Raw genomic sequence first — 121,896 nt, forward strand, 5'->3', positions numbered from 1 at the left:
CTCGTCTCTCGGTATCCCCCGGGGTTTCGCTCGCCGCGATGACCGGAGCCGGATTAACGCAACAGCGGCCGTAGAGGCTGCAGCCCGGGCATCGGATTTTTTTTTAGCCCCCCACGCTCCCACCATCTCGCCCAAAAAAGTGTATACCGTAAGTCCTGGTTTAATTCGTGTTCACACAACGCGTTTTCACTATAACGCGATATTCCTTTAGGGAACACTTTTGGCAAAAATGCAGAACGCGCCCGTTATTACGCGCCCGTTATAACACGGAACGTGCCCGTTATTACGGGCCCGTTATAACACGGAACGTGCCCGTTACAACGCGGTTTCTGAGCAGCTGAGCGGAATGATAACGTACGTGGAATGATATAGTAACGCGATGGCGTACCCTCAGTTATTTGTCCCGCCATCTCACTGTGTGTGTGTACATCATATCTTGCCAAACGTTATTGTTGCATTTTTTATGGGGAAATTGTTTTCGCTTAATGTGTTTTCACTTCACGCGGCACTTTTCAGGAACGCATCTACCGCGTTAAACGAGGACTTACGGTGTACTGCTTTATAACAGTTGAAACGTAAGACTGTAGTGCTAAGATAAATCTTATAGGTTATTTGTTAATTTGGGTCATAGCATCACTGTGTGTATTACTACCAGTTATGCTCAAATATGAAAATAACGTGATGAAACCCAGTGCTGGTGTACACGCAATGCACATCTTTTTGTGTTTTAAATGTACAATGTTACATAACGGGATGATTTCTATTTACAATTTCGTATACTGTATCATGTTTAAAAACCATATCACCGTGACGGAAATGCACGATATGATTATGCTTGAATGATCGTAATGATGATGATGACGAGAACGACTTTGATAGATGACGATTATCATTATCACCCCCACCCCCATTTGCTGCCCATTGTAGAGGACACAACCATGGCTGGGCTGGGTGATCGCGCTGGGCGCTTTCCCGCACGCCCTACAACAGCGCACAATGGGCGGAAGGGTTCCACAAAAACGCCTCTCTGGCCTCCCGCCTCCCTCCTTCTGCAAGCCGCCTCGTGCGAGAACGATGATGGGGACAGGAGGGGGAGCGGTCTCATTAAAATCCCCGCTGCTGGCTACCTGGCGCGGCCAACGCGGTCAACCCGAGTGCCGTGCGGAGCCATTTCACTGCGCTTTGTCCACCGGCACCGGTGATGCCCTCCACGATTGTCCACCTAAAGAATTGTCCACGTAAAAAAAATGTCCACCGAAACAACCGTCCACCTACATAATTGGCCACCCACGGCGTTCACCGATGAATGCTCCATCCATGCATCATCCCGGCGGTAACGCTCAAATCCACGCTGCGTCAACCACATCATTGGACTGGATGAGGAACCTTTGCATTAATTTATGACGATCATTAAGAAACATTTTAAACTGTTGCTTTTCACAGTGCCAAACGAAAGAAGAACAATTGGCCACCGACACAAAGGTCCAACCGACGTTGCTTACACTGTCAAGAGCGTGAAGCACATCTTTTCATCAACACTACTGTCGAAGCGACATCGTCATCATTATCGTCATCATCTCACATTGCACACAGCACTTGGAATCCACCACCATCAGACACGAGTGCTCACAGCGCACAGGCATGATTGATGGTGCTTCTGCGGCCATCTGGAACGCTCTTCCTTCTGACATGAGGAATCCACTGGAGCTATGCACTGTTAAATCTGGATTGGAAATTAATTTATTTAGAACTACCTTTTGTGTTTAGATTGTCCTTCCTCCTCACCTCCGATCAACACGGTTGGCTACGTACAGTGCGAAAGAAGTTCAACATATATACATGATCGCTCCACTGCTGGCTGAAGGCCTTGCCGAACCGCCGCCAAATCCCAGATCCTGCTATGTGTGACAGCCCATCGAGCCACGTGAACATGAGAAATCCATCAAGGGGATCTCAAAGCTCCGGGCAGCCCCATCGCGAAAGGCTCCAGGCTCGGTCGCCGACTCTGCCGAGTTCCAACTTGGCCGAGTGTAAGGGATCCAGGATGCGCTGCACAACGGGCCCAAGTTAATGAGCAAGCGCGCGCCACGAGACCACGGGACACCGAGTTCACGGTGACCACATCAATCACACCCCACACCCCACACACCACCCCCGCGTCTCTCCTCCTCGCTCCCCGCATCCTCTCGGCCCCCACTCAGGGGCTCTCGTGTTGCAACTGTGGACTGAGAACGCGGGAAGATGCTGGCGAGTGCGGCAGGGGACCCCCGGGGTTATGGGCTTGGAAGCTGCGCTCCTCGCCACGAATAATTTAACAGAACCACGAGTGACCACAGCGCGCAGCATTCACGACTCGCCGTTGCTTATTTTCAGCGTTCGACCGCAACGGGGGGGGGGGGGGGGTGAAATAAACTCAACACAATGGTCAGTAAAACTGCACAAAGAGGAGAGCATACAATATGGGGGGGGGGGGGTGACTAATTATGTTTGCATGGTAATATTAACTGTGATGAACAAGGCCCATTGCTCCAAACGTCGTCTCCCATTGCAGCGTGGCTCAGATACCAAAGTTAACAAATTAAGGCAATCGGTAGAAGCTGGACGCAAGCGCGCCCTTCTGGGGCATGGCCAGTTGTGCTTGTATCCGAAGTGTGCTTGTATCAGATTACTCGATATAAAAAAAAATCAGCTTTCCATCGCTGGACAGATTCAGATCACGTCTTCTCAAAGAACAGTTTTACACACGGAGACCTCGCGGAGCAGCAGGGTGATGCAACGGGATACCTGGCCACCAATGTGCGTTTGGTATGGACGAGACCACATGGGGATAGCTTTCAAAGGTGTCCCCAGATAAACAATTGGAGAATCCAATGTTGGGCCGTCGTTTCCTGGCCACCTCAGTGCCATGTACTGCCTGGAGAGAGCCTTCTGGTCTCACTGGGTTCTTACCCGTTACCTACTCATGCAAGTTATATAGAGACAAAAATAAAAGTACAATGTCCACAAAGTTCAAAGGAGTGTTCAGTGGTTCCCCACTTTAGTTCGTTGACAGTGGTGTAAATGTCGCATTTCTATGGCAGGGACAAACATATCGATTGAATGACCACTGTTAACTAGAGTGCGCATTATTTATATCATAGCCCCGGTACATCCGGCTTAGATTTGTGGGATTAAAAACGCACGACTCCCACTCTAAGGCAATCTGTCCCTGAGCCATACGTACCCACGTGTACATGGAGTCCCCTTTGTCGTGTTTATCCGACCACGCGTCACCACGCTGGTCAGTGGCGACTGCTGAAGGCGTTGGAGCATAGTACAGTGCAATAATGTATTTTGGTTTGCAATGCCCTCTGACAACGTAGCACCCATGATGTTAGCAAGTGTGCGACGATGTCTGTGCTTGCCATTATCAAAATACGCACGCCCTCTTGTGGAGCTCAGTCACCTGACTTGTCATTTACAATTAACGAAGGCAGATCCTGACCGCATGCCAACTCCCACCTTGTAGATTTACACATTGCTGACCATTTATCACGCAAGTTAGCCTACACTTGAATCGGCGCGCGGTTTAAAGCGGGTTCTCAAGTGTAGCGGCTTGCCCGTGCTTCCACAGCTCCAATATTCTGCTGTAAATTGTGAAGTCTACGGTTTCAAGTTCTCACCTTCGACACTTCCTTCTTTCGTACGGGCTGCAGTAGATGCGGAACAACAACTACCATTTCACAGCCAGGTGGTCAAGCCAGATAACTGTGTCAGGAGTAGCGGAGTATATCGCCGTCATGTCTCCGTATTTGTGGATCGGGAATTGCGTCGTTATGTTTTGCATGGTCTGTTCTTGATGACCATTGGAGAGTTTTTAAAATTTCCAGTTGTGCATCAGGTACCCGCATCTGCCACGGTGTGTGCGTGGACCGTGAGCTTCGTGGAAGATCAAACCCAGGGATCTTCAGCTTTGGGTCTTTCACAAGGTGTTTGTTTGCGAGTTATTTTGAACTCAATTCAGCTCTCCGAGCCTCATCAGGGGGGGGGGGGGGGTTGAACGGCTTCGACACTCAAATACCAACAGTTCATAATCCGTAACAGCTGTCAATTCAACCACATGACTAAAGCGCCTGTGGCTTGCTTACTCAGCATTCCCAAAAGAGCAACAGCCGCACGGTTGACAAAGGCGACGGGGCAGGTGCTGGCGTCACTCTCCCTGGCCTGGCTTCCGTTTATTGCTCACAGAGGCACGACGACACATTCAAGTCAACGCCGGGCCGTCCCACGGACGAGGCAATTCTTCCGTCTCAAATGCAATCCTCAAGGCTCAAAGGACTATCATTACATTTTGGTTTCCCCTTTCATTTCAACTCCCATTTCGTCCTTATATTCTTAGAGAATGGGAATTCTGACTTTTGCTGGAGTCGACGATAGGGCAGATAAACAGGCGTCGTTTATCCTTCATGGAATGCGTCTCTTTCCCCTTCCCCCTCCTTGTTCTCTCACTCAACACCACTCTTTTTGTTTTCCCCTGGGGGGGTTCCACCATGATGTTGTGAACAATCCCAGGGTAACGGTATGTCTAACGAAAATCTGAAGGAACCATTCAGCATGTAACATTGTTCATTGTAAAGGCTTGTTACGCAACTTCTTGGTAAAAAAAAAAATCAAGTAACGAAAAAAAACCTAATCCTAATTAAAATTGCATTGAATGAGCGATATGAAGCCTTAAAAGGCTTCACCCTCCATCACCCAGTCACGTGGTGTTTGAATGCTCCACCGGTTGAGAACCCACTTGTGCTGCCATCTTCTGACCACCTAGAGGTGGAGTGCATTTAGCAGTTTCATACATCTCCAGGATCCACCATACATCTCCAGCATCCACCACACATCTCCAGGATCCACCATACATCTCCAGGATTTACCATACATCTCCAGGATCCACCATACATCTCCAGGATCCACATCTCCAGGATCCACCAAACATCTCCAGAATCCACCATACATCTCCAGGATCCACCACACATCTCCAGGATCCACCATACGTCTCCAGGATCTACCATACATCTCCAGAATACACATCTCCAGGATCTACCATACATCTTCAGGATCTACCACACATCTCCAGGATCCACCATACATCTCCAGGATCCACCATACATCTCCAGGATCTACCATACATCTCCAGGATCCACCATACATCTCCAGAATTCACATCTCCAGGATCTACCATACATCTCCAGGATCCACCACACATCTCCAGGATCCACCATACATCTCCAGGATCCACCATACATCTCCAGGATCTACATCTCCAGGATCCACATCTCCAGGATCCACCATACATCTCCAGGATCCACCATACATCTCCAGGATCCACCATACATCTCCAGGATCCACCATACATCTCCAGGATCCACCTACCCTTGCCTCCAAAAGTTCTGGGTTGCCAGCATGCGTCACCACATCCCTTGGCATGTCAAGTCATATTCCATCTAGAGAATCCACAATCCTGCAGCCCAGCATCAACTTGGTTGAGTTACAGAACGTACCAGGCTGCATAAAAGATACCTTCACATGCCAAGCAACGGTCTCGTTTTGCATCTCTAGTTTGCATATCGCCACTGCTCGTCGACACTAAAGATGCCGTAACAAGGCCACTGCACTTCCGTCACGTCGAACCCTTAGTATGATCAGCAACATGACCTATGGTTGAACATGTAGACGTTGGAGATCAAATTCCCATCATGCTAAAGAAGGAGGCTGGAAATCGGGTAAAACATGCCTGCATTTATTTGCACACCAGACTTGCACTCATAACTTGAAAACAAAGGGCTGTTACGTCAAGTACACAGGGTTTGTTGTCGTGGTTGTGCATGAAATCAAGATGCAAGGTACAGGGCTTTTTAAGGGCTCTTCTCGGTATTTTAAACCCTCTAGAACAAATGTACCCACAGTACACAAGCTTAACCATCAATCAGACTGGGCAAAAGTCTGGAATGTTACAAAAGATAGTGCATTTAAACAGTATTTTATTGTGACGATTGTGTAGTCACTAACGTGGGTTTAAAAGAATACTCCTGATTCCCCTAAATGTGTTGCGGTTTAAGCAAAATGACATAATTAAGGCACTGATGATGTGGAATACCAGAACAATAACCATCATTGTGGTAACACATTGAAGGTTGTGCAGAATTTTAAAAAGGCATCGGGTATCTTCCCACACTCTCTCTCGAGGTGTATGCACAAAGAGTGAACAGTGAGACGTAGTATTAGCAAAGGGAAGACTTGAAATTACAAGTCCGACATGTGCCCCAACATAATCATAGCCATTGATCTTGTATTCCTCCAAATGCCCCCATTGTATCACTATGCTTACCAACCAAGGTGACCAAGGAAATAGGCTGAAATGTGGCAGAAGGCGTAAAAATAAAACATCCAAACATTCTTTCCGATGTATAGCCCCTCCTCCTTACCTCCTCCTTACCTCCTCACCCTCCCCTCCCTCCGTTCCCCCACCTAACCCTGATCTCCTATCCACCCTACACGAGTCGTTGTGTTCTGAACTTCATTTTATCCTGGCATGTGAGGTGTCACTCCACTCGATAGCACTTTGGAGCACTCTGCAAGGGGAAAAGCCAAGCGCGCTTCCAAGGAAGACGGGCGCAAGCTCGGACACATCAGAGGCTTGGCCTTCTCCACTGTGGAATGATTTTGTTTGACCTCTCGTGGCAGTGCACGCCTTTCACGGCTTCACGCGCTAAGTGTACGCATGGACGGATCTCTCTCTCTCTCTTCAGGGTGAGTACGGCGACTGAATGCTACAAAACTCGTCACTGCAGGACAATGGTTGCTTCTCTTGTCTCGCAGCCATGTGTCAGGAAGTCCCCCCCCCCACATGCCCCACCACCTGCTCCTCTTCATGCTGCAGCAGCACCTCCTCACTTCAACACGATGTGGTAGCCTTCATTGTTTTCAGCTGTGGAGAGACGCAACAGGAAGCCACCTCCGCAGCTATAAGTGTGTTCATGCAACGCACATGCATTTCCCGAGGCTGTAGAATTTCGTCCAACTGATTGGAAAATTGCTTTGCTCAAATCAATGCTGGTGAAAAGGCCTCCACTAGAGAAAGCCTGTCTAAAATGGTATTTGAAAGAGGCGGTTGTACCCACCTTACCACACACAGACCGCCAATAAAATGTGGTTGCACCCATTTATACTGATGGGTAGAGACAAAGGCAGGTGGGGTATAAGAATGTTCCTATTGCTTCAACCGTCGATGCCAGGAGAATGAACCAGCGGCCTAAGGACTGCAAGTTCAGTGCACCAACTCTGACAACACGGCATCATCTCTTACCCTTTACATACAATAGAAATTAAAATGCATCCAACTAGTACACATAACTTTTGATGCATCTATCACGAGCTTAAGAAGTGACTTGACTAGATCCATGGTTACAACCCCATACATGACCATGCACACACCATTTATTAAATAATACAAGACTGTAAAGCTTACCAACAAATGCTGATTAGACCATCCTTACCTTTCAGTGTGCTGATCACAAAACACGACTCTTCAGGAAAGTTGGCAATCATCTGTTTAAAAAAAAAGCAAATCATTTGATTAACAAGGTTGACATCACCATCATAGTGACTTAGGGGCACCCTTGCTGACACCTATGCATCGGAAAGAACAACCAAAAGCTTTAACTGAAGTTGTCACTGAATATGCAAGCAAAGCTGTAATTAAAGCAGCTCAATGCACCCGGAAAGTCAGGCCTTTGACAGGCGATGGTAAATAACACGATGACTAGAATAATGACAAATGACAGCGATCATGAAAGCCGATAATGAAGCATCGCGCATTGTAAGATATCCGCAAAAATGCTTCAATGAAATCTCAGTTCAAATGAAAAGGCCACGATACATGAGGAATATTTCAGGACAATTGTTGCTGGTAATCATCACCAGCAATAGTAGCTGCATCATTTTATATATTTCAAAAACGAGTTGCCCAAAATCCTCGTAGCAGGAAACAGTGATGGTGAATTCCAGTCAGATGAAAGTAATTGAGGTCACACGACTGCCCGAGGTTGCAGTTTGTAGCCCATAAACCGTTAAATCACACTTTGAACAAACTCGATTTTCATTGGCTATTAAGAACTCGTTAACTCTGCGCCATTGACATACCAAGTTGCCAAGGGTTCCTATAGTGAATGCATTTCTGTTGACAAATGCTGGCAACAAAAACCCCTTTAAAAATTCACAAGTGGATCATGGTCTTTTTCAATTATGTGCAAAAAGCTTGTTTGAATCATCATCCCTATCTCATGCATTGGTACAGAATGACCGACTCGGTTGTTAAGGTGAGATATATTGAATTTCGATTTAAAGCTTTCGTGACTGCAAGGATTCATCTTCTTTGGTTCTTTCGGTAAAGTCACGTAGTATGAGAATAAAATAATAAATTGATAAAATAAAATAACACAATAATATTCTCACGACGTTTCGGCCACAACACAAGCGGCCTTCATCAGGTGAAGGGACGAGACTGTCTGGAGGACAGCGCTGGAGTGAAAAAGCCACGCTCAGATCCCGACCTTTAAGCTGTGTGAGAAGAAACAAAGCGCCTTGACAAAGGAATTAGCATTGAATTTAGCATTGAAATGGCTGAGTGATTAGCTTGTGACTGGTCACAGAAATGGCTATGTTAAAGTTAAAGCATACACATCCGCAGAGGCACCCATTGACAAAGGAATTAGCATAGAATTTAGCATTGAAATAGCTAAGTTAAAGCATACACATCCGCAGAGGCACCCCGTAACAAAGGAATTAGCATAGAATTTAGCATTGAAATAGCTGAGTGATTAGCTTGTAACTGGTCACAGAAATAGCTATGTTAAAGTCAGAGCATACACATTCACAGAGGCACCTAGTACAAAAGATACACCCCTTCGTCCCATCGTCTCTACTATCAACTCCCCCACCTATAAACTGGCACGTTTTCTTGGTGATATACTGCGACCTTTCACTGGAAAAAACACCTCTGCAGTACTAAATTCTACTCACCTGGTATCGACAATCAAAGGCATTTCCCTGTCCCCAGACGACCTGCTTGTCAGTTTTGATGTGGTGTCCTTGTTCACCAAAGTCCCGGTACCTGACACCATCGCTATCATTGAAGACCTGGTTCATCAAGGACTGCATACTGATGTCCCCCCCCTGGTGAGACATTGCTTAACCAACACATACTTCACCTGGAATGGAACTTTCTACAAACAAACTGAGGACACCCCAATGGGCTCCCCCCCCATCTCCGGTTGTAGCTAACATATTCATGGAAAAATTTGAAACTGACACCATCCAGACAGCCACTCTACGCCCGACCTTATGAAAGAGGTACGTGGATGACACCTTTGTCATCTGGCCACATGGCCAGCCTGCTCTAGACCAATTCCGCGACCACATCAATTCCATACACCCAGCCATCAGATTTACCATGGAGGTCAAAAATAATGGCAAACTACCCTTTTTGGATGTCTTAATTAAAAGGAGACATGATGGTTCAATGAGCCACTCTGTCTACAGGAAAGCTACCCATACAGATGCTTACTTGAAACCGGATTCCCACCACCATCCATCCCAGAAGAATTCCCTCATCAAGACTCTATACCATAGAGCCCAATGCATTTCCGACCAGGAACACATTACCAGTGAACTCAAGCACGTACACCAGGCTCTCAGGGCTAATGGTTACTCCGACTACACAATCCGCAAAGCCATCACTCCAGTCATGAAGAAGGATCCTCTTGTGGAGCCACTCAAAACCATCACCTTACCCTACATTGCAGGGGTCACTATAAAGATCTCCAAAATCCTGAATAAACACAAGATCCAGGTCCGATTCAACACAGTACATAAAATCCGTGATCTAGTTCCATCTGTAAAAGATGCTATTCCAGACATACAGTACCCGGGCGTTTACAAACTAAAGTGCCTCTGTGGTAGTAGCTACATTGGAGAAACCAAACGACATATCTTGGACCGCATCCGCGAACATAAAGCAGACTTGAAACACGGTAGAACGAACTCCTCTGCCGTGGCAGATCACAGTTATAATTCAGTGGGCTCACATGACATTGACTTCTCCAAGACGGAGGTTCTTTGCAAACCAACCGGCTACCATGAGAGATTCGTTCATGAAGCCATTCACATATACAAGCACAGAGACAATTTCAACCGAGAAAATGGATTCTGGCTTAGTAACCATTGGAAAGATGTTTAAAACCATTTCCGTTCTTAATTAATTGTATTTTACGATGACCTTCAGACCGCAGCTCTTTCGCTGGCATTGACTCTTAATACCTCTCACACCACGGTTAATGGTATGGTTTACAACATGGAGTATAACAGCGCCTCGCAGCTGTCTCTCTCCCCCTCCTCTGTTCCGACCATGGATGAACTCGTCCGTCTGAACGGGGCCCGTAGCTATCCGTGTTGCTAAAGTTGAGGGTAAGAATCCACCCATTTTTTCGCCATATAGCATTGTGTTGGTAGCTTAGCTGATTGGAGAATATATAGAGTTTATTGATAACATTGAGGTAATTTATATTTTAGTTTTGTATTGTTTTTTATTGGTTCACTATATAGTATTCATTATATATTGTAGTGTATACCCAGTTACTGTGAATAGCTCAGATGTGTAGGCCTTGACTTCAACATAGCCATTTCTGTGACCAGTCACAAGCTAATCACTCAGTTATTTCAATGCTAAATTCGCCTAGTTATTTCAATGCTAAATTCTCCTGTTTGATTTGTACTAGGTGCCTCTGTGAATGTGTATGCTCTGACTTTAACATAGCTATTTCTGTGACCAGTCACAAGCTAATCACTCAGCTATTTCAATGCTAAATTCTATGCTAATTCCTTTGTCAAGGGGTGCCTCTGCAGATGTGTATGCTTTAACTTAGCTATTTCAATGCTAAATTCTATGCTAATTCCTTTGTCAAGGGGTGCCTCTGCGGATGTGTATGCTTTAACTTTAACATAGCCATTTCTGTGACCAGTCACAAGCTAATCACTCAGCCATTTCAATGCTAAATTCAATGCTAATTCCTTTGTCAAGGCGCTTTGTTTCTTCTCACACAGCTTAAAGGTCGCGATCTGAGCGTGGCTTTTTCACTCCAGCGCTGTCCTCCAGACAGTCTCATCCCTTCACCTGATGAAGGCCGCTTGTGTTGTGGCCGAAACGTCGTGAGAATATTGTGTTATTTTATTTTATCAATTCATTATTTTATTCTCATTCTACGTGACTTTACTGAAAGAACCAAAGAAGATGAGATATATTGATCGCTATAGTCATGAAAACTGTGCATAAGAATCGCATAAATGCGAACAGAACAGTTGAGGCAGAACAAGACGTAAAAAAACTAACTCGTACAAAACAAATTATTCGTAAAAATAATATTTTTTTTTTAATTGCCACGATTATTCAAATTGTACACCAATGATGTGAAAGAGCTCCTACAAAGCAGGAGTTAAACCTCGGTGGCCCAATGTGTGTTTAAAACGGTGTGCGTTTTTAACAGCGACTGGAACGCTGTACTCAGCTGACAGCTTCACCGCCATAGCAGACATTTGTCAGGTATCTCACCTCGTCGCTGACGATGACGTGGATGCCTGTGGGCCCCTGCCGGTAGATCTGGCTAATCTGGTGCGGGGAAATGTTGAAGAGCTGGGCAATTTTCTCCGACAGTTCCATCGCTGTCAACTCATCCAGGTATATTGCATGGTACACTGTGTGGAGAGCCACAGGGGAGAAACACGCAGCTCAACCCAATTCCAAACCATGCAGACTCCGCTCTCTCCCTTTAATGTAGCGTACTAATCGCAGGGTTACATTGGACATTAATTAGCAAGCAAAATCAGCCGGTGGTTCTACTTACGTTGACTGGTCCGTGGTATGGTAAGAGACCAGTTTTGCTTACCTTGCTGGGATTCTTGGCAGACATAGATGGTCATCCGAGGTCTTACAGCTCTGCAACACGAATCAACATACAAATGAGAAAAGTCTATGTTTGTCCCATGCATAAATGCAACTAAATTGTACTGAACCTAAAATAATGCGATCTCTAAGAGATGCAGCAGTGATTTATAGACAAATAATTGAGGGTAGTCCTGGAAAAAAATAGGATCATCCACAAAATCTCATCGTTGTCCAGGAAGGGTAGGATATGGTTGAGAGCATGCAGATTATAAGCACTCAATGAAGTTGGCTAAACATTCCAATATAGGGCGACAAAAATTGGGCAATTGTTGGCACAGCTTCTGGCTGCCTTTGCAATTGTCTGTGGTTTCCCGCACCTGTGTACATTTCAAAATCATGGATTTATTTTATTTCTTTATGGATAAAACAGCAAATTACTAAGTTAACTGTGCAAAAACCTAAGTGGATACAATACAATATAAACTATCAAAAGTGGATTACAACGGGTTACATTTGAAAAATATATGTGGCTCATCAACTTTTTCCAGGACACCCCTCAATTATGCACAGGAGTGAGTGGTGTGACAGTGGTTAGCATCCTGCACCACGAACGTGGTGACCTGAATGCGATTCCCGACTGCTGCTGACGTCAGCGGCAAGTGATATCGGATCAAGTCCTGGGTTGCGCTGAACAGGGTAGTGAGGTACGATCAAACAACCTCCACGATCAACATGGTGCGAGAGAGGCAATCATCCAGCAGCAGATAGAAAAAGAGCTGTAAATTGCTTTTTTATTATTTTCAAGCTCCAACGTGAATGGATGACAGTGACGAGTCCAGTGGAATGCCACTCTGCACACTCACTTTCCCTTGAGCGCGTTGAATAACCGAATCCCGTCTGCGGCTCCGCATATCTGAATAAGGTCATCACGCGTCAGCTTCAACAAGTCGGCCCCTGGGCAAGACAAGAGACAAGCAATGCTCAACATGTTCACGTCCGGAAAACAATACAGCTTGGGGTGATGCCACAACCGTGACTGCCTGCCTCTTCACCTGAAGAAGGCTACTTGTGTTGTGGCCGAAACGTCATGATAATTTTATTGTCTTATTTTTGTTTTATTGTTTTATTCTCATTCTACGTGACTTTACCGAAAGAACCAAGAAGAAGAATAATGTAACGATCAAAAAAACGTCGACCATTCACAAAAAGAAATCACTTGGTAAGTCATAACCGCAGCCCGAAGCGCGCAAATCTCGACGCTTGGACATGGTTCTTCTTGGACAGGATTAATGAGCAGGCTTCTTCTAAGTCACCGTACACAGCTAGGTCTACCCTTTTGAAATGGCAAGCAATGCGTCGATAGTATGTATGTTGAACTTCTTTCACACCGTACGTAGCAAACCGTGCTAATCGGAGGAGTGGGGGAAGGACAACAAAGTAAACACAAAAAGCAGTTCTTAAGAAATGAGTCCTCAATCTAGATTTAAATCTGGCAGTGGCTGCACACCCACTCACCGGAGAAGTTGCTCAGGAGCCTGCTGAACTGAGAAAATCGGTTCTGTAGCAGCCACTGGCTCGTCTCCTTAATTGTGGCATTGAACAACAGCCGCTGGGAAGAGCTGCATGGCTGAATGGGGAGCAGGAGGTGAGTGAGAGTAAATCAGTGTGGAGAGCAAATTAAAGGCATGGCAGCAATAAATAGAGATGTAGCAGCCCAGTGAGAGAAATCAATGAGACACATCAGGGCAAAAGCACTGTTCTCCAACAATGTCAAATATTAGGCTGTGACAAAGTGCTGTTATGAGTGTAAAATACAAATTAACATTCCAATTTTAGAAAAACCTAACAAAGTGACTAAAACACATTGTACCTAAAGACAAAATAAATCATTATTTATTTATCCAACAAAAACTTGCCAAGTCTCTGGACATTTTCCAAGATAGTCCTACATTGGGATTTTCGGTATTTTATATTGTGGGATAAAATCAGAATGCCCAAATGAAACCAGCCACACACATGCCAGAATAACACTCAAACGTGTGCAGCAAGTTGACGAACCAGAATTCTGTACTAGAGACTCCTGGCCATCTTGTGATGAAGCGGGATTTGGGAGTTTCAGACATCTATGTGATCCACGGACCCGTGCATCCAAAGCGGTGGATAACCAGGCGTGGGCTGCCACACGTGCACGATCATGAAATGTTTTCACATCAGTATAAAGCAACACAGCAGCACGAGGACCTCTTCATACACTTACATCCACGAGAGGAGGAGGGACAACCAACACTTGTTCCACTTGGTGCGTCGGTGAAGGCGAGTTACTAAGAGGAAACAAGCCCAACGGAACAATCAACACATACACTGTCCATAACACAACAGTGTAAGCCAACAGTCTTTGTAAACCATCTGGCTACCATGAGAGATTCGTTCATGAGGGCTATCCACATATACAAGCACAGAGACAATTTCAACCGAGAAGATGGATTCTGGCTTAGCAATAATTGGAAAGATTTGATAAACCATTTCAGGTCTTAATTGATTGTTCACGCTTACAGTGGCTTTCAGACAGCATAAATTAATTTTTCGTCTCCCCCCTCCTCTTTTCAGAACATAGATGGACTAGTCCTTCTAAATAAACTGCCAAATTGCTGCGCTTGGCGCTGACGTTTTTTAAAAATAAGTAAATACACCGCTGAAAAATAAATTAATTAATGCGAACCAACACACCTGATGACGACCGTTTGTGTTATGGTCGAAACGTCGTGAGAATGTTTTTATTGTTTTATATATATATTATTATTTTATTGTTTCCCTTCAACGTGACTTTACTGAAAGAGCTAAGAATATAACACAACAGTGCTCAAGATATTTGAAAATATTCGCAAGGTAAGTATAGTATGACGTCAAAGGAAACTAGAATACTTCTGCAATGGGTCAGACAAGGTGGGGTGATCATACTTTACTCGTGGTCAGTGTGGGTTGATGAGGTTACCTACCTGGCAAGGCAGCCACCCAATTTATAGCCTGTTCGGTCTTAATGGCTACAATAACTAAAGTAATGAAATGCTACACGATAATATTGTGCTTAACGTCATGTCATTTGGTTTAACATGTAGGCTTTCGCGACTAATATTATTCAAAATAAAGGTTTTTGGGTTAGATCGCGTGAGTAAAATGTGTCGTAACCCTCCACCACCACCCAACGCAGCCAGAAAGGTTTGTCACGTAAACAACGCGCCAATTAGTTACTACTTCAGCCCACCGGTGTTTTGGAGAGTAAATCCACAACATTTACAATTTTAATACGATGTTTCACTGGTAATTATATCCAGCGTCATCAGACAATTATCGTGTAGCATTTAATTAACAAAATGTTTACAGGCATGGTCATGCACAAGTCCACGATGGATGGAGATGATGTGGGGATGCCTTCATCCAGTCGAGAGTACATCGCGCTCAATGATGACCACCAATGTAAAAGTGGCTTAAACTCCCAAATAATCCAAATATATTGAACCTCGTTATTATCTCCCTGTTAATTGGACAAAACAATGGCAGATGATGATGGAGAATAAGCAGAGCTGAACTGTGTAATACAGAACATCACCTTTCTTTGCCTTTACAGCTGCAGTACACAAATACACAAGGGGATAGATGAGTTGGAAAGGGACTAAAAGCTGAGGAAAGCAAGCAGGGAGGGGAGAACCAGGATGAAGAGGAGAACTAGGACGAGGAAGAGCACGCAGTGAGAGGGGAAAGCTACAGGTAAAAAAAAAGGAGCGAGTCGAGATGAGGCTGCAGCGAGCTAGACAGGGAAAAGAGGATCACTGGGTTGGGGAAGGAAAAGTTGAGATGGGGCAAGGAAAGGGTGGGGGGGGTTTTTATAGGAGACTGGCAGCGGGGAAGGATGCAGCGAGTGGGTTCCTCACCTCTCCGTGACCGAGAAGGTGGTGGAGTGGGCGGGCGTGAAGGCTGGTGTGTCTGTCGGGCTAGAGCTGACGTAGCAGTTGTCAGGCCACGGCGAACACTGCACAGCAGATTCGCGTATTTAATTTCAATGCAATAAAATATAATTTTTACTCCATAATATACTACTGTGCAAATGTTAATAAATTGATCGGACTCAGTAAAAATTAATTGTAAAGAAATTGCTTAAGTTGTGGTAATTATATGAATACAACAAATGTTTCAAGTCATTTTGTCATACTAAGGAAAGACTGGTTCCTGCCATACAACTATGGTATTTCTACCACAGGCTTAGTACTGTCAGCAAAGATGGACGTCTCTATCGCTGATTGAGCAAGATAATACTAACTTGACACAATAACGAGGTAGCATAAAACACCACTCTTATTGGCATTCATGAATTGGTGAATGAAACTGCACTGAATAGCGGTGCTATGAATCAGTCCTGGAGATGACTCGAGGCACGCAAAAAACTCTGATGACACTGCAGTTACCTCCGCCAGGATGGTCGTATCGTAGGAGGGCTGGTATTTCTCCTTCTCGGGTGGGTTGCGTTTGTCCATCTTCTCTCTGTCCGTCTTTTGCTTTCGGTCTGCGCCTTTAGGCTACAAACAACACAACAGCACTGGGCATTCAACAGTGTTCCATTTGTTAATCATAATGTACTTTGACAGCTGAAACAAGCCAAGCAGAGAATTTCGGTCTGAAAAAAATCTTTCAAAGAATAGAATAATTTTTTTTTTATCTTTCATGACGAGTCTCCACGACTATTATGAACGAGGCATTCATCATCATTTACTGTTTATATTGCACCTCATGAAGTACATAGGAGTATTTGAGACAAGTGTCAAGTATGAAAATTACTGCAGATCAAATAAAGCCCAGCACCAGCCCAGAATCTTGGCCATGTTCCGATGCAGCATGGGGATTTGTGGACTTTACCCCTCCCACACTCCCTCTCCAACCGACCTTCTGCAGTGATTAGCATATCCATTGGTTAGATTAAACTATTTCAACCCCAAATAGTTTTAAGAATTTTATGAAGTGTGGTTTTTAGTGCCAAGGTGGCTTGGAAGTTCATCTGGGAGTCGCATCACAGTACATCTTGCTTCCACATTGACCATGTGACATCACGACTGGTTCTGAGGTCAACCAAGCTACAAACGTGCAACATGGGTAAAGCAGGGAACTCAGAGGCCAGAGTCTGCAATATAAAGTTTAGGCAGGCTGAGCTGCTGTGGGGGTCAAGAGCTCTTGGAGCCCGTCCTGGAGTGAGCATCGTGTCTGCACTCTTTCCTCCAGCTGTGGAAAACTAGGCATTAAAGTGCCAACGTGGCAACTGCTGGCATATCGCAGCAGTCTCTGGTGTACATACCTTGAACACTTTGACCTGGCAGCTGGCCGAGTGTAGGTGCTCCGTGTACTCCGCGTGTTCGTTCTGCTTGAAGGTGTCGAGCTGAATCCGGAATGGGACGCCTTTCTCCCCGCCGTGCTTGCGGGGGGTAAACTCCGTACTAATGCAGTGAACCTGGCACCGACACATTTAAACATTTAATCGCTCCCCTACACGCCAAATCCAGCATGCTCCAATGAGACGTTTGCAGGAAATTTCTACAGCACGTGGGTGAATGAATCACTGCAAATGTGCATGAGCTGTCCTATCCAATGCTGCAGATTTTTCACAAAAGCTGCACTCTTAATATTTACTCTTTGGTTCTTTCGGTAAAGTCACGTAGGTAGAAAAATAAAATAAAACAAAAAATAATATATCACGACGTTTCCATCACAACACAAGCGATCGTCCTCAGGCGGAAAAAAATAATCCAGCAGTGGAACTGCTGAACCAGCAAATAATCCAGTAGCAGTTCTACTGCTGCTGGATTATTTTTTACGCCTGAGGACGACCGCTTGTGTTGCAGTCGAAACGTCGTGATATATATTATTTGTTTCATTTTATATTTCTGCCTACGTGACTTTACCGAAAGAATAAAAGAGTATGGATTCCTGCAGTCACGAAAGCTTCAAATCACCCTTATTCTTGTCAAACTATTTAGCTCATCCAACTACAGGCAGTCCCCGGGTGACGGAAGACCCGACTTACGGAAATCCGACTTTACAGAAATGCTCCCATAAACCATGTCAAAATAAAGTGCAAATAGTGCAGCGCGGTGAGGTTGCGGATGAATCCCGCGGAGCGAGCGCTAAGGCAGGCCGCCTTACATGAGGCGTAAGCCCCACCGTCCACCGCCTTCACCAAACCAGAGCTTCACTAGGATTAAGGAAAATGGAATTCATCTTCTTTGGTTCTTTCGGTAAAGTCACGTAGAATGAGAATAAAATAATAAATTGATAAAATAAAAAAAACACAATAATATTCTCAAGACGTTTCGGCCACAACACAAGCGGCCTTCATCAGGTGAAGGGAGATACTCCAGCGCTGTCCTCCAGACAGTCTCGTCCCTTCACCAGATGAAGGCCGCTTGTGTTGTGGCCGAAACGTCGTGAGAATATTATTGTGTTATTTTATTTTATCAATTTATTATTTGATTCTCATTCTACGTGACTTTACCGAAAGAACCAAAGAAGATGAATCCTTGCAGTCACGAAAGCTTTAAATCGAAAATGGAATTGTTCGTAGTGTTACGTAATTATTTGCTTATTGTAACATGACATCGTTGTCTTCTGTACAGTACGTACGATGTGTGTTTGTGTGTGTGTGTGGGGAGCGGTAGTGTAGTGGTTAGCGCGCTGTATTATGAACCTGGCGACCCGGGTTACATTCCCGCTCACGGCCAACACCAGTGACGATTATCTGAACCGGTCCTGGGCATCCCCTAGGTCGACGCAGCCTCAAATGAGTACCTTGTGCGGTGGATAAAAACATTGCCACTGGGGAGACTAAGGCGGTCGGGCGTGGTGCTGGCCACCCACTCCCTTGTGTACCGTTCCGGCCTTCATAGGTGCTCGCTAACAGCACTTGCCCCTACAGTTTGTTAAGGCTATACGGGGGATCCTTGTCTTTAATCTTTGTGTAGACAAGCCTACTCCACCTTTGTGTGTGTACAGTGAGGGAAAAAAGTATTTGAACCCCTGCTGATTTTGTACGTTTGCCCACCGACAAAGAAATGATCAGTCGATAATTTTAATGGTAGGTTTATTTGAACAGTGACAGAATAACAACAACAAAATCCAGAAAAACGCATGTAAAAAATGTTATAAATTGAATTGCATTTTAATGAGGGAAATAAGTATTTGACCCCTCTGCAAAACATGACTTAGCACTTGGTGGCAAAACCCTTGTTGGCAATCAGAGGTCAGACGTTTGTTGTAGTTGGCCACCAGGTTTGCACACATCTCAGGAGGGATTTTGTCCCACTCCTCTTTGCAGATCTTCTCCAAGTCATTAAGGTTTAAAGGCTGACGTTTGGCAACTCGAACCTTCAGCTCCCTCCACAGATTTTCTATGGGATAAAGGTCTGGAGACTGGCTAGGCCACTCCAGGACCTTAATGTGCTTCTTCTTGAGCCACTCCATTGTTGCCTTGACCGTGTGTTTTGGGTCATTGTCATGCTGGAATACCCATCCACGACCCATTTTTAATGCCCTGGCTGAGGGAAGGAGGTTCTCACCCAAGATTTGACGGTACATGGCCCCTTCCATCGTCCCTTTGATACGGTGAAGTTGTCCTGTCCCCTTAGCAGAAAAACACTCCGAAAGCATGTTTCCACCTCCATGTTTGACGGTGGGGATGGTGTTCTTGGGGTCATAGGCAGCATTCCTCCCCCTCCAAACACGGCGAGTTGAGTTGATGCCAAAGAGCTCCATTTTGGTCTCATCTGACCACAACACTTTCACCCAGTTGTCCTCTGAATCATTCAGATGTTCATTGGCAAACTTCAGACGGGCATGTATATGTGCTTTCTTGAGCAGGGGGACCTTGTGGGCGCTGCAGGATTTCAGTCCTTCACGGTGTAGTGTGTTACCAATTGTTTTCTTGGTGACTATGGTCCCAGCTGCCTTGAGATCATTGACAAGATCCTCCCGTGTAGTTCTGGGCTGATTCCTCACTGTTCTCATGATCATTGCAACTCCACGAGGCGAGATCTTGCATGGAGCCCCAGGCCGAGGGAGATTGGCAGTTCTTTTGTGTTTCTTCCATTTGCGAAAAATCGCACCAACTGTTGTCACCTTCTCACCAAGCTGCTTGGTAATGGTCTTGTAGCCCATTCCAGCCTTGTGTAGGTTTACAATCTTGTCCCTGACATCCTTGGAGAGCTCTTTCGTCTTGGCCATGGTGGAGAGATTGGAATCTGATTGATTGATTCTGTGGACAGGTGTCTTTTATACAGGTAACAAGCTGAGATTAGGAGCACCCCCTTTAAGAGTGTGCTCCTAATCTCAGCTCGTTACCTGTATAAAAGACACCTGGGAGCCAGAAATCTCTCCGATTGAGAGGGGGTCAAATACTTATTTTCATCATTAAAATGCAAATCAATGTATAACATTTTTGGCGTGCGTTTTTCTGGATTTCGTTGTTGTTATTCTGTCTTTCATTGTTCAAATAAACCCACCATTAAAATTATAGACTGATCATTTCTTTGTCAGTGGGCAAACATACAAAATCAGCAGGGGATCAAACACTTTTTTCCCTCACTGTACGTGTGCATGTATGTATGTATGTGAAGTCTAGGCCTAGCCGAATGCATGGTAAACATTCGGAAGTGACTGCTTTCTGTTCCATTAGTTGAATTATGGGTAGTGTTAGGGTATATATTCGATGAAATGAAAGAATCATAGAAAGTGCAGAGCACATGTACAGCAATGGGATACGATACAGGTCGCGATAGAAAACGGACGACAGGACGAGGAAACGGTAGGGGAGGCACAACTATTTCCGGCTATGGGATTTTATCTTCATATTAGGGGAAAATTGTTCCGTTTCCATCATCGAGAAAATTCGGGTTACGGATATTTCTCGGAAACCTAACCCTTCCGTAACCCAGGGACTGCCTGCAAGTTAATTGATATAATGATAAATTCCAGTCAACTGTTTTGCTGTTCACAATGCACCTGGTCTTTTGAATCAAATTTTGCATTTGTCATAAGCTTCACACCACATGTGCAGCATGTGCGCTGTCAGACAGTGATTACAGGACAGAGTGGAAATAGTGCATAAATAAATACATCCATGCAAGGCCACCAATTTAAGCAGTGGAAGAAAATTTTGCATCATCAAAACAGAAGGGTTTTGCACGGGCCCCCTTCAGTTGTACACCAATCCTCCAGCCAGTGTTTACCTAACCCGCAGCAAACACGGAAATTTGCTTTCGCTAAGCAAGCAGTGCACGTCATACCTGAATGAAAGCCGACGTGCGTTTGGAGGGCTCCCAAAGGAACTCGATGGTGTTCAGCTGGGAGGGGTTTGTCCGCGGGTCAATGATGCCCACTGACAGCGGGACGTCTGCACGCAGTGTCCACCCCACATGGCGCAAACGCATAAGCTCCCTCATGAAGCACACAAGATGGTCGCACATTCGTTTTATGTAATAAAGCAAGTGGCTTTATCCTGCAGATTTCTGTCACAGTTGCCAGGTTTCCAATTCACTTTGTTGTTGACATTAGAACTATTTTTTTGGGGGGGGTTAAATCAACAGAATGGATAAAAATGTATATACATCCTTCGAAAAAAAGATACTAGCCATACTACCCTACCCATACTACCCGTAACCAGAATAACATGTACGCATCATTTATATATACTTTAATAAGCGCATTTATTATGCAATTAATAACAATTAAATAAGCTACACATAAGACATTCCATCCAATAAGATAGACCTACATATGCAGCTCAGCGTGGAATTAATCACAAATGAAAATATTAAACATTTACCCGTTTATAGAACATCAATATTTCATACTGCCTTCTGACTAATTCCCCTTTGATGAGTGTCCTAAAAAAACACGTAATAGCCCACATATACTATAGGAATAGGTTTTACCCTTTTAACTGGCACAAAAACTGACACCTTTATTCAAGGCATCATGTTTGCAATAACCACAACACAAGCAGTCAAAATGCAAACAAAAAAGACAACTCTGATAATATGCACTGTCCTTGAATTTGATTGGTCCACACCCGAGACAGCTTTTCTTCGAGCCTAGTCTCCATTGGTGTTGGACCAGAAGACGCCAAAAGGCGTACAACTCAAAAACAGCGCACTATCAGAGTATTGAGGGCTCGGGGTGAGCATTTACATTATGAGACCTCCTTTGCCAGAAACAAGATATAGGATAAGGTTTTACCCTTTTAACTGGCACAAAAACTGACACCTTTATTCAAGGCATCATTATCAGAGTTGTCTTTTTTGTTTGCATTTTGACTGCTTGTGTTGTGGTTATTGCAAACATGATGCCTTGAATAAAGGTGTCAGTTTTTTTGTGCCAGTTAAAAAGGGTAAAACCTATTCCTATATCTTGTTTCTGGCAAAGGAGGTCTCATAATGAAAAAACCCACATATACTGTTAAGATAACCCATGATAGCTTCACTCCAACCATTTACAAACCACCTTTGACAGTTTCCACTGTTTAATTTCCCCACAGACGACCACACAAGGAACTTAACAATTCACTTTTTTCATCCATTTCATCTGACAACTGCCAATAGAAGCCTACATTGTGACCATGCCATGTTGTGGATTATCAAGTTATTCCAGGATACCCCGCAATCACTAAGATTATAGGAATAGACATACAAAACAAATATACAACATGCATCAGCTAATTAACAATGAACAGAGGACACAATTTGATCTACTGGTAGATGGTGAAGCTTGGTCAATGCAATCTATAAAGTGTGTTTCTTTTTACACTTAAGCGCCTGTTTTTTTTACAGACATGGAAAAGTATTTTACAAGAGTGTAATGTGTCTATTATTTGTTACAGGAAAGTACTCTGTGTTCTATCCATGTGAAGTAAATTTCTCACACGTTAACAATAAAACTGTAAAAAGGTATTTTACAGTGAAAATAACTTTCAGCTGCAATGCCAACAAAATTCATGCAATAGACTTTTTTTACTATGATGCATTGATTGAAATATATTCTTAAGCTGCAAATAGCTACTTCAATTGTACATCCCAGAATCAATAACTTACAATGTATGTAATCTATCGGCAAATTATATGCTAATTTTACAATCAGGCTTAAGGCGCAAACCAAAAAGTATAAACGAGATGAAACAATTCTAAATGCAAATGAGATATTCAACATGAGACAATATTTTGAATCAGACTGTGATCTAGGATGATAGTTCGGGACATTTCTGAGGGGTGTAATCGTTATGCCTACTTTTTAAAGTGTGGTCCCAAAAGGCCAGCCTGGAAGGGCTCAAGGATGAATTAAAATTGTATGTGGGCAGTTAATTTGTCCATTCACTACTGGATGAGGGCCTCCCCATGCCGTGCTGATCGCAAAATTATTTTAGAATATTTGCAGTCACTACTGGTAAGTGCTAGTGCCATGACCTACTCTGGCATTAAAGTCACCAAAATAAGATGACTCAATCCATGATGCTAATTTTAGAAAACAACAGGGACACAGTCTAAGAAGCCATATGACACATCAGCATTGTCTGGACCCCTCCACTGATGTTCATCTTTGGTGGGGGTGTAAACCACCACTCAACATAATTTCTTGCTTCTGATCATGTGGAAGCAATCCCACAATATTCTTTGGGTCTTTCGGTAAAGTCACGTAGATAGGTTCAAAGAAAATAACATTATTTTGTCTGCAGGAATATGAATTCCTGCAGTCACGAAAGCTTTAAGTCAAAATCCCACAATAGCTTGGTACTTAGGGCTTTCCAAATCTCACTGTCATACTCCCACACCTTAATTATTTTATTCAAAAGAGCCACTCCCAGTCTGTTTTACAGTAACCTGGGCCAAGTCGAGGACTATCCATCCACAATCAGTCCATAAGACCTGCGTTCAAGAGGTTCAGGTGATACCAGTCCACATTCTAAGAGACGAATGGAAGCTTCTATTCTCCCAAGCTCCAGCAAGCGGTCAGATATGTCATGTGGCCAGCCACAGTGATCTGTTTTTTTGGAGGAACCCCGAGTCAGGAGGTTCATTAACCTGGCTACACCATATGGACAGAAGATGTCAGAGATGCCTCTCCTCTTGGGACCTCCAGTACAATCTTTACGTTTTCTCCTTGTTTTTTGATAAAGGCGGAGAAGTTTCCAGCTCTATAGGCCAGTGGTAGCACTCAGCACACCATGGGAATAAATAGCGATAAGCATTGGCCTTTCATCCGTTTAACTGGAAGGCATGAGCCAGTTCAGCTCAATAACAATTGTAATAGGCTAATAAGACTTACGTGCAGCCCATGGGCCCCTATAAACGTACATGCTGTTCCGACTTTGGTGCATCCAGACAACATTATGAGTGCATGCCACGTCTAAGAAAAAAATTCTGCTGGACGATTTACTCATGAAACAGCAAATGTGGGCTCATGTCCTTGCCACCAGGACATACCATGGAGGTTACCTGGCAACTAATCATTAGCTTGTCATCATAAGATGCACCTGCCAAGCTTCCACTGCAGTGGAGGGAACCCACCGAGGACCCCATTTAAACCTAAAATAACCTGGTCTCAGTTGGATTATGAAAGTTGCAAGTTAATTTTTATCACTGATTCCAGTTGGGGTTGGCAACGTTCTTCCCCTCTTATCTATGCTTGTGAAACATGGACCCCTTTTAGGAAAACATGTACTTGCTTTAAACATTCAGGCTGGCCTACCTATGATTCATCCTGGGTTCAACCAAACAATATTTTGAGAAAATTACAGATCCTTGAGCTCCTCCGGCAAGCTATTCTGCGTTGGCTGGATCATGCAGCCGCATGCCCAGCCACCGCAGCATAGAGGGAGATAAATGGCTATGGCACAGGCTAGAAAAGAGATGGGCTTATGTGGTATGGGGAGATTTGGAGCTGATTGGACTTGCCAATGACTACGAGTTGTGTCAAGCTCGACTTGTGGAGGAGGTTCACGAAGGACGCTTATAGGCAGTTGGAGGCAAGTCACCCTCCAACAACAACAAAGAGAAAAGGAACAAAGCTTCAAAGAGCAGTGCTGGGTGGCTAAAGCACAGAAAGTTGGCAGAGTGGGGAGCACAGGTGAAGCACACAGGTGGCGCATCTGCCAGCCATCTCAGTCAAGTCAACCTATGACTTGGCATAGAGCCTCCAACACTTCACATGGCCTCAAAGTGCATCTAGCTTTGCACAGGCGCTATTCTGACATCACTGCCACAGTGGAAAATGGTGGCTGTTGTTGTTGCTGTGAATTTGGGTTGAAGGCAGGGAGCACAGACCGTCAAACAATTTCCATTGTTATTATGTTATTAACGTGTAATTCTTTCCAATCACAATGTGGTTTTCATTTCAGTTATCAATACTCCTGAAATTGTCAATGTAGAATTGACCCTAGGTTTGCGCTCGTTCTCACCGAGGTCAAGCAGGCGGTCTCCTGGACGGCTCCACTTCCAGCCCTCAAGCTGCTGGTGCTCCATGTATTGCAGTCTTCGGTCATGGAAGACCACGCGGATTATGCTCTGTTCAGTCACGGTACCAACAAGGTTACAAATGCGTACATACACGCACATGCACCAACACATGCAACATTTTAAAGCAAGGCGTTGTGCAATGTTATGCCAACTAGAATCAAACAATCAATGTTGATTTCAGAACTTAAAATATTATAATACACAGCACGTGCTCCGTCTTCTTCATCAGCATAAGTCTTCTTTGAAACTGGTCTAAATACAATCCTTTAAATAAAACTATCTTTGTTGGTTGCACATCACTGGGGAGTTAAATAAACAATAATATCCATAGAGTCCATCAAAGTGATTTCTTGCCTAAATTAGCATTGAGGTGGTGCACATCTCTTGTTTACAGCTGAGCCAGTGATGCACCTTTCACATTCCTATTATGGGGGTGAGTCTATCCAAATTATAATCATTGGTGACCTCCCCACTAAGTGTTTCTTCGTTTATCGACACAAGATGGATAATGGGTTGAATCAACCCCTCAACTAATATTTGAACTCTTGACTTTCCAATTAATTGCCATCATTCAATCTACATGGGTGATAAAATATACGTACAAATGTGACATTATTTTGAGATCATATGTTTAAAAGACAGCGATGAGCATTTATGGTGTCACCTTTGTTAAACGTGAATGCAGCTCAGGTGACTTATCTGCTAATCGATAGTATTTTCGCATACAAGCCTGGAAAATAGAACCCTTTCTATGGAACAAAAATCAACTGTGAAACACGATGAGAACTTTGTCTTAACAAAGTCGAAGCTTAAAACAGAGTGTAAAGAAAGGTTACTGTCTTTAGAATCCCATATTCTAAACCATCTATTCACCATGGGAAACTGCATACACTTACACGTTACAAAAAACATGCAAATCTTACCTTAACAAACTTGCCATTTATTTCTGGATACTCCCCCACTTTTCTGTTATCCAGCATGCGTATCTCATAAGACTGGCCTGTTGCGGGGAACACGTTTCAACATACCAAAGTGAGCTATTGCATACACCATCCTGATTGATGACTCCACATCTTGGGCTGTTCACTTCTATCCAAAGTGATCTGGACTTAACTGGATATTTCCTGATGTGCATACCTAAAGTTTATTAAACTTGTTACATGCAAGATAGCCATCAGATGTCAGGGTGTCCTTTTTCAAACTATATGCCAGTTAAGAACCAATGCCTCAAACTAGTTTATGCGGAGGATTATGAGTCTTAAAAGAACCACTAAGAAACTGTGCAAGAACCTGGTTGATTCATATTTTAATTCTTACGGATAGTATACAGAATGGACTCGTGTGAACACATTTTTAAGACGTTGTAAATTTTATGTACGGGGCCTATGGTTTCCTAAGCGGTAATAACTGACATGCAATGATGGTCGTCAGATGACCAATGCCAAACAAGACCCACACGACTATACAATTACGAATAGAAAGTGTATTTCGTGCAATTTAACACCTTATAAAGTATCACGTAAATGTTTAATAACTCGACTTAGAAACGGAATATTTAATGTGTAACAGAGTCATACTGAATTGCTTAAAGAAACAACACAAACATTTATTAGAGTGTAGTCGTGTACCTAGCCTGTATGATCCAGATGTGTTAGTTGAATCTAAAGCTTCATGAAGACTTTTAAATAATGAAGCGTGTCATTTTGTCAATATAGTGACGTCACTGTGACATTAATGCCATACATTTTAACAAATGCTTTGAGATTAATATAGTACTATGATAGAGTGGCTGCCAATCGTTTGTAAGTCTTTACTTTAATAAGCCAAGGTCCATACTCATGTCAGACAGCCCCGAACATGTGGCATGGGGGAGTTAAAACAGGAGATATTTGTTTTTTTTTAAGTCAATTCTTCCTTTAAGCATTATCGTGCTTGGTGGTTATGGGATGTGCCAGTTACCTTGATTGAGGTAGGTTAGCGTTTCATCATGCAACTTGACGGCAGGGGATGTGGCAGCACACAGCACGTACTGGAATGGGGGTGGCTTGGAGTCGACCTCATTTGAAAGAGTCGAGTCCTCTTGTTTGAAGATAGGAAGTGCCAGCACATCACTACACAGAAAAAAGCCATGGTTATGACAAGTATTCATGAAACAAATATGGTAGGTGCACAGCAGCACAGAAAATACTGAACACCAATGAACCCTTTGAACACGTGACATTTAAGTGCAACTTGTATTGGTCTGGTTAATAAGGATTATGGTAATGGGACACAATGTGAAGCAACTTCATTCTTTTCATCTTGTGTGCGGTTGTGGAGATTTCATCAGGTGGACGATGAAGCTGAACCTGGGTTACAGGCAATAAAGCGAAACGAGACCTGCTAGCTTGCATGCCACCTTTTAATGCTGATACTATACAAATGCAGATATCTTTTGTCGAATACGCAGAAAAAGGCAAGTCATACTTTTCAAATTGGAAATAGTATATTCAACGTTTTGGTTTAACAAAAGGACTTAAACAAATATTTACTCTAAATCTATTTGCAAACATATATGGGGTTATAGGTGTTTTTAAACCCGATTGGTAAGATATGTCTCAAAAACTTTTCAAGGACATCCCGGCAGCCAAAGGCCACATTCCCGCCAACCCTGTTGAGATTGTATCATCCGAGTGTCGGTCAGGACAACAAAACCTTGCGGCCGACATCAGCTTAAACACGACAGAACAATCCCGCATAACAAAGCAATAACTATATATTCTTGGTTCTTTACCGAACGAACCAAGAATATTAATCCCTGCAGTCACGAAAGCTTTAAATCAAAGCAATAACTCTCAGAATTTGACAAGTAATCTCATTTAAGATGTAATGTATACGTGGAAGAGCGGTGGTGCCGTGGCTAGCATACGGTGGTTTGAACCCAGTGACCCGAGTATAATTCTCAACCATGACCAACATTATTGGTGAGTAATATCCGAATTGGTTCTAGGCTCTCTCTTCACACCGCAGTGACCGGAGTGAAGCATGATCAAACACGGTGTTCCTTATTTCAACAGTGGATTGACAAATGCCAGTACGTTAAGAATATCTACGCATTGGCCACAAACATCAACTGTATTATCTTAACTAATTGTCGGTTTAAAATGCTCTGCAGCATCTCCTGCGACATGTATTTATAGTGCATTTTTTTAAATATATAACCATTGATGGGATAAAATGAAGAATCAGTTTCCAACATTGTTTTTACCACTACACAAGCGTCTTTAATTAAACGTTAATCCACATGAAACTCGTGCAGGTATCTCAATTAAATCTAATCTATGGCTATATGTTCGGTAGCAGCTCCTGGCCATTTGTGTATCACTTGCTAAGCGCTGCTGCATGTCCTCCCAGAGCTGTACAGGTTTTTCCAGAGCCCTCTACATAAGAGGCACCGCGTGTACCCCACGCTCTGCTGCCTGTTACGGATGAGTGATGAAACTAATCTTACGTCTGTAGATCGCATTTCATGCTGAAAATATCCAGTCTCACGCCAGAGTAATTACCAATTGCATATTACATACTGCAACCCAAATACTCAAGAGGGCAATATGCAGACGTCTAAAATGTCATGAAATTGTGGGAACACACGAAATGTATGGCCATTTTTTTGAAGTTGTGTGTCATAGTATTGGATAAGAACTGCAGTTGATAAAAAAGCATTACTTTTATCAGTGATTGTTACAAAATTAACACCCATCAAGTCATTTAGTAAATAAATTAGACATCTGCAGTCAGATAAATCTCACTTTAGACAAAAGCTGAAGTATACGTTTGAGTAGACTTCACGCCGTCGTGTATAAAAGTGCTTTAGGTGAACTTAGCCCTGTCACGTGTGCTTAAGAGACTCAACTGCCAACTTTCCGTCACTAATTTTAGTTTTTAATATCCAGAGTTTTCTGGCATATCATTTGTTTTACTGCAAGTGCTGATGAGGCAGGGGATGCTGTACGTGTTTTTATCTGAACAAAGGCAATTATCCCCCACCACTGAAGCTGGCCATGGGAAGGGAGGCCTCATGCCTGACCCTGCTCCCTATAAATGGCCTCAGGGTACGGGGACACAACTAGGTGAGGGCGAAGGGACTGGTCGGTCTTCACGGGCCTAGTAGCACAAAAACAAAAAACACACCCAATCACAAGCCTAACACACAATATCCAGTCGTGCCACTAATCATACTGCCACAATACCAACTAAAACACCTAACAAGACGCAGCCACACACTCAAATAACATTTAAACAAGAATAATCATCCAAGTACAATGAGAGCAAACCGGGCACTCTTTCCAGGTGTTAAATCAAAGTCTCAATCTTTCCATCTCCTGCACATGCACAACCACATTTATATAACAGTTTTCACCATGTACATACACCAAATCCAACCACCGAACCAAATATCCCCCCCTCCCCCATTACACCACAAAAGCCATAGTCTGGCCACAAATCCACACAAATCAAATAACCACAACGGCCAAACAAGCATAGCAAAACGCAACTCTGCAACCACCATCACACACCCACAGACACATACATCAACACCGCACCACCATCTTACAAACCCAACCACACACAATAACCACACACGGGAAAGAAACGAGGGAGGGCCGCCTTGGCACTGTGCATTCCACATAAACACCAAGATAGAAGAAGCGATGGCCAACATATCCTTTATGCTATGCAGGCGTCTTGATGTAGGACTGGTAAATGTTTAATGGTTGGGATGTGGAAGCAGGCTATCGCTGGATTCATCTAAGTTCTACTGCTGGTGCTGGATATCTATTCTAAGGTACTGTAACGGGGCAGCCTCTCTGGCTACACGTGTTGAATGAAGACACTTCCATCTTGGCGTCTCTCGCTTCTCTTCCAACCCAAGAATGACCAACATGGTACCGTGCGACACACACACACAACACTGCGGTGACACCATGCGTCTTGCATCACTTGCGTGCAATTGCTACTGCAGTTTCTAAACCCGTTACTCCAGTGACACAAACGAGGAAGAAATGCACCAGCCCAACAAACGCAGAATACGACTCAAAAAACACATCGCGTCAACTTACAACTTCCGACACCCACAACATACACACACATCCAGCCACCAATCAGCAAACGCGCGAGAAACTAAAACAAGACGTCAATTTGGACGTAATTAAACACAAAACGACACGGGGAGGACAGCCTACATTCACCTACTCGTGTAGTGTACACGTAAGAGGAAGAGAGACAGAGGGGGATGCGACCGGCACGGCAACACAACCAATGGCTACTACTACTGTATTATGTAAGATGAGACAAAGCTTCCAGACAACAAAGGGCCTCTCACACACACACACAGGGACACACACACATGGAGACAAGACTGGGCTCTCTGTGTGAGCACCTCATGCTGTATGCGCCGGCCCCGAGCTCTTGTCCGATGCCCGAGAGACTGGCGTCGAAGTCATGAACCAGGCCCGACTCATCGGGGTCATCCAGCTTGAGTGACCACGACATGGCCACGGTGGATGGTGAGGAACGAATGTCGGGAGGGAGGTTGGTGTGAAGACGGCGAGCTGTCAAGGAAGTGCAGTATTGTGCTGCACCCGACTGCACCGCAGTAACACTGCGATCTAGTAGGTGGAGGTTCCACCACCAACTATATCAGCTACGAGAGGTCCAAACCTGGCAGGACTTTCACCACCGGGTCCAAACTAACGAGGTCCAGGAGCAGCAGCAGCAGTAGGACCACCACAAGATCCAACAACCACTACCACCACCACCAGGAGATCCAGCAGCAGCAGCAGGACCACCGCCAAGTAAGGTCCACCAGCAGCACCTTCAACCAACCAGGTCCAAAAGGAACCCCGGTCCTCCACCACCACCACTTTCACCACCACCACCACCCCGTCCGTCCGGGGGGAGCCTCTGAGCGACCTGGGGTCGACCACGAGCGTGAACCCCTAGGCGTTCGCCAAACGCGCCATGGCTGCGTCGTTAAGAGCAGACCGGGTGTGTGTGTGAAGAAGAAGAAGAGACGATGAGATGAAAGGAGGAGCTGATGATGAGATGTTGAGAGATGATGATGATGGGGGTGAGGTGAGGGGAGGGCAGCAGCGGAGGCCGCGCCGCCCGGGAGCGGAGCTGCCCGAGCTCCGGGCGATCGCGTTTCCCGGCGCCGACTAGGCGGAGCCGCGTCCCCTTTCCCTCTGCTGCTGCTCCTCCTCCTCCTCCCCCCCCCCATCGGCCTCGTCATCTCCGTCGTCACGGCTCCTACCGGAGCCATTGGGGTGTGGGGGGCGGGTGGAGCGGCGCTCCCGGTCGTGACGACGGCTCGCCGGGGATGCGGTCGTGGAGGAGGGAGGCTGCGTCGCGGACATCTTGCGTAGGGGGAAGTTGGAGCCGCGACAATGCAAAATGAACGTTGCGAGGTGGAGGGTGGTGGGGCATTGGGCACCAATAGCCCCGCCGTTCGCCACCAAGTGACGGCGACGTCCCCACGTTGCCAGTGCCAGGCTGGGTGCACTTTGTGGCCGCGCGTGAAGTTGTCGAAGGCTCGCTGAGAAGGAGGTCTCGGGACAGACCCAGCAGGTGCCATGGGTTGGCTGGCTGAGATGACCGTGGCATCATGCACCACCGGCTGTGCCCCCTACTGTGCCAACGTTGGCTGTGTTTTATCCGCCCGGCGCTCCGCTCGTTGTTGTGAGCGTCGTTCATCTGCCCTCCGTTGTTGCTGGAGGGCGACTGCCTCCAGCTGCCCAGAAGCAGCATCGTCCTTCACGAGCCTTCTCCATAGAGCACACACACACACTGAGCACACACACCACGAGTTTTAATGTGTTGCGACGTTAATTTGCCCCGAGCTTTGACTAATGGATAGACATAAGACTCGTAAATGATTAATTGAGGAGTTTGTTTTACTTCGGGGCCACTTGTTAATTCTGTTTCACGCAGAATTCATGATCACCATAGAGCGAGAGCGGAACATTCGAGACGAAGCAGGCTTTTCTTTGAATTTCGTGGCTAGATGCCACAGAAGGGGCCTTGAATGTGGGAGACACCTCCGTCGTTTGCAAAATAGTACGATAATAATGATGTATCAGTGTTGTCCACTGTGCAAAACAAAAGTCTCTTTTACACCATAGCCAGCCTTAGCTGGCTAAGTGAAAAATACAAGATAAATATCCCCACCCCATAATGCAAGTGTTGTTTGCTTGCGAGCACCCTACGAAGACCGGCACGGCACACGAGGGGGTGGGTGGCCAGCACCACGCCCGGCCGTCTTCGTCTCCCCCAAGTGGCGATGTTTACGACACGCCACACCAGGTACTCATGTGAGGCCGAGTCGACCTAGAGGAAACCCAGGACCGGTTCAGATAATCGTCACTGGTGGCGGTGAGCCGGAATCGAACTAGGGTGGGCCGGGTCCGTAGTGCAGCGCGCTAACCACGCAACCACCGCTCCCCATGGTAAAATAATACATCTACCCCCCTTACACAAGTCATTTGACTTCCACACGTCAAATTAAACTTTGTTTACACTGTACTATACTAGCAATCTATGCCCACTGTCTTATCTGCCGTGCTTGGTTAAAACGACCGAGGAGCAACGTTTTAGCACCAGTGCCAAGCAAAGGAAGCTCTGATTAGTGTGCGGGTAGTACGTGCAGTCATGGGACTGGTGTCTTCCTTGGTTGTTGTCGCTGAAAAACAACAATCGACATTCGCCACTAGCCGACGTCACCACGGCGCATGTGCCAGGCTAGGTGCACTTTGAGGCCAACGTGAAGTGTCGAAAGCTCGCTGCTGGCCGGAGGTCACGGGGGACAGACCGAGCAGGTGCCATGGGTTGACTGAATGAGACGAGTGCTAAGATGCAACCATCTGTGCCCCCCCCCCCCCTCCAATTGTGCTAACTTGCTGTTTGTGAGCCGTCGCTCCTTCTGTCCTCCGCTGTTGCTGGATGGAACAAACTAAAAAAAAACCTCCCAACTGCCCAGCAGTCCTTCACGAGCCTCCTCCACAGAGGCCGATCTTGACACCGCTCGGAAACCTGTGGAAATCAAGACAGGTCGCCCCCCACTCCCCTCTTGTAAGATGGCCAAGGGATGCCTCGCCGAGGGCCCCACTAAAATCGCGTGGGCAAGGAAGGGCCCCTTCCTTCTCTTGAGTGGCAGCAACCGTTGGGGTAGGAAAGGGGGCTTCCGAATCGCAGTGCTTGGCTGTTACATAACGTGGGGGCCCTCTAGGGGGGGTCAGCTCTGTTTCTCTCCGGCAGTTGCCATAACGACTCGCCCAGATGTGTGTTTATGGACACGATGTGTTTTTTCTTCTTCTTTTAAACCGTAGGCTTAGGGAGTTACGCAAGAGTGATGACAAATCGCAACTGCGAATGGAAATTAACGACTGTACTGTGCAGGGAGTGATTGAAGAAGTTTAATTTAAGCTGAGACGATGAAAAAAAACAGGGGAAATTATCTAAATGAAACATTGGTTTGGTGATACTGCATTGGCACTGGTGCACAGGCACAAATATGAAAGTAAAACTCACATTCGTCAATAACACTGCCTTAAAAGAAAACTCACAGAAAAGGTGACGTTTCAAGTAATGTCCTTCACAGTACAGGAAGAAAGGCATCATGTACTGTGAAGAACATTGTCCGAAATGCCACATTGCATACAGTATAGATACTCTTCTTAAGTATCTATACAACAGGTTCGTTAATCAATTGAATATATATACTAGGGAAGCAGTCAAGGCGAAGTGATCAAAATGATGACTGTAAGGGGTCGAAAACCTTTTGGAGAGCTCTTGAAAATGTTGAACGGAAATAATGGAAAGCAACATGCCATTGTGCCTAGAAAAGAATACCTGCTATGGTATAGCATACTCTTGAGAGCATTTGGCTGCTATACATTGCCACGTAAGCCATTTCGTTGTCATTTAGGGCCAGGTCGCTTCTGAATATAGAGCTGAAGAGCTCACTGGGTCTTACGTGTAAACTAAACATACAGTACAACGAAACGGACATTATACTCTTTGGTTCTATTCGGTAAAGTCACGTAGGTAAAAAAATTAAACAAAAATCACGTTTCGGCCACAACATAAGTGGCCTTTATCAGGTGAAGGGGACCGTGCTGGCATTCCAACGCTGTCTTCGTGACAGCACGGTCCCCTTCACCTGATGAAGGCCACTTGTGTTGTGGCCGAAACGTCGTGATTTTTGTTGTTTTATTTTTTACCTACGTGACTTTACCGAATAGAACCAAAGAGTATGGATCCTTACAGTCACGAAAGCTTCAAATATAGAAACGGACATGACAATCGGAATATTTATTTATACAGGAATCCGATGAGCTATGAAGCTCTTTTTCACAGATGTTCAGTCGGGGCGGGGCAGAACATCACAACAATATAAAAACACACGGAGTGCAAAACATAGGAAAGGTAAACAATTTACTTTTAAAAAAACATACGAATTAAATGTTTTTTTTATTTTACCAGGTAAACGCCCAATGAGCTGTTAGCTTTTGTTTCAGACTCGTGCCTGACCACAAGCGATACGGGAACGACGGTACTCGCACCTAACAAACACACCGAAGAATCGGCCCCCGTACTTTAACCCGCCGCAAATCGGAGGCGCCCTTTAAACGAGCAGCGACGATTCGGCACCCCACCCCACCCCCAGGACTCGCTCACTCGAACCCCACGCGAACCACAGCAGCAGCAGCAGGAGGAGGAGGCATTGCTTCTGTCTGACGCGGCCCAAACACTGCCCCACCACACCCCGCACTGGCGACCGGCGGTGAAAACCACAACCCCTGTCTGGTTTGTCCCACACTGATGACGCCTCCGGTGGGAGGGAGAGGGCCACGAACCGTAAACAGCGCGGAGCCGCTCTGCCGTGCGCCGTCGTTTTACCTAACTGCGTCTTCGTGTTGTTGTTCCTATTTAAGGCAGTGCCACTGACGAATGTGTTCGAGTTTCTAACTTCACCGTTCGACGAAGGGACGGCCGCGCAATCGGCTCAGCCCGCGCTCGGGTTGCGCCGTCAATTGCCGTGGCCTAGCAAGAAATCCACTCCCCCCAACCACCACCTTTCGTGGTTATTCCTCTACCACTCTCCTGGCTCATGAACGCAGGCAAAGGACACGCGTACGCAGGCAAAGGACACGCGTACCCACGCGCCTGCATGCGCGACGTATTAATGTAGAACGTAAAGCCAGCCCCGTTGCTGGTCAGAGGGCGTCTTAACTCGATGTGCCGGTGAGGCTTTTTGCGTGCTCGCCGTCCGAGTTCGGAGAAGCAGTTTAAAGGGGGTGAGTCTCGCCCGTCTCATGGTTGATCTCATAGGTTGTGTATATTGTATTATATTGTTACAATTTTTATACTGAAGTCGCACTCGTGGCGTTCGCGTGCGTGTGTTGCGCGCGGTAGTGTAGTGGCTAGCGCGCTGCGGTGCGCTACGATACCCGGCCACCCGAGTTCGATTTCCGCTCACGGCCAACACCGACAATGATGATTATCTGTAACCCGACCATGGGGCTCTCCCCTAAGTCGACTCGGCCTCAAATGAGTACCCGGTGCCAAATGAGTACCCGGTGCCATGTGTAAACATCGCCACTGGGGAGACGAAGGCGGCCGGGCGTGGTGCTGGCCACCCAACCCCATCGTGTGCCGTGCCGGCCTTCATAGGTGCCACTGGCCAACAGCACTCGCCCACAACAGCCTGTTAACGCTACATGCGGGGGCATCTGTTTTGTGCAAGTCTCGTAGCTCATGTTAGTCGTATCTGCCCGCATCTGTTTTTGGTCCACAGCCCTTTAGTAAATCCATTAGCTGGACGAAGGGTTTCTTCTCCACGTGCTTGTGGTACATGGGTAGTTGCGGGTTGTCTCGAATATTTGCCACTCTGGTCAGTGAGGTAGCCAATGTTCAGTTAATTTGATATCATTATCCTCTGAACTTAGCCGTGATCGAAAATCAAACTCGGGTGGCCAATATCTTATAGCGCTGCGCACACTGAAAAATAAACAAATAGCCGAGTGGGCTTTACCCGGTAAGAAAAAAACAATTTGCGTGAGGAGGCATCCATTAGTAATAGGAATAGTGATTATATCTGGATGAGAGCTCATTGGGACAAATAATCGTTGAAGCCAGACTTACATTGCCTTGCTATTGCTGCAAGCATTTGTAATTGCATGTTGACTACACAGGAACGTTGAGCAACAACATTTTAATGGAGTCAGAGAAACGTGAATAACGTTGGTAAATAACGTGACTAAGCTTGTGTGTATTTTTATGAATTGCCATAGGAAGTGACCATATCCATTTGGAAAGTCCGCATGAAGCGTTTTGACATCACCATCTTTTACCGAATGGCTTCTAGAAGGTGGCATTTCAGAACTACTTATGTTCGCCCTTCAATTGTCTCTTATTCTAAGCGTAGTGCACTTTTGTATATGATCTGCTGTTGAGGTGTTTGTCGTATTGTAATCAGAGTTTGATAGATGCCGCATTAGGGAAAAACACATTAAAGTCAGGATAATTTTTGTACAATCATTGAAGCTGAGACCATAAACTCGCTGGACCTGAGAGGCCCGTTTAAACATGGGTGGCTGCAACCCAAATTTGAGCTTAGCATCTCGGTAGTGCCAGCTCAGCAAAATAACTCTAGGTTCCTTTTTACAGGACACCATGGAAAGCCCCATCCGTACGTGGCGGGGGTCCTACTACCTGATATCCAACAAGCGTTGGGTGCCCGGACGCTTCTGCCTCCTGCCAGGGCGCCTATGCTTTTACGCGAACAAGGACAGCACGATGTTGTTCTCCACGCGCCTCGCCGACCTGTGCGAGATAAAGAAGACGACTGTAAGCTTGGTGTATAGTGCCCTGGCCTTGACACAAGTGGGCGGCGTTGCCTGCCACTGGCTGTCGGGGCTAGAGCCAAGCAGAGATGCTGTCTTCAACGTGCTCGAGCATTTTTGGAGGGAGGAGCTTCTCGGGGGTGGTTCCAAGGCCTCTGCTTCCTCCACAGCCCTGGGACAGCACCTGGTGGCCACAGCCACGGGCTCACAGCGCCGGCTGGAAGAAGCGGCGCAAGCTTTGCACCACCAAGGGCAGCAGCTGGACGGGATCGGGCAGAACCTGCAGAAGATGAACGCTGATCTCTGCATAGCTGATCGGCTTCTAACGCAGCTGGAGGGGCCCTCATTTTTCAGCCGTTGGACTAAAACTTCGGAGGATGGCAGCGAGCGGAAGCAGGTCCAGAAAGAAGCATCGGCTGGCCCGGGAGGAGGCCACCAGGATGCAGCCACAGGGCTCATAGTGCGTGTGCCTGTAATGTATTCGCGAGGCCGTGGCACGGAGTTCCATCATGGTCACCTGGCCGTGCTTTGCTCGGCACTGGAGGTCCAGGACGCCGCCGGAAGACAGGTGCACATATACCGGCGAAGTGACGTGGACGAGATCGAGGCACTCAGCCCTTACGAAGTCATTGTCAAGCAGCGGTTTATTGGGCAGCCTGATGTTGTTTTCCTACTGCTCTCTGCCAAGATAGCCAATACCATCCCTGTGCTGGAGCAGCAGTACCGGGAAAAGTTCTCTGCATATCCCACTTATCCCTGGGGTCCAGCACCTACTAACAAGAGGAAAACATCTGGACACAAGTTAATTCAAACAGGTTTGTGTGAAAACGACACATTCTGTCAGACACAACTGTCCATGTACCCAGACCAGATAATGTACTTGTTGATTCCAGCAGAAATATACTTGTTATATTATTTGCGTTATCACGTAATTTCATCATTTTTTTACCATATAAAGTAATCGATTACACTTATATTTTAGCATATCAGTGGTGCGAGTTTCTTCTCTGGGTGATGGACGAATACGCTACATACGCTTACATGAGAATACAGTACAGTATAATGTATTTGTTGGTCTTGGGGCACCGCGTGCTTAGCCTCATTGTGTCGTACCACTCTTCACCTTCATTGCAGCTGGCAGGTGGCTGGGTGGCCTCATGGGTGGTGATGACGATGCCTCAGAAGCTGAAGGAAAAGTTCAGGTGCAGAAAGGGCAGACAGTGAGTGATGCGGAATCAGCCCAGCTGAATCAGGTAAACACGTGAGACACCTATTAACCCACCCTCATAAACCCGTGTTATGGCAAAGTGCTGCCCCTAATGTGTATGTTAAAGGTCCCTTGAATAAATTTCAGAAGCAGTCCTGTGACATCTTATTCAAAGGATGTTTTATGCATTTAACAGACAGTAATGTCGTTCATATTCTTGGTTCTTTCGGTAAAGTCACGTAGAAGGGAAACAATAAAATACGTGACTTTACTGAAAGAACCAAGAATATGAATCCCTGCAGTCACGAAAGCTTTAAATCAAAAGTAATGTCGTTTGTAAACTTGATTTAGTTATACACAAAAACCTTGTTCATCGCGGAATTTCACATTGTGGATTTGACCTTTCGCACCAAATTTATTGAGGTGCAGTTTGCCAATTCTGCCCCGATGGCTCAACCATTTGCGGCTGTTCACAAGTTTCCTATAGTGTGCATCGTAAATAAGTGCTGTACTAACTTCCCTCTGCTCGCGATCCCGTGTAAGAATTCATACGCCATAATCATCATTCATAGTAAGTATTTTTGTCAAGTAATATTGACTATACATGTCATTAACCTTAACTTTATATTCGGATTTACTTTAACGTGTACAGTACATTATGGTACATTATATTAAAACAAATAATTCTAGACATTTACTGTACAAGTTATATTTAACACGAGAGAATATTAATCATACTTCATTATAACTGTGAACCAAACCCTATTTTTCTCATATGCCTTTGAGTTTGCGGATCGTGGATGTACAGATTGCGGCTATTTGCAAGAATGTAACCCTCGCGATAGCCAAAATTTTGGTGTAAAAATGTTAAATTACAAATGAAGGGTGTGCCATTGTATTCACATTAACAGTCGGAGTGGCTCATCTCACGAACATTTTGAGAGGGTGTAAGGCGTTTTGAATGAAATTCTAAATGTATTCTAGATTTGAAGCTTTCGTGACTGCAAGGATCCATACTCGTTGGTTCTCTTCGGTAAAGTCACGTAGGTAAAAATAAAATAACAAAAAATCACGACGTTTCGGCCACAACACAAGTGGTCTTCATCAGGTGAAGGGACCGGACTGTCCAGAGGACAGCGTTGGAGTGAAGACAGCCAAGCCCAGGTCGCGTCCTTTAAGCTGTGTGGGAGGACGCGACCTGGGCTTGGCTGTCTTCGCTCCAACGCTGTCCTCTGGACAGTCCGGTCCCTTCACCTGATGAAGGCCACTTGTGTTGTGGCCGAAACGTCGTGAATTTTTGTTATTTTATTTTTACCTACGTGACTTTACCGAATAGAACTAAAGGGTATTCTAAATGTAGCCAATGACGGTGATTGACATCCTCAACTCGGCTGCGCCAGGTGCTGACAGGCATAAAGGTACTGGCACTTGAGTCGGGCGCTGAGGTGGAGCGGCAGAATGAACTTCTGGAGGACACGAGCTCGCTGGTGGACCGCACCACCTCGCGCATCAATGCAGCGGATCGCCGAATCAAGAAGCTACTGTGAAAGGATGCGCTACATGGCCTATTTCTTTGTTTCATCATCGGCATCATTTGAATATTTCACGTGATTTGTTGCTCCAGTAAAGATTCTCCATACTTGCGAAAAATCCTGTGTTTTTTAATGACGTCCTTTTTTAAAAGATGCCGTCTCACCATTTTTTGGTGCTGTGTAGAATTACTGAACGGTTTAAGGATTGGTATTTAACTTTTGCACTTTGAAAAGTATTATTTACTTAAATTCAGGAGACTTAAAGTTATCAGGTAGCATAATTCAATGGGGTTTGTTTGTGTCTCTCGTAACGTAACCACATATATGGTCGTTGTGTGGCCTGGTAATATGTGTGTTGCTTCTTTCAAACCCACTTAAATTGATGATGCTATGATAGCACTAGAGGGCTAATATTCATTGAGTGATAAAACTGCCAAAATACATTCCCTTGGTGCTTTTCCAATATTGCTGGATTTATTCTCCAACACACCAGTTGGCTGAAGTAGTAACTAATTTGCGTTTTGTTTACGTCACAAATCCCTTACTAATTGGCTGTGTCGGGTGGTGGAGGGTTATGACACATTTATACTTACGCGATCTAACCCAAAAACCTTCATTGTGAATTGCTGTTTATGTGACCATGGGCACATGAAGCAAACTAATGAACGAAAATGACTTCAGCAACAAGTGAATCAGGCCTATAATTTATTATCGTCAATATTTTTTTTGCCGTCAAAAGTGAACAGGAGTAACGATGCATAAATTTTGAAGATCGCTATATTAATTGAATCGTGCATATAAGTGTTTTTGTATTACTATATGGGTTCATGTGACCCCCTCCAACCATTATATTCTGCAACATTCACCACATTGTTAACATTTATTTTTTGAGATAGTGGAGTGGTTCAGGTGGCCCTGCTGAGTTTCTGGGTTTGAATCTGGGCAGCCAGTCATAGGTTGATGGTCTCAGTCTGGCTATATAATGACTGCACTAATGAAACACATTTTAGTTGGTTTTGCCCTTCATTTGGGCTAACATCTAGTCCTGAAAATGAAATAATATCAGCTCTAATCTCATGCAATGTAAACACTATGTAACACAATTTTTGTTCCTGGGTAGTAAGTGTTATTTCGTAATTGCTTTTGCCTAAAAAGTATAGAAAATGGCTATTATTCTCCACAAACTTTGCTTTTGTGACCAGGACAGTGATATTTTGAAATGTATTTATTTTCAATGAAAAAACGGGTGAATTTGTGTCTTTTCGTTAACATAAGTCAGAAAAAACAACATGAATTTAATTTAACATGTAATTATACTAAAGTAATACAAAAATGACTACAAAAGATTTAGGAGTAGTTATTCGAGATTGTTCCTCCCCACAGAGAACTCGGTCCGCTGTGGCCAGTCCCGCCTGTGGTAGTGCGCCTTGGTGTCTAAATAATTCGTAGTAATTTTATGTATTTAGTATAAATATATGTTAATTTTGATTCATATGTTTTTTATGACTTTGTGAATGAAAAGACACGAATTCGTCCGTTTTCTCACTGAAAATAGGTAAATTTCAAAATATAACTGTCCTGGTCACAAAAGCAGAGTATGTGGGGAATAATAGCCATTTTCTGTACTTTTGAGGCATAAGCAATTAGGAAATAACACTTACTACCCAGGAACAGACAAAAATGTTACACTTAATTTCGCTCAGGCAAGGCAGATGGGAAAGTGCTGCCCTCTAGTGTAGCTACGAGGTAACTTAAGAGATTTCAAGAGCAGTTCACGGTCATTTGTTTTTACGTGTTTATTAAAATCTACAAGAGTTTGAATGGATCTCCATCGCATGACATGATGCCTATAGTACAATGGGGATAAAATTGAGCCAACAAACATGTATTTCAAAACCTGAATATAATTAAATCTTGTATCGTAAGCGATCGTAATTATACGCCGAACACATTATTGGAGATATTGGCTTTTAAATAAGATCAAAAACTTCATAACCTTGAAATATTACAAAATCTAACTGCCGCTAGCCCGGATACGAACTGCAAGGTCCTTCGCCACGCAAATTGAGTCCCCGTGTTCCCGTGACTCCTCCACACCTAAGCACGACGAGGGGGCGCTAGAGGTTAAGAAAACGGTGCCCTCAGCATCGTCGTGCATGCCATCGTCGTGAACTGAACGTGTACAGTACCAGTATTCATTTACTGTATAAGCAAACAAGTCTTGTAACCATGTTAGAGCATGTCATCGGTCGACAATACTATGTAAAAAATGAAATGTGTATTCATGCGTATGTGAATGACATCTGTTTTATATCCTGAGCTAAACTTAAAAATCCCTGTCCATATATGTATTGATCAGAGGTGTAATTATTTAAGCTGACGGTGCAATGTGACATGCGTTTGTATTTTAAATACAGGTTCAGCATTGATGCAAACTATCCTTTGGAATTAAAACCTTCAATTTAATGCAAAAATGGAGTTAACTAATCTTGAATTTGTAAGAAGTTGCGGTGATTATAAATGTCATGGGTGACAGGTAAGGCACTGCCCATGATGATCGGTAAAAAATGTGAAAATGGTGCAGTGGAAACACAAAAGAAATACCATTTAATTTAATACACTGTAATGCCTTGTCATTTATATTATGTATTCCATTTGCAAGTGTTTTATTTCCAAATAAATTTTACATTGTGTGATAGTTTGGATTTTGTTATCACTAAGGCTAGCTGTGTTAACCTGTGGCATCCAGAATGAGTTCATATTCAAGCATGGGGTTAACTTAATAGATTATTCCATTAGGGTCAATACAAATACAAACCACTCAGTGTGAAACGTACACTGGTTTTCTTCATTTGTCTTTTTGACTTTCCCAAATGTTTTTATCTCAATTGTGCTATCGTCATGCGGAGATGAATAATCAATTTTAATCTCGCCTACTGACGGACCAATCCTCGATTGCAGGTCACGTGCTGAGTTTGGGCCCACAGCTACATGTGGCACTGGGGGTACCCTTTCAAATATGTTGAGATGAGATGTAAAGCGCTCTAGGATGCCCCGGTGTTATAGGGTGGTATATGAAAGACATCGCTATCATCTTTAAGAGCAGCAGCACCCTTTGAAGTGAGAGAATGTCCTACAGAAGTGGATACAATATCTTTAAACCACTCGCAATCTGACAAGTTCCACTATTGAAACATTACCAGGTAGTTGCTTACAAACGTGACCACGTGACTGTGCATCTATACAGGTTCTTACTTTTTTTGCACTGCTCAAGTCTCAGGGAGAAACTGACAAAGTGAATGTGTATGGTGAGCAAACGAGCTAGTTGCTTAATAAGTAGATGTCAGTGTTTTCGCAACGACTTATTTCTGCTAAAAGACAACTACATAGTGTTTCCAATCGACTCCACCTCCCCTGTGGTGGACGTGTCCACAGAATGCCTGCAGGGACAACGGGAGATCGTGAGCCGAGAAAATTAAATGCGACTTGGCCGGGCGTTGACAAATAATAGCCTATGTAAAAAGAATTTAACTGGCGGTAGTCAAAGCACTTGGGTTTTGAGCCTCGGGCCTCCCAAACATTAGTTTGGGGCTACTGCTGTTGACACTGATAAAGGGTGGTGACTACATCAATGTCACTGCTCAGTGAATGGGAGGTCTTTTAAAATGTTAAAATAAAATGTTACAGCATTGCATTTATTAAAATGCACGCACCTCACGTATGGTGCATGCTTTCTTGAGACATCTCGTCAGTTTGCTGTGAAAGTGTGATCATTGACAATGTCAGATGCCATCAAATTTTCCTGCCAAGGGGGGCCAGGTTCCAGCATTTCATGCTTCGGCAAATTATTAAATAATAAGCAATGTAATGAAGCAACTTCACCTGTATTTGATGAACACTGACAATGCTGTACAACTTTGCGACGTTAGCTCTATACAACTCTTGCCTTGATTCCATCCAGGTGTGTCCAATCTCATCTTCCCAGGTCTCTCGCCTCACTACAGCTCCACCTTCGCAACCAGCATCGCTCCACGTGATCTCTCCCCACGTCTCCATTCCCCGTGCACAGAGCTCGCCAGCCATATCAGATCTCTTCCTCCCAAGATCTCCCCATCACGAACACGCATTCCTCTAATGTACCTTTCACAAATTCTTTGTTACCCCATTTCTTCTCCAAATAATTATTAATTCCTGATGAACCAACAACCTCTCAGTTAAGTTGTTCGTTGACAATTCTTAGTAATTCCTGTTCGCCAGACGAGTCAGCAATACATTTGCCTCCATGATGCCTGATACAAAATGTGTATTTGTTTCAAAATCCATATCGGCCAATTAACTAGTGATACATCGCTACTATTTGAAAGGGTAACACAGTTGTTAGATCCCTAACTCACGATCAGGAGGGTACGAGTTAAACTCCTGGTCGTTAGTCTACTCAGTACTGTACTTCATCTACCCAGGTTGGATAACATTTGCACCATTGTGAGAGATTTCACCGGTGATAAAGATAGTTCCACTCGTCATGGGAGTGTGTGGCGTTCCCTCCAGGAAAAGCACGTGTGGGCAGAAAAGGACCCTGTGAGTTTGATTTGTCTTTGAGTGTATTGTCCCCTTTATAGTTATTATCTTCAATTTATTGGGGATTAGAATCACGAGATAAGGTAAAAAATGTACACATTAGTGACTTCTGCACAGAAAAATATGCGATTGTGACAACTGGATCGGTCCTCCTGCCGTGGTGCACTCAGCCTTGTTTAAGTCGTTGGATTCGTGTTAACTGTTTTCTCTACCTCACGATGTAGCAGATGCATTTAATCATCATTGACATTCCAGCACCATAATAGTCACAGCACCATCATTCCACCAGTATATTTGCATCATCGTGATCTTCATTCCTATCTTAACAGGCCCATCATGCCCGAATCGTAGCAGTGTCGGCATAATCACCAATCATATAACATGGTCACAGCGCCACCATCATCCCAGCAATGTCACAACGACACCACCCATCTCAGCCAGCGCCATCCCTCCAGCGCCACCATCAAAGGCCCGACCAGGCAACTGCCGCAGTGCCGAGCCTCGCGCCACGGACGCGCGCGCGCGCGACATCCGCCGAGTCGGATGTTGTGGTGGTGACGCTGGAGGATATTTTTGCACGATAGCCGAGTCGTTGGCAAAGCATTCCGGCTGCTTGCTTGCTTGCTAGCTGCTGCTGTTGTCACACGCCGTGAACCGCGGCCGAAGAGCACGCGAGATGGGGCGAGGGTTAGGGTTTGGGGGGGGGAACGACAACAACTGGCACCGGCAAACACCATCGCTGCCGAAGGCAACCAAACCCCACCATTTGGCCGTGACAATCCCGGTGGTTTCAGGAAGGTTGTCCCCGTGTCTTACCACCCAAAGGACTTTCTAGAAATTTAGATTTTTGTTTTTTTGTTATGGAATGTGTTAGTCGACATGCGGGCGCTGAACGGTTGGCGACGTTTGGTCAATTTCACTTACTGGAGTGTCTTACGCGTGGGAGGAAACCGGAGCACCCAGAGAAGAGTTGTAACATTATCCTTTATGTTATGAGACGGCTATACATTGCAGTTGTGTGTTGTTGCTGTAATTACGACAAATTATAATTGATAGTCTTGCGTCGATAAAAAAAGACACGTGTTACGGGATAACGCGTAAGGTTCATCGCAGATGGGCTCACGAACTCACTTGCTCTACCATCACTTGCTTGACACCTGGCAGTCCAGGGGGTTTGGAAGCGTCGCACATCCACGTGATCCACTTACTTTTAAATGTAACGATCATTCGATTAAAATCGATTCTTACGTCTGCGAGACGTGCATTGAATCGTGCGCATAACAATCAATGATGTTATGTTTATTAAATGTTTGAACGAAGTCGGTAGCTTGGTGGGTGGGGAATATAGGTGCCTTCATCTAGCAGTGGATTGACCTTTGCTGCTACTGATGATGATAATAATTTTACGTCAATCGAACACAACTGTTTCTTTGAGAAACGGGACAGAACAACGGAGCAACGAGACAAATGAAAACAAAGCGGTGCAATCGACTCGTACAATCGAATTGTGAACTCGATCAATCATCACCCCTATGGGCAGCAAACGCACTGGGGGCTCAGACCATGAATGAGGCTTGAACCGAGGCTCCTCGCCCAGCTTCCACCCCCAGCCTGCTACCTTCCACACACGTGGACCTGTCCAAGCTGCCGAGATTCCATCAACATCTCGACTGCAGAGAGCTTCAGGGGGTTTGCCCCCCACCCTCTCCACCCCTCCCCCCCCCCATTTGCTACCCCCCTCCCAAAAAAAATCGCCAATTTTGCCTCGCATATTTGGCGAGGCGAAAATACCACGCATCGGCGGGCGCAGACTACACAATCTTGTCATCATCTCAAATTCTGATCATTTTGTCTTTGAAAACAAAAGGGGGCCCTCGCTTGCATTAAGAGGTCACGCGCGCCTCGCAGCGCCCGTAGCCGCTTCAGAAGGCCACGCACGGTGTGGGTTGTCGCGACTCTCACGCAGTGCCGGATGAAGCTAGTGCGGGACCTGTAGCATATGTGAAAAAGGGGCCCTAATTTTTTTTTTAAATATTAAAACACTTTTTTTATCTGCATAGTAAAGTAATTGTATTTTTTCATTTGCTATACAGCCAGATAATACGACAAATCGATAACCTTTAACACCCAGTCGTTCATACAAATTGAAGGCAGTATAGTGCTATAGTAATAGAGCAAGTGCAGAAATACGGAACCGGATTTGATAGCTTGAAAGCATTTAGCGCGGAGCCCTTGAAAGTGCGGGGCCCGTAGCATACGTAGCTACTTTTGCTAGGAGGATCATCCGGCACTGCTCTCCCATGCGTGTTTTCGGGTCGTACTATCTATGGCGTGTTGTTCGACACGACGTCATGCGGTTTAGCAGCACCGATCGCAAACTGCACCATGGCGCAATGCAACGAAAGTGGTCCAAGTGCGTCACGGTTACAATGTTATAAATGTATAATTCGCGCTTAGCAGGCCGACGCCTGCTTCACCTTTTTGCCACCCAGGAACAGCTGCCATCAGTGGGGGGGGGGGGGGGGGGGGCACATAGGCTAATAAAGAGAAAGAAAAAAACTACATTGAGATGAGATGTGATGCACTTTTGAGATGCTGGGACATTTAATCGCCCAAGAGATAGCAATCAATTATCCGTGTGCATCAACAAAAGAACGCTGTGCGCATTAAGTGCAACAACAGAGCCTCGCGTGATTTCACGCAGTCGGCTCCAGCCTGAGACTCAGTGGAGCGGATAAGTGACATCTCAACAACAGCGACTTAGTATGGGAGCAGACGCAGTCCACACCGCCACACGCCACGGGCTAGCAGTGCTCGGGCAGGAATTAGGTGAATAATTTCCAATGGAGTCGTCAATGCGAGAAAACCGGCAATTTGCACAAAATTGCAGAGTTGCGCCCCTTTCCCACGCGCGGCCGGGCTGCGTGGCTTCGAGGGCGGGCAGGTTCTACCTGGTTCACACCCCCAATCTGGTACAAGAACAATAGCTGCCATTCGCCACTAAGTGGCGGTGACATCACCGCAGCGCTTTTGCCAGACCAGATGCATATTGAGGCCACATGAAGTGTCGATGGCTCGATAGCAAGAGGTCACAGGACGAACCCAGTTGTTATAGGTTGACTCGATGAGATGATTGACAGATGGACCACCTGTGCTCCCCACTGTGCCGGCTTGTTTATTTTAGCCACCCGGTGCTCCGCTCATTGTTGTGGGTGTCGCTACTCCATCCTCGATTGTTGTTGGAGAGCGACTGCCTCTAACTGCCCAGGAACGTCTTTCACGAATCATTTCGGCAAAGGTCAATCTTGATATCGCCTATGCCAGTCATCAGCTCCACATCCTCCTGTACCACATCAGCCCACCTCTTCTCTAGCCCATGCCGCGTCCATTTAGCTCCGTTAATTTGCCAAACACAAGCTGCTTGCGCATGCGGTGGCTAGGCATGCGGGCTCCATTACCCTAGCCAACGTAGCCTTACTTACCGGATAGCTCACTGATGGGACGCTGTCCAGATCTTCCAAACAGCTGTAAGTTCCTTACAAAAAACAGCCTGGTTAATCCTAGTATGGATCGTAGGCAGGTGACTTCCACACACCGTTACATAACCGATGAACAAGGGGTGGGGGGGGGGCACCTCCAGAGCATCCTTTAAATATTGCGGAACATGCCCTGTTGTCCAGACAATTCTTATCATGGAATATAGGGCAACCTGCCCATGATTGCCACCCTCCATGAGTAGTTGGCTTGGGAGGTTATCTCTGCCCGGCACTTTACCTGGTCTCAGGCTCTAGATTGCTCTTCGCACGTCCTCAACAGATGTCACATCAGTTAGCCACTCACAGGAGGTGGCACTTCCTCCAATATTTGAGGCACTGGCACCCCAGCAAGATCAAACCCACCTTGCCCGATGTTTTTATCTGAGCTGAGGAGTTTCCCCTCCCCCAAGACCTCACAGAAATGTTCAGCAAATCTGCAAACCTGTTTTTGGGGGTCAGAGATCAAATCACCACTATTTCTCTTTAGGGTGGTAATGGGTGTGGCACTCCATGATATTTTGATGGAATTTTTTAAAAAGTGATTTGCGATTGCGAGCTGCTTAGGAAATTTCCATCTTTTCACCATCCCGCGACAACCATTTATCCTTGCAGGACCAGATGGCTCTCAAAACCACTGCATGAAGGCTGCGGTAAGCCTCCTCATTCTCGAACATGGGATGTTCCAGATGGATGGGAGTTGGCCTGTCTCTTTTTCTCAGCTTGCCATAACACCTCCTCCTTTAGCCAGTGTTTCTGGGGAAGTCTGGACTGCATACCCAATGCAGCCAATGCAGCTGCATGAGCTACAGTTTTAAACCTCGCCAATTTCCCTTTGGCGTCAGGAAGATGGGGGCGGGGGACAATGCCAACCCCAGCTGCAAGCGATGATGAAGTTCTCGACTGCAAACCCTCGCTCTCACACAGAGACAAAGAACCACCGTATAGCCTTAACAGATTGTTGTAGAAAGTGCTACTAGCAAGCACCTTTGAAGGCCAGCAAGCACACGAGGGGGTAGGTTGCAAACACCAGGCCCAGCCGCTTTTGTTTCTCTAGTGGCGATGTTTAAACACTGCACTCAGTACTTATTTGGAACTGATTCGACCTAGGGGAGGCCATAGACTGGTTTAAATAATCGTCACTGGTGTTGGCCGTGAGCAGGAATCAAACTCGGGTTGCTGGGTTCGTAGTGCAGTGCTCTAACCACTACACTCCTACTCCCCACACACTCTCACACATACTCACTCTCACATACGCCCACACACATTCTCACACAAAACCTCACTCACACAAACCCACATGCACACACACAGTCACACAAACATTGACATGTTTCAGAAAAAAAGTTCAAACTCGCCAAAGTTCTCTTGTTAGTCGATCGACAGGTCACGTGTGGTGGGATGAAGAGTTTGTCCTCCCACCTCTTACAAGACATCAGAGTGAAAGAGTAGACAAGATACCCAGTAGAGGGAATTTCTAAAGCTCTCTTTAGTGGAGGCCCAACTGCCAGCAGTGGCGTGATCAAGCAATTGCAGAGCTGCCCCTTTACCTCCTACCAGAACATCTGCTTGAAATAGCTTGGCTCTGTATGTTTATGTCTACTGTTTACCCAGCTCACACGTGAGAAAAGAAAATTGTAGCCTCAATTGGTTCTCACCTGGTGAAATAAAGTCAATTATGATGATGATGGGTCAGCCAAACTCAAGTGATGGAGGGTGAACCCTAGCAGCAGCAGCAACAGCAGCAACAGCAGCAACATCATCATCATCATCATCAGAGCAGGATGAATTCACTGCTGGATGAATTCACTGCTGGATGAAGGACTCCCCAAACGGCCGTTTTCCCTAAATGGGGTCCAAGAGCCCTGTCATAAACGCCTCATTTCAACGGTCACTGGGAACCGGGCTCATGGCGAAGGGTCCAGGAACGGCCCAGTCCCGGCCCAGAATCAGCACGAGCACCCGGGTCCGGTCAGATCATGGATACGTAAAACGTAAGCCGAGCGTGTGGTGGTGGCGGCACACGTCCACAACCACACAGGGCTTCGGTGGCAGGGTTGGTGAGTCACGAAGAGATCACGTGCCGCCAGACTCCTAACTTGAGGTGGGCAGTAGTTGGCAGTACAGCGACTGGGTTGTTGCCTTGATTGCGCAATGGATCGTTGGAGTGTCATTCCTTCGTCTACGTGGAGATTTTTCTAGACACGCGTTTCCTCCCCCACGCAAAACCTTCCCCTGACAGTGACCCATGCACCCTTGAAATAAAAGAGACGTTTGGTCTCAGTCGGGGTCTCGCCTTATATACAGGACACGTGTTGTGAAGAAGGGCCAGAGCCCTGTAACGTGACCAATAATACATTATTATATTATTTTAAGGCAGAGAGCTTGACGAATGTTGTTGACATGTGTTTGTTGTTGTTGCTGCTGTTGTTAAAATACACATGATAAATAACAATTGCAACTTGTAACGCGCCGCCCCCAAAGTGTTCACTGACTGTCGAAAAGCGAGAGAGCGACTCAGAGGTGCGCAGAGGAACCACAGACAAGCGGCAAGGCAGCAGCCGTGCAGTGACGTGCCGCCAACATTGTCCCAAGCTCTGCGGTCCGCTATATATTAAGATGTTTTCAGACAATTCATGATTGTTTTATGTACTGTGTTAATTCGCATGCCGATGCTGAATTATTCTTGAGACTCGCAGAGATTTCCCTGGACTAATACAGGGTCTACAACAAAAAATACGGACACGCATTTCCCAAAGGCCACAAGCCTTGGTAGGATTTTAATGGTTATTTACCGGATAAACCAAGGTTATTGAGAGACAGCCATAAGTAAAACAACAGGTGGAAAAGTGAAAACCTGTTGTGAGAGAGCATACGCATAACTCCCGAAAAAGTTATGCACCAAAGAATACATGGCGGGGGGGGGGGGGATAAATCCAGGAACCACAGAAAACGGTACAGAAACACAATGCGAGTCAACATTAGTTCAACAGTAGCACGCAAAGTAGTGCACTCAACAAAGAACAAAGTTCTAATGATCACGCCGGACTGATCGCGGGGCCGATCGCACAGCCCAGCGAGATGATTTGAGAACAGCAGACTGGGGTAGAGGCCGATAACTCGCGACACCTACGTACGCGCTGCCCGATGCATTCGCATATCTTTCATTGCTTGTGCTGTTGTTTGTTTTGCTTTTGTTATGTTGATGACCCAGGTCACTCTTGCAAATGAGACTCATTCTGGTCTCTTGAGTTCTCGCCTCCTGGTTAAACAAATAAACTTGACTTGACTTGAACAAGACAAATATTGGACTACTGTTAAAACAGTTCAGCACGTGTTCCTACCCACGCACTCACCCGATCTCCCACCTACTCACCCACTCGCTCACCCACCTATTCACTCACCCACTTGTGGACTCACTGACTCGCCCATCCACTCAACCACCCACTCACTCATGCACTCACTCACCGACCCACAACCCACTTACCCACACACTCACTCATTCACTTACTGACTCACCCACTCACCCGTTCACTCACTCGACCAATCAATCACTCACTCGCCCTCTATCTCAACTTCTCGCTCACGCACTTACTCACTCAACCACCCAATATTCACTCACCCGCCCAATCACTCACCACCCACTCAACCGCCCGCCCACCCATCCACTCACGCACACACGCAACGGACGCACTCACTCAATCACTCGTCCACTCACTCGCCCACCCATCTCCTCACCCACTCGCCTGTCCACCCACGCACCCACCCAATCACCCACCCACGCACCCACCCACGCACGCTTTCGCTCTACCACGTGAGCGGGTGGAGATGTTCCCGGTCGGGACACCTGATGCTGCTCCTCGCCGCTTGTTAACTCACTAGACAAACTCGCAGCCCTGCGGACCCAATTCTCCAATTCCCCACCGCCTCCACCACCGCTGCCTTTTTGCATTTGTTCGGTTCCCGCCCTCAGCTCGCACAGCCGTCACCGTGCCCGTTTGTCATCAGCCATCATCACCTGGAGTCTTTCACTTCAAAGGCAACGTCCGCCTGTTGCCTCGAACAGCTGTCCGCGGAGCTGTGATTATGTCCGCGTGATCCCCGGTATTCGCGCCCTATAATCTGTTTGTGGGAAGTGGTGAAAGTCCGCATTAAAAAAAACAGACAGGCGGACGTTATAAAGAACGACTACATCTCAATGATTTTTACGCTGGTAACAACACCCCCCCCCCTCCCTCCTCCTCGCACACACAACCCTCGACAACAGCCAGAAAGCTCAACACTTTCAAGTGTAGTGCTTCTGCGCCACCCGTGAGATTTATGTCGCATTAACAAAACAAAAAAACACTATCCCCAAAAAGATTGGACGTGAGAAAACGTGTTTGACCACTGCAGGCGGAGCAGGCTGTAACTTCGGTAAATATATGTGCTGCCAATCTACGTCCGAGAAATTAGTGGCTTTAGAGAGCCTGGACCAGGGGCAAAATAGCACGGGCGCATTCACCGCACCGCGTTCCGCTTTTTTTTTTGCAAGACCCCCGGCTGAACGAGAGAAATGACAGCTGTCCTCTCCTCTCTCTCTCTCGATCGCGCATTATCTCATTACGCGCGCCCTGATCGCTTCATTTCGTGGTAAGCGCCACGCCGCTCCTTGCTCACGAGGCGATTCGTGACAGCGCCTGACGGCAGAGCACGAGTCGCACGAGCCGTCTCTCAGGTGCCGCCACCTGGCAGCCGTGGCCGTGACTGCAACTCAGGTGGTCGGGTTGCAGGGCTCTGTGGCGCTAACTACTGCCGCCACCCTGTTACGTTTGTTTCGCCAATTCCACACCAATCGCTCTGCTATAAGCGCCGCGTGGCGACGACACGAGACGGAGGAATGTGCGATTTGAACCCTTGCAGTAAGCAGTGGATCACCTTGTGTAAGAGCACGGCGGCCCGGGATGATGACGGCACATTGCTAATTTAAATTGCTCTAATCCCACTCTCGGGACACGCCTCTTATATGCAAAAAGCGTTCGTTTTTATCGATAAAACTGATAAACACATTGCATTATTTTACCATGAATAGATTAATAATGTTATTGGGACTCTCAGAGCAGGACAAATCCGAATTACGTTAAAATCCAAATTTCATATTTGCGTGTGTGTGTGTACGCTTATTGGTGAACGGGCTGAGACGAGAAATTGTCTACGCCCGAGAGACCGATCTAATCACGAGTGACTGAAACCCGGATTCGAACCTCGGCCGTCAGAAGAGACGTTTCTGTGCCTCGACACGGCCATGATAAACCCCATGAGTCACCGAACCACGTTGCTATTCTTAGCTTGACAAGCAAACATATTGTAAGGCCGAGTCTGATGATGATGTACACTTTCTCCAAACGTATTCACAACAACGTTATGTATTTTTTAAACGGTATGTGTTCATACACTGTGTATGTCTTTGTGTCTATCTGTGGGTTTATGTCTCTCCATGCGGTTTTGTGTCTGTCTGTGTTGTCCGCACCTCCGATTAGCACGGTTGGCTACGTACGGTGCGAAATAAGTTCGACATACACACACATAGCTCTAAATGTGCAAGCCTCAGCCCATACACACACGCTGTGTGAGAACACATGGAGCTAATCAACCTCAACGATTAAAATTACGTTTTTTATACCCATTAGCCTCAGATTTAAGTCAATCAGCGGATTAACATTTCTTCTTAAACTCTTGACTCTCCGTTGAGCGCCGGCATCGGCCCGTCCTGACATCGGTCGGCGGATTGCCTCTGTGTATGGAACTCATCAGCAATGCATTGCTGAGGAGCCTCAAAAAGTCGAAACTGGTGCAGAATTTGCCTAAACGTGGAGGGAAAAACCGGAGGACCGGAGAAAAAAATCCACACGGCCACTGGAAAAGAGACACTGCAAACTCTAAATAGACACGCGTCAGTGTCGGGATCGAACCCACGACCTCCTGTATACCAGGCGAGGTGGTTAACTATAACGTTTAGACACAATCTGCTGGTCTGAAACAAGCAGAATATTTCATCCATGCGTGTATAGTTGCACCTTCTACATGGGCGTTATAGAGCCCCCTCTAGTGGAGACTCTTCCACCAGCAGTCGCCTTTTCCATTGGAGTTGGCCAAATATCCCAACATAGGACCACAGAGCTTGGGCAGATGTTACTCTCGGTTCTTCTGGCTGCCTCTCTGCTCGTCGTTGGTTTTCCGCGCCTCCGCGCAAAAGCTGCGCGCTTTACGCTTTTTGCGGGCTTTAGAGATGCGGGTTGCATGAATGACGCCAATGAATCAATTATTTGTAAAAAACAAACTTTACATCACGTATGGATGGATGGAGGCGGTGGCCCAGTGGTAAATTAACTGCTCTGCCCGGTAACCCAAGTTTAATCTGTGGCCACGGCTACCACCAGCGGCGAGAAATACCAGAACCATTTATGCTGCCTGCCCCCCCTCACTCCCTTTACTTCACCGTGGTGAAGTAAGGTCAAATTACCCCTGCGATCGTGGCGTGGGTAGGCTTTCATCCAGTAGTGGATTGACAAAATAACTGTGAATAATTGTATTTGTTTTGTACGTACGTATGCATGTGTGTTGTGTTCAGCTGTAAAGGTCGCGACCTTTATATGGGTGCTTCGTATAATCTGAACTCATACAGACGCCAAATCCCTGCAACCGGAGCAGGTGTCTTCCTGTACGCTATCTAAACAAACACAAAGATTCCCCGTGATGCCTTTACAGACTGTTTGGGGCAAGTGCTGTTAGCGACACACTTCTGAAGGCCGGCACGGCACACGAGGGAGTGGACGGCCAGCACCACGCCCGGCCGCCTTTGTCTCCCTAGTGGCGATATTTACACACCTTACCAACGAATTACTTGAGGCTGAGTCGACCAAAGAGAGGTCCAGGACTGGTTCAGATAAACGTCATCTGGCGGTGGCCGTGAGCGCGAATCTAGCCCAAGTCTCCCCAGTGGCGATGTTTACACGTCGCACTAGGTACTCATTTGAGGAGAGGCCCAGGACCGGTAAAAATAATCGTCACTGGTGCTGGCCGTGAGCGGGAATCGAACCCGGTTCGCAAGGTTCGTAGCGCAGCGCGGTGACCGCCACACTACCGCTCCCCACACATGCAGACACACTCATACCCACACACACGCGCGCGCTCTGCACCGTGTCATTAGGCACCAGACCGCCCAGCGCACTCAAATATCGAGCAAAAAGTGATGAACGGAGAATAACTCTGGGCAAGGTGTTCGTTTGATGCGCCACACTCTGTGCGCGCATGCGAGGCTCGTGGCATTTTCTCAAAGGAAACAAATTACAGCTCAGCCGCGATGCAGCGCGCGGAGCTGAGCAGAAGAAGAAGAAGAAAAAAAGAGAGAAAATAACGAAGTGCATTCTCTCGCGGCGTGAGTAATGGGGGCCCATAATTGGGGCGCATTAACGTCCCAGGGACCCGTGCGTCACGGGGTTTGAAAGAGGGCCCGTCGTGACATAACGCGTGTGCCAGCGGGGGTGACGGCGCGGGGGGCGGGGGGGGGGGGTGTTTGCTGCACAATCGTGGGTGACCAGTAACATCATCCACGCGAGAACCATCGACATCATCCACGCGAGAACCATCGACATCATCCACGCGAGAACCATCGACATCATCCCAGCAGCACCATCGACACCATCCCAGCAGCACCATCGACATCATCCCTGCAGCACCATCGACATCATCCCTGCAGCACCATCGACATCATCCCCGCGAGCACCATCGACATCATCCCAGCAGCACCATCGACATCATCCCAGCAGCACCATCGACATTATCCCTGCAGCACCATCGACATCATCCCAGCAGCACCATCGACATCATCCCAGCAGCACCATCGACATCATCCCAGCAGCACCATCGACATCATCCCAGCAGCACCATCGACATCATCCCAGCAGCACCATCGACATCATCCCCGCGAGCACCATCGACATCATCCCAGCAGCACCATCGACATCATCCCAGCAGCACCATCGACATTATCCCTGCAGCACCATCGACATCATCCCAGCAGCACCATCGACATCATCCCAGCAGCACCATCGACATCATCCCAGCAGCACCATCGACATCATCCCAGCAGCACCATCGACATCATCCCAGCAGCACCATCGACATTATCCCTGCAGCACCATCGACATCATCCCAGCAGCACCATCGACATCATCCCAGCAGCACCATCGACATCATCCCAGCAGCACCATCACTGCAGCACCATCACAGCAGCACCATCGACATTATCCCAGCAGCACCATCGACATCATCCCAGCAGCACCATCGACATCATCCCAGCAGCACCATCACTGCAGCACCATCACTGGAGCACCATCACTGCAGCATCATCCCAGCAGCACCATCACTGCAGCACCATCACAATCATCAGAGCAGGGTGGCGGCTGCCCAGCCTTCGAATGCAAGGCATTCTTAGAGGAGTACAAATAGGCACTGACAGTAATGCACTTAAGACGTCAGCTTTGTTTTACTCGGGCGCATTTCTGCGCAGGAATGTGTCAGTAAATCAAATCCGAGCTGCGCCGCTCGTGGCCGAAGAGAGGCAGGAACGCCTAGAGACGCATGCACGGCCCAGGAGCACGAGGCTAACATTGACACAGCGTGGTGCGGACGCTTGTGAGTGTGTAGCCGTGTGTGTGTGTGTCTCTTGCGAAACGTGGACCCCCCTAATGGAACATCTTCGCCGGTTAGAAACATTTAGGCTGGCCTGCCTACGATCCATCCTGGGTTTAACCAGACTGGATTGTGTGAGGAGCTCACAAATCCTTGAAAGATCTGGGCAGGGTCCCATCGGTGAGCTCCTCCGGCAGGCAAGGCTGCGATGGCTGGGTCATGTAGCACGCATGCCCAGCCACCGCATGCCGAAACAGCTTTTGTTTGGCCGGATTGAGGGGGCTAAGCGGGCGCGGCACGGGCTAGAGAAGAGATGGAGTGATGTGGTACAGGAGGACGTGGAGCTGAGTGGACTTGCCCATGACTGGTACCAGCGGTGTCAAGATCGGCCTCTGTGGAGGAGGCTCGTGAAGGATGCTACTGGGCAGTTGGAGGCAGTCGCCCTCCAACAACAACGGAGGGCGGAGGAGCGACGCTCACAACAGCGAGCGGAGCGCCGGGTGGCTAAAGCACAGCAGGTTGGCACAGTAGGGGGCACAGGTGGTGCATCAGCCAGTCATCTCAGTCAGTCGACCCGTGGCACCTGGGTCTGCCCCGTGACCTCCTGCCAGCGGGCGTTCGACACTTCACGTGGCCTCAGGGTGCACATAGCCTGGCACAAGCGTCGTGGTGACGTCACCGCCACTTAGTGGCGAATGGCGGTTGTTGTTGTTGTTGTGTGTGTCTCTGTGTGTGTGTTTGTGTCTGTGTATGGCAAGTGCAGTAGTGTAGCGGTTAGAGCGCTGCGCTATGAACCCGGCGACGCAGGTTCGAATCCCCCTCACGGCCAAAACCAGTGACGATTATCTGAATCGGTCCCGGGCCTCCCCTAGGTCGACTCAGCCTCAAATGAGTACCTGGTGCGGTGTGTAAACATCGCCACTAGGGAGACAAAGTCGGTCGGGCGTTGTGTTGGCCACCCACCTCCTCGTGTACCGTTCCGGCCTTCATAGGTGCTCGCTAACAGCACCTGTCCCTACAGTCTGTAAAGGCTATATGAGGGATGTTTTGTTTATTGTTTGTGGCAAGTGCGTGGGGAGCGGTAGCGCAACGATTTGCGAGTTGCTCTACGAAACCGGCGGATCCACGGCCAACACCAGTGATGTTTATCTGAACCGGTGCTGGGCTTCCCCTAGGTCGACTCAGCCTCAAATTAGTACCTGCTGCGGTGTGAAAACATCGCAACTGGGGAGACAAAGGCGACCGGGCGTGGTGCTGGCCACCCACCCGCTCGTGTGCCGTGCCTGCCTACATAGGTGCTCGCTAACAGCACTTGCCCCCAACAGCCTATGAAGGCATTAGTGGCGGGTTGGGGGGGGGGATATTTGGCGTGTAAGTGTGACTTGTTAATATGCGTGCGTGCATGCGTCAGTGTGAACTGTCGTAAGCGTGACCGTGTGCGCTTGCTTAGGACCGCGCGTGAACGCGGTCGGAGTGCATGCGCGTGAGTGAGGCTATAGGGGAACCTTTTGTCTTTGTGTGCACATAGCACCGTGTGTTGTGCTGTGACACGTGCTTGAGTATTACCCCGCGCGGTTTTAATGTGACTAAACCCCCCCCTCAACGCAAGAGCCATGAACCACGACGTCGTCCAGGCATTGCCTCGGCTCCCTTGTTCCAGCAGCAGCAGCAACATTCCTCCGTGACATTGTTTTATGTAACTCGCAGCCTGCGCACGTGTTGACATATTAAGCATGCTCTGTTAAATGTCAATAAAATAACTTACAGATTCAGTTACACCATACGTAGGGATATATATAGATTTAATTACGCTACTTCTCTCCACGCGAGTCTGCATGTGGTACATGAGGTAGACAGTATGTATACTCTTTGGTTCTTTCCGTGAAGTCACGTAGGTAGAAAAATAAAAATTTATATCACGACGTTTCGATCGCAACACAAGCGGTCGTCCTCAGGCGCCTGAAGACCACCGCTACGTGACTTAACCGAAAGAACCAAAGAGTATGTATTCCTGCAGTCACGAAAGCTTCACATCAAGATTGAACAGTACGTATGTCGTGCAATGTTTGTATACTGCTTGCGTGCGTCCGTGTGCTAGGCCATTAGCTCAAAACACTCTTTAGCTCAGTTTAGGAACGGCTGCAAGTTCAACTCCTCTTGGGCGATCAACTCAGGAAAATTCACCCTCACTGTACAACGTCGCGGGCCTTTAGTGGAGGTTATTCTATGACTTCAGTTAAAATCCCAGCTGTGGTGGACTCGCCTCAACATTCATTGGCGGATGATGAATGAGCACCACGTTACGGGCCGTCACCCGCGGTTTTAGTCAACCACCTCGCCTGGTATACTGGAGGTCGTGGGTTCGATCACGACGCTGACGCGTGTATATTTGGAGTTTGCGTTGTCTCTCTTCCCGTGGTTGTTTGGATTTTTTTCTCCGGGTCCTCCGGTTTTTCCCTCCACGTTTAGAAACGTACGTTTAGATTGTTTGGCTGTTTAAAAAAAACGTAGTTTCAAATAGTTTATAGTTTCTATGGATGGAAATAAAATCTCAGGTTGGGGGAATCTGGTTATCTTATATCTAGGGTCGTTAAAGTCCATACCCGCTTTGTAAAACGATGGTTTGACCCGCCCTCCGCCATGGGAATGTGGAATTGACACTGTTACCTCGGGTCACAAAGGGAAATGAGAGACGCCCTGCTGCTGACCCAGAACGGGGAGACGCATTTGATTTGTGCCTGTCCTTCAAGTAGCGGACATAAAATAGCTCACCGTAACCTATTTGTATTCGTCAGCATGGTGGAGAATGGTCAAATGAACCCCCATAATCGGCACGGCGTGGGGAGGCCCTCATCCAGTAGCGGAACCGCCGGAAGTGCTTATTTCACGGTAAAGTGCTGATTGTTACTGGCTGTGAACGGAGGAAACGTCCCATTTCCAGGTAAAACTCAGTCCGTCAAAAATCAATTTATTTCATAGAATACAAAGGACGTCTGCTTTGTGCCCGGTTCGCTTACAGGTTACTTTATTTTTGAAGAATATAAACGTGTTTCTAAGTCCCAGGCACAATCGTCGGTGGGCGAGTAAAGTTACTGAGCGTGGCAACCCAAGGAGAGGATGTAGCTGGAGCAATGAGGTTCGATCCGGGGCTGCCAGATTGCTGGGTTATTTGTTGCATCGCGCCAGTCCGCTGAAGTATGGCGGCTCGACTTGGAATGCTCTCATCCGAGCAATCTATTGATCGATCGTGGTTGATGATGATGATGATTGTTATCAACGTCATCAAGCAACTTTTGCTTCGAATAAAATGTTCGGAACCCCCGAATATAAAAGTATCATCCAGACAACAATGCTGGCCCGGAGTCGCGTTACAGTGCGGGGAGGTTGCTCGGGAGGGATTGGTTCACCACAAGGGAGACCTTCCCCCTCGACTTCCATAACACTATGTAACACAAATTTTGTTCCTGGGCAGTAAGTGTTATGTCGTAATTGCTTATGCCTAAAAAGTATAGAAAATGGCTATTATTCCCCACAAACTTTGCTTTTGCGACCAGGGCAGTTATATTTTTTAATTGACCGATTTTCAATGAGAAAACGGGCGAATTTGTGTATTTTCGCTCACATAAAGTTATAAAATACAAGATATGAATCAAAATGAACACGTATTTATACTAAAGTAATACAAAATGACTTCAAAATATTTAGAAGTGAGTAGTTTTTCGAGATTTACGATTATACTGTAAATCACTTTCACGAATCAGCCCCCAAATGTAGTCTCACGTCATGTTCTCGTTATACTGTCCTTGGTAGCGGTGTTCAAAGTCCAGTAAATCCTGGTGGACGCGCTCGCCTTGCTCCTCCGAGAACGCTCCCATGTTCTCCTTGAATTTATCAAGGATGTGGACTTTGAGGAACATTCTACAGCCCATTGTGCCATAGTTCTTCACCGGTCTCAACCAGCTCCACAGTTTTCGACCTTGTGATTGCCCAGGAAGCCACGAACCACTGCGACAAAGCTGTTCCAAGCCGTTTTCTCCTTACTAGTGAGCTACTTGGGGAATTCATTGCACTCTAGGATCTTCTTTATCTGTGGTCCGACAAAGACACTGGCTTTAACCTTTGCCTCAGACAGCATAGGGAAGAAGTCTCCAAGATATTTGAACGCTGCCGACTCCTTAGCTACAGCTCTCACAAATTGTTTCATAAGACCCAACTTGATGTGGTGGCGTCAGCACCGACCGGGGGTCCACCAGTGGCTCCCACTTGACGTTGGTCCTCCCCACAGAGAACTTGGTCCACTGTGGCCAGTCCCGCCTGTGGTAGTGCGCCTTGGTAAAACCGCCTTGGAAACCCATCAAAAATGCCACCATTTTGAAGTCTCTGATGACCTCCCAGCCATACTCATCATACTTCAAGGCATCCAGCAAGGTCTTGATGCTGTTGTAATCATCTTTGAGGTGCACCGAGTGAGCCAGGGGAAGAGATGGGTACTTGTTACCATTATGGAGCAGCACGGCTTTGAGGCTCCTGGATGAGTTGTCAATGAAGAAGCGCCACTCATTCTGGTTACAGGCAATTCCGATTGCCTCGAACAGACTGGTCACATTGTGGCAGAAGCAGAGCCCATCTTGAGGGGTGAAGAAGCTGCAAAAAGGTTGGTGACGCTTCCTCTGATCTGCGACTTGCATACTTTTATCCAACAAGTTACAGTGCTTGAGCCTAGACGTCAAACGCTCGGCATTGGACTTGGTGAGACCAAGATCTCTGATCGTTGTTGAGGTCTTTTTGGTTGGGGTAGTATGGGGTTCTCTCCTCAGCTCCACCTCTGAAATTGTCATCTGGATCTAAAACGTCTCCCTCGCTCTCTCACTTGCTGCTCTCTTCTAAAGACGGCTACTCTCTCCCTCCGGAAGAGTGGGTACGGGCACTGAAGTGATGGATGAAAGAATACGTGATAGCAGGTGCATTTTGCCAGTCCAACGTTTGGAAGGGTCCACCATGCAGAAGTAGCAGTTGCTTGAGTGGTCAGTGGGTTCCCGCCAAATTCTTGGGATAGCGAACTTCATGGCTCTCTTTTCCCCTCTGTATCATCCTACAAAATTACATTTATTTCATCCATAACCAATGTGCAAGAGATTCTTGCAACATTTTTCATATATTATATATTTTTTCAATAACATTGAAAATTGTAAAACATCTTAAAATACAAAAAACTTTGACAATTTTTTTTTTACAAATTTTATAACATAAAAATTTCGAGCAACAATTGTCCATCTTACCTTCCAGAGTTAATTTGCATTGCTCGCAGGTGAAATGAGGTGCCCAGGGTTTGTCTTGATCCCCGACAGGCATGCCGACATATGCCTTGTAGGCCTCACACATCTTAGCAGATGCTTCCACAAAGTACTTTTTCGCTCTTGTCTTGATAAATTGGCCGTAGATATAGCAAAATGCGCCTAATGGATGCTTGCAGCCTCTAGATGCTATCTCAGAGAAATGCAGATATGTATCCACTTAGGCAGCTGGACATAAACTAAACTGGTGGGCTTAAGGCCCCTGTATTCATACTACTATTTATATTACTAGAAAGTTCTAGAATGTTCTAGAAGTTACTCCAAGTTTATTCAGCACTGAATCTATCTGGAATGTTCTGGGAAATAGATAAATTTCAAAATATCACCGTCCTGGTCACAAAAGCAAAGTTTGTGGGGAATAATAGCCATTTTCTGTACTTTTGAGCCATAAGCAATTAGGAAATAGCACTTACTACCCAGGAACAAAAAAAAAATTGTTACACAGTGCAAATCAAAATGTCTGGACTTGCACCTTGTTATTATGCTCACTGCTCATTAGCGGATCACCACCACCGCGGAGTAGAAACTGTAATGAGCATTGCAATTTCACGGACCGCAGGATACACGGCGTTTGTGGGGGGGCGGGGGGGGAGTGGTTACGGGCTAATGAAGGATCAGCATCACGTAGATTGACTCTACTGTAACACAACTAATTGGTGGTTCACCGTGTCCGTTAATAAGTTACCAAGCCTGCAGTTTAGGGCACTGGCTATGCATGCCCCAGAGCACATGCACGAGTTGCAGGTACTGTACGTAGTCAATGTGTGTGTCCAACACCACACACGACGTGGCGGGGAGCGGTGGCGCACTGGTTAGCACACTGCGCTGTGAACTCGGGTTCGATTCCTAACTGCGGCTCACATCAGTGGCGAGTGATAACTGAACCGATCAAGCCCCCCCCCCCCCCACCCTAACCCTACATCGACTCGGCCTTAAACGAGTGTCTTGGTGAGTGTTTAAACATGCGCACTGGGGGAAACGGGTGGCCGGGTGTGGTGAAGGCCACGCCACTCAGTCGTGGGCTCGCTAGCACCACTCGCCCCAACAATCTGTTCCGCTTTGTGGATCATATCACACTCTGTCATCATCATCGTCGCTAGCCATGGTCAATGCACTGCTGGATGAAGGCATCTACAATCCGCCGGTATTTCACATAGTCCTGGGATGAAATAATCCACCGAGCACCTGTACACGAGCTGATTTCATTGATCCATCTCCCCCGGTGGACAGTACCGCTATCATCGTCGCTAGCCATGGTCAATGCACTGCTGGATGAAGGCATCTACAATCCGCCGGTATTTCACATAGTCCTGGGATGAAATAATCCACCGAGCACCTGTACACGAGCTGATTTCATTGATCCATCTCCCCCGGTGGACGGTACCGCTATCATCCGTTCCTCGGTTGCCGCTCGTGATTGATCGTCTGCCATCATCCCTCCTCCCTTCTCGCGGCGGCCGCATCCATGGCTTTGTGATACTTTCACACAGGAACATTGCGCGCTCATTCTGCTCGCTGCTACCACTCTACCCGACAGACCGCGTGTGCGATCTGCGTGCTGCTCACTCGGAATGTTCACCGCTGTGGGACAACTTACACGCGAATTCAGGGCTAACGCGCTTAGACTGTGCGCAACAATTATTACTATTCTTAGTGCTGCGCGCGATTGACCCCTAACTGCAAACACCGTATAATTAAGCTTAAATTGGCCGTAATGTAAGAAGCGTGGCTTTCACAAAGCGTTCACTTCTTCGCTTCGTCCACTCAGCACCTGCAACAAGATCCGATCTCATCGCTTAAGATAAGTAGTGGGCTTGGGCAGGAGACGTCAATATAACGGATGATGGCCAGTGGGCAGGAATAGCTCATGCGTGGCAGCCAAGGCAGGGTAGTCGTACAAGAATGTATTCACGTATATAATGCACGGAAAAGCCGAAAAACCATCAGTGCGTATTTCTGTTGGTGGTCGCGTGTCATTTGGTGAAATTTACACATTACCGTGACAGGGTCAAGTTCGATAAAAAAACACAACCTCCATTCACTTCCCACAAACTAGTACCGTGGCACGGTACTCATCTACGCGGGTGGGCCACCCTGGCGGAGGGAGAGAGAGGGGGGTGGCAGTCATCTTGCTGTGTAAATTCCACATTCCTATGGCGGGCCGAGGTGTGTGGGAGCGGCGAGCACCGCACGCCACGCGCGCGTGCACACGAGCGCGTGGAGGAGGAGGACCGGGTCTCCTTCCTCCTGCTCGCTCGCTCTCTCACTGCGCTAATCTTCCCCGGGACAATAGCGGCAGTGTGGTCGCCTCCACCACCGGGTATTTGTGATACGCTCCACGGTCTGGCGGCGGAGGGGAGGGGGGCGCACGGGGCAGGCGAGGAATCCCAGGTATTCGCGAGGGGATATATCGGTCGGATTGTGTCAGGTCGGTGCGCGCTCGGCAGCACGAGAACGTTGCGTTCTCGTAGGGGGCGAGGGGGGGGTGACAAGGAGCCACCCCTCCACCCCTCCTCCACCCCTCCCCTCCACCCCTCCCCTCCACCCCTCTCCTTGCCCCTCTCCTCCACCCCTCCACCCTCTCCTCCCCGCGCGGAGGTTCGACGAGTTGTCGTGATTTAAGTGCGTAATCGATTTCTTTTATTTCTTTACATCGCAGTGCATGTAGCGGTCTCTCGTGGCTAGATATTAAACTAATTATTTTGGTGATGTCGCTTACGTTGGCAGTGGCGCATAAGCACAATTAACACAAAAACGCAATATATTCGTTACTAACACTGTGGAATTAAAAGGAGATATAAAAAATAATGTGACGTTTCAGGGCGAGCACCTATGTGGGCCAGCACCACGTCCGGTCGCCTTTGTCTTCCTAGTGGCGATGTTTACACACCACACCAGGCACTCGTTTCACGGCTGAGTCGACCTAGGGGAGGCCCAGGACTGGGGCAGATAATCGTATCTGGTGTTTAGCGTGAGCGGGAATCGAACTCGGATCGCCGTGTTTGTAGCGCAGCGCGCTACCGCTCTTCCTGCACGCACGCGATTAGGAAGCCACTGAAGCTACGCACTTTTAAATCTAGATTGAAAACTAATATCTTGAGAACTGCTTTTTGGTTGACTACGAACCGTGCGAAAGAAGTTCAACATACATACATAATACATCCTGAAACCAACGCTTCTCAGCTCCGATGCACGTGCTGCTGGGTCATTACTCCTATTCGGCAAAACACGTGCCGATCCATGTCCTCACCGCCCACGCGGGAACAAACCAGCAAGGATGCCTATTGTAGCGCGTGTCAGCCGTTTTGCCAAGGTGTGAACCTGTCTCACCCCCACTCCTCTCCGATACGTTTGATGAGGCTGTAAAGAACAAGACTCTTGAGGCCAGCTGTCGACTGTGCAAACACCTGTGGGATCTGGCAAAAGGAAGGAAGCGATGGCGACGTTGTGCTAGAATAAACGGCTAGACACAGGGGAACTTATATTCTTGGTTCTTTCGGCAAAGTCACGTTGACGGGAAACAATAAAATAATAAAATATATTGTTTTATATATTGTTTTATTGTTTAATATATATTTTATTATTATATTGTTTCCCTTCAACGTGACTTGACCGAAAGAACCAAGAATATGAATCACGGCAGTCACGAAAGCTTTAAATCAAAATTTAACAGGGGAACTTGTACAAAAACCACTGACGTTTTCCTGAATCGAGAAATACAGCACACGCGCGCATGACACGCGCCGAGTCAAAGTTGTTTCCACTCCGCAGCCGCTTTACATCTGCGGAGTGCGAGTACATCGGAACGAACACGCGCCCGAGATGATCACCACTGCTCAGATCTAGAGGGGATGATATCAGCTCACGTGCAGCAGTGGCATTGTAGGACCCTTGAGGGGTGGCGACGGCGTGGAGAGGCCTCCATCTAGCAGTGGAGAGACCACAACTCGCGACCATGATGCTTTTACGGGGGAAGCATTCGTTTAGCAGCGGATAGACCATATCTCATCATTATGACCGTGAGTGAATGAGAGAGCGAGTAGGCACGGCGTTCACAGGCGTGCGGCAACACGCTTCAGAGAGCAAGGGGGGGAGCTGGGGGAAAGGCAGGGGGAGCACCGGGGAGCCGGTGGAGAGAACGAGAGCCAATGAGAGTCGCGGGGAGCCAGGGGGAGAGAGAGAGAGCGAGAGGGGCGAGCGAGCGGAAGAGAGTGGAGGAGGGGGAGGTGGGGGTATCGTGAGCGAGAGTGCAGGGGGGAGCCGACTCCCTGCCTCTTGCGTTGGGGGAGTGAGCGAGGCGACGGGACCTGCGTGGGTTTCAGCGTTTTTATGGACTGCGCGGTGGGAGGGAAGGAGAGGGTGGAGGGTTAGAGTCGGGGGGGGGGGGGGGGGCTGTTAAGGAAGATAGGCGGTCGTAGTGGGTGAGGGGGGGGGGGCATTTTGGAGTTTCTTTGAGACACGGTTGGAGGGAAAGGAGAAGACTGGGGGGGGGGGGGGCGGAGGGGGGCTGGTCGCGGTGTCCGTGGGGGGAGTGGATCAGTGGATGAAGTGGGGTGGTGTACGGAGTCGAGAGAGGAGCGGGGAGGGAGGGAGGGAGGTGTGTAGGGAGGATCGGGGAGGTAGTGGAAGGATGAGGTGGGTGGGTGGTGTATTGGTTTCTCTGGCCCTGACGTCACCGCAGAAAAGGCAGAGAGATCCTCGCATCGCGGGCCGAGCCGCGCAAATGGGCGACGAGGAGGAGGCGCGCGCCGTCTCCCGGGGGCCGCTCGCTGCGCTTCTGCGCCACCTCTGCACCCCGCGCCCGCGTGATCGTCCCGAGTGCACGCGGCGCAGAGGATCGTCCGCCCGAGTCCACACCGACCTCCAGGAGCGCTGAGTCGTCTCTCGGATAACAGAAGGCGGCGGCGGCGGGGGGGGGGGGGGCGGGTGGGGGGAGGTGGGGGCAAGGGGGAACGCGGCTCGTTTGGGCCCCTCTCGCGAGGTTGGAGGGGGGGGGCTCAGCGGGAAGGGGGCAGCGCTTCCTCCCGCTTCGCCCTGCGGGAGGGATGGCGGTGACCCGGGTGCCGTGTCTGGTGCTCGCGATGGCCATGGCGCTCGCCGCGCGAGGGTAAGAGAAGCCGGACAGGTGCGCGATGGTGGGGGGGGGGGGGGGTGAGGAAGGTGTACAGGTGCGCGGACACGTGGGCTGTCTCTGCTAGGTGAAGACCCCGGGCTCGGCTACATTCTGCTGCTGCTGCTGCTGCGTGGTGGTCATATTCAGGAGAATGGATTTGCTTATCTATCTGTGCGGAGCTTTGCGTTCATTAGCTCCTAGTTCTGGTGTGGTGGTGGTGTTTTTTTCATTCCGGGCACGAACTCCGCTTTCTCCCCACACGAGGCCGTGGAATTGACCGAACGAATCAATGCCAGAACCGTCCTGAGTGTCGAGACTCAGCGAGGCTTTTCTGCACGAATAGGAGGCATTGTTCTGATTGATCCGTGCATGTGCCTGCTCGCTCCACTTCCCCCCCCCCCGCATTGTTCTGCAAAAAGCGCCCGTTTTGTTGTATGTTGACGCCGCTGTAAGAGACGGGGAAAAAAAAGGAAACGCGCGCATCGGAGCCAGCGAGTCTACTACATTCACGTGGCGGACGTCGGGGTTATTGATGGCACAGACAACTGTTGGCCGCTTGTGTTGTGGCCGAAACGTCGTGATTTTTGTTGTTTTATTTTTTACCTACGTGACTTTACCGAATAGAACCAAAGAGTATGGAACTGTTGGCATAACTGTAAAGTGGCACTCCGTTGTGTAGCCCCGGCGAGTGTGATGGGCCGTGTCGAATGCTCTGGCAAACTAGATGCACCCGTTTGGCCACACTCGCGCTCTCCGACACATATTGCGTGCTACTCGCCGCGGGTAATGCCGAACGATGTCGCGTCGGCTCGTATACCGCAACCGTAAGTGTTGAAGTGCCTTTGGGAAAGGCGCAACACGAAAAAGAGCAGGTGACAAGGAAGACGACACTTGTTCCGTGTTTCATTCTTGAGCGACTTCTGGTCTCGATGGGCCTCTCGCCTGACTTTAACGAAAGGTCACCCCGTCTGTCTGTCCCCGTTATCTAAGGCGACTTCTTGAGTTGAATCGACGCCGCCGTCTGTTGCAGTCACGTGTGTCCGCATTGCCATTGCGCGCATTGTGGAATCGTTCGGACAGTAGTTGAGCCTTGGCGATGCGATACATTTGCTGCGGTTGTGTTTTTTTTGGGGGGGAGGAGGGTAGAGGACAAATCTAAGGGGGCCGTGTTTTGCTCGGGGAGCACGGCTTTCCCTCCGACGTTGGTGGAACGCGCTCCCCTGCAGTGGTTCCTCCATCGCTCTGTGCACGGGATCGCGCTTCGAGGAGACTGTGTCGCTTCGGTCGTTAAATCAAGATGCGCATCCTGCGTTTCGGCTTTCGGAAAAGGCGTGCGACGTGCCCTATTACGCAGGGTCCGATTGACAGCTCAACGAGAGAGCTCGCCTTGCTGCCAGTTCTGCCTGAAGTGTCCGTCGCCTGAAGGGAGCGATGCGTTTCTGCCGTTCCGTCGGCGCGCGCGCGCGAACCTCACGATCGCCTGTTGCGCGCAGACGCTTGGTTCAAAAGCTACAGCCGCTGTTGAATTATCGCCCCCCGCCTCCCCTTTGATGTAAAGATGTCAGCAGTCTAGAACGCGTGTCACTATCGCTTCGTTAGTAGCCTACGCTAATGATAATTTGTTTGACAGATTGTCAGAATCACAGGCCATTGTCAAGAATGGACTGATGGATAAAGACCACGCATTTCGGTCACAGTGCGGGTTGGTGAAGGTGGGCAGGGTAGATGGGGGGGGGGAGACGTTGTGGGTGCGGGTGGGGGGGGGGAGTCTTAATATCGATTCAGATGTGACCCCCTCGCCGATGTGAGCCATAGCCGTGAAGCGAACTCGGGTGACCGCGTGCATAGCGCAAGAGTGTGCTAACCACGGCGCCACCGCTCCACCGCCAAGACTTAACGATGAAGTGAGAACTGCTCGAATGCGCGTTACTCAGCAATGAAGGCGGCCTTTAATGAATGTTGAATGCAGACCGCTGCGGGGATTGGAGATCGCGTGGATACTGTAGGGTAGTAAGGGTGGCGCAGTGGTTAGCGCATTGCGTTATGAACTCGGCTTGCTGACACGCGAGTGATGTTTGAATCTGTCCCCGGCATCCCCTCTACCAACCCTCACGAATCATCGTGGAGAGTGAAGTATGGCGAAACAATCCCGGCGTGTGGCGTGGGGGGGGGGGGGGGGCTTCACCCAGCAGTGGATTGGCAAAGGGCTGCAAACTTTTATAAGCAGAGCTGCCAGCTGAGCCGGCTACCGCAGACAGGCACGGTTCGATTCCCGCTGCCAGAACCACAAAATGCCTCTTTAGACTTTCCAAAGGGCGCTGCCTGCTTTAAAGTAGGCGTTAGAGACTCGGTGACGACATTTTCAAGAGCATATTCGTGTTTGTCGGTGTCGTGGCCTCAACTTTTAAGACTTGCATTTAATTTTTTTGACCACATCACATTGAATGCGCCCGATTTCGGAAGTTACGCTGAATCGAGTCTGGTTAGTAGTCGGATGGAAGATTGCCTGGGAATAATAGCTGTTGCAGACATAGACCGCGAAGTCACCAGGAGATAGCAGGAACCGCAATGGATTCTTGAATCGATCCGTGAAAAGCTCCGCCTGGTACCCCCCTCGTTAGCGTGGGCTTTCTCAGGTCAGTCCGGTTTCCTGCCACGCGAAGGCCACTCGTCAACAAGACTGGCGAAACATCGCAATGCAGGACCCTCTTCGAAAATAGTCTCGAAACTCGGTAGCAAGGCATTTCCGTGATAAATAAAAGCATTACAGTGAGGGGAAAAAAAGTATTTGATCCCCTGCTGATTTTGTACGTTTGCCCACTGACAAAGCAATGATCAGTCTATAATTTTAATGGTAGGTTTATTTGAACAGTGAGAGGCAAAATAACAACAACAAAATCCGGAAAAACGCATGTCAAAAATGTTATAAATTGATTTGCATTGTAATGAGGGAAATAAGTATTTGACCCCTCTGCAAAACATGACTTAGTACTTGGTGGCAAAACCCTTGTTGGCAATCACAGAGGTCAGACGTTTCTTGTAGTTGGCCACCAGGTTTGCACACATCTCAGGAGGGATTTTGTCCCACTCCTCTTTGCAGATCTTCTCCAAGTCATTAAGGTTTCGAGGCTGACGTTTGGCAACTCGAACCTTCGGCTCCCTCCACAGATTTTCTATGGGATTGAGGTCTGGAGACTGGCTAGGCCGCTCCAGGACCTTAATGTGCTTCTTCTTGAGCCACTCCTTTGTTGCCTTGGCCGTGTTTTTTTGGGTCATTGTCATGCTGGAATACCCTTCCACGACCCATTTTCAATGCCCTGGCTGAGGGAAGGAGGTTCTCACCCAAGATTTGACGGTACATGGCCCCGTCCATCGTCCCTTTGATGCGGTGAAGTTGTCCTTTCCCCTTAGCAGAAAAACACCCCCAAAGCATAATGTTTCCACCTCCATGTTTGACGGTGGGGATGGTGTTCTTGGGGTCATAGGCAGCATTCCTCCTCCTCCAAACACGGCGAGTTGAGTTGATGCCAAAGAGCTCCATTTTGGTCTCATCTGACCACAACACTTTCAGCAGTTGTCCTCTGAATCATTCAGATGTTCATTGGAAAACTTCAGACGGGCATGTATATGTGCTTTCTTGAGCAGGGGGACCTTGCGGGCGCTGCAGGATTTCAGTCCTTCACGGTGTAGTGTGTTACCAATTGTTTTCTTGGTCACTATGGTCCCAGCTGCCTTGAGATCATTGACAAGGAACTCCCGTGTAGTTCTGGGCTGATTCCTCACCGTTCTCATGATCATTGCAACTCCACTAGGTGAGATCTTGCATGGAGCCCCAGGCTGAGGGAGATTAACAGTTCTTTGTGTTTCTTCCATTTGCGAATAATCGCACCAAATGTTGTCACCATCCTACCAAGCTGCTTGGCAATGGTCTTGTAGCCCATTCCAGCCTTGTGTAGGTCTACAATCTTGTCCCTGACATCCTTGGAGAGCTCTTTGGTCTTGGCCATGGTGGAGAGTTTGGAATCTGATTGATTGATTGCTTCTGTGGACAGGTGCCTTTTGTACAGGTAACAAGCTGAGATTAAGAGCACTCCCTTTAAGAGTGTGCTTCTAATCTCAGCTCGTTACCTGTATAAAAGACACCTGGGAGCCAGACATCTTTCTGATTGAGAGGGGGTCAAATACTTATTTCCCTCATTAAAATGCAAATCAATTTATTACATTTTTGACATGCGTTTTTCTGGATTTTTTCTTGTTGTTTTTCTGTCTCTCACTGTTCAAATAAACCTACCATTGAAATTATAGACTGATCATTTCTTTGTCAGTGGGCAAACGTACAAAATCAGCAGGGGATCAAATACTTTTTTCCCTCACTGTATTACGTCCCGTACGTGACGTGCTATGCATTACAGAGGGATCATCGTGGATGGGGGGGGGGGCAATTGGGGGCAGTCTCCACTCGGATACAATAACACTCAAGGGGCTTTCGCCTGGTTCAATAAAGGACACGCAGAGACAAAGGGGAAGCTCTGAAAGACTCACCGACGCCACTGGTGGCGGAAGGGGCCTCTTAGATAGCTCCCCTCTAAACGGTACTTGGCCTACTCTTCCATGCTGGCCAGAAGGTCTTGGAAGAGGCGGGAGTCTCCACACTTTAGCCCACCACACGCGACCTTCAAATTAACTAACTGTGTTGCACATATACAATTTATACTAGTGGGTGTGCAGATGAAGCACGTGATGGGAGGTGGGATTTAATCAACATGGCCATCGTTTTAACTGCCGCGCAGGAAGATCGAACTGAATCGGTGGTCTCTGGATTGCAAGTCACGTGTGCTCACAATCAATACATCCATGTCGTATGCATCGACACTATGCCACCCCTTGGGTAAAGGCTGTTTGTAGATAATTAGGAACAGCACCAACCGGACTGGAGTTATTGGCATGAATAAAGTCATTATATTTTTTGTAAGCGAGCTACTTATTTGCGTATTTAAAATTGTGCAATGTGCTAAGTGGAACTCTTTCATCTGTGATGTGTCACTCCATCAATCATTAACCCGTTCATCGACCGCGAAACGTAACGGCAATGAGCTCGGTCTCTCGATCTTTCAGGATTGGAGAATGTGGCACGCAAACTCCTTACTTCACCCTTTTCTGTTGTTCAAAAAAAGAAAATGAAAAATTGTTTTTAATCTCTGCGAAATCTGTTCGGCTTTATGAAGTGTACATTGGACGTGACCCAAGTAGAGGATGCTAGAGGAAGTGCGATATGTGTTCGTGGAAGGCAAGGCTGTATGTTTTTTTTTGTTTAACGTTGATGCATGACTAAGTCTAATCCTGTGCAAACCAAACTTGCTCAACATGACCACAATATTCTACAGGTGCTGTCTTGCGGATTGGCTCGCCCCCATCCCAGGAATGTGGAATTTCCACCAATGACTCGAGGCTATAAGCGAGAGTTAAGCGCGGTCCCACGCTCTTTCGAGCGGGACACCAACCACGTGTTTGCCTTTTTTCATTGGAAATGATAAAGGTGTTTTTCGTTTTTTTTTTTACTGGATGAAATGTTGTTCTCGCAGCTTCATGAGTTCGTATCCCGTATAAGCGACGATCTCCAGCACAACTATCGAGTGTTTCATACTCATGGGGGTGGAGCGGTGGCACAGTGATTATCACATTTCGCTAGAATTCATCCAGCAGTGGATTGATCATGGCTGAACGGGAAGTTTTTATGATGAAATTGATGATAAGATACCGAACTTTCCTCCGCGGTTGCGTTTTTTTTATTTATCGTCACGCACACACAGAGGTGTAGCGTTAGCGTTTTTTTTTTTATTCCCCAAGGCCGCTCCCTTCTTAAGTCTGAACGAGGAGTTTCCACCGGATCCCGAGAAGGCGGTGAAGAATCGGCGGGGCAAGAGAGTCACCCAAGGCGGTTGGCATTCCACCAGCGCGGCGGTATTGGCTTGAGCGCGGTAAATTCCCCTGTGAGCGCCGAATAATAACAAGCGGTTTTTATCTCTGGACAAATCTACAGCGGTGCGTGAAGGTGACGCATAAAAAGAAATGTGCATTCCTGTATGGGAGATATACAGACAGGCAGAGAGAGAGAGAGAGAGGAGAGAGAGAGAGGAGAGCGAGATGACGGACCGACGTGCTCTAAGATGTCTCTGGGAGGAATGCAACGCGAGGTGAAATTTACGCGCGCGAGTCCGCGAAAGGTGCAGAGCAGTGACAGTGAGAGGAATGGACGCCTCGATCTCCCGCGAATGTCCGTGATTGCGCGTAATGAAAATGATGCGAGGGACATTGATATACTGTATATCCACGCCACTATCGATCTACTGATGGATGAAGGCCTTCCCACACTGTACCGGTCGTGGAAATAGTATGTCATGCTTTGCAACCCTGGTCATTGTGAGTCGATGATGGGCTTGGGGGTTTCAGATATCGCCGATGATATTAGCCGTGGCCTGGAATATAACTCAGGCCGCTGGTACTGCTCAATAGCTCTTCATCGCGGGAAATCATCATCATCATCATCACCGCCACCAAGAAATGCGTCTTCTTGAATGCCGCGCGTAAACACGGGGAGTGATGCCTCGAGGGCAGACGAAGTCTTTCAAGAAATGCATTCGTCGATAAGACGTGGGACAATTTCGCACCTGCTCGGACTGCTCGGTGTTGCAATGCTCGGCCGGGTGTTGCTCACCGAGGAGAGAGCCCGGCGCGGTGTGCGTCCCGAACTCCGTAGCGTGACCTCGTTGAAAGTGGGAAGTGGTGAGAGGGCAATAGAAACACTCAGAGGGGACCACTGCACAATCAACGTAAAAAAATGCATCTTTAAACGAATGTTAAACACTGACCAGATACAAGGAGGGAGTGAATGAACTGGGTGAGGGAGCGGGGTGAGTGAGCGGGGTGAGAGGAGGGGTGAGGGGGCGAGGTTGGGAAACCCGCGCAGAGAAACACGACTCGCGCCAGCCTGGTTCTCATTAGAGCGGCCATTAGTTCGCTACCTCCCTTTTTTCTCATAGGCAACAGATTTACTTACAGACCTCGTGTGTGTGTGTGGGTGTGCGTCGTGTTTGTCTTTGTGCGCGCGTGTGTCAATGGGGAGCGGTAGTGTAAAGTTTAGTGCGCTGTTCTGCGAACCTGGCGACCCCCAATTCGATTTCCCGCTCACGGCCGATATCGGTGACGAATATATGAACCACTCATTGGCGTGTCCGAGGCCGACTCAGCCTCAAATGAGAACCTGGTGCGGGGTGTGAACATCAGCTCTGGGGAGACAAAGGTGACCGGACACACCACCCCCGAATAGGTGATCGCTAAGAGCACCTGCCCCAACAGCCTCGTGTAGTTTACACGGGGGAATTTGAAGTTATTTGTCAGTGTGCGTGTGTTGCTGCTGGGGAGTTGGAGGCAGTCGCCATCCAGCAACAACAAAAAAGGGCAGAGGAGCGACGCTCACAACAACGAGCAGAGCGCCGGACGACTAAACCGCAGAAAGTTGACACAGTTGGGGGACACAGCTGGTGAATCTGCCAGTCATCTCAGTCAGTCAACCCACGGCACCTGGAGTCTGTTCCGTGACCTCCTGCCAGCGGTCCTTCAACACAAAGTGCACCTAGCATGGCACAAGCACCGTGGGGATGTCACCGCCACTTAGTCGGTGAACGACGGTTGTTGTTGCTGTTGTTGCTGCGTGTTTACTTCCGCCTCTCTGTTCACGTGTGTGCGTATGTGTGCGTGCTTGCGCCCCGTGTCTGTGTGCGTGCGCGTGCACATGACTCAACTCGCCGCGCTTCCACCTCTCCGGCTGGACCGAACCAACAACTTCCAACCACCACCACCCACCCATTCACCAACAACAAACAAACGACGACAAATTCCAGGGCGCTCACAAACGACATCCTCGGACTCAAGCTGCCCCCGGAGCCCGTGCTGAACGCCAACACCGTGTGCCTGACCCTCGCGGGACTGAGCCGGCGGCAGCTGGAGCTGTGCATGCGCAGTCCCGACGTGGCCGCGTCCGCCGTGCAGGGAGTGCAGATCGCCATCCACGAGTGCCAGCACCAGATGCGCAACCACCGCTGGAACTGCTCCTCGCTCGAGACCAAGAACAAGTTGCCTTACGGCAACACCATGCTCACGCGAGGCAAGTCCACCACCCCACCACCACCACCCCACCACCACCACCCCAGGGCGCGCGGTTGCCGGTAGCTTGTGTGCGTGCGCGTGCAGTGGGGTGTGTGTGTGCGTGCGCGTGCAGTAGTGTGTGCGCGCGCGCGTGCAGTGGTGTGTGCGCGCGCGCGTGCGTGGTGTGTGTGCGCGCGCGCGTGCGTGGTGTGTGCGTGCGCGTGTGCGTGCGTGTTGTTGATTTGTCACGGCTCGCAATGCCTGCACCTTCTTGCGCGGGGATACGCGGCCCCCGGGTCTGGAGGATGGCGTTGGGGGAGGCGTTACTTTGGCACGCAGGGGACGCGGCTCAACGCCGGTTGGTATGCGGGGTGACGTCATCGCGCAGATACGCTCGCCCCGCGCGGCAGCCAGTGAGGATTCCAGCCAGCCAGGAAAACTTTAAAAACAAAAATCTATATTACGTTTATTCTTTGTGTCTTTCGGTAAAGTCACGTAGATAGGTTCAAGGAAAATGACAAAAATCTACTACGATTCGATTTCTTTATTTTTTCCCTCCTGATGACGATCACTTGTGTTGTTATCGAAACGTCGTAGTTTTTGGTTATTTTCTTTGAACCTATCTACGTGACTTTACCGAAAGACCCAAATAAAATGAATTCCTGCAGTCACGAAAGCTTTAAGTTAAGATTTATTGCGCTTGTTTACCCAGGAAAGCCTCATGTCTCTATTTTCAGGAGGGTCCTGCCAAGTTTTCATAATAGGAAGGCGATGATTGCTGAGCAATTTCAGCAGTAATTTTTATACTTTATATATACTTTTTATTCGAAAATCTTTCAAATTGCGCAAATTTGGACCGTGAGACGCAATGACCTACTCTTGCACTTCCACTTTGAAGCAATCGAGCGTATTTTTTCGTGTGGTTAATACACCCTCAGTATTAACCTGGGCAGCCGCTGCATTCGAACCGCAAACGCGCTACCACGAGTCCTTTGTAAACGCCCGGCAACTGGGCGTGAGGGTTGTGCGAGTGTCTGTGTGTAGTTGTGTAGTGTCCAACCCGTCGTGTGCCGTGCCGGCCTTCATCAGTGCTACCCACTAACAGCACTTGCCCCCTACAGTCTGTTAAGGCTATACGGGGGGATCTTTGTCTTTGTGTTGTGTCGTAGTGTAGCGGTGAGCGCGCTGCGCTAGGAGCCCCGAGTTCGACTCCCGCACACGCCCAACACCAATGACGAATTCATGAACTGGTCCTGGGCCGATTCAACCTCAAATTAGGACCTGTTGTGATGTGCAAACATCGCCACTGGGGGAGACAAAGGCGGTCGGGCGTGCGACTGGCCACCCACCCCCTCGTGTTCCGTGCCGGCCTTCATAGGGTGCTCGCTGACAGCACTTGCCCCAACAGCCTGTAAAGACTATTCGGGGTTTCTTTGTCTTTTGATGCGTATGTGCATGGGCGTGTTTGTGTGGATATTGAGGTTTAAATGTGGATGTGCGTGTGTGTTTGGTTTGCGAACTACGTTACTAACGCGGCGACGTTAGATAGTGTAGTGGCTCGGACACAGCTCACATCAGCTGTTGATGAACCGGTGCGTGATGTGGTTTGTAAACTTGTCGTACTGTCTCGCCAACAGCACTCACTCCCAACAGTCTATGTCGGCTATACGTGGGGTATTTGTGTTGGTATCGGTGTAAGCTGGTGTGTGTTGGTGTAAGCTGGTGTGTGTTGGTGTATACGAATGTGTGTTGGTGTCTGGTGGTGTGTGTTGGTGTATGCTGGTGTGTGTTGGTGTCTGGTGGTGTGTATTGGTGTAAGCTGGTGTGTGTTGGTGTATGCTGGTATGTGTTGGTGTCTGGTGGTGTGTATTGGTGTAAGCTGGTGTGTGTTGGTGTAAGCTGGTGTATGTTGGTATCTGGTGGTGTGTGTTAGCGTAAGCTGGTGTGTGTTGGTGTATGCTGGTATGTGTTGGTGTCTGGTGGGGTGTGGTGGTGTAAGCTGGTGTGTGTTGGTGTACACGAGTGTGTGTTGGTGTATGCTGGTGTATGTTGGTGTAAGCTGGTGTGTTAATGTATGCTGGTGTGTGTTAGTGTATGCTGGTGTGTGTTGGTGTAAGCTGGTGTGTGTTGGCGTAAGCTGGTGTGTGTTGGTGTATGCTGGTATGTGTTGGTGTCTGGTGGTGTGTTTTGGTGTAAGCTGGTGTGTGTTGGTGTATGCTGGTGTGTGTTGGTGTAAGCTGGTGTGTGTTAGTGTATGCTGGTGTGTGTTGGTGTAAGCTGGTGTGTGTTGGTGTAAGCTAGTGTGTGTTGGTGTAAGCTGGTATGTGTTGGTGTAAGCTGGTATGTGTTGGTGTCTGGTGGTGTGTGGGGAGCGGTAGCGCGTTGCGCTACGAACTCGGCCACCCGAGTTCGATTCCCGTTCACGGCCATCACCAGTAACGATTTTATCTGAACCGGGCCTGGGGTACCCCTCGGTAGACTCAGCCTCAAATGAGAACCTAGTGACGATGTTTAAAAAACATCGCCACTAGCGAGACACCCAACTCCTCGTGTGTCGTTCCGGCCTTCATAGGTGCTCGCTAACAGCACTTGTCCCAGCAGTCTGGTGAAGGCTACACGGGGTACTATGTTTGTATTTGTGTATCTCGGTGTGTGCGTGTTCAGTGCGTACACGCTGACTGTTGCATGCAAATTGACTCGTACGGTCACTCACTCGTGAATGCATTCTCTCGATCTCTCTCCTTCCCCCTTGGTCATCGTTGTTTCTCTTGCTCGCTCTCTTCAACTCTTTTATACGGCTGTTTGAATTTAATCAAACACACGCAGACGCACGCAAAGCCAAACATCCTCAGTGTAACCTTAAAAGACTTCGGGAAAGTGATGATAGCGAGTGCTTATGAAGGCCGGCATGTCAGCACCACGCCCGACCGCCTTTGTCTCCATCGTGGTGATGTTTTACACACAGCACCGGGTACTCATTTGAGGCTGATTCGACCGAGGTGCTCCTGAGCGAGAATCGAACTCGGGTGGCCGGGTTCGTAGCGCAGCGCGCTAACCACTGCGCCACCGCTCCCCACACACACACAAACTTGGGTCACTGGGTTCGTAGCGCAGCGCGCTAACCACTGCGCCACCGCTCCCCACATACACACACTTACACACTTGTCGCCGAGTTCGTAGCAGCGTGCTAGCCACTGCGCCACCGCTCCCCACACACACACACACTTACACACTTGGATCACCTGGTTCGTAGCGCAGCGTGCTAACCACTGCGCCATCGCTCCCCACACACACACACTTACACACTTGGGTCACTGGGTTCATAGCGCAGCGCGCTAACCACTGCGCCACCGCTCCCCACATACGCACTTACACACATTTAGACACACACGAGATTCACGCGGGTGAGCGGTGAGACACCGCCTCGCGAGGTGAGTTCGGGAGTTATCGCTCACACACATAACGAGTCGCATTGCTCATCCGTCAAAGTCTCGCTGGGAGCCGGGGGCCGTCGCCCCCGTCGAATTGTTTAACGCGCATTTCACACGCACGGCTCACGGCTCCACTTCCAGCGAGGCTCACTCGAGTCCTGAAAGCGATCTACCCCCCCCCCCCCGAGCGCCCCGCGGACAGGCGCGCGCTTCGCCGATCAAGCCTCCGCCAGTGTCGCGAGTCGTGTGGTCTGTTGTGGTCATCCAGAACAGAGCGCACAACGTATAACGAACGACGCGATGCCCGATCCTAATGCGGTTGTCTGGCTTTGGCCACCTGAATGTGAAATGGTAGTCGTTGCTCAGCATCTGCAAAGAGCCGTACGACAGAAGAAGAATAAGAAGGAGTGTCGCGAGCGATGTTTTGCGAGCACGAATTAAGTGACGTTCGCGTGGCACGCGAGGTCGTGGCGTTGCCGTCTGCCAACACCACGTCGACGTCGGCCCGCCTTTGTCTTCCCTCTGCCGATGTCCACACCAGTCGTCGTGGGGGTATTCGTGTTCATGCTGAGTCGACCTAGGCTAGGCACGGATGGTGTTGCAAGATTAGACGGTGACGAGATGAAGTCAGGCCATCCAGAGGCCTTAGCGCAGTGTCACGCTGATCTATGTATTGGCCCAAACACACACAAGACAAACACAGAGAACCTCCGTACAGCCTTAACATACTTTTGGGGTAAGTGCTGTGAGCGAACACTTATGAAGACCGGCACGGCACCCAAGGGGGTGGGTGGCTAGCACCACGCCCGGCCGCATTTGTCTCGCAGGTAGCGATGTTTACACATCGCACCAGGTACTCATTTGAGGCCACGTCGACCCAGGAGAGGCCCAGAGCCGGTTCAGATAATCGTCACTCGCGTTGGCCACAGTATATACATATACTACAGGCGGCAAGTGCATCTCTTAAGGGCTGCAGGGTACACGAAGAGAGGGGGGTGGCGGGGTGGTCAGGACAACGCACCGGCTGCCTTTGTCACCGCGCTAAGCGCTTTCATTTAAGGCTGAAACAACCTAGGAGAGACCCAGGACCCGTTCGGATATCACTCGCCGCCGATGATCGCGATGGTCTGGAATCGGCCTCGTGTCAGCGGGTTTCCGAGAGCAGGCGCGTTAACCACTGCGCCACCGCTCTCCAAGGCTTGTGGACAACCGTCTGTGTTGGGGGAGCCACAACGATAGCGCCGTAGGGAGCAGCGGAGCAAGTAGGTCGCTGGCCCGTCTGTGTGTCGGAACGTTCGTCGTTGTTACCTCCTCGCGCGAGCGGAGTTTTCGGGTTGCTTCCCTTTGCGTCCAAATCACAAATAAATAAATAAAACTCCGACCCTGAAAGCGGGACCATATCGAAGAGGGGAATCTGTCCCGAAGAGACTCTTTTGGGCAATTATTTCAAATGACACCTGTAAACTGTGGCCACGTCGCCGCAGGAGGTATAGCTCCCAAACTTTACAGCGTCAGCGTTCCCTCGGGGCTACACGCACACACACGGGCGCGTTTACAGGAATCATTACCACCGCTCTATAGTTTACGAGCGGACAAAGTTTAGGAGCACGCGAGCAACGGGGTAGTTTTTTTTTATATTAGTTAGGAATGCGTTTGAGAACAAGTGCGTGCGTGTGTGTCAGTGTGTGTGTGTCAGTGTGGGGAGCGGTAGTGTAGCGGTTAGCGCGCTGCGCTATGAACCTGGCGACCCGGGTTCGATTCCCGCTCACGGCCAACACCAGTAACGATTATCTGAACCGGTCCCGGTCCTCCCCTAGGTCGACTCAACCTCAAATGAGTACCTGGTGCGGTGTGTAAATATCGCCACTAGGGAGACAAAGGCGGTCGGGCGTGGTGCTGGCCACCCACCCCCTCGTGTACCGTTCCGGCCTTCATAGGTGCTCGCTAACAGCACTTGCCCCTACAGTCTGTTAAGGCTATACGGGGGATCTTTGTCTTTGTGTGTCAGTGTGTGTGTGGAGAGAGCGGCGGCGCAGCGGTTAGCGCACTGCGCTACTAACCCGGCGTTTCTCAAATTCAATTCCCGCTCACGGCCGTCACCGGTGAGGATTCAACTGAATCGGGCCTCGCCTAGGGTCGACGCAGCCTCAAACGAGTACCTGGTGAGAGTGTGTTAATATCAACCTCAAACGAGTACCTGGTGAGAGTGTGTTAATATCAGCCTCAAACGAGTACCTGGTGAGAGTGTGTAAACATCAACATTGGGGAGACAACGGTGACCCGGACGTGGCGCTGGCCACCCACCCTCTAGTAGTGCGTCGTGTTGACCTTAATATGTGCTCGCTAAAAGCACTTCTCTCAACAGTTTGTCAATGGCGATGTGGGCGATCGTTGTCTTTGTGTTCGGGAAAAAGAGTGTTGGCAACGGTCCGCGCGCCGCGTGAGAAAACAACCGGCCGCTTGAGTTCGATTACTGGCCACGGCTAACGCGAGTGACGAGTGAAAGCTGAACCGGTTCCGGGCCTCCCCCCTAGGTCGACTCAACCTCAAATTAGTACTCGGTGTGGTTTTATGACTCATCGGCACGAGGGAGACGGAGACATCCGATCGTGTTTGTGCGTGCGCCGTGCCGGCCGTGACAGGGTGCTCGCGAACAGCACCTGGCATCCACCGTCGGTGCGGCTATGCGTAGGGAGGGGGGGGGGAGGATGTCGTTGTTTTTTTGTGAACGTATCTGCCCCTGTGCCTTCCTCACAATCTCACTCCAGGCTCTGTAAAAAAAATAAGTATCAGTTTACGCGAGGTGAGCAGGTAATTATCCGACGGTAAAACAGACCCACGCCATAGGATTGTGGAATTTACACCACGAGCGCTTCGACTCGTTTCCACGTAAACCCGCGGAAGCCTCGGCCGAGTTCGAAGGCTCTTGACGAGAACGGCCTTCGATCTCAAGAGATGATTCGATGCATCCTTACATTTTACAAGCCTGTAGCGTGACCTTGCTTAACGGAGGCCGGTGGGGGGGGGGGGGGCATGGCACCGTCGATGTTAAACTAAATTGGAACGAATGTTAAACACTCGACAGAATGCGGAACGCGAGGGGATCTGCGTTTGCGTGTCGCGTCCTCTGCTCTCACTTCCGTGTGCAACAACAAAGAGGAACAACAGATGGCCCCGTGGCTGTCCACGTATTAATCGGACTGAATATTTCACCGACGTTTTGTGACTTGACCACTGGACTCTAGCGGTGTGTGGGCTGAACTGTCGGCACTGGAGAAAGGGCGGTGGCGGGGGGTGAACCCCCCGCCCCCCCCCCCAAACAGCTCCCCCAAAAGCTACGGGACTGCCTAACTTATACCTCCGCACACAGCACTTACTCGTGACATCACCATAGGAGCAACGTTGACAATCACGCGTGGGAATTGAACGAGCGAAGCGGGGCGGGGGACACGACGATGGGTAGGTAGAGAGGTGGGTAAGATGGGAAAGGGGGGGGGGTGATCGCATAATAACCCTCAGGCTTGGAGATGTTCCTACGCAGCTCGGCCCGTCTTCGTGACCGCTGATGGGAAAGGGATCCCAAGACGGGGGACGTAAAATAAATACCCCGACGGAGAGCGTGACCAGTCCGGACTTGCGGAGACGCAAGCTAAGCCGGGGCTGTGTGTGATGCGCGAGGCTCGCTGCCCCGTGAAAATATCTCGGTAAATTTATCTCTGAGTCGGTCGGATTTTTGTGGCATCGCGGTGTCGTGGGAGACCGCAGATGACTTGAGAAGCTGGGAAAACAGGACAGGCGTGCTGAGTCTGAATAATAGCCCTATTACTAATATGTATGCGTATATGTCTTGTGCGCGTGTGTGTGTGTGCATGTATTACGGGGAGCGGTAGTGTAGCGGTTAGCGCGCTGCGCTACGAACCTGGTGACCTGGGTTTGATTCCCGCTCATGGCCAACACCAGTGACAAAAATCTGAACCGGTCCTGGGCCTCCCCTTGGTTGACTCAGCCTCAACTGAGTACCTGGTGCGGTGTGTAAACATCGCCACTAGGGAGACAAAGGCGGCCGGGCGTGGTGTTGGCCACCCACCCCCTCGTGTGCCGTGCCGGCCTTTATAGGTGCTCGCTAACAGCACCTGCCCCTACAGTCTGTTAAGGCTATACGGGGGATGTGCATGTGTGTGTGTGTGTTTTTGTTGTTGTTGGGGGAGCGGTAGTGTAGTGGTTAAGCGCACTGCTGTACAAACCCCGTTGACCTGAGTTCGATTCCCGCTCACGACCAATAACCGGTGGCGAATCATTGATTCGGGCCTGAGCCTCCCCCAGGTCTACTCCGCCTTAAATGGTTACCTGGTGCGATGTGTAAATATCAGCACTGGGCACACAACGGCGACTGGATGTGGTGTTGGCCATCCACCCCCGATTGTGGTGTGCCAGTTTTCATAATCGATGGGTATCTGCACTTGCCCCAACAGTCTAATAAAGGTTATCCGGGCGATATTTGTCAATGTATGCATATGTCTGGAGCCAATCATAATTTCACGACTACAAATGCATGTAATTTTTGTTTACAGTACTTGTAAATAATACGAGTTAATATATATTACATATATTTGTGATATAATTGTGAAGGAGCGTAACTAAAATGACTATGTACTGTATGTAACTATGTACGCATGGTCATGGGCCTCTCCTAGGTCGACTCAGCCTCAATTCATACTTGGCGTGGTGTGTAATCATCAACCAACACTAGGAATACAAAGGCGGTCGAGCGTGATGCTGGCCACCCACCCCCTCGTGTGCTATTCCGACCTTCATAGGTGCTCGCTAACAGCACTTAACCTAAAAGTCTGTGAAGGCTATAGGGAGTGGGGATCTTTGTACTTGTGGATGTATGTTTTTATGCATAGAATATAATTATTTATATAGGGTAACTAATTCCTACGGCCCAAATAACCCTGATTTGCGTCCGGTCTTGTAGGATCTCGGAAGATAAGGAGGTTTGAGTCTGGTCGATTGCTTTGGGATAAGAGGACTGCCTCGGAATCCTCGGCTCGGGTGTAGGAGGTGGCCAGGAGATGGATTCTTGAATCCCATCTGTGCGAGCGAAAGGCTCCGAGTGTTTCCCCGTTGTATTCGTCATGGGTTTGATGTCTCCCGCATGCTCCAGTTCGCTCCTGGAGCCAAACAAACGCCGAGGAGTGGAGTTGGCGAAACAAAAAACCTGTCGAGAGAGGGGGACCCTTACTGAACAATTCGTGAGTCAGGCTGGGCTTCCCTGTCTGAACAAAGGGACACGTTATCGCATTTTCTTTGGGTCTTTCGGTAAAGTCACGTAGATAGGTTAAAAGAAAACAACAACAAAAAATTACAACGTTTCGATCACAACACAAACGATCGTCATTTTTTCCCCTTCTGATGACGATCGTTTGTGTTGTGATCGAAACTTCGTAGTTGTTTTTAATTTTCTTTCAACCTGTCTACGTTACTTTACCGAAAGACCCAAAGAATATGAATTCCTTCAATCACGAAAGCTTTAAGTCGTTGTCACATTATCCTGTGCGGTAAGAGAACAGCCAGAGTGGATACCGCCGCTGCTCGATAAACACGACGCCGTGAGTGTTCGTGTTGCAGCGGCAATCGAACCTGTTTGTATTTATTTTAATTATACCATTGTAATTCTCGCGCCTCTGGCCACGTGAAACGGAATGCGTCCGATCTCGTCAGATCTCAGAAGCCAAGCGGGGTTGAGCCCACGTGGCTATAGAGCTCGCATGATGGGTGCCCGCCGTGCATAACAAGTGCTGTAGGCCCGCGGGGCTAAGTGGGGGGGGGGGGGGCAGCAGAGGGTAATGCAGCCAAACCCAATGTTATACTGTACTTCTATACCCCCGCCTTCACCCACACACGGACGAACCAGCGTGGCGGGGTTACCGTCAAATAATCCACACGACCCACACACACGGCGTGGAGCGGACGCCCCTGACAAGGTCACTTCAACGGTGGGGGGGGGGGGGGGCATTACCCCCCTTGGATCCACCACTGCCCGCATGTGCAGCGCCTATCATGGGCGTTGGAGAGAATGGGCGATTGTTGGCCACAGGGAGCGAGATCATCCTCACATTGCGCGTCCACGTATAGCCGTAGAGTTGTTGTTGCTCGCAGCTAATGCTGTGAGCAGATGGAATTGCGCAAAGCGAGAAAATGTGGACAGCTGCGAGGCCGCCTTTGTCTCCCCGTCGCGGAATCTTACTCAGGTCGCCGGGTCCACGGCGATGTGAACGCCGGAAAAGAGGAGAGTGAACAGTCTGGGGGCAGAGGCGATTACCCTAACCCCTAACCAACTTGCCAAGCAGCCTCCAGTACTAGGCATAACCAACAAGGATCTATTACTAACCGCGAACCCTAACCAACCAACCCCTCCCAACCGCATGTCACACGCATCATCATTATCCACATACACAAATAAACAGACATACACTCAGGGTATGGACTTTTTTTACCGGGTAAAGCTACACAGCGCTCTTTTTCAGAAGCGATCTGGCACACAAATGATCGCTCAATGAAGTGGCTTACATCAGCCAAATACTCTCAACGCACGTTGCTTAATGTGCAGGGGAAAACCCCGATGAACAATCCACACACACACAGAAAATCCACACGACCACGGAGAGAACTTGCAAATTCCAAATTCAGAGGCGACAGGGTCGGGATTGAACCCACGATCGCCTGCACACAACCAGCAGCCACTCACACGTCAACACAGACACTCAACACAGACACCCCGTTTAGACTCCGCACACTGCGGGGCTGTTGGCGAGCACCTATTAAGACCGGCAGAGCGTGCGAGGTGGTGTTACCATACCGACGCCCGGCAGCCTTAGTTTCCCCAGTGTTTGATATTGGTCGCCGCTACTGGATGCGAGCGGGAATGGAACTCGGGCAGCCGTGTTTTTTCAAGCGCAGCGTGCGAACCACGGCGCCATCGTTTTCCGCAACAGACAGAGCGCACACGACGAACACAAGGCAAAGATCCCCCGAATAGCCTTAACAGACTGCTGGGGCAAGTGCTATTGGCGAGCACTTCGGAAGGCCCGCACGGGTGGCCAGCACCACGCTTGGCCGCCTATGTCTCCCCTGTGGTGATGCTTACCACACACCGCACCAGATACTCATTTGAGGCTGAGTCGACCTGGGGGAGACCCAGGACCGGTTCAGATAATCGTCACCGGTGTTGGCCGTGAGCGGGAATCAAACCCGGGCCTCCAGGTTCGCAGCGCGCTGACCGCTACACTACCGCTCCCACTTAGCACACACACGCACACGTAGACACATACACACGGACGCACACAACAACAACCGCCATTCGCCACTAAGTGGCGGTGACGTCACCACGACGCGTTTGCCAGGCTATGTGCACGTTGAGGCCACGTGAAGTGTCGAACGCCCGCTGGCAGGAGGTCACGGGGCAGACCCAGGTGCCACGGGTCGACTGACTGAGATGACTGGCTGATGCACCACCTGTGCCCCCTACTGTGCCAACTTGCTGTGCTTTAGCCACCTGGCGCTCCGCTCGTTGTTGTGAGCATCGCTCCTCCGCCCTCCGTTGTTGTTGGAGGGCGACTGCCTACAACTGCCCAGTAGCGTCCTTGACGAGCCTCCTCCACAGAGGCCGACCTTGACACCGCTCGTACCAGTCATCGGCAAGTTCACTTAGCTCCACGTCCTCCTGTACCACATCACTCCATCTCTTCTCTAGCCCGTGCCGCGCCCATTTAGCCCCCTCTATCCAGCCGAACAAAAGCTGTTTAGGCATGCGGTGACTGGGCATGCGGGCTACATGACCGAGCCAACGCAGCCTTGCCGGCCAGAGGAGCTCATCAATTGGGACTTTGTCCAGATCTTTCAAGGATTTGTGAGCTCCTCACACAATCCAGCCTGGTTAAACCCAGGATGGATCGTAGGCAGACCAGCCTAAATGTTTACAACCGGCGAAGATGTTCCATTGGTGGGGTCCATGTTTCGCAAGCGTAGAGAAGTTAGGAAATGACCGTGGCCGAGACGACCTGAAGTTTTGTGCGGAGCGACAGACCAGGTAGCTTCCACACAGCGTTACGCAACTGAAGAAAAGATAATGCCGCTCGACTGATTCGGAGTGAGACCTCTGCTGTCCAACCGGAACCGGTCATGAGCACACTGCCCAGGTATGGGAAACTCTCCACTCTCTCCACAACTGCCCCATCACCAATTGGGAGTTGTGGGGGTGGAGTGACCGATGGTACAAAATACCCAGGCAGGTGCTTAGTTTTGGTGGGGCTGATGGTAAGGCCCCACCTCTTAGTGGCACGTACCAGGTTCAGCGGCAGCATCTCCAACTCCTAATCTGAGTGAGCGGCAATTACCAGATCATTGGCATACATAACGTGGTTGACCAATAGGGAGCCATCCATTAACGGCACCCGGCCATCGATCAGCCTCCTAATTGTGTCTGTACCAGATGGAAATTCCTCCGGTAAAGCCATCAAAGGCTTCACGAACTACGTGGTCGAAAAAGATGTTAAATAATGTGGAAGCCAGAGGACATTCCTGTCGCACCCCAAGGTCATACGGAATGGCTCTGACTCCCAGCCACGTAGTTTTACCCAGGCCCGCTCACCATCATGAAGGTCCTTAATGATCGTGAGCAGAGGGTCAGGGACTCCGAAAGCACAAAGAATAACCAAGAGCCCAGATGTACTGATGGTATTATAGGCCTTGACCAGGTCAATAAAGCAGAGATGTAGGTCTTGTTGGAATTCCCTACACCTCTGCTGTAGCAGACGGACAGAAAATATAGCATCTGTGGAGGACCGCCCTTTCCTGAAACCACAATGGGGCTCCGCAAGCCTCTCCTCAGCGTGCCTGGCAAGGCAATGTTGAATATTCCTTGCTAGGATCTTTCCCGGCACACTGAGGAGTGAGATGCCCAATGTAGTTGTTAGAGTCTGTGCGGTGCCCCTTCTTAAAGAGGGGGACCACCAGGGCATCCTTCCAATCCTGCGGAACTCGTCGAGTGATCCAGACTGTTGTTATGATGTCATGTAGGGCAGTCTGTGCACAAATGCCACCCTCCCTCAGCATTTAGCTTGGGAGATCATCTCTGCCCGGTGCCTTTCCTGGTCTCAGACTCTGGATCACCTTTAGTACTTCCTCAGCAGATGGCACCTCAGCCAGTCGATCACAGGGAGTGACTCCTTCTAATATTTGAGACACCGCAGCCTCAGCAGGGTCATCCCCACTTTGTCCCACGATGTTTTCCATGCCGAAGGATTTCCCCTCCCCCTGGACTTCACAGAAATGCTCAGCAAATCTGCAAACCTGTTGCTGGGGGTCTGAGATGAATCATTGCTTTCCCCCCAATGATGGTAATAGGCGTGGCGCTGCAGGTTACTTTTTTATGGAGTTAAATAGTGATTTGTGATCGTGGGCCATTTAGGCAGACTCCATCTCCTCAGCACCCCGCGACCACCACCCATCTTTGCAGCGCCTCACAGCTCTCCGAACCTCCGAGCGACGGCTGCGGTAAGCCTCCTCATTCTCTGACGTGGGATGCTGTAGATGATGAGAGTGGGCTTTTCGCTTTTTCTTAGCCAGCCTGAACACCTCCTCTGTCAGCCAGGGTCTCTGGGGAGGTCTCGACCGTGTTCCCAAAGCAGCCATTACAGCTGCATGAGTCACAGTCCTAAACCTCGCCCATTTCCCCTCGACATCTAGAGGAGTGGGGGACGATGCCAACCCCAGCCACAAGCGATGATTAAATTCTCGCTTGCAACTTTCATCAGCTAGCTGAGATCAGGCCACCTTGGGTTTGAATGCGGTCCTGGGTGTACACCCACCACCGAAGTGGAAGAATGGCAAGTCGAGAGTCAGTGGACAGATCAGCTCCACGGTAGGTCCTGGTGTCAAGGACATGGGCCCGCATCCGCTGTTCCGTCACTACGTAGTCCAGCAGATGTTCTTGAATGGACCCGGCATGCATGCATGATGTTGTGTAGATGCGCTGATGCCGGAACAGCGTGTTGGTAATTACAAGCCCATGGACTTCACAAAAATCTAGCAGCCTCTTACCATTGTTATTGAGCTGATCTGGCCCATGCCTTCCAATCGCTCCAGACCAGGTGCCAGTATCATTACCAATTCGGGCATTGAAGTCGCCCAACAGGATGACTCTATCCTGAGGGGCCACTTTAGCTAGCACCTGTGGCAGATCATAGAAGCCATCTGACTCATTGGCCTTGCCTGCATCCCTCCACGGATGTTCCTCTTCAGTGGGGGCGTAAGTAACCACGACCACCACTCCTCGCCTCTGGTTGATGGGAAGGCGAGCCCAAAGTAGTCTGGGGCTTACCCTTTCACACACCTCACCGCCACGTTCCCACGCCTCCTTCATTCTTTTGTTCAGAAAAAGATCCACTCCATGTTTTTTGGTAGTCTCCTGTCCCGAGTAGAGGACTGTCCACCCCTCATGGTGGCAGGAGCCAGAGCCGGTCCACCGGACCTCCTGAATACCACAGAGATCCAGGCGGTACAAGTCCAGCTCCCGACAGAGGAGTGGCAGCCTCTCCTTCGCAGTGAGCGTTCGAACATTCCACGTGGCCATCCATCGTGGCTTTTTGTTGTTTCTGGAGGAGCCCCGAGGGTAAAGATTCAATCTACTGGCTCCGCCAAATGGGGTTTGGCCAAGAGACGTCAGAGACGCCTGTCCCCCCAGGGCCTCCGGCAAAAGCTTATTAACTAGATATATTTTATATTCTTGGTTCTTTCGGTAAAGTCACGTAGAAGGGAAACAATAAAATAATAAAAATATAAACAATAAAATTCTCACGACGTTTCGACTGCAACACAAGCAATCATCATCAGGTGTGAAAACCACAACAAGAAAATTTAACATTTTGTTGTTGTGGTTTTTGAAATTTTCTTGTTGTGGGTTTCACACCTGATGATGATTGCTTGTGTTGCAGTCGAAACGTCGTTTCCCTTCTACGTGACTTTACCGAAAGAACCAAGAATATGAATCCCTGCAGTCACGAAAGCTTTAAATCTAAATTTAGATATATTTTACGTCGTTTTGTGGTAATTAATTGAAGGTGGAGGGGTTACCAGCCCCTCGCACCCATCCAGAGCCCCCGTTTAGCCGCTGTGATGGTTACAAACGCCATGAGGGGAATGGTTAATCTAAATTTGCCCTCCCCCCCACGGCACTGCCCACCACAGCGTTGCCGTCCGGCACCACGGGGTTGTTTTTCTCGACACACACACACGTAGACACACACGCACGTAGACACACACGCACGTAGACACACACGTAGACACACACACGTAGACACACACACACGTAGACACACACACACGTAGACACACACACGTAGACACACACACACGTAGACACACACACACGTAGACACACACAAGCACGTAGACACACACGCACGTAGACACACACACACACACGTAGACACACACACACGTAGACACACACACACGTAGACACACACACGTAGACACACACACGCACGTAGACACACACGCACGTAGACACACACGCACGTAGACACACACGCACACCTCTGCTGCTACCGCTGCTGCAGCGGTAGCAGCGGCAGCAGCAGAGGCCACACAGCTCGCCCCGGCAACAACACACGGGGCTGCAGTTCACGGTCGCTCAGGGTCATTATCGCTATTTAATAATAATAATTATTGTTGTCGGGGAGGTCTCGAGGTGGCCACGGAGAAGGGGAACTGGGGGGGGTGGCAACGGAAGCGCTCACTCCGCCGGCCCTCCTCCTGCGCCGCCCGTGGCTTTTGTGCCGCGTCGCGTTCTCAAGCTAATGAATCGTTCTCAAGCTAATGAATCGCAATCTCGGCGCGCAGATCGCATCTCTTGCTCGCAGTTTCCATGGCTGCCCGTGGCGGGCAGTGTGGGAACGAGCGGTGCGCGCGCGCGCGAGAGAGTTTTACTGCCGCCGCAAAGCGTGAGATAGAATCTGCCTCATCCTAAGTGGTTATACAAGAGGAGGAATGGGCCGGTCGGGTGGGGTGGTGGTGGTGGTGGTAGGGGACAGGGGGTATGATGAGGGGGGTGATGAGAGGAGGAGAAGGAGGGAGTTGAGGGGGGGGGCGATGGAGGAGCGAGGGTTGTTGTTGTTTTTGTTTCTCTTCAACGCGCTCGCACACTGCACGAGGACTGCATGAAATGAGGAGTTGGAGGAGTGGGGGGGGGGTCACTTCTTTCTCTCTTACCCCCCCCCCCATCTCACTCAATACGATGGCACAATGGAGATATGGGAGGGCAAGATGAGAGAAAGGGGGGGGGGGGGTGGGGAGAGAGAATGCAAGGAGGGTAGTGGAGAGGGGAGAACAGTAGAGAGAGATACGCGAGGATACGACGAGATGAGAGACGGGAGGAATAGAAAACCGGACAGCCGGGACAAGTCGGGAGGGATGAGATTGTAGGGAGGGTGTCACCTTTGGAAGCAGAAGAAGAAGATGCGAGAGGCAAGGAAATGTGAAGGAAGGAGAGTGAAATGAGATACGTAAAAAAATGCAAACAAAAGGAGAGAAGGGGAGGAGAGAGAGAGAGGTAGAGGCGGTTAAAGAGCGAACGAGAGGAGAACGAGACGGGATGAGACAGGAGCGAGACGGAGAGCGAGCGGGGAGAGAGCCGAGCCAGGGAGATCAGCCACACGCGGCCTCCGCATACAAAGTTACAAACGCGACAATTCACGCCGACGTTGCATTCGCCGCGCTCATGAAAAGCTCTTTGTACACAAGCGTCTCTTTGCTGCTCCGCGTCTGCTGTATTCCGGAACGGTTCGGCCGCCGCATCCAATGAGTCATCCCTTCTTGGGAAAATGACAGCACTGATAAGTAGAGAGATGCATTTGCGCTGGTGGGGGGGGGGGGGTCTGGGGGTGTGGGGGTGCAATGATGGTTGTTGTTGGTGGTGGGGGGGTGGAATCATACTGAGTTGAGAACGGTGGGTAGACGGGATGACGGGTGGGTGGGTGGGGGGGTCTTGGGGCAAAAGGTAGCTAGCTAGTGTAGGGGTTAGAGGTGGTGGGGGGGGGGTGTGGAGCCGAGGGCGCGAGGGGGGACAAGGCGGAGGAGGATGTCAGACCAGAGCCAGCAAGTGACGTTAAAGATCATCTCTAATGAGAGGGGCCTTTTGTTCTTTGTGCCACGGACGCTGTCTGCATCATTCTCCCGGGGTGATCGAGCTGCCGCCTTCACACGCGGGGCCTTGTTTGGGGCGGCACAGGGGGGCCCTTGAAGGCAGGCGGGCCCCACCGAGTTCTTCAGGAGGGTGCTGCATTTCCGACGTTTGACCACAATTCGTGTGTCGATAGTTTTTTTTGCACGGCCGAGGGCCCAGCCAAAGATACCCGGAGAGGCCACGCGACACGCGGCGTGAACGCTCACACTTGCACGTGGCGGCTTTTGGACGTGCGTCCTTTTTTCCGTTAATATGACTTTATTCGACAAATCCAGGCTTGGGAAAGTGCATGGATGATAGATGAACAGGACTCCTTCAGATCTGATCCCACGTAAGTAACACCGGGTATTGACGTACACGCGACAGACAGGACTGTCAGGAAGCCGCTTGCCAGACTTCTGCACGCGCAGCCACTGCCCTAAAGGGGGTGGGGGGGGGGGCTTTGCCTCAACGCGCTCTCACGTTTGGCGTCCCTTTGCGGTCCACCAACCCCGGCCCCAAAGGTCCCTCGATCATAGGCGTGCCTCTCCCGCGTCACGGCGCGGTGCGGGTAACCACGAATGAATGTTTGTCGAGAAGTGCTTCGATCAAATAAATAAATATATTAGGCAATGATTAAAAACACACACGCATGCGGAGTTTATGTTCATAATACACTGCGCTGCACAGATAAACATCGCCCGTATTGAAGTGGCCGGAGCTGTTTCAGGGCCAATGCAGCAAAATTGAGGCTGCGTGAAGGCATCGCCTTATGTTTCCTCTCTTTGAATTCCACCATGTACAATTATCCGGGTTACAGTGTCGTGCCAGTGCTGTTAGCACTGATGCCTGTCCAGGGGGCTTCGTTTATTTATTCGCCCTCGGAGATTAGATTGCGCGCAAAATGCTATGTCGCAGAGCGACTCCCAGCGCGCTACTTTTGCTCGTTAGAGAAGATAATTTAGTACATGGTGATACTGCAATCGCCATCTCATCATCATCATCATCATCGGCATCATCATCATCATCATCCTCTACATCCAGCGCTTTGAAGTCGGAGATGACGGCTCACGAGCAGATCACGATGCCTGTGAGAAACGGACCGGCAAGGGCAGCGAGGTGCACCGAGTAGATAGCGACGCAGGATGCTGACATTTTTGTATGCATTTTTGAGCGTTATCTCCTTGTCTTTTTGTGGAGGTTTTGTTTGGGCCCTTCGGGTACCTTTGTAGGCAAAATACTCAAAGATGCAATGCAGGATCCCACAGAAAGGATCCTGGAGACTCATTGAGGCTCTGTGGATATAATAATCATAATGATAAATAATCTATGCCTCGAGTTTCCTGGCTGGCTGCTGGCTGGGCTCCTCTCTACCCCGACAATAACTCTGTTGTTAGTGGCTGCGGGCCATTGCCACTGAAGCTAGCTGGGTAACTGGCTAAACGGCATTTTTTTTCAGTGTAACAAATAAACATTGAATTGGATTGAAAATGGCGGAAGTTTTTTGGAAAATATAATAATAGATCGCGACACTAAGAGGTGGGAGTAACAAACACAGACGACTAACACGGGCCATTTGAAATTGCTCTAACGTTTACATTTGTGCTGTTGTTAACGTCATTCTTTCGCCAAAGTATTACTTAAATCTTAGACAATATGTATGTAAAAAAACCTCACGATACATATTGTCTTGCCATTTTATGATTACATAAAAATATGACTTTAGGTGCTACGAGTACAGGAGGATTTTCAGCAGAGAAGTAAGTGAAACTCAGCTTTACGTAATGAAATTGACAGCTGTCTCCTATTTTCCAATGCAGAGCGACGCGTTCTCTGCGCGGTATATCCATAACAGCCTAGCGTCTGAGAAGAGGGTTTCCCTTTTTTTCTGGCAACAAAACAGGTGTTAAGATATTAGAACATCAAACTGAAACCTTTTAACAAGGGATCATGTCTGCATTAACCACAATACTTGTGGTCAGAATGCAAACAAAAAACATACTCTGATAATATATGCATTGTCTTTGAAACTGATTGGTCCACACCACAGACAGCTTTCTTTTGAGCCTCGTCTCAAAACGGAGTTAGACCTGACCAGGACGGTGTTAGACCAGAGGACGCCAAAAGGCGACGCCAACAGGCGTCCTCTGGTCTAAATAGGGGTAATGTATCATCGCGAGTGAATTCTGGTGAAGTAAGTGGAGTTGAACGGAGGGGAGGAGGTGGGGAGGGAAAGAGCAAAGGCAGTGATATAATGTCGAGTTGAGCCATGGGTTCCGGCCTGAACTTGCGTTCTCTTTTGGTCTCTGCTGATGCCACTTCTTCTTGCTGCTCGCCATATCTTAGGCACTTTGACTCGTGGTACTATTTGTGTTCACCGTCACGTGCGGTGTTACGGCTACGGCCGTCAAGAGGAGCGCTAGTTTATCAACAACCACGTTTGAAAGAGTGACGTTGACTGTCTATGCCCGCACTGAACAAGGAAGCACATTTAGAATAATGGTTCTACTTCTTCCTCTTACAAACAGTGTGCATCTGTGTGTGTCTTAAAATCGCAAAGGTTAAGTAGGTCATATGTGAATCGAAATGTCACGCGTGACTTACAGCGCAGGGCCTACGACATATTTCGTTGACTCAGAGCTGCGAGTTGCAAAAATTTGAACTCTAATCAAGTTAGGCCAGTCCTGGCTTATGGGTAAAATGCCGAGTTGACCGATATCCCAGTGCAACCCAACCCTGCACATCATCGGCACGCGGTGATTCCTCTGATGAGCAGCTTTCGTCTTGGAACAGATCGATCCTCCTCTGCCCCCGCCCCCCAAACTGTGACTCCGTGTTCCGCCACGACTTAGCTTCTAATTTAAAGTTATCGTGGTTGTTAGTTACCACCATGTTTCATTTTTTTACGCCTGTTTGAAAACAAGTTTCATTAAACGCTTCGTATAAATAATGTGTTCTTATGCCCTTGAATTTGACGTTACTGCTCCATGAGCGGCGTGATAATTTATTTCAATTGGTGTTGCTCTTAGGTCTCGTTTTCCCGTTTGAGTATCGCTCCGTTGCATAACCCGCCATAAAGGATAACGGCGCGCGATTCGGAGCTTAAATTCTGCGGCCGCTCCAACCGATGTGACCGGCGCGTCGCGACGCGCCCCGCTCAATCGCCCGCTCGTCCGGCAACGTCTGCGCGCCCAGGCTACAGGGAGACGGCGTTCGCGTACGCGCTGGCGGCGGCGGGCGTGATGCACGCCGTGGCGAGCGCCTGCAGCCTGGGCAAGCTCAAGACGTGCGGCTGCGACGAGAAGCTCAAGGGCGACGAGGAGGCGTTCCGCGTCAAACTGATCAAGCTGAAGATGCAGATGCTCAGCCAGGGGAAGGCGGCCGCCAACGGCGTTCTGCCGCACGTGCCGGCCGACGCGCCTGGCTCGCCCGACACCTGGGAGTGGGGCGGCTGCAGCCACGACCTCGAGTTCGGGGAGAAGTTCTCGCGCGACTTTCTGGACTCGCGCGAGACGTCCCGCGACATCCACGCACGCACCCGCCTGCACAACAACCGCGTCGGACGGCGGGTAACTATTCCGCCGCTGCTGCTGCTGCTGCTGTCGCCGCTGCTGCTGCAGACACCGAGGGACGAATGTTTGGATGCACGTTGAGCTTCTTTTGCACCGTACCTTAGGCAACCGCGCTAATCGGACGCGCGGGGGGTGGGAGGGGGGGAACAAACTAAACCCAAAAAGCAGTTCTAAAGAAATGAGTTTTCGATCTAGACGATTTAAAAGCGCATAATTCAGGTGCGGCTTCCTAACATCGGAAGGAAGAGCATTCCGGACGGCCGCGGAAGCGCATCAGAAAGCGTGCGATGCCGTAACCGTCTAATTGTTCGATGACTTGCCAAAAGCCGCTGCGAGGATGACCGGAGTTTGCGTGAATCAGAGCGGACCTTTGTCTGCGACGAGGCAACGCGAAAAGCAGCTGTTTGACCGATGCCATTCGTTCGCCGCCCGGCCGCTGTGTGCCCACTGATCACTCACTCCTCCGTCACTCTGTCACAGTTGCTAACCACGATAATCATTCTCGTGAACTCGCACCCCTTGATACCTCCACCAATGTCAAGGACTTGGAGTTTTCCAGATTGGCTCAAACGGCGTTTTCCTTCATTCCTTGTGCTGCTCCGCGTTCCTATAACCCCTGCTATTCGGAGTGATCTCTGTTGCTGGCTGCTTTAGCGTGACAGTGGTGTTAACTGCGATGCAAGAGAGAAGGCATTTGCCTCAGCCGGGGCAGATGGCACCGCAGTTTGGCGGATGCCACGCCGCCGATTCCGCACACCTCCCTCCTCGGTGAAGGCTGCGACGCGGTCAAGAGCCGCGGCGGGCACTTCCGCAGTTTCGCCCACATCAAGGCCAATACTCGGCCCCCGACTGTGAATTTCAAGCCGCGGCTACTAATGATAATGATAATAATAAGAATACGCATCAACAACAGAGATTTGCATCGCGCCGCGACGTGGCCAGTCTGAGACAGCTGCATAGGGAGCTCGTTAGATGGGAGCGTACGAGTGTCGTGGGTGTCATCAGGTAGAAGGAGGTCGCAACGAGTGGGTCCCGTGCCCAGGGTGGAGGAGGGCAGGTTGCCGAGAAAGGCACTGGAGTGGTACCCAGGGGTCACTGACCAAGGGGGAGGCCGAGAGCAGCGCGACTGTAAGGGTGATGAGACTCTTAAGAGTGGTCCTTAAGAGGCAACTGTGCAACAGTAGAGGGAATCTAACAGTAGGAAGGCTGCAATGGCAAGATGGAGCGGCATCGATTTCGGTGGCTGTGATTAAATTTTGACCTTCATTGTGGTGAAAACGTTCGGCTCGCAATTGGAAGCCTCGCGATTGGAGTTAAAATGCCGTTTGGGGTGGGCTTAGCCTTCCATCCCTGTAACGGAAGTATGTGTCCGTGTGTGTGCCTCAAGTGAGTACCTGGTGCGGTGTGTAACCCCACACCCTCATGTGTGGTGCCAGCCTTCATAGGCGCTCGCAAACAGCACTTGCCCCAACAGAATGTTATAAGGCTCGACGGGGGATCTTTGTCTTTGTTTGTCTCGCCATCTCTAAATGACACTGGTGGAGTCGGGTTTTCCCAGGTGCAGGCTGGGGGATGTGGGGTTGGCCAACCCTATTCCCCAAGTTTCATCTGCGCCCTCAGAGCTCCTGGGCCTGGCGGATGAACCTGACATCCGCACCGGTGCTGGCTTCCTCTCCCGGTCTCCGTCTGCATCTCTCTCTCTCTCTCGTCTCCTGTCTCTCTGGCAGTCTCTCTGCCTCTCTGTCTCTATGTCTCTGTATCTCGCGGTCCGTTTCTCTCTGTCGCTCTGTTTCTCTCAATCAATGTCTCTCTATCGTCGTTTATTGCATGCGTTTGTCACTATGCGTGTCCTTGTCTCCATGAATGTATCTCTTTATCCACGTTCATCTCTCTGTGTCTTCCTGTGTCTGTCTTTGTCTATGTATCCCTACGTTTGTCGACGCTTCTCTATGTGTGTCTGTCTATCTGTCTCATTCTCTCCATGTTTTTCCTGTCTCTCTGTGTTCTTCTTGTGTCTGCCTCCCAATGTTTACCTTATTGCTCTCTGCCACACTTGGTCTTCATATATCCCTGTGTCTCCCTCTCTCTCTCTCTGCGTCTACACAGCTCCCTGTGTCTCCCTCTGTCTCTGTGTCTCTCATTTAGCCAAGTGAACTGGGCTGGCATCAATAAAGAGATGAAATTTCCCGAAACAAAACAAGTGGCCTTTTTTACAAACAAACTGCTGTGCACAGCACGTAATGGGGCCCTTCGGATAACAGCAATAACAATAGCGCTATTCCGTAAACCGTGTGGAAATGTATTTCACATCTAACGAAGGGACAACACAAACAGGTGAACCAGCGCTTCGTGACAAACATTCTCCAACACAAACAAACAAAAATCAGTGAGAAGGTAAAGGCGCAGCCCTTCAACTGCTCGCTCGCGGCTACTGTTGGCGGAAGGGCCTCTGCTAGATGGAGCCTGTGGTGAACCCACTCACTCTACTGCTACTGGGCGGACAGAGGCTTGAGAGATTTAAGAAAATACGCCCATCGTTTCAACTGCCGCGCCGGTGACCTCTGTCCAGTGTGCTAACCGTTCACCCCGCGGTGCTGCACTGAAACCTATGACTCATAAGCAGAGGACAAGTTATTTAAATAGCGAGTTATTGAAGTAACACGCTCCGTAGGATGAAGACGTGCACATTACGGCCGGCGGTCCACGAAAGTCACAAGTCACTAGCGTTTCACGCCTCTATCACACCGCCGGGGCGGTGGCCACTCTCTTTCGGCAGCCACGACTGATCTTGGTGGTGAAAAAATTCCACGTTGCCACGGCGAGGGCAAAACAGATGCAGTTGCAGCGAAATGAAAGCGGCCGCGCAAATTCGCCATCGATCGTGGTAGACGCGCTCGCGCGCTCGTCAAGTTGCATCTGCCAGGACGCGCGCTCATTAACGAGCTCTCATTCTCGGCCGAACGTGAAAGGAAACGCGGCGCTTCTCAGAATTTGTGGCTCTGCCATGCGATTACGCGCCGCGAGAGGGGCGCCGGACTTTGCCTTAAACGCTCGGGGTATTTTTGTTGCAATTACGTTCACAATTTACGTTCGCGCGCTGTGCGTGCGCGTGTTCGCCGTGCGTTTGTGTGATGTTGTTTTTGTTGTTCTTTGCCGCCGATAATTATCGGAGTCAATGAGCACGAAAACACGTGATTGTGTCGAGTATCGGGGTCTGCAATGTCAACGGGGGGGGGGGGGGGGGGGCAGTTTCGGTGCAGCGGCTTGCTCACTGCCCTGCGAACCAAGCTACCCGAGTTCGATTATTCCCGGCCATGGTTGACGTCAGTGGCGAGTGATATCAGAATCGTAGATCTTTCTTTGGACCGGAGGGAATCCGATGAGCTACGAAGCTCTTCTTCAGAGACATTGAGTATGGGCGGGTCAGCAAGTGACAACCACAAATAATACAAAAACCGACAGGAGTGTAAAATAGAGAAGAAGAGTAAACATGTCACTAAAGATAAATGAATGGATTAATCAATTTATCAAGCTTGGGCAAGGCAGGAAAAACAACAAAACAGTCCTCGACTATACTGAGATAGAAATGTGAGCCGGTCCTGTCCCCACGTCCACCACCTCCTCCACCACCAACCTGCACTCGCCAACGTGGTGAAGTATAAACCAAACCAACACGGTCATAGGTGGGGGGCGGCGGGGGGTATCATCCAGCAGTGGATAGGCAAAGAGCTGACGATAATTATGATTGTTAGATATTAGGCAATCCAAGCAGAATGGTGTAAACCTGGTGTTGCAATAAGGAGCTGCAGGTCACGTGTATATCCGTCATGCATACACGTGGACTGTAATACTTGCTGGCTTATTTATCCAGGAAATCCGCACTGAGCCTCAATACTAATATCCGTGAGGGTCCAGCATTGGGATGTTTGGCAAATCCCATTTTAAAAAATCCGTTAATATTCAATTATAAAAATGCCATGACCGAGTGTTGCCCTCACCTGGAGGGGAACTGGAGTACTCGGGGAACAACCTCGCACGAACATGAGGTGGCAATCCCGGAAACTCCAATACAGATGGATTCAAGCATTCATTGCTGTACTGCCATCTCCTGACCACCTCGCATACAACATTGAACAAGGCACCTGTGGTAGTGCTTGCCTGTAGGCCTATAATACATGGCTTTGGAAGCAGGGTAGGCGGATAATGTCATCATGAGCTCTGAGACTCTTAACATATTGGGCTGCGATGCGGACAGGAAAAGCCAGTCAGGCAAATTGGTTCGCGATATTTTTTTTTTAATGCATCGCCTTCCAGTGCTGCGCTGTTGTAAACACGTATCGCCCTGATCTCAAGTGGCCGCAATGACCACTTCAGACGCCACTTGAAAGACCACTTGAAACATCCTGAAAGTGGGCCTTGAGACGAAATGCAACATTCCTTGATTCCAAAAAATTACCTCAAAGGTTAAACTGCCATACATTCTAAAATTAGAACCCTATTGAAGATGACGCTCGAGACTCAGTGCAGCTTTTGGCTACTTGACGCAAAAAAAATAGAAATACACAACTCCTTAAAAAAAAAAAAATATCCAAACATCTCAGAGCAGGACCCCCCTGACAGCGAGGATTGAGACTCGGCGAGGCTCCTCCTGGATGGAGGACGTTCTTATGATTATTGTTTGGTTGTGGCGGTGGTGGTGGAGGTGGTTGGGTCTCGCCGCGTGTAGCTGCTCCACGCAGTGCCATCTCGGCCCCCCGAGGGAGCTGCGCTCAGCCCGGCGCGCCCTTCCCTTTCCGTCAGCCGTTTACGCAACCGGGCGCCTGATCCCCCGCCTCTCGCCCCCTCCCCCCCACGGCCCACCAAACCGGGCTCCTGATCCCCCGCCTCTCGCCCCCTCCCCCCCACGGCCCACCAAACCGGGCTCCTGATCCCCCGCCTCTCGCCCCCTCCCCCCCACGGCCCACCAAACCGGGCTCCTGATCCCCCGCCTCTCGCTCCCCTCCCCCCACGGCCCACCAAACCGGGCTCCTGATCCCCCGCCTCTCGCCCCCTCCCCCCCACGGCCCACCAAACCGGGCTCCTGATCCCCCCCCTCTCGCCCCCCTCCCCCCCACGGCCCACCAAACCGGGCTCCTGATCCCCCGCCTCTCGCCCCCTCCCCCCCACGGCCCACCAAACCGGGCTCCTGATCCCCCGCCTCTCGCTCCCCTCCCCCCCACGGCCCACCAAACCGGGCTCCTGATCCCCCGCCTCTCGCCCCCTCCCCCCCACGGCCCACCAAACCAGGCTCCTGATCCCCCGTCTCTCGCCCCCCTCCCCCAACCAGACGCCTGCTCCCCCGTTTCCCCCTCCCCCCCCGCTACATGCAACATCAGCAACATTGCGGTTTCGGCATGGAGAGGAGAGAGAGAGGGGGGTCAGGGGGAGCTCAGCTGGGCGAGAAGGCAGCAGGGGCTGGGAAGGTTTGGGTTATGGAGGGGTTTGGCATAGCTATAGGATTAGACAGCTTGTAGCGTTATGGTGACACTACAGTCATACCCCGCTCTGTCTCCTCCTTTAACGTCATTTCGCACATACTTGATCACAAGGCCATAGCCATTGAGTCAACATTGGGGGGGACCAAATCTTCCAGGGGGTCTGGGGGTGTGTGTATGTCCCCCCCCCCCCCCCAGAAAAAAATCTAAATTTGAAAACGAATTTTCTGCCATTTCCTGCCTAAAATATAAAAAAAAATCACTAACACATAGAATGGACTTTTTATTTATTTTTAACAAAAATGTATAATAGTGTATTGTATTACATTTCTGTTTTTCCTTTTTTTACCTTTTTTGTTTCATTGTATAGATTAGGGATTAATAAAGTACAACCATAACCACAATGAAATAAACATGAATCTATTTTATAGCAATATATTGGGGGGGGGGGGGGAATTTTGAGCATATTTGAATATTTGGGGGGGATGTGTATAATTACGGCCTTGCTTGATCATTTTATTAACACCACTAGCTGATACACAAAGCCTCAGCCCACACGTCGTTGACAGCATCATCCGTATAGATGAGAGAGATAGGCAGAAGATATAAATATTGTATGGGGTAAAAGTTGTGGTTAGGCATAGGCAAGGAGTGGATTAGGGAGTATATGCGCTCAAGCTAGTTAACCCGATTTGATTATTGGTAGGCTCGGGGCTATAGCTAGGTGAGGTTCGTATTTGGGTTATACGGGATATAGGGGTATCGTGCATGGGATGGTAGTAATGTTCGGGCTGGGCGCTATAGGGGTAACGTGTATGGGTCTGTGGTAATGTTAGAGCTATAGGGGTGCTGGGGAGAGGTTGTGGGAGACACGCGCCGCGCTGTGCCCACGCGGGTCCCCCCTCGCCATGGGTGTGGAACCGCGCACAAAGGAGAATTACTTTCACCACGAGCGACGAGCAGCTATGCGCCGTGAGCTGCGGTTTGGCTGCAGGTGCCGCGTCGCCCAGGCGTGCCGTGACACAAGCTGCGCCCAGTTCGTCTCGCTTGACACGGCCACTTGGAGAGCGCAGCCAGCAAGACGCTGAGCCAGTTTTTTTTTGGTTAAGGATCCGAGGGTTCGATTCGCACTGAGGCCAGGGGGGTAACGATGCAACACATTCATTACATCTGGGAGAGAAAATCATTCAAGCAATTGATTAACGATTTTCCTTTCCATTAAGCGACTAGTCGGATAACACAAAAGGACTTGGGAAGCACGTCTCACTTCGCGTGCCGCTGGTCGGGAGTTGATGGGTTGACGTTGGTGACGTCATTGGTATAATCAGCAACGTCATAATGCACGTGGCTTGTAGGGGGTTTCCATCCTTCGGGAGGTAGGATGTGGGGAGACCCCCGAATATTTAAATGGACGCGAGTAGTCGACCAAGAAACTAAATAGGCAATTAGAATTATTGCTTGATGAATCAACTCAATCGACTATACCGATCTGAAGTCGCCCCTATGTAAGAAGAAAATAATCAATTTTGCACGAGCCAATATTCCTTTGCAATATGAATACACATCTATGGTTTTGTATGGGTAAATGAGGATACCTTAACAAGTAATCCGACAGAGGTCTGTGCCACCAGGTAAAAAAAAACATGAAACCAACTGTTTTACTCCATCAGCCTACTGATGGAGCGTTTCGAGCTGTCTGGGTCTCATCAGCAAGGTGTGCTCTGTCAAAATAAGTGCCGCTCTGCTTGGTTTTCAGGTGTTCTGTGAATGTTGCTGGTACTGTACTGAAATTCACAATACAGTACAGTATATATACAGTGAGGGAAAAAGTATTTGATCCCCTGCTGATTTTGTACGTTTGCCCACTGACAAAGAAATTATCAGTCTATAATTTTAATGGTAGGTTTATTTGAACAGTGAAAGACAGAATAACAACAAAATCCAGAAAACCGCATGTCAAAAATGTTATAAATTGATTTGCATTGTAATGAGGGAAATAAGAATTTGACCCCTCTGCAAAACATGACTTAGTACTTGGTAGCAAAACCCTTATTGGCAATCACAGAGGTCAGACGTTTCTTGTAGTTGGCCACCAGGTTTGCACACATCTCAGGAGGGATTTTGTCCCACTCCTCTTTGCAGATCTTCTCCAAGTCATTAAGGTTTTTCGAGGCTGACGTTTGGCAACTCGAACCTTCAGCTCCCTCCACAGATTTTCTATGGGATTAAGGTCTGGAGACTGGCTAGGCCACTCCAGGACCTTAATGTGCTTCTTCTTGAGCCACTCCTTTGTTGCCTTGGCCGTGTGTTTTGGGTCATTGTCATGCTGGAATACCCATCCACGACCTATTTCCAATGCCCTGGCTGAGGGAAGGAGGTTCTCACCCAATATTTGACGGTACATGGCCCCATCCATCGTCCCTTTGATGCGGTGAAGTTGTCCTGTCCCCTTACCAGAAAAACACCCCCAAAGCATAATGTTTCCACCTCCTTGTTTGACGGTGGGGATGGTGTTCTTGGGGTCATAGGCAGCATTCCTCCTCCTCCAAACACGGCGAGTTAAGTTGATGCCAAAGAGCTCCATTTTGGTCTCATCTGACCACAACACTTTCACCCAGTTGTCCTCTGAATCATTCAGATGTTCATTGACAAACTTCAGACGGGCATTTATACGTGCTTTCTTGAGCAGGAAGACCTTGCGGGCGCTGCAGGATTTCAGTCCTTCACGGCGTAGTGTATTACCAATTGTTTTCTTGGTGACTATGGTCCCAGCTGCCTTGAGATCATTGACAAGATCAACCCGTATAGTTCTGGGCTGATTCCTCACCGTTCTCATGATCATTGCAACTCCACGAGGTGAGATCTTGCATGGAGCCCCAGGCCGAGGGAGATTGGCAGTTCTTTTGTGTTTCTTCCATTTGCGAATAATCGCACCAACTGTTGTCACCTTCTCACCAAGCTGCTTGGTAATGGTCTTGTAGCCCATTCCAGCCTTTTGTAGGTCTACAATCTTGTCTCTGTCATCCTTGGAGAGCTCTTTGGTCTTGGCCATGGTGGAGAGTTTGGAATCTGATTGATTGATTGCTTCTGTGGACAGGTGCCTTTTATACAGGTAACAAGCTGAGATTAGGAGCACTCCCTTTAAGAGTGTGCTCCTAATCTCAGCTCGTTGGCTGTATAAAAGACACCTGGGAGCCAGAAATCTTTCTGATTGAGAGGGGGTCAAATACTTATTTCCCTCATTAAAATGCAAATCAATTTATAAAATTTTTGACATGCGTTTTTCTGGCTTTTTTTGTTGTTATTCTGTCTCTCACTGTTCAAATAAACCTACCATTAAAATTATAGACTGATCATTTCTTTGTCAGTGGGCAAACGTACAAAATCAGCAGGGGATCAAATCCTTTTTTCCCTCACTGTAGACAGTATACCCTGTGAGTGAAAGTATTTGTGTTAATGTTGTCATGAAATGGATCATCGCGCGCCATTGATGTGGTGTATGTCACCTCGTGACTGGTATTGTATATTGGGTTACAAGTGTCAATCAAAGCCCGGGGACTTTAAAGAGCCAAGTGAAAGTTGAGTGGCTAGCAGTGGCCTGCAGCTTATTCTACTTCATAACACGCCTGTCTTGTGACATCAACGGTCACATGTTCCAACTCTCACCCGATGCGTTTGCGGATTGCACTTCGTTTCGTTCTGCGTGACGTTTCGCCCCACGTGCTGCATTGAGCATCTTCAGAATCTATGATTACCAGTACATATATACTGCGCGCTGTATACTGTGTGCATGGCTCATTTCAGTTTCTGAATAGGAATGCATACACGTGGTTTATTCCACACGCTTTGCGCCACGTACTGGAATCAGCGTGTGCTATGAAGGAGGAACATTGCCAGAAACGTATGTTATATACTTTTTATTTTAAGGCCACGGTGTTATTGCTGAATGTTTTCTGCGGTTATTTTGTGTTTCTTGCGAATTCGAGTGCTAGGAAAATGACACGTAGCTATCAAGGCAACATACGTTTGCAAACAGGATTTGCAAATTGGTCCTTGCTTACTCTGGTCTTTGTGTCTCTAAGTTTTGGGGAAACCGTTTGGTCCGTGTAGCCGGGTTACAATCTAGCGAGTTCCCAGTAGCTACACAATTTCATACGACAGGCAAGTTCGTATTGGACCGTCTTCATGAGATTTATAGTGACCGTCCCCCTGTGACAAGGCGGCCCGAGCTAATGCATGAACGAGTTCATTATTAATCTTAGACACCGTTAAATAAATCCAAATCCAAATTAATTAGCTGAATACTCACATTTTTGTACAAGATATAATTACGTTAGTGTGTTTTGTCAGTAACGTTGATAATGCACATACAGCTGATCGCTCGCTTTACAAATGTCCCACGTCTGTCTTTGTAGAGTCGTTACAGCCTATTAGGATATGCATGTGGATTTGCACAATCCCAGTTCACAAAGTGATGCATTTGGACGTTGAATAGCTATATACCAAATATACCGTCTCATCTAATTCGAATCTACTCACTATCTATCGAAAGCTCCAGTCAACATTCTCCACCCATTAGGGGTCACACGTTTATCTACTGCTGCGCTCATGCTCTGAAGCTCTGATCCAAACCCAGTCTTCTGTGCTGTGGACTCCCTGCCTCCTGTTCAAGCCTAGGCTCAGTGCTTTCCTCTTGTTTCCTTTGACATACATCCTCACTGTTTAAGCATTGCATCTTGAGACATGGTAGTATTCAGGCGCCATGTAAATCCGCAGTGTATTGTACACGTATGTCCTAGTGAGTTTTTGGCATGGGCAGGGAGTGGCTCATATCTGTTGAGCAAGGCTAGAACCAGATTAAGCTATCGGGCGATAAGGGCTGAGATTATATACAAAGAATAAATAAACACGGGTCTCTCTCACCATGTAAAAAAATAAATAAAATTACCCAACATTTCAGCTCATTGGCGAATGAGCTTTTTGAACCACCGTTTTTTTTTTCCTCAGAGGAATTTGCTCAAGCAGACCGCACTGTTGATGATACTCATAAAGTCGAAACCGAACGACCGAATGAATATACATATTAATGAGTATACTCATCGCCAAATCCTCAACATGTTCGTCAGTTACACTGTGTGGCCTTAAAAGTCGAAGTATAAATTAGGTGGCATTTCGGGCATTGGCGCTTCTTCATAGCAGATAAAAACATTGAGGCCATAACCAGGTGAGATGTCCTTAAGACAGACCTATTCCTTCTCAGGTCTGGAGTATGATGATTAGAGATGATGATTCATCCACCAGCGCTGGTTACCATTGAACACAACAAAACTATTTAGCCTGGAGTTCCCGATTGGAGCGATACACAAATGTGGTGCAATCGGATCGGATTGGATTATTGTGTGATCTGTCGTGAGATTTGCCCACTCTCTCTCTCTCTGCTTTGGAATCGCACTCCACGAGAGAGAAGTTAATCGGTCTATTGAGGACTGGCTCGGATACACTGTTTAGTGTTTAGCACGGGACCGAAAGAAACGTAGAGCGTCAGGGCTGACCCTGTCCTATGAGCCCATTCTATTCTTGCTTATTACGGCAAATTTGTTCGGGAGCTTAAATGCCGATGTCAAGGTCTGCTGGCCACGACGATAGGGCCGTTCTAAGACCTCGTCTGAACGGTCCCATGAGTGAAAGCATTCAACCCTCTGGATTTTTTTTGGGTGGGGGAGGTGATGGTGAGGGTGGGGTGCAAAGCGAAATGGCTGTGGTTTCGGATTGTTCTGGTTATTCGCATGGACTCGACTGCAGTTGTGCCAAATGTCAGCCATCTAAGCCCATCTGGACCATCATTAGACATGTATATATATATATCAGTCACCCAGACACTCACGATTGTCTGTATTAGATAATACGCGAGAGGCTTGTCTTTGGGCTACAGTACGGCGTGCATTGTCTGGACAGCGAGGGGAGAGAGAGAGGGAGAGAGAGAGGAGTCGTTCACTCTTCTCGCATGAGTCCTTGGATCGTCGTCGTCGTCGTGCCCAGCGCGTGCGGTGTTTTTGCAGCCTCCCCCATTCTCGCCGCACGCCGTTTGCCGTGAAAGCTATCGGGGGTCTCTTATCTTTGTTCTCACGTCACTTATCTCCACGCCGTACAGGATACGGGCACGCATGCTTTGCATTCGGAATAAAAGACTGTGGGGTGTTTTCCTAACGATTTTTTTGAAAACTCCCTTCTGTAAACACATAATCTATAACCCAAACACATTCGCACGGAGATGCGGACGAAAAAAAATGTACCTGCGTTAAGAATGTGCGTGTGTGTACGTGTCGTGCGGGGAGCGGTAGCGTGGGGGTTACGGCGCTGCAAACCCCAGCGACTTGAGTTCGATTCCCGCTCACGGCCAACACCTACGTACGGTGCAAATGAAGTTCTACACATACACACGTGCAACACCTGTGATGATTATCTGATCCGGTCCTGGGCCTCCTCTAGGCCGACTCAACCTGAAATGAGTAGCTGGTGCGGTGTGTAAACATCGCCATTGGGGAGACAAAGGCGGTTGGATGTGGTGCTGGCCACCCACCCCCACTCGCGTGCCGTGTCGGCTTTAATAGGTGCTCGCGAACAGCATTTGCTCCAAGAGTCTGTCAAAGGCTCTATTTGGGGATGTCTTTTGTAAGTATGTGCGTGTGTACGTGCAGTCTGAAAACACTTTGCTAGGGGCGTCATTAACGCGCGCAGCTTTTTTTTTTACTGAAAACATGAAGCATGCATGGGAACGCCTCTGGCAATGTCCCTCCTGCACATCAGGGACGTGTATTTGTGGCACGTGGATGGGGTGGTGACTCACACCTATCTTAGGCAACCCGTTGCGCATGGAGGTCGCTCTCCCAAGCACACAGCCCACGTAGCCCATACAGCCCATGTTGCCCATACAGCCCATATAGCCCATACAGCCCACGTAGCCCATACAGCCCATGTCGCCCATACAGCTCATGTAGCCCATTTAACCCATACAGCTCATGTAGCCCATACAGCTCATGTAGCCCATACAGCCCATGTAGCCCATACAGCCCATGTCGCCCATACAGCTCATGTAGCCCATACAGCCCATGTAGCCCATACAGCTCATGTAGATCATACAACTCATGTAGCTCATACAGCCCATATAGCTCATACAGCTCATGTAGCCCATACAACTCATGTAGCTCATACAGCCCATGTAGCTCATGCAGCTCATGTAGCCCATTTAACCCATACAGCTCATGTAGCCCATTTAACCCATACAACTCATGTAGCCCATACAGCCCATATAGCTCATACAGCTCATGTAGCCCATACAACTCATGTAGCTCATACAGCCCATATAGCCCATACAGCTCATGTAGCCCATTTAACCCATACAGCTCATGTAGCCCATTTAACCCATACAACTCATGTAGCCCATACAGCCCATGTAGCTCATACAGCCTATGTAGCTCATACAGCTCATGTAGCCCATACAGCTCATGTAGCCCATACAGCCCATGTAGCCCATACAGCCCATGTAGCACATACAGCTCATGTAACCCATTTAACCCATACAGCTCATGTAGCTCATACAGCTCATGTAGCTCATACAGCTCATGTAGCCGATGCAACTCATGTAGCCCATACAACTCATGTAGATCATACAGCTCATGTAGCCCATGCAACTCATGTAGCCCATACAACTCATGTAGCCCATACAGCTCATGTAGCCCATACAGCTCATGTAGCCCATACAGCCCATATAGCTCATACAGCTCATGTAGATCATACAATTCATGTAGCCCATACAGCCCATGTAGATCATACAACTCATGTAGCCCATACAGCCCATGTAGCCCATACAGCTCATGTAGCCCATACAACTCATGTAGCCCATACAGCCCATATAGCTCATACAACTCATGTAGCCCATACAGCCCATGTAGCCCATACAGCTCATGTAGCTCATACAACTCATGTAGCCCATACAGCCCATATAGCTCATACAACTCATGTAGCCCATACAGCCCATGTAGCCCATACAACTCATGTAGCCCATACAGCCCATATAGCTCATACAACTCATGTAGCCCATACAACTCATGTAGCCCATACAGCCCATGTAGCCCATACAGCCCATGTAGATCATACAACTCATGTAGCCCATACAGCCCATGTAGCCCATACAACTCATGTAGCCCATACAGCCCATATAGCTCATAAAACTCATGTAGCCCATACAGCCCATGTAGATCATACAACTCATGTAGCCCATACAGCTCATGTAGCCCATACAACTCATGTAGCCCATACAGCTCATGTAGATCATACAACTCATGTAGATCATACAGCCCATGTAGCCCATACAACTCGTGTAGCCCATACAGCCCATGTAGCCCATACAACCCATGTAGCCCATACAGCCCCGGCCCTACTAATCTTACAACGGCCCTTAACTGGGCGCGGTTGAGCCCCGGGGGCGAGGAGTTACGAGTTGCAGATGCAGCAGCGATGCCTTCTCGCCACAAAAATGCACAACAGTGTCCCCATTTGCTTTGCAAGTGTTCCCAGAGGTACGCGCCCGTGTGCGTGCCCGTGTGTGTGCCCGTGTGTGCGTGCCCGTGTGTGTGTGTGCGTACCCGTGTGTGCGTGTGCGTGCCCGTGTGTGCATGCCCGTATGTGTGTGCCCGTGTGTGTGTGTGCGTACCCGTGTGTGCGTGTTCGTGCCCGTGTGTGCATGCCCGTATGTGTGTGTGCCCGTGTGTGTGTGTGCGTACCCGTGTGTGCGCGCGAACTCTGCAGACACTCACCTCTCTCCCCCACCTACACCAGCCCAGATGTCTCCTATAGCGCGTGCGCCACTCGTCACACCGCGCGTGCGCGACATTCAGGTGGTGGTTCTGAAAGAACGCCCGCTCGTTCAGAACACATTCTTGTAAAACATTGTCGTCACACTAGTCTTACAAACAATCAAACTATGCCTCGAGTTTCCTGGCTGGCCGCTGGCTGGGTTCATCTCCAGCCCAACAATATCTCTGTTGTTTGTGGCTATGGGTCCGAGCCACCGAAAGTAGCTGGGTAATTGGCTAATCGGGATTATACGTGGGACAAATACACATTAATTTTACTTGAAACGGCAGAAGAAGAAGAAGAAGAAGTTCGGGAGACAAAATGATAATATTAATAGTAATAACAATAGCAACACCGAATACATGGAATTAATACAGAAGCCTGACATGGTTCATTTAATATCGGGATTCTTTTTTTTACGTGTGCTATTCTGAATGTGATTGTTTTGCCAGAATATTATTTAAATCTTACAGAATTAATGGAAAACACCTCAGAATAAATATTATCTCGACATATTCCAGTAAGACCCCAATTTACGTCTCCTAATTTGACGGCGTTTCGCAAAAAGTCGTCGCTTTATTAACACCACGACCTGCTTTGCGTCGCCCCAACCCGCACTCAACGTCGCTGACAGCATCGTCCGTCCTTTCTCGTATCCGTCGCTTCGGCCTTCGCCTCCGCCTGCCCTGCGAATATCTTTGATCCACGTCGTTTCGACATTCGTATCAGTGAATTACGTATGTGAAGGCGGATGACTTGTGGTGCTCCGAGTGTAGGAACATGAACACGGCAGCCACCTCTTCTTGCCATTGCAGAGTGACAACAAAGGGATCTCGACTCGTGTTGATCGTGGTAGGGAGTGTTTGACCGTACCTCACCACGCTGGTCACTGTGGATTGGTGAAAACAGCAGAGGCCAGGACTGTTTCGGACATTGCTCGCCGCCGATGTTCGTCGTAGCTGGGAATCGAACTCTGGCTGTTGTTTTCCTGCACCGCCGGTTAGCAAGGTTGGCTACACGTCATTCGAAAAAAGTGCAACATACATACGTTTCACACACAAACAATCCGCACTTTAATAATAACATGCATACGTATTTATTCACGCACAGAAGTTTTGTCTAATCGGCTTGACATAGAATAGATACAATCTATAAAACGGCGATTCGATCATGTTTAAATATGGATGCTACATGCTTATGTTTCAATTACGTTATAAGCTTGGGGACACACTGGAGCCAAAATGGATTTCAGATGCCGGGGGAGGGCGCTGGCCCAGCTGTGTGGACACCTCGTAGGGGAAATGCTTAAATCCACTTTGAATAAACGTTATAATCCTCCTACTCTAGCCAGGGCAGTCTCAACGAGTCTCAAGAAACGTCTTCATGAGAATCCTGCTTTGGGTTGTTTGGCAAGTAACTTTGAGGGGCATTTTTTTGTTACGTGGGAGGAACCCCTGGGGCTCCCGGAGAAAACCCAACACGCGTATGGGGGGATAACAACGAATGTGTGGCTCAGACGCGTTCACGGGCCCACTCGTTTTACTGCCTTCCCCTAGCCACTTCGTAACCCCAGTGGGTTTGGGAGTTTCACAGATCTCTGCGCGATCCTCCGACCGTTACCTCCAAAGCGCCAGATTGCTGGCAGGCGCCGCTGCACCCTGGGTTAATTTATCGAGGGCCTCGCTTGTTCGTATATAAAAAAACGTATCGGGCCCTGCGGCGACGGTGAGAATAAAAGGGTTCAGAGCTTTAATCATAACGACGCGTGGCGCAAACCACCGCTCTCACTACGCCAGCCTATAAATCTGGGGTCTTTGTAATCCACGAACATAACCATTCACAGCCCTTTGTCATTACAACTTCTGGATGAAGGCCTCCTTGCATATCGTAGATCGTGGAGCTCGTTTAGAACACGACTTGATGAACACGCTGTTGCAGTGCGGATTGATGACTGGGGGAGGGGGGGTCCCAGGATTGGTTCAGATATCACTCGCCACTGATGTTAGCCGTGGTAGGGAATCAAATTCTGGTTGCTGTGTATTTGCACTCAATCCAAAGTAATGTACGGTATTTTTTTCTGCCGCGATGCTCCTGCTATGAGCAACCACGTTGAATCTCCTCTACGTTTAACAAGATAATTATCTCCACATCTGTTGTTTAACGGCAGTTGGACCCATTGATTGGAGAATGTGAAGATGCTTTAAACCGTGCCCCCTCGTGCCCTCATTTTAAAATGTCTCACTGAAACGCGTTTCACTCCATGTTTAATCGAATCATACTTCACGGTTGTTTCAGAATTCCTCTTTTATATCGTATGCTGTGGGTTTTTTTTTTTACGTTTTACATTCCGTGCTGCTTTCATGACCCAGCTTTCCCTTGTAAACGAAACTGTTTAAGTGTGACTGGAATTTTTTGAGATGCCCCTTTTCCGACCGCGACATAAAGTCCATCAATGCCCAGAAGCTAACCATACCGCACAACCGCCACTTCCCCCCCTCCTCCTCCTCCTCTTCTCCCTGCCGCTCCCGCAGGTCGTCCTGGAGCACAAGAGGCGCAAGTGCAAGTGCCACGGCACCTCCGGGAGCTGCCAGCTCAAGACATGCTGGCAAGTGAGCCCCGACTTCCGCACGGTGGGCGACACGCTGCGCGACCGCTTTCACCTCGCCGCGTTCCTGGCCCCGCACAACCGGCACGGCGTGCCGGCGCTGGCTCTGGTGTCCGGCGGAGGCCACCACCACCACCACCACCAGGGCTCCTCCTCGGCCCAGGTCACCGGCCGCCGCTACCGGCCCCCCGACGATGGGGAGCTGCTGTACTTTGAGCGCTCGCCCACGTTCTGCGAACGCGGCGCGGGCAGCGAGTGGCCCGGCACCCAGGGCAGGGTGTGCAACCGGACGAGCTCGGGCGCGGACGGCTGCGAGAGCATGTGCTGCGGGCGCGGCCACAACCAGATCAGCGAGAGCCGCATGGAGCGCTGCAACTGCAAGTTCCACTGGTGCTGCTACGTGGTGTGCGAGGAGTGCCACAGCAGCGCGTGGGTCAACGTGTGCAAGTGACGCGGCGGCGGCGGCGGCGGCGGCGGCGATGCCCCTGACCGGCCGTGAGGACGGACTCCGCTTGCCAGTCGCTGTCGTTGTTGTCGTTGTCCCCGTCGCGAGCAGCGATGGTGGGGAAGCGCCGATGGATGAAGCCAGAGAGGGCTTCGTGAAGGACTGGCGCCTAAAGACTCGTGGTGTGTGTGTGTTTAGTGGTGTGCACGTGCGTGTTCGTATGTACGTATGTGCATGCGTGTATAGCATTTAACCTGTGGTCAGAAGATCACACGTTGAAATCCCAGCCATTGTCTCCCCAGAATCAATAATCCGAACACCAGTTAAATATCAGTCAACAATGGTTCTCCTATATAGAGACTAACCCCCGCCATAGCAATGTGTTATTTCCACCGCCGATGGTGATGGCAAGAGAGAGAGGACACACAAAGATAAAGATTCCCTGTATAGCCTTTAACAGACTGTTGGGCAAGAACTGGTAGCGAGCACCTTTCACGGCCGGCACGGCACGCGAGGGGGTGCGTGGGCAGCACCACGCCTGGCCGCCTTTGTCTCCCTAGTGCCGATGTTTACACGCTGCAGCAGGTACTCACGTGAGGCTGCGTCGACCTAGAGAAGACCCAGGACCGTTTCAAATAATCTTCACTGTTATTGGCCACGAGCGGGAATTGAACTCCGGTTGCTGTGTTTGTAGACCGCTGTGCTCCCACCCCCCACAAGAGAGAGGACGACACACACACACACACCACTGCGCAATGATCAACTGAATGTGCCGCGTGTCGACGATGAGCAACTTTCACAGCCCGCGCGGTCCCGTTGCGCCGCCGCACGTCAGCGCAAGAATACGCGCGCCGTGAATGTGCCGGTGAATAATCTCGCCATCTGTTGTATTTTTAGTTTGCTGTTCTCAATTTTTACAATTGCGTCTCCCCAACCCCTCCACACGTCCTCGCGGTTGAGCTGCAGAGAAGAGAACGCGGCCGGCACTCGAGAACGTCTCAGACGAGTCCCCGTGGAGCCATCTATCGTGGCTTTCTTCTTCTTCTTCTTGTTGTTGTTTAAAAAAAAAAAGACTCATCATTAAGAAAGCAAAAACAAAATCGAAATAGGTGGGGGAGTGGGCGCATTTCCCACGCCAACAAAAGGCCCCACGATCCATATCTCGCATGTGAATGCGCTGGCCCTGCGTGAGATAAGGCCCTATGCGAACGACCACCCAACCCGCTTGGAGGAGAGGGATGCTCGAAGAAGGAGGATGACGCATCGGGGCATGCGGGACTCGGATGCGTCTGTCTGCGCTCGATTCACCCATGCACGCACGGGAACCCCCCCCCCCCCCCCGTGCGCGCTTTTACACGGGAACCACCACTGTGCTGTCAAGGTGAGCGAGCGCGTGCCGCACACGTGTGGTTTCCTTTTTTTCTTCTTTCTTTCTTTCTATAACGGTGATATGAACACGATGTACATAGAGAATAAAGTTACTGTATCGTGTTGATAGGGGCGGCGCGGTGAATTATTTCACGGCACGTGGCTCCGCGCGCCCGGGCTGCGACGGGCGCGCTGTTAGCGCCGTGGTGAGCGACGGGAGCCTCGTGTGCTGCGGCGAGGTGAGAGTTCGCGAAACCCTCAGCTGCTGAGAACTCCCCCTGACTCCACCGCCCATCCACTTGTCGCTGGACGTTAACCTCACACTGAACCCCTCCCCCCCTACCCTCCACACTTGCATCGACACAAATGGTCATGATCAGCAATGACAAATCCACTGCTGGATGAATTCCTCCCCAAGTCACCCCCCCCCCCCCACCCCCAATTATCATGATCCAGTGATGTAACAATCCACATGGCACCTGCACGCGAGTTGATTTCAGCACTCCGTCTCCATGGTGGAGGTGCTGCTGGGGTGCCTTCCCCTCCTGTGGCTGCCACGATGTCGTTAGTGTCAGCTAGAGGAGCCCTTCGAGCGATGTGTTCTGCACAAGTCGACTTTGCTTTTCTTAACAAGTCAATGTGTAATCCGTAGCCCGAGTACGTTCTCAAGGCAACGTGCTCCTCTTTCTGCTTATACATTTAATTGCACACGTTTCAGCTTTTCTTCCGCTATTCTGATCCACACGTCATAGAGGGTAATGTGCGCTGATTGGTTTGCACGGACACAAATATTAGTGTTAGTACATTTTTATTTAGAGTACTTGATCTCAATTAACTTGATCGTTAAGGACATTTATAAATAGATGTTGATTGAATGCAATTGATTGGAGCTAAAAAAAATTCTATCGATGCCTCGGGCTTTGTGGGTCACTCCGAGGTGTGTGTGTGTGAACCCAATTGCTTGTTTGGTAGTCTCCTGCCCCGAGTAGAGGACTGTCCACCCCTCATGGTGGCAGGAGCCAGAGCCGGTCCACCGGACCTCATGAATACCACAGAGATCCAGGCGGTATCGGTCCAGCTCCCGACAGAGGAGTGGCAGCCTCTCCTCCGCAGTGAGCATTCGAACATTCCACGTGGCCACACGTAGTGTTTTTTTGTTGTTTCTGGAGGAGCCCCGAGGGTAAAGATTCATACTCCTGGCTCCGCCAAATGGGGTTTGGCCAGGAGACGTCATAGACGCCTGTCTCCCCAGGGCCTCCGGAATAAGCTTATTTATTACATTTTGTGGTCGTGGTTTAGTGGTAATTAATTGAAGGTGGAGGGGTTACCAGCCCCTCGCACCCGTCCAGAGCCCCAATTTGGCAGCTGTGGTGGTTACAAACGCCATGAGGGGAAAGGCCAGTCGGAATTTGCCCACGACAGCGTTGCCCGTCCGGCACCACGAGGAGGTAGGGGGTTGTTTTGCTCTCTCACCCAGGAAAGCAACGTGGGACAACGTGGGGATGACCCTGCCGAGGCTGCGGTGCCTCAAATATTGGAGGAAGAAGTTACCCCCTGTGAATGGCTGGCTGAGGTGCCATCTGTTGAAGAAGTACTGAAGGCGATCTAGAGTCTGAGACCAGGAAAGGCACCAGGCAGAGATAATCTCCCAAGCGAAATGCTGAGGGAGGGTGGCGTTTGCGCACAGAATGCCCTACATGACATCATAACAACAGTCTGGAGCACTGGACGGGTTCTGCAGGATTGGAAAGATTCCCTGTACACCTTGGGGTGCGACAGGGATGTTATCTGGCTCCCACATTATTTAACATCTATTTTGACCACGTAGTTCGTGAAGCCTTTAATAGCTGTACCGGAGGAATCTCCATCTGGTACAGATACAATGGGAGGCTATCGATGCCCGGGTGCGGTCAAGGGATGGCTCCCTATTGCTTAACCATGTTATGTACTGTATGCCGATGATCTGGTAATTGCTGCTCACTCAGAGGAGGAGTTGGAGGCGCTGCTGCTGAATCTGGAGCTTGCCACCAAGAGGTGGGGCCTTACCATCAGCCCCACCAAAACTAACCACCTGCCTGGGTATTTTGTACCATCAAACACTCCACCCCCACAACTCCCAATTGGTGATAGGGCAGTTGTGGAGAGAGTGGAGAGTTTCCCATACCTGGGCAGTGTGCTCATGACCGCCTCCGGTTTAACAGCAGATGTCTCACTCCGAATCAGTCAAGTGGCATTATCTTTTCATCGGTTGCGTAACGTTGTGTGGAAGCTACCTTCCGCACGAAGATTCAGGTCTTCCCGGCCACGGTCATTCCCTCCCTTCTCTACGCTTGCAAAACGTGGACCCCCCTAATGGAACATCTTCGCCGGTTAGAAACATTTAGGCTGGCCTGCCTACGGTCCATCCTGAGTTTAACCAGGCTGGATTGTGTGAGCTCACAAATCCTTGAAAGATCTAAACAAAGGCCCATCGGTGAGCTCCTACGGCAGGCAAGGCTGCGTTGGGCCATGTAACCCGCATGCCCAGCCACCGGCATGCCTAAATAGCTTTTGTTCGGCCGGATCGAGGGGGCTAAACGGGCGCGGCACGGGCTAGAGAAGAGATGGAGTGATGTGTTACAGGAGGATGTGGAGCTGAGTGGACTTGCCGATGACTGGTACCAGCGGTGTCAAGATCGGCCTCTGTGGAGGAGGCTCGTGAAGGATGCTACTGGGCAGTTGGAGGCAATCGCCCTCCAACCACAACGGAAGACGGAGGAGCGACGCTCACAACAACGAGCGGAGCGCTGGGTAGCTAAAGCACAGCAAGTTGGCACAGTAGGCGGCACAGCTGGTGCATCAGCCAGTCGTCTCAGTCAGTCGACCTGTGGCATCTGGGTCTGCCCCGTAATCTCCTGCCAGCGGGCGTTCGACACTTCACGTGGCCTCAACGTGCACATAGCCTGGCACAAGCGTCGTGGTGACGTCACCGCCACTTAGTAGCGGATGGTGGTTGTTGTTGTTGAACCCTCTTGCAGAGAAACGAGGTGTTGCCTCGAGGTAGAAGGCAGTACATCAAGTAGGATCCTAAATTTGCTGTAAGTGTTAACACCTTGCACTTTTTAGTGGGTTCTCTCTCGACATCTCCATGCTTGCGATATCTGGCCAGTAACTGGATAAATTTTCCAAACAAGGCTCTATTGTTGCGTTCAAAAGACTCCCTGGCTCATTCCTGGATATGTAAATGACTACTAAAAATACATATCTTGAGTAAGTGGTGACCTCGTTGAGAAATGTTAGTTTGTTGGTCATCATTGCCATCACCCTGCCCTTCAACCTCTCTCAGCTTGCTTTGTCAAATGTCAGTAAAATAACTTACACATCCACACGTTAACAGTAAAATAACACACACACACACACACAAGTTAACGGGGGATGTGGTGGCGCGCGTGGTTACCGTCAGCGGCGGCTGATATTTGAACCGGTCCTGGGGGCCACTATTCACCATGGAGAAGTTCGATCACGCAACTCTCCGTGACAGAAAGGCGTGGGGATGCCTCGATCCATGCAGCGGATTGACAACGGTCGTTGTTTGCGCCGCAAAAAAAACATCGTGTTACAATATCTAAACGTGAGATCGTACCGCGTGGTGCTTTGATGAGAGCGTGACCCTCGCAGACTTCCGGAATCGCATTCAAAAGTTTGCAAAGTTCCAAGTCTCAGCCAGGTGTCGACTCGGTCGAAGAACGAGTACCACATCGGTGGCAAGTGACCGATGATATTTCCGATGAACGGACCGAACCTCGCCCACGGGCGTGTGGAATTTCCACCGCCCTGCTGCTGCTGCTGCTGCTCGTTTGAAGCGGCGAGGAGTCAGGCCGCGTGCCCTCTCCTTGACTCTCCACAGCTGCTCCACGTGGTTCGCGTCACCCCCTTCCCCCCCAGCGCAGCTGGAGGCGCAAACGGAGCTCGCGAAGTGCCACGGGCCCTCTCGAGTTGACGTCGCTGGGTTTATCGAGGTTCCCAGGTTTCCTGCTGCACTCGATTGTCTTCGCGTGACCTCGAGAGAGAGAGAGATGGGGGGGGGGGGGGGAGTTTACAAAGAGAAATGGATCTAACGCCGTGTGGGAGTTACACGCAATAGAAATCGCCGAATGTTTATGTACACACACACACGCTTCCCCTTATGTAGGCGAGTATTTAAAACAATGACGAAAATAGATGTTTCCCTTCAAGCGCACAATGCTGTGTGGGCCTTATAGTAAATGCTCACACTGCTTTTTGCACAGTTGGCATGCGCTGCCTTGTGTAAAGCACCAACATCATCATCATAATCGTCGTAAGCTGTGATCTAGCCACTGCTGCTGGATGAAGGTATCCCCGTGTCGTCATCCCTGATTGTCCTGCTACAGGCCATCTCACGCCTGCGTATGAGCTGACACTTGCAATTGAATACTGTCAGGCGGTAGGCAACGGGCAGTGATAGCCAACGGCCAGCTGTAGGCAAGAGCTATAGGGATAGTCATCATGCCACAGCCAGTGGTCGTCGTGGAGGTCTCCCCAAGCTGTCATCGTCTCTTGAGGGTGTCGCGAAGCACCAATCCGCTTGGCGCCTGCGCACGTGCGAGATTCATTTGACACGCGCACGGATCGTCCGCGCACCGTGAAATTGAACCAAATACGGGCGAACTTGGGGGGGCTCTCCCCGGCGCCAACACAGATGTCGACTGGAGCCGACATCGGCGAGGACTCTTCTCGCCCTTGCGACTCTCGGTCGTTGTGAAGGCCGCGTGTGGCAGCGGCGGTCTGCGCTTGTGAAACGCAACGACGACGTTGCGAAGCTCTGGGGGGGTGGGTGGGGGGCGTCCATCGGAACGTGAAGCCGCGCACAGCACGGTCCGTGCCACGTGCGACCGGCCGCTACTCACGGTGTTGACGCATCTGGTTCATGGTCATTGGCGGCTACTGCCGAACCCCGTACAGCTCTTGCCGACACCTTGGCTGTTTGCTACCACGTGATTGCCGTCTATTACAGGTTGTTGTCAACCACTTTACTGTTGCCTACACCTGGCCGGTGCCTACACCTGGCTATTATCTACACCTGGCTATTATCTACACCTGGCTATTATCTACACCTGGCCGGTGCCTACACCTGGCCGGTGCCTACACCTGGCTATTATCTACACCTGGCTATTATCTACACCTGGCCGGTGCCTACACCTGGCCGGTGCCTACACCTGGCTATTATCTACACCTGGCTATTATCTACACCTGGCTATTATCTACACCTGGCTATTATCTACACCTGGCCGGTGCCTACACCTGGCTATTATCTACACCTGGCTATTATCTACACCTGGCCGGTGCCTACACCTGGCCGGTGCCTTCACCTGGCTATTATCTACACCTGGCTATTATCTACACCTGGCTATTATCTACACCTGGCCGGTGCCTTCACCTGGCTATTATCTACACCTGGCTATTATCTACACCTGGCTATTATCTACACCTGGCTATTATCTACACCTGGCCGGTGCCTACCTCTGCTGTTGCCTACCTCACAACCTCTTGCATGCACCTGGTGGTCGCCTATCGCACCTGGCTATTTCCTGTCGCTTCCCTCTGGCTGTTGACGAACCTTAAGCTGTGCGCACGGCCGTGCTGGCCGGCGCGCGTCTGCATGTGATTATTATTATTATTGCCGTGCCGTGCGCCCCGAGTGTAATTAACGAAGAGGCGAGCGGCTTACATCGCATCTGGAAGCGCGCACGTTAATGTGCCCAGGCCCCCCTCCCAGCGCTAGAATAGCAGCGGCTTTGATTTAAACTCAAGGTGGTGGGGGAGGGGACTTGCGGTTTTGGTACTGAACCACGTTGAGAAAGTTTAAGATCTGGGTTTTCAGATCTTGTTCTATATATAAAAAAAGTGTTCGTTCACCGCAGTCGACCTTTGCAGGAGTGGTATTGAAATGATTAAAAAAAATCTCCCAGAAGTTGTGTGTCACCAGCGGCAACATGTGGCGGCGTTCTCGCCGTGCGAGGAGCTCTGCACGCGCGCGATAAAGGAATGAGGCCCTAGGAGCTCGACGCTCGAAGGCCGCGAGGAGGAGATGGAGTTACGGAGCGGGGCGGGATTCGTGCGCGGTGGAAGAGGGCCCAAGGGGCCACGTGTCCCCCATGCCTGCCCTCAGACGTCCCACTCGGCAATCTCGACACTGGTCCAGCTGCACTGCAAACGGCTTTGTGCTGCTTCTGTAGAGCAGGCATGCATTTCACAATGGCAATCATGAATCGGCGGTTCATGAAAAAGCAAGGAGCCAAGATGGCGTTCGATCGGTGCCGTGATTGCCCGCTTTCACAATTGGTTCAGAAACGCGGACGTGAACAAATCAACATGGAAGACAACTGAAAAGTGCACAAAATAGCGTGGAAAGAGAGAGAAAGGGAATTACACTGAGAGACAGAACAGATGGTTAGAGGGGATTATATAACATACTCAGGTTATTGACACCATTATTGTGTTTTTGTGTGTGTGTGTGCAAGTGGGTTTGGGCAGGACACGCAGCCAGGATGGGATAATGAACGATGGTCGAGGATGAAACGGAGGAGCCATCCAAAGAATCGAGGCACGTCCGCCGAGGCGATGGAGCTATGATATCAGCTCGTGCGCACGTTCTATGTGGATTATTACATCGCAGAATCACGAGGGAGTCGAAGGATTTGGATAGCGCAACACACGCAAAAAGGGGATAACCGACATCCGCACAGACACGTTCGCGAACACGCGAAATGTACCGCCATCTGCTGGACGATTTACATGCCGGATGATTTTGTGAGTTTCACACGTCTGCGCGACCCACCAACCCCTGCCTCCCAAGCGACGGATAACAGACGTGCATCACCCACACCCGGCTCATTCATTAAAATATAGATCCGTCGTGAGTGACTTGACGCGTGAATTGCGTAGCAATGTTGTGGAAGCGTTAGACAGCTGACATTTGTATATATTCTACGCACAATCGAGTCTGCGCAACTATTGTAAATATATATTTTTTAGAACTCCGAATGAATAGTCTCAAAAAAGATTCCTAATAAAGTTTGCTCTGCTGCCGATAGGTTTCCCCCTTTTACGGGGGGCACGGTGACCCTAAAGTGTCGCGTCGCTTCACGCGTGTTGCTCAAAACGAACGGTCGCCGTCGGTGAACCGAGTAATTTGCCTCGAGCGGAGTCCGACGCTGAAGTCGATATAAAGCGGACAGATCCCCGCTGCAGGTGACTTTCAAAATGCTCTCGTGTCCATGGAGCATTCATGACGGGCATGCGTGTTCACGCAGGGCGTGGACCAGTGGCGCAGTGGTTAGCACACCGCACTCTGAACTCGACCACATGAGTTCGACGCGCGACCCAGG

General features: G+C 49.2%; 3 protein-coding genes across 3 annotated transcripts; 2 read left to right on the forward strand and 1 right to left on the reverse strand.

The window, feature by feature from the left end:
• Positions 1-5,757: 5,757 nt before the first annotated feature.
• On the reverse strand, positions 5,758-31,745 carry LOC116938691 (transcription factor CP2-like). The gene is made up of 15 exons (XM_032946175.2): positions 30,932-31,745; positions 27,472-27,623; positions 26,436-26,512; positions 25,455-25,560; positions 21,292-21,398; positions 17,313-17,465; positions 16,432-16,542; positions 15,901-15,998; positions 14,229-14,292; positions 13,487-13,598; positions 12,835-12,925; positions 11,973-12,022; positions 11,639-11,781; positions 7,530-7,581; positions 5,758-6,961 (listed from the first exon to the last, which is right to left on the reverse strand). Exons 1-15 carry the CDS (start codon positions 31,042-31,044, stop codon positions 6,924-6,926), a joined length of 1,467 nt encoding a protein of 488 aa, XP_032802066.1. The 5' UTR covers positions 31,045-31,745; the 3' UTR covers positions 5,758-6,923.
• A 3,616-nt stretch (positions 31,746-35,361) lies between these two features.
• On the forward strand, positions 35,362-42,826 carry SNAP47 (synaptosome associated protein 47). The gene is made up of 4 exons (XM_032946173.2): positions 35,362-35,846; positions 37,219-38,209; positions 38,529-38,647; positions 40,002-42,826. Exons 2-4 carry the CDS (start codon positions 37,225-37,227, stop codon positions 40,146-40,148), a joined length of 1,251 nt encoding a protein of 416 aa, XP_032802064.2. The 5' UTR covers positions 35,362-35,846; positions 37,219-37,224; the 3' UTR covers positions 40,149-42,826.
• Positions 42,827-67,207: 24,381 nt separating this feature from the next.
• Positions 67,208-114,635, forward strand: WNT10A (Wnt family member 10A). Its single transcript, XM_032946172.2, has 4 exons — positions 67,208-67,378; positions 75,286-75,548; positions 95,384-95,757; positions 112,622-114,635. Exons 1-4 carry the CDS (start codon positions 67,317-67,319, stop codon positions 113,144-113,146), a joined length of 1,224 nt encoding a protein of 407 aa, XP_032802063.1. The 5' UTR covers positions 67,208-67,316; the 3' UTR covers positions 113,147-114,635.
• The last annotated feature ends 7,261 nt before the right edge of the window (positions 114,636-121,896 follow it).

This window comes from Petromyzon marinus, chromosome 4 (genome assembly GCF_048934315.1).
Source record: "Petromyzon marinus isolate PM22_M1 ecotype Great Lakes invasive population chromosome 4, UKy_Petmar_22M1.pri1.0, whole genome shotgun sequence".
Taxonomy (NCBI): Eukaryota; Metazoa; Chordata; class Hyperoartia; order Petromyzontiformes; family Petromyzontidae; genus Petromyzon; species Petromyzon marinus.

Excerpts from the sequence above, each read along its gene's own strand:
- LOC116938691 (XM_032946175.2), bottom strand. The coding sequence starts at position 31,044 with ATGTCGTGGTCACTCAAGCTGGATGACCCCGATGAGTCGGGCCTGGTT. Across the intron at positions 25,561-26,435 it reads TAAATGGCAAGTTTGTTAAG|AGCATAATCCGCGTGGTCTT; the intron begins GTAAGATTTGCA and ends GTGACTGAACAG. Across the intron at positions 6,962-7,529 it reads TGTGATCAGCACACTGAAAG|CTGAAAACAATGAAGGCTAC; the intron begins GTAAGGATGGTC and ends GTCTCTCCACAG.
- SNAP47 (XM_032946173.2), top strand. The coding sequence starts at position 37,225 with ATGGAAAGCCCCATCCGTACGTGGCGGGGGTCCTACTACCTGATATCC. Across the intron at positions 38,210-38,528 it reads ACACAAGTTAATTCAAACAG|CTGGCAGGTGGCTGGGTGGC; the intron begins GTTTGTGTGAAA and ends CCTTCATTGCAG. Across the intron at positions 38,648-40,001 it reads AATCAGCCCAGCTGAATCAG|GTGCTGACAGGCATAAAGGT; the intron begins GTAAACACGTGA and ends CGGCTGCGCCAG.
- WNT10A (XM_032946172.2), top strand. The coding sequence starts at position 67,317 with ATGGCGGTGACCCGGGTGCCGTGTCTGGTGCTCGCGATGGCCATGGCG. Across the intron at positions 67,379-75,285 it reads ATGGCGCTCGCCGCGCGAGG|GGCGCTCACAAACGACATCC; the intron begins GTAAGAGAAGCC and ends GACAAATTCCAG. Across the intron at positions 75,549-95,383 it reads CAACACCATGCTCACGCGAG|GCTACAGGGAGACGGCGTTC; the intron begins GCAAGTCCACCA and ends CTGCGCGCCCAG.